This window comes from Mytilus trossulus, chromosome 11 (assembly GCF_036588685.1).
Source record: "Mytilus trossulus isolate FHL-02 chromosome 11, PNRI_Mtr1.1.1.hap1, whole genome shotgun sequence".
Lineage (NCBI taxonomy): Eukaryota > Metazoa > Mollusca > Bivalvia > Mytilida > Mytilidae > Mytilus > Mytilus trossulus.
In genome coordinates, this window is record NC_086383.1 from 34,172,843 (window position 1) to 34,317,021 (window position 144,179).

The 144,179-nt window shown below is 32.4% G+C and overlaps 3 protein-coding genes and 2 long non-coding RNA genes across 6 annotated transcripts in view; 3 read left to right on the forward strand and 2 right to left on the reverse strand.

The window, feature by feature from the left end:
- Positions 1-6,293, forward strand: part of LOC134690319 (uncharacterized) — a 7,149-nt gene extending 856 nt beyond the window's left edge. The window contains exon 2 of the long non-coding RNA XR_010101906.1: positions 6,167-6,293. This is a non-coding gene — a long non-coding RNA (uncharacterized LOC134690319). The remainder of the gene's footprint in view (positions 1-6,166) is intronic.
- Positions 6,294-19,434: 13,141 nt separating this feature from the next.
- On the reverse strand, positions 19,435-69,837 carry LOC134691014 (MAM and LDL-receptor class A domain-containing protein 1-like). 2 transcript variants are annotated; one of them, XM_063551202.1, is made up of 26 exons: positions 69,728-69,837; positions 68,483-68,596; positions 66,827-66,933; positions 65,858-65,976; positions 60,301-60,440; positions 59,641-59,754; positions 58,100-58,194; positions 57,158-57,287; positions 54,010-54,185; positions 50,883-50,967; positions 49,207-49,326; positions 47,718-47,812; positions 45,429-45,555; positions 36,820-36,995; positions 33,986-34,067; positions 32,626-32,754; positions 31,767-31,873; positions 31,410-31,542; positions 30,296-30,468; positions 29,143-29,221; positions 26,977-27,039; positions 25,905-26,011; positions 24,748-24,883; positions 23,045-23,217; positions 20,694-20,772; positions 19,435-19,619 (listed from the first exon to the last, which is right to left on the reverse strand). In XM_063551202.1, the coding sequence occupies exons 1-26, from the start codon at positions 69,825-69,827 to the stop codon at positions 19,615-19,617; spliced, it is 2,964 nt and encodes a 987-aa protein (XP_063407272.1). In that variant the 5' UTR covers positions 69,828-69,837; the 3' UTR covers positions 19,435-19,614. The 2 variants fall into 2 exon arrangements, with proteins under 2 accessions (XP_063407272.1, XP_063407271.1); XM_063551201.1 differs by having other exon boundaries at positions 26,920-27,039.
- An 8,582-nt stretch (positions 69,838-78,419) lies between these two features.
- On the reverse strand, positions 78,420-92,665 carry LOC134689984 (uncharacterized). Its single transcript, XM_063549955.1, has 6 exons — positions 92,640-92,665; positions 92,044-92,131; positions 90,517-90,765; positions 86,731-86,805; positions 85,390-85,464; positions 78,420-79,072 (listed from the first exon to the last, which is right to left on the reverse strand). The coding sequence occupies exons 1-6, from the start codon at positions 92,663-92,665 to the stop codon at positions 78,965-78,967; spliced, it is 621 nt and encodes a 206-aa protein (XP_063406025.1). The 3' UTR covers positions 78,420-78,964.
- A 16,575-nt stretch (positions 92,666-109,240) lies between these two features.
- On the forward strand, positions 109,241-113,753 carry LOC134689985 (uncharacterized). The gene is made up of 5 exons (XM_063549957.1): positions 109,241-109,790; positions 111,852-112,036; positions 112,577-112,643; positions 113,343-113,636; positions 113,734-113,753. Exons 1-5 carry the CDS (start codon positions 109,343-109,345, stop codon positions 113,751-113,753), a joined length of 1,014 nt encoding a protein of 337 aa, XP_063406027.1. The 5' UTR covers positions 109,241-109,342.
- Positions 113,754-113,825: 72 nt separating this feature from the next.
- Positions 113,826-117,290, forward strand: LOC134690320 (uncharacterized). The gene is made up of 4 exons (XR_010101907.1): positions 113,826-113,891; positions 114,461-114,631; positions 115,846-115,930; positions 117,257-117,290. It is a non-coding gene; the product is annotated as an uncharacterized LOC134690320 (long non-coding RNA).
- Positions 117,291-144,179: the final 26,889 nt, after the last annotated feature.

Below are 144,179 nucleotides of genomic sequence, written 5' to 3' on the forward strand. Positions count from 1 at the left end.
TTATCATTTAAATAATGGCCAGAAGATTGTTGACAAATTTGAGGATTAGTCAAAGGCAAAATTGGCTCACATGAATTTTACATCAATCTCACGTGAAATTCACATGAAAAAGTTCACGTGAGATTCACCTCAATCGAGCGTATACATACAACTCACATGAACATTTTCATGTGAATTTCACGTGAATTGAGATTCACATGAATCTGATGTGAAATTGTTCACATGAATTTCACGTGAAATTTACAACAACAAAAAATGACATTTTTCATGATTTTAATTAAATTTGAAAATTTAGATGTTATTTGAATTACTCTATTTTAAAAATTCATGTGAATTTGACATGATTTTTTTTACGTGATTTTCTTGTGAAATTCACATGAGTTTCACATGAGAATCACGTGAAACTCACAACAATTGTTTTCACGTGAGTTTCACGTATAAGCTCGTTTGAGGTGAAATTGATGTGAATTTCACGTGAGATTCACATGAACTTAAATTCACGTGAAATTGATGTGAGTGAAATTTGCCTGTGTAGGTCTTGAGTAACCCTGCTGCAAATACTAGTGAAAGATGTCTTTTCGCTTGGCGTCTGCCGTCCATTGTCATCAGTTTAATTTAAGGCGAAGTGTACGTAATTAAACTACAGAATGGACTTTTTAAAAATTTCACATACGAGTTCTGCTTGAAAAATTACACCAGAAAATGAAATAAAAAAAGGGGGTAACCGTTTTCGTTTTTGAGATACGAGCCATTGAAATTAACTACATGATACACCAAAATTACAAAGGATATATAGGGAAAATCATCAAAATCAGATATTTTTACATTATCAAGATTTTCTATTTTGTTGGACAATTGATTTTTTTCAAAAAATGATATACGATTTAAAAATGAAAGACGAATCCATCGGTGCAAAGAAAGTCCTTAGCAACCGTATTAGTTTTTACGCTACTCTCTGTTGAAGTTTCGTTTTTTGGCCGGAACATTAAAATTATTTGGCGACGTCATTGTCTGCAGTAACGTCGCTACAACTTCTACGTCGAAACTCTATTATACCGTACAATGTCGTAGCAATGGCGTGCGTGTGTATTTCTCATCTTCCTATGTATTACAAATGAGCTAAGGCTATAAATTGATAAGGAAATAAACTAACTAATTTTAAAGAATATTTCTGTCGCAAAAGAAAATGCAAGTTTGTAAATTAATTTACCGCAAATGAAAGAATTGTAACGTGGACTCTAATTTCATCTTTTATATATTAAAATGATTTCGGAACCCTTTTCAATGCTGGCATGAATTGTTTAATTCTTTTATGAATCAAATATCGAGTTTGAATTTTTCCCGGTTAACACAGTGTTCTCAGAATGAATTGATCGGTTTTAATACTAAGATCGGGTATATACCTCGTTTTTAATCTTACTTCTGCATGTTTGTATTTAAAAAAGTAGATCTATTTTCTGCATATTTTCATATTCGTCATTTCTGCATGTTGTTAATCTGAGGTTTTGCACACAATATAGTCTACATTATAAACCTATTTCATTAGTCATGTTTACACACATGCTCAAGACGCATCTCTGCCAAAACATATTTTATTTTACAAAATTTCCAATCTCGATCACTTTCCCTTTTCTTAAACTAAATGACAAAGAATGATGTAATGTTTGCTGAATAAAGTTTCAGTAACATAACAAAATATCTGTTTGTTCCATGCATTATTTGTTAAAAATACTCATTTAAGGATTTAAATTGATTGATTGATTGTTGGTTGCTTAACGTCCAGTGGCAAATATGTCATGCATGTTCAGCTCGAGAAGAAGTAAATAATAAATACAATAGGAAGATTTGTTCATAACAGAGGCCATCCGGGATGATGGTCTGGGAAATTTGGAGTGGCACTAGAAAATGAGGGAATATTGGATAGGGACAGAAATTTTGCCGCGTGCAACAGTCCACATACTCAACCCTTAAACTATAGTTCTTGCAATGTTTTTTAACGGGCATAGAGTGTGGCACTCTCTTTACACGAGGCGTCGGATTTAATGTTCCCATTCTGACCGGACGGGACTGCTAGCTTGATAAATCCTGCACAGCCAAACGGACGCTCCTCTTCGGCAAATGTTTTACTGCCGGTCGGGAGAAGACCAAGCGACCACATCTCGTTTCCCACGTCACCCTAGGGGTAACATGGATTAACAATCAGCATAATGCATACTATGAATCTTCAACTATTTTAGTTGTTATACATCCGTGGCTTCAAAATGTTCTGCCTTTAGTGTCCCTTATCTAGGTTAATCCAGAAAAATGCTTCATTTCATTTAATCTTCAGATTGTTTTAGACCGCAATGAGGTTAAATAGAAGGACTCGCTTATGTATACATTTTAAAAACATTAGAAAAGATCGGAGTATTTGGTATAACTACCCGTCGCAGATATTTCATACATGTACTATATTCAAAATGAAAACCTTAGTACACCTTATATGATCCTTTTGAGATCGACGTACCTAGTCAGTGCAATAACGATCGTAACTTACCCAGTGTTATGCAATAAAATTTGATTAGGGGGATGCTTTAAAAAGCGATGAATATAGAGTAATGCTTTAAATTAACTGGTGTAATATTAATTATATAAGAATGCGGCCTTATAAGAATTCTCATGGTCGATGCTTTAACAATTTACCTAATAAAATGTTACAAGAATGTACTCAGTGTAATGCACGGAGATTATTCATACTGTATTGCTACACGGGTTTACATAGCGAAGTGCCGTACGAATATAGCCTCTGCATAATGCAAATGCATAGCTTTCCTATTTATATCATATAAAACAATACAGAGATGTGGTATGACATCCAATGAGTCAACTACCCGCCACTGATTAAATGAAGTTGATGTAAGCAATAACTAGTAACAACCAAACTCGTTCAACAATTAAAGGGACAAAAACATAATGTGTAGGCCACAAAAACCCCGATATGAAAAATTCAAAAAAAATCCAACGAGAAAATCAACAGTCTTATTCATGAAAAAAATAGTTACGAAAGTTGTGAAGTGACAGACTTGAACCAAAGTGAATAACAACCAGTAAACTATTAGTCCAATAATACAAATCTTTGGAGTTTAAAATGACTTACATTCAACGGTTTTTATCGGATACATTTTTTTTTTGGGGGGGGGGGGGAGGGTCAACGTTGATAATAAAAAAAAGTTATATCCTATAAAAAACGTTGAATGCAAATGATATGAAACTCTAAATTCTTACATTATTGGACAAGTAAATGGCAGATCCTTACGGGAGTTGGACCTCCCCCCCTTTTTGGGCCGATCAATGCATTTGAATGGGCTCATATAGTTGGACCCCCCCCACCACCCGTTGTCCTGGGTTTGGACCCCCTTTTTTAAATGACTGGATCCGCCCCTGTTAGTACACCACAGGCTTCTCAATTCTTGTATTATGATGTATAATCATGAACTAAGTGAAAGCATAGAGCTGACCGAGTGCGAGTCTTCCTGGATAATCATTGAGGTCATTTAAGCACCCCTTGCAGTAGACTTCCGTTAAATTAAAAAAAAAATCTTTAAAATGCTATCAAAATGTATTAAAAGTCTAAACTCATTTCACCTCTACTTCCACTTAACATTAAATAACAGTTTCAAGTGCCACAAAACTTTCCTGACCTCTTTTCTTTAATCGTTACGGTAATGATGTATTCTACTCATTCATAATCTTGAATTGAGACTTGGGAATAAAACGTTACTTCAAAATTACATTGTTTCTCTAATTTGAAATGATGCACACAGGCACAATAAAAGAAAACAAATTTTGCTACTTCTTCGAAATTGGAATTTGAAAAGGAAGAAATGACGTGTTATATTTTTATCATACATGAATCATGTGTATTTGTACTTTCAATTTCAATTTGGTTCTAAATTAAGATTCAGTTTTCCCATAAATTTCGGACGGAATAGAAGACACCTCTTTATTTTCTGCACATGTAGAAAAAGTTGAAAACTGGAAGTCATGCCAAGAAATTGCCTCCGTTGAAATTCTGCAAACACCACATAGAGAAAATTACATGGATGATTAATATTTACCATTTGGTATATGACCATGTTCTACGCGACACGTACATGAAGGTCATAAATTTATTTCTTGAACGAAATCAAATCTTTATCTACTAGAGTTGGGGGCCAATATTCGCCGGGGACACAATTTCGCCGTTTTATGATTTTGAGGTGTAAACACTTCAAAGGATGACTGAAATGGAAGAAATGTGCCTATAAATTATAATTTTATAACAAATATGATTATTTTTTAAACTTAAACAATATTACGGCACTTACTGCAAAAGATCGAAAAATGTTCGATGATTTTCGGTCAATTTTCTGAATGAAAAAAGGGTTTTTCAAAGATTTTTTTCTTTGTAAATTTTTGAATGATTGGCCTAAATTTATGTTTTTTACACCTTTGAAATGTCTGCTGTTCATCTTTAATGAAATTTATTTGATAAATATTATATAAAGCTGCAGTTATTTGGTTTTATATAGATGTGTACAAACGGCGAATATGTGTCCCCCATTGACAAAACTTCAGGAAATTTCAAACACCCTTTAATCTAACTTTTACAATTGAATATTTTCAAACAAACATGTTTTCAAGCTAAGAAATGTTTTGCATTTGAAGTTATCTTCATATAGAAATAGCAGTATTCTTTAAAAACATATAGACCTGAACATAAACTGTAGAAAACATGGAAAGATATGGCGAAAATGAGCACCCCACTCTAATGACTGTCGTAGGGGGTCGACCGGAATTTTTAGCGAGGATTTCTTGGCATGTGAATGACATAGTTTTTACTTATTCTAACATAAATGTCTAGAGTGATCACTTTTTATTTTACTATGAGTATTTTTTTGGGGCCTAATTTGTTAATTTTCGTCTTTGTTCTTCCGACTTTTAAGTGTTGCCCTAGACTAGTGGTCAAATTATATTCTCTTGGGATCGTCTTATTTTCTAAATGGACAAAAAAACATGTCCTAAAATTTTCATTTGCACAAAATACAAACATGTCAACGATTTTTTAATCTAATAACTAATTTCACATGTCATTCATTATTTGTTCGGTAACCTAAAACTTTATGTTGAGTAATGTGTGTTTTCGTTCAAAACTACGGCTTTTAAAACGATATCGTTGGGTCAATTCAGGTTTCATTTTAATTAATTTGATATCAATAGAAGTAGAATTCTGTAGTGAGGCGTTTTTACAATCTGTAGATATCATAAATTTTACACGAAATTCCTTTCATGTCCCATGCGTCTAAAACAAAACAAAAATCAACTTGTATTAAAGTCAGGCTGCACGAAACAATAGAATGCTTTGATTTCTAACTGGAGTAATTGGGATAACTTCTCATGATTAGGTTTTTTAAGACAGCACGGGCGTGCTTGTTGGATTTATGATAGACCGCACGAAGTATTTTCTCTTTCTTGGAATAAGGGTAACTAACGTCGAACGTTATTAATCCCGTATTCCGCTAGGGGCGTGCAATTACGTACACTTCGCCTTAACATAAAATTTCGTTATATTTTGTCTAATACTACCTTAAGTTTAAGCTTTATTGGAGACAATAAAAATTGTGTCTGATAAACCTCCAATCTACAGTCGATTTTTTTCTTTTTACCAATTCCATGAGATATTGTCTATTATTCTAATCATTATACTAGAAAACAGAAATGTTGAATTGCAAAATTATATGATAAAAAATAGTAAACTAGAAACTAGAATAACAAAAACAAGGAACCGAGAGGTCAAGTTCGAAACTACGAAATATCAGGTTCGAACTAAATTGATAAATTAAGAAAATTGAATGTTCGTACCAAACATGCAAACTAGAGATATTATATGTCTGGCAAACATATTACATGCCCACTATATTTATCACATATATTTATCGGTTGTGTCTTTATAACATAAACGATTCTGACGAATGGGGTTTTAATTATGTGTTTGTGGTATGTAGATATATAAGGCGATGCTTAGGTTGACGATGCACATGGTGTCATTCCTAGTTGATACTCGTAATATCATTTATTTTCAATCTCCTCTATCTCTGTCTCAGCTTACAACATGTACCATTCTGTTTTGATTTCCCCAATTTTCCAGATGGCAACACAATCTAGTGTGAATGTAGCTCAATCAGCTTTCGTTTGTCAATTATGTGACCATAACAAAGTTGAGTGGAAATGCGAGGAGTGTGGAATCTACCTATGCAGTACGTGTAAAGATAAAATTCACCCAAGACTTAAATCATCAGAGAAGCATAGGATTGTGTCTATTCAAAACATCTGGAAGGTAATAAATTGCCTTTTAAGAAATATAGAATATCATAGTAAATACTAAAAAGTAAAATCACAAAAAAAGTCCCTAAACACATGACAAAATTAAATGACAAAACACATCAAAAACTAATGGACACCTCTGTCTTGTTCCTGACTCGCTACAGGCATTTTCAAATGTTGAAAATGGTGGATTAAAACTGGTTTTATAGCGCTAAACCTCTCACTTTGTAGGACAGTCTCATCAAATTCCGTAATATTTTAAATGATGCATGAACTAAACAGACAGATTACCGTTTTCTATCACTAATATAACTCGTTGCAAATGCTGTGAACTCAATGCCTATTATCATCATCATCAATATTTTATGTGTTGTTCATGTTGTTAGGGTGTATTATATTATATATTGTCTTTAGTTGCAAAACATATTACAGCATCGTTTAATGATCTTCAGGGCAATCAAAAATGCTTTTCTTTATCCACTTTTGTCATGGTGTCAAAATTATAAAACTTGATATCTGGAACAAGATTATCACACGATTTGGTTTTCATTCCTTTTATGATATTTACCTATATTTGACTTACTTAAGATATGGAAAAAATCGCGTTATCACATTTACTATTAACAGTTTTTTTTTCCCATTTACAATTTTCTGTGAAAAAAACCCTACTTTTAATGTTGTTCTGGGTATTAGATCTTTCCACTTTTCCGTGAAAAAAGAATGTATTGCTTTTGTTCTGATATTCACTATTTACCGGTTATCTTTTTTTTCTTTCGCTGTTTTGTTGTTTTGTATGAAGTCGATTGCTGATTTCGTATATGATATTGAACTGTTAATACGCTTTCGAAATTTACACCGCTTTACCGAATACTGTTCTATGAAAGAGTTACCTCCCGAACACTGTTTGTCTTGTTATTTCTAACACTTTACAACCGTATTAGAGTATGATAGTTATTTCCCCTTTTTTCTCCTCTGTCATATATTATCTTAGCTTTAAGGTGATATACCGCACTAACTATATGTAGAAGTGGTTGATTAAATGTCCTTGTTTAAAATTTGGTAAACGTCAAAGTTTGGTTGACGTTATCAATTTCGATCTTTTCTATTTTTATGCTTGGTTCAAGATTATCACTTCAATGTGGTTCATTATTTAGCCAGTCTTTGTAAAATGTTAGGATACATTTTCATTTGGAAAAGGTGGCTTTTAAACTTTGATCTGAGCGTCACTTATGAGTCTTTATGTAGACAAAACGTGCGTCTGGCGTATCAAATTATAATCCTGGTACCTTTGATAACAATCTACTGCGAGTTACGTCGAGTAAACCGGTAGTATTTGTCAACACTTTTTTCATGGCAAAATACCCAGAAATCTCATATTTAATTAATAGGCATTCATGAACTATCATTTGCGAACGAAAGATACTTACCATAAATTGCAAAACTATCCCCTTTGTACAGAAAACAGTATATATAAACCATATACTTTTGTATTCGTCAAACATACAGTTGTCATATGAGACCAGAAGTGGTATTTTCTGAACTGTAAGATGACAATTACCTCTCTCATTTCAGGCAGAATTTATAAATAAAACATGCCTTTTTTTAATCTTTGTAAAATGTAAGGATACATTAACATTTGGAAAAGGTGGGTTTTAAAGCTTTAATCTGAACGTCACTGATGAGTCTTTATGTAGACGAAACGCGCGTCTGGCGTATTGAATTATAATCCTGGACTTTGTGCTGTCTTTAACATTGTTTAACGAGTTAGGATATAAACTGTGTATTAAATCTTTGTAATATGATACGTGATTTTGTTCGAAACTGTTTCATATTATCCAGGCAACTATACTGTGCAAACAATATAGAGCAAATTGCATTTACATGGTCATCTAGACATGTACTAATCTCAAATTCCCTTAATCCACTTTTTGAATATTTAAAATATCCTTGCAGAATAACGAGCCATGGAACTATGGAAAGATGACGCGCGTGGAAGCAGATACTTTACTAAAGAAATACAAAAATATGGGAGATGGTGCTTTTCTCGTAAGAGAAAGTAGAACAATAACAGGAAACTATATCTTAAGTATCTTGTAAGTATCAACAGTATTGTTTTATGTCCTTTCACATAAGCAACACGACGGGCGACACATGTAGAGCAGGATCTGCTTACCCTTCCGGTGCACCAGATATCACACCTAGTTTTTGGTGGGGTTCGTGTTGCTTATTCTTTAGTTTTCCATGTTGTGTGGTGTATACTTTTGTTTGTCTGTTTGTCTTTTTTCAGTTGAAGCCATGACGTTGTTAGTTTGTTTTCAATTAGTTTGACTGTCTCTTTGGTATCTGTGTCCCTCTTTTCAAGTTAAAAGGTGAATTAAACACTGGGAAGGAATAGGAATATGATTGAGAATAGAAATAAGGAATGTGTCCAAAAAAACAATTACAAATTGTCATGTTTCAGTTAATCATCAAGCATTTACAGTTATAAAATGGATATCAATGAACACTTTCAGTACGACAGATAAGTAATAAGTAATGAAAAGTTTTTTTTTAGACTCGTGCAAATATAGAAGGTGACATATATTTTGTTTGGTTAATTGATATACATGATATATTTTAGGATAAAAGATGAAACAGTACATTTGAGGATACACACAAAAGAGGAGTCCGGACAATTGAAATATGACTTTAATGGAAACTTGTTTGAAAGTCTTGATAACTATATCGAATTTCTAAAGCATGGTACGCATATATTTGTCTTTGGTGTTTCAGATAAAGCAATTTCACTAACTAAACCTATTCCGAAATGAAAAAATCACGACACATAGAGTTATTTTACCAGGTGTGTAACAATTGCGTACAAGGCCATCTATAGTTTATCAACCTTAATTTTTATTTGAAATAACGTTGGATCTGTTTCAAAATAACAAGCTTTTTTAAAAGACTGTTATAGATAGATAGAATAAAAATAACGGAACTAAGAAAACAGAAAATGTTTGGTTCGTTTGTTCTTGGATATATAAACTAACTTAAACACTTAGCGGGAAACGACGTTCTCTTAACTTTCACACTTTAAACATTATCATCTTTTTTGTAATTCAATACCTATGAAAAAAGCAAAGGTAATAAAACGTTTTCAAAAATGACTTTAACAAGTTTTTGTTATAAAATGAAAAGAAAAGTAAGGTTTGACGGGCACTTCATGAATAAAAGTAGAGGAATCCGAATATCTAGCATACTTTTAATTGAAGGTCACATACATACGGATTTAAGTAGGTTAAATTATTCATTTTCAAGTCATTAATATGTCGGCGATGATTTTGAACTTATTCTGACAAATTTTGTTCAAACTGACTGCTTATATGAAAATATTATTCCACAATTCCGCTTTAATAATACTTGTTACAAAAACAATTTTACTTGAAAAGCTATAACTAGAAACAGGAGAAGAGAATGTATGTTTCAAAAGTAAGCTTTTTCACATGGCCGATCTACGGTAAGCTATGCTCCCACTTCCGATATTATTTAAATTATATACAGATATAGTTAAACTGATTTTTACAATATTTAGTATAAATATGTATATTTATACTGCTTACAGTACATGCTTCATATTTAATATAGTTTTATGTTGTTACTTTTTGTTTTTGGTGTGCATATAAACACCTTTCATAATTGTGATTGTATTAAATAAAAAAAGAAAACAATTTTTTTCAACTGTATTAAACATGTTACATGTTGTCATAAAAAAAGTATTTGTTGTGATAAAATAAAAATGGAGCCAAATGTTTATTTAACTTTTGTTATTTTGTTATTTTGCTGTTTATTCTTTATTGGTTATTTTTTCAAAACAAACGTTTAAAGATATCATTGCAGCATTTGCTATATTATAGTAAGATTAGCTAAGCGTATCTTTTACGTTCTGATAAATTTATAATTTTAAAATCTAAATCTTATCTAAGATAGGCATGGATATGATACAAGTATTAGATGCATCAAATAACACATATTAATGTTTCATTATAATACAACTAAAACAATCTGTTTTACTCATCTTAGAAAGTAAACTCTAATTCACCAGGAGAATGGACTCTCATACTAGTATTAAAGAAACAAGGGGGAATAACTCTAACATGGAGCTGTCGTAACGCTTCAGTCAAAATTAAACATAACATCCTGACGATATAACAAGCAAATTTGGAATAAATAAATTTGACGGAGTCTTCTTAGGTTGCGAAGTAGAAGGAACAAAAAAGAAAAACAGTGTTCAGGGAGATAACTCTTACATGGAAAAGCTGTGTCAGTTTTCAAAGCGTATAAAGTGTTTGATATCATATATCATATATCAAATATATAAGCGACATATTGCGGATACGGGTCAGTTGGCAAGTATGCATTCATTTAAATGCAATTTTTCAGTATATGAAAACAAAAGAAAGTTTTCTATATTTTATAATTAACGAAAACATATGGTAAACAATTCAACAACTTCAATGTAAAATTAAAAAAAGAAAATGCTTTATTAAAGGGACATCTCTTTAAACAGAGAAACCACGCCCCACCGGGCAGTAACATGTAAAAGTCTGTTAACGACCGGTTTTCTGGTCCGTTTTTTTCTGTTAAAGACCGATAGAAATTATTACTGATAATAAAGAATGTCATGTGGCCCCTTGCTATCCAATAAGAGAAGCTAATTCTTAACCGATATGAAATAATCTGTATTCTATATTTAGTTTGTCAATGTTGTCTCTATTTAGTGAACCACTATCAGACCCTCATAATTTTGGAGAACCTTGTATATGTATGATGATGTTCTGTTTCATTGAGGTCTTTTAACATTGAAATATTTTCTGTTTAAGTACCTGCTTAGTATTCGTAATTCCTCTTTATCGTCTCTTTAATATTCTAAATATTATCTATCTCTTCTGGCTGGTCATTTTGATATGTATTATTCAACAATCATTACATTTCACAATACTTGTATAAAATCTTACATTTCAAATATACTGGTAATATAATATTTAGAATTTCTTTGAATTTCTTATTTTTTTTCTTCATACAATTTATTATTTATTATTCCTTTTCTATTGCTACTTTGAGAAATTTTGATCTTACTGACTGACAATTTTCTTTCATAGCACAGTGAAGTCATCTGTGATGTTATCGCTAAAAACTAAGGACGCACGTGCTGTTTTCAATGTACACATCAATGACATAAGCAAAATTATGATAAACAAATTATCATTGGTCATCTTCAATCGATTTGTTTCATGCTTTTGCAGTGCTGATAAAGATGACCAACGGTAATCTATATTTCTCATGAAAAAGGTTTCCCGGAAACCTTTTTTTTTAAATGCTTGTATCTCAAAAAATAAACACAGACACATCGTTTTTTTTTTTATAATTGTTTATACATTCTGTATAGGAAAGTGCTTGCACCATTTTTTTAAATGCGTAAATGCGCGTGTTTATATCATAAAACGATCTAAAAGGTGATCAGCATTTTAAAAAATTATTGCGAGTAAAAACGATTCGACTTTAAGTGTTCATCACAAATAAAGATTTCGTCTAAGGAGAATGTTAAGTTTTATCAAGTTATTAGGAAGAAATCGAAAAATTTGAAATATATTAAACATGTTTCGAATACATGTTCAATGGGTTGTCTGTATTCTGTCACATTTGGTTGTTTTTTTTAAACATTTATGGAACTGGACAAACAATTGCATTACATAAAGCCAGGTCTATCTAATTGCAAAGCGATGTTAAAATGTCAACACGTATTTAAAACTAAAATTTAATTTGACTTTAAATCTAAGATAAAAATAAACATAACAATGCAAATTTTTTTATAACAATTGAATTTCATGATTCATCAAGTTCTTTAAATTTTTAAATGTTCTTATCTGCAATTATTTATTAAATTGTAAATCTAAACATTTAAACAAGCATCTTTTGAAAGATCTTTGCATCAAAATTAGGTCCACGCAAAAAATAACGTCACATAATACATTATTCACTTTATAAATAAGATGTTTAGTAACAATCAGTCACTGTGCAATTGAAATCGTAAACAAAAAACTTATTTCTAGCTGATTCTCGTACAGGTTAAACAAATATTTACACATACAAAGTATAGCGCGTTTGAAAATACTTCTCATCGGCACATGTCACCAAAGTAATCGAACGTAGATTTCTTGGTGCGTGTACCGAAATCGATATCTTTAGCAGATGCATTTTCAAAAAGACATCGAATTCCTAGTAATTAATTTTCTTAAAATTAACGCAAATAGCATACATAAATCTATAATTATAACGTTGTCAATTTGTAGATTGAATACTTATTTGTGAAATATGAAAAAAAGGATGTAGTATGAATAATATGACAATGTTACACAAATGACGTAGATATACGCAACTATAGATAACCTTTTGACCTTCAACAATGAACAAAACCCAAATCATGTAATAAACCACGAAAGGCATTGACATGCCAACATGTTTCTTTATGTTAAGTTAATTGTAGTGATTTAATTCATTATTATTGTTGAAGGCCGTACGGTAACCTATAGGTGTTAAATTCTACGTTGTTTAGTCTCTGGTAGAAAGGTGTCCCATTGGAAATCATATCATATCTTATTTTTCTCTCTCATGTTATAGATATTGCATATTTTAAAGTTGTTCTTGCGTATAACCAACCAAGTGGTGTCAGGATTGTTAAAAAAAAACGAAGCGGGGGCATTTTTTTCCAAATCATGACATGATATGTGTTATACGAAGACGATCCTTAAAATATGCATTGTATGACTTATATAATGACTGCTAATAAATATCATTTTCTGCAAAGATTTGTAAAAAATTGTTGCCCATACACTAGTAGCACGATTTCAGTCTGAAACGGTCATTTTGGTCTGATCACATCTTGATTGACTGGATTTACCGCTAGAGGAAATCGTGGAGACTTTTTAGACCGTTAAGACTCCGTTACGATCGATAGCCGCATCAGGTAAATCAGTTCGTTAAGGCATGTCCAGACGGAAAAGACTGAAATATTTTGCATGGTCTTTTAGTGTTTAGACATATATGAAATTGTAAGAACCTTTAACGTATAATAGTTTAAAATTCGTTATTTTGCTCAATATAAGAAAAACAAACACATGTATATTAAAAACTGACGGTCAGAAATCACTAGTACGTATATACACAAATTCATTAATTCTTTATGAACGTTTAGCCCTACGGCACCTTTTTATTAAGAATGATGATGAGAGTAATTGTATAATATAATAGGCATATGCTTTCTTACGTTATGGATCATTGATTTTGTTACCTGTTGACCCGGCTGATTACGAGCACGTGCCATTGATCTCGACCATTTTAACTAACACAGATTTTGTTTTAAATGAACGCCAGGCATATATACTAAGTTATATATACATATTATATGAATTAGAAAATAAATATTATCAGGATACAACATTGTTGAATGGAAATGTTTATACGGTGATACTTTAACACGGTCCCGACAGAGACTGAATGCAGTATCATGATCAGCTTTCGGGATCCGGGAAGTCTTTTTTTTTAATTTCCGGATGTCGAGAATATTTTTTTCCAAGTTTAATAGAGCAACTCGCACGAAAAAAAATAAACATAATAAAGCAACAGCTTCCACGGTAAACTATGATATATATAAACAGATAACGAATTAAAGCAACTGTAATACTTAAAACAAAAATATGCATGTGTTGATTTGCCTCCGCTGCATTTCTGTGGTTTGTCTCATTGGCCACACTTCCTTAACTTTTTTAGGTAACGTTTAGGATTTTCCGTTACTTTTTAATCTTCAAATACGAAAAACATTTTCACCGGTGTTCACAACATTTTAAGGGTAAATTTATGGCATACATTTTGGTGTGTATACAATAACATCCGTCCGTGCATTTAATTATCAATATATATTTATATAAACTAACATTTATTGAAAAATAAACAATTATATAGACGAATAATTTATTAGTTCCTCAACAAAACAAGACAAGCAATAAAGAATCAACAGAAGATTTAATCTTTATTTATCTTTTTAATTAACCAAAATATACTTCAAATTGTAATATTAAAATAAATATATACATATTAATCTAAATTACGTTATCGAGTAGAAGGGGTGCAACTCGTGGTATCAAAACCGGTATACTGAACGGATCTAAACAGGGTCTGAAAATTTTGAACGTAATTTTGTATCCATGGTCTGTTTTGGTCTGACACTGTCTTAACGGGTATAAACAGCCCACTAGACGATTCAGTCTTTTCCGTCTGGACATGCCTTAACGAACTAATTTACCTGATGCGGCTATCGATCGTAACGGAGTCTTAATGGTCTTAAAAGTCTCAACGATTTCTTCTAGCGGTAAATCCAGTCAATCAAGATGTGATCAGACCAAAATGGCCGTTTCAGACTGAAATCGTGCTACTAGTGATATTACCAATCACATCAAGGTGTAATATTCTGTTCTTATTTGTAAAGGTATAACGACGCCCAACGGCTAGATAATAAGTTTAAAAGTATAAAGGCAACTGTTGTATACCGGTGTTCAATAGTCATAAAGCGATTAAGCGGAAACAAATCCGGGTTTCAAACTAAAACCGAGGGAAACAAATAACTATAAGAGGAAAACAACGGAACCACAAACACACTGAGATTGCAGCAATTTTTTTTTATAATTTTGAATTATATGCCATTCTAAATGTTGTTTTTGACTTTGTCGGAATGAAAGTAAAAACATTGATCGGTGTTGACAGATTTATTAAAGTTTTTGGTTTTGGACCTGTAATACTTTCTGCGATTTTTCTAAAACAATTTAAATACATTTTCAAGTTCCCTAGTTGAGAGAAGTTATATATACTGTGGATTAATTATTATTCGTTGGATACCAATTTAAGTGGTTTTCGTGGGTACTGGTGAACAATGAAATTAAATGTTCAACGAATAACAAATGTTTCTAGATATTTGGCGCTTTCTACACGAAAGCACACAACAATTTACATGGAGAAGAAAAGATAAGACTCAAGCAAGTAGGATCGATTATATTTTAATTGGAAAAGATTTTCAGTCTCTTGTTGAGAATTGTAAAATAAAACCAGCACTTATTAAAGTGACGGACCACCAAGGGGTAGTAATTAACATTCGGGTTTTAGATTCTGAAAGAGGGAATGGGTACTGGAAATTGAATAATTCTATTTTAAAAGATATTGAATATCAAGATAAAATCAATAATGTGATAAATAGGTTTAAAGGTCGTATAATCAATAGTGACAGCAGTGATATACGTTTACTATGGGACAATTTAAAAGTCGAAATCAGGGACGAATCTATACTTTACTGTAAAAGAAAATCAAAGTTATCAAGGGAGACAACAAGAAAGTTGGAAAACGAATTAGAGCAACTTACGAAATTAAGAGATGAAAAATTAAAGGAAGATGAAAAGTTAACAAAAGATATAAAACAATTAGAGGTGCATTTAGAAGAAATTTATGAATATAAAGCCAAGGGGGCTCAAATTAGATCAAGGGAAAAATGGGTGGAATTAGGGGAGAAAATAACGCTTATTTTTAAGGGTTAGAAAAACAGCGACAGGTTAAAAAATCTATTAATAAGCTTAGAAACGAAAGAAACGAAGTAACAACAAACCAGGATGAAATTTTGGAAATGATTAAGAATTATTATAAAGTATTATACACTACAACATGCCCCGATAAAAATTTGTTACATTCATACGTTGCTGATACTATTATGGAAAAAGATATAAATATTAATGACTTTAAAGAATGTGATGGGGAAGTAACTATAGATGAATGCACCAGTGCAATAAACACGATGAAGCTAAATAAATCACCAGGTCTTGACGGCTTGACTTTGGAATTTTATAAGACTTTCTGGGAAAAATTAAAACTAATGTTAGTTAAAGTTCTTAATAAGGGACACGAGGTAAAAATTTTATCGTATACCCAACGAACAGGTGTACTATCTTTATTATTTTAAAAGAATGACCCATTATCTTTGGACAATTATCGTCCTATATCATTATTAAACGTAGATTTAAAAATACTATCCCATGTTTTGGCACAGAGACTTAAAAAACTGCTTCCTAAACTAATCAATGAAGATCAAACTTGGTATGTAAAAAATCGTTTTATTGGATTCAATTTAAGGCAAATTCAAGACATTATGGACTATGCAGAATCATATGGAATAGATGGGGCTATCGTATTTGTTGATTTTATTAAAGCTTTTGATTCTTTGGAATGGGAATTCATGTTAAGCGTTCTAAAACATTTCGGTTTTAATGAATCATTTATATCATGGGTGGAAACTTTATATAAGGGAATACAAACATGTGTAATAAATAATGGAAGGGTATCTGAGATTTTTGAAAACTCTAGAGGAATCCGTCAAGGATGCCCTTTATCTGCTTTACTTTTTGTTTTGTCAGTAGAAATTATGGCTTTGAGATTACGACAAAACCCCGACATCAAAGGTATTCGAATTACTATTGATAAAAAAAACACATAGCATAAAAATATCTCAATTGGCAGATGATACAACTCTTTTTTGTAGTTCAAAAACCGACATATCAAATGCTATGAATATAATAGAAACGTTTGGTTCTTTCTCATGTCTGAGATTAAATCGTAGTAAAACAGAAGGAATATGGATAGGGGCGCTTAAACATAGTAAAGATAAAATTGAGGGAATACGCTGGACGGACAAACCAGTTAAAGCCTTAGGGATTTATTTTGGTCACAACATAAACGAATGTGAAAAGTTAAATTGGGAACCTAAAATTGATAAAATGAAATCCTTACTGAAGGCATGGAAAAAAAAAAATTAACAACAATTGGAAAAATATTAATTATAAAATCTTTGATCTTACCTAAATTTACATTTTTGGCTACTTCGTGTATTGTTCCAAACAAATACATAAAAGAGAGTGAAAGCTGTTTTTTTAAATATATTTGGGAAGGTAAAAATGACAAAGTAAAAAGAAATACACTTATTGGCGATTATCAAAAAGGGGGGTTAAAAATGGTTGATTTTGATAGCTATTTTACATCACTGAAAGCTTCATGGGTTTCCAAATTCAATTCAACCACTATGCCGAACTAGAAGATTATTCCTACCAAATATTTCAACAATCTGGGAAAAAATTATCTTGTCTTTAACATGAATTTAGATAACATTAAATCACTAAAAGAATTTGAAAATATACCAGACTTTTATTTGCAAGTAATTTCAGGCTGGGTGAAAACAGGGGGAGGTTTTACAAAATTTAAAGATCATTTTTCAAATATAAGAAAACAGATTATTTGGGGAAATAGATACGTTAAACATTGTAACAAAAGTTTGTTCTTTCAAAACTGGGTAGCAAGTGGTTTGATTTACATCAACGACATACTTGATCGTGAGGGAAAGTTATCAGAGGGTTTTATTTTAGAAAAATTAAGCAATAAGTCTAATTGGATTGCAGAGTTTACAATATTAAAATCTTCCATCCCAAAGGAATGGCAGCAAATTCTAATAAAAGAAAACTCTTTAAAGAGTAAAATTAGTATTAATAAGGAAAATTTGAGATGGGGAAATAAACAAATACAAGCACAAGATATCTTTAAAAAAATGTTATATAATAGTCTAGTAGATCAAAAGTATACACAGCCGATTGGTATCAATATTTGGACAAAAAATTTAAAGCTAGATAGCAAGCCAAATATGTCATTCGTAAATGATTTTATATTTAAATTTTTAAGAGAGAATAAGATGAAAATGTTTAGATGGAAACTGCTAAATTATATTATTCCCACAAAGCAATTACTATTTAAATGGAAAATTTCTACTAATAGTAAATGTAATTTTTGTCAAACAGAAGAGGAAGATTACTTTCATTTCTTTATAACATGTTCTTTTTTAAAAGACTTTTAGGATAAAGTGGAACATCTTCTTGCAAAACTCAATTTTAAAAATAAGATATCAGTTAAACAATTAGTATTTGGATACAAAACATCAGATAAAGGTTATTATGGTTTTAACTATTTTTTGACAGTTTTAGGTTTTTGCATTTTCAAGTCATACTATGTTTCAGAGCAAAAATTGAAATATATAGATGTGTATGAATTGTTTATAAAGGAATTTAGAAGGGTTATGAAGGAAAGCAAAATAATTTCTCAAAATGTATTTTTCATAAATTTGAAGAAATTGATTTAATAGAATAAGTTGACAATATTGTAATAGTTTATGTAATATTGTTTATTATATTCTGAGTATGTTCCTGGCAACTCAGAAGTTTTTTCACAGGAATACTCCACTGGCGCTTGGACAGTGAAGTAAAATTGTAACAAGATATCTTTAGAATAAAGACTATATTTGTTGTTAAAAAAAAAAAAAAAAAAAAAATTCTAAAGACTTGTGTGCAGACTTCGGAAAAACCACGCAATTAAATATCCACGAACTGGCAATTTTCCGCAAATCCACGAAAATTGGTACCCACGGAATAAATGAATCAACAGTAGCAACAATTTTATTTATATTATAGATAAATTAACTCAAGCACTCAATATTTATTATCTGTCCAAGTGCAATCACCTTAAGGGCATTAAATAGGATGCCCTAAGTTTAAAAAGTGCTAAGTTATCCATAGTTCAAACATCTCCTAGTGTTAATTCCATATTTGATTTGTTTGATGTTGCATGCAAAATGTTTGACCATAATCAACATGCACTCTGTTTCTGGTAATATTTTTTTAGTTCATTCTTCTGGTCAACCAACTTTGCAGGATCTATCAAACTGCTTTTCGTTTAATTTGTATCCGCTCTGAATATGTATGAAATTTTTTTCAATTTCCTCTCAGTAAGCACCAATTAATAAATCTATCATTTTACTGCATTTTTCAAACTACATAATCGTTTGAATTTCATTCTTGATTGTATTCGTTTTTTTGTTTTATTTCTTTGCCTATTATCAATATGTGACCATAGGCCACTGGAAGTTAAACAAAAAACAATCACCAATCTTTTGAATATCAAAATATGAATAAAACAACTCGATAAATTGAAGCAGCTTTATTAGATTTCTAAAATTGTTGTTCTGATTATTAGGTAATGGGCATACATTGTTGAAATTGAATTTTAAATCATAAGAATTTACACATAAACAGAATTATAATAATTAAAGGCAATGTAATTAAGGGTCATTTCGTTTGTCCGTCGTTTTCTTCTTATAAAGAATTAACCTGAAAAATATTAAAAAAGAAGATCTTTATGGTTGTCAATAAAACATGGATATACATGCTAAATATAATAATTGGTTATGCAGAAATAAGATAACAAACGAAGTATAAACTATTGATGAAATAAAGAACTAATCATTTTGTAATTAAATGTACTTGGCAATTGAAATATATAAAGTGCTCATTGTAACAATTTAAAATTATTCCCTTTCATAGAAGCTAAGAAAAGTTTGACAACAAATGTCTACCCAATGTCTTTCGAAAGAACGGAATGACGTAAGGACTAACTGAGTGGATAGTTTATTGGACCTGCTCTCACAAATGAAGATTGATGTGAAAATTAGTTTTGCGTTATACACTTTTTTATACTATTTGTTATATGCCGCGGAATTTGTTTTTTGATGATTTATCTACTCGTAAGCTAAACGGTAAACAAATGTAAATGGTAAAACAAAATTAAAAAAATACAGAACTCTTAGGAAAATTCAAAACGGAAAGTCACTTATCAAACAGTAAAGTAATGTAGTGTTCAAATAAACCTATTAATATCAATATTGCATGGGTATCTACTGAACCCACGAGATAGAAATACTGTTAACATTTTGTGTTAATAATTGGTGTATAGACATTCTACAAATAGTTATACATTTTATTTTGGGCAACTTTGCCCCACTTGTACCGTATAGCGGGTTATTTTTGCGGGGTGCAAATTTTCGCTTATTTTCCCGGACAGAACTTAATCGCCAAAATAAATTCCGCCAAATTAAAAGTTAACATACAAAGGTATTAATAAAAGTTTTTAATCAGCCAAAATAATAACCGCCAAAATATTTCGTATACCTTGTTCAATGAAAATCGCGAAATTTTTCACCCGCGAAAATAACCCGCTATACGGTATATGTTTTCATTGTTGTTATTAAATAATTTGCCAGTTTAACAAGTAGCAGACAAAGTCGTACAATTCATCTCCCAGTATGCCCATTTTTTTGTGTAAAAGTAGCACTTGAAATATGCATTAATTATGTGGCTTCTAACTTTAAGCAACAAACAACCAATCAGTCTCACCATTATACTTACATTGTCCTTCTGTCAGTACCAAATTGTCAACTGCTATGTCTCCTTTGGAAGTACTGCCTATGAATCCTGTTATTGCTATCTATAACAGATAATAATAATGTGCACACTAAAAAGAGGCAGAAGTTACTAAGGGAACAATAAATGCTACTTAGTCGAAGTAAAATTGATAACGCCAAGGCACAAACTGAAAGATGACAAAAATACAAACAAGTCAAAAAAACTTCACATAGAACACTAAAGACTGAACAACATGAACCTCATCGGAATCTGTGTGTGATGTCAGGTGCTCTGAACGACTAAGCAGATACTGCTCTACTAGTACCAATAGTCATATTGATCATTGGAAGTGCAAAGTCGGTAATAAGTCTCATTTAATAATGTCACAATCGTGGAACAGATAACAGAATTTAGGGACATTTTCGAGGTCATCTGTTACAAGGATATTATATAACGGTCAATAAGCTTGTAATTGTGTCCGTACAAGCTTAATACTTTGAACCCTTGGTTCAATAGCTTCCTTTAAGCAGCAACCCTCAATCAAGGGTGACTGGGGTATATAAATATGGTCACTTGGTCTTCTCCCGACCGGCAGTAAAACGCTTGCCGAAGTGGGGCGTCCGTTTGGCTGTGCGGGATGTATCAAGTTCGCAGTCACGTCCGGTCAGAAGGGGGACGTTAAATGCGATGCCTCGTGTAAAGAGAGTGCCACGCTCTTTGCACGTTAAGAACCCTTGCAACAACTCTCTGAGGGGTCCGTAGGTGGCCTGTTGCAAGGCTAAAATTTCTGTCCCTATCCAATATAACCTCCTTTTCCGATGGCAGTCCAAATTTCTCCGACCATCATCCCAGATGGCCTCTATTGTATCAACCTACCTATTGTATTTATTGTGAACTTGTTCTCGTCCTGAATATGCATGAAATATTTGCCACTGGACGTTAAGCAACCAACAATCAATCAATCAATCAATCAAGGATAAGTGATAGGAAACGCAAGCTCTATAATATCGTATCAACTGGGAGATATATACTCCATATGGAGGCGCAGCTGGAATGTTGCTACATGGAAATGGAAAGTTCATAATTGAGAAATTGACATCCTGGTTTTGTCGTAAAAGTTTGTGCTCAACCAACTCTTATTATCAATTTTAAGATGCCAGTCAAGACACTAAACATACTTTGCTGTATCTGTAGCATCCTTTATGTCAAGTACGACATAGTAATCCAAATATAAATTATTTAGTGAGAGGAACGTGATGTTAAAGTTTCCTTTCAAAAGCAAATATAATAAACTGCAGTGTACTAAAAAGACTTGTTTCTTACATTCCTCCCAAAAGTAAATACGGTGTAATCTGTGTTATCCAACACACTGGGGGAGCATAAAGAAATGTCGGATTAAGCAGGGTGTCGGAATACTCCGTTTTTTTCTGCAAGGATAGGCATACTTTGGGACCGGACAAATGTGTCGGTTAAAGCTTTATATTGGATTAGGCAGGTTACACTGTAAACAAAATTTCCCCAGCAAAGTTACATCTACTGGCTTGTACGCAAAATGATAATTATAATGGAAGACTGATTCGCCTACAAGTAAACAACAGCACAAGCCGTTGTTTTAATGAGATCCTACAGTATCACAAAAACATGAACACATTAAAAAGTAATACCAGTTACCCCCATTTTCTAAAGTTGCTCAGGAAACCCAATCTAAAATCTTGTAAGATTGTATTTAAACGTTCGTTGTGTAATTCTGCATTTTTTAGTATCATGAAGTTTTATTCTCTAGAGAACGGAAAAACTGTCAAATATCTATAAACATTCTCTTTTCAGAGTTATACATTCATTACTTGTACCAAAACATATGGTTAAACTATAAAGTGTCTGCAGGATTAACCGAAGATGCGGGATAAATGTTAGCCAGACAGACATAGACGATTTAAGACATCTAGAGATCAATATAGGTTTTAAATAATACACAAGTATATTAACAATATGTCAAGCTTCTTACTTTTCACAGTATAAAACGAAATATTAAACAAATATTACAACGGTTAAGAATATCAAACGTTTGCCTTCAACATTAAATTCCCGAAAGTATAAATTTAACAAGGTATAATACACATTAGGACAGGCATCGGAACATGTTGTGAGGTTAAAATGATTTTTTTTAAAGTTAGTCCCTATACCCTTTTTACGACACTTTGATTTGAAGATTTTATAATTGGTAACTGGTATTCTAGAGGGATATGTTAAATGCAATAAACACAAAGTTATCATATTAATGTGCTCATGATAACACTCATCAGGGAATACACATTTTGACTGGACAACACTGAATATGAACACAGTTTGCTTACCACAGGATCTGAAATCTGGGAAATGTCGATATTGGCAATGAACCAGTTATCTCCCTGGTGTCCTAAATATGACGCCTCAACACGCCAATTACCAGTACGTTCCTTAGCAGAAATTACTAGTTGACCTGGTTGTCCTCTCATGTTGATGGATAATGTAAGACAGTATGCAGAATCTGAAATCAAAGCAATTCTGTTTTAAGGATATACCATGTGCATGTCAAACATGGTATAAAGATACTCAATGAACAAGAGGGAAACGTTACGTTAAAGGGGACAAAAACCGTTAGTCAGAAAAAAGAAAAAAAAGTTTGGCACATTCAAAGACGTAGTAAATTGGTTCTGAAGTAAAAATTCATATTTGTTATTAACATGATCAAGTATTTCTTAAATAAAAAGCGTGTACGAAATTTGTTGAGGGTCTTCGCCATTTGTCAGATATTTTCCTAGTAGTACATTCGGTAGTCTTTAAATATGTTGCTTACTATCAATCCAGATCATCCTTATCCTCTGTCATAATTCATATCCGTCTTATCAGAGATAAGCATTTCAATAACATTGTGTCATTCAAAAAAACTACATTTGAACAAATAAAGTTGTATGCAAATCCTAAACAAATGATCCGGAAATATTTACGGCAATGTATTTTTATACATTACATCTTTCTTTTGTTGCTTGTTTCTACTTATCCTATTACGCTACACTGTAAATCACATTACATCACAGTACATTTACCTCATTGTAACGGACTAACATACAAAAAAAGAATTGAAGGGTTTTATTGCAGATGTATTGAATTGTACATGCAATATATATTTGTACTGTATATTTCTAAACACTCTGCATATGATTTCTACAATGTACTATGCAGAAACAAACAATCTGATATTTCTTTTGCAGCATTGTTTTTTGAGCATGCCTCAAGCACTTCCGATTCTAACTTTGATCTTAAAACTGTATTGGAATAGTCTATATATGGCAAAATGATAACATGCTACTGGCTGCCTCTTTTAGCGTTAGTACACAATGCTGATTTTGTTAAACGTGGATATACTGGTTCTTTTTCGACTATTTCATGTGATTGCTACATTGAAATATTCCCATATATATATGTTACTTTTGTAGTTAGAACTGATACATGCAGTTGTCTCGTAATTTTGACACCAATTTAAAACAATATGATTGCGAATAAATCAAAAAGATTGATTCAGTATGCTTGACGTGGGCGTTGAGATACAACAGTTTTAAATGGTTGCATCCCAAACCACCATCCTTTTCTTAATTATGACTGTAGAAGAATGCGTCCTATCACTGGATGTTTCCTTCAAAAGCAATATGACGGCTAGCAACAGCGGAGAATGAACGTCCTGCGTACATGCGTGCATCCACTTTTTTGTTCGGTTCTTGATGCTAAATTGTTAGATATCTGCATATTGGATCGTGTACGGTTGTTTTTCTTTTTTCTTTTCGCCATGGAATTTGCTATCCACTTGTGACTAAATATTGGTATGCCCACCTTGGTTTTTTCTTAATTTTTTCACATTTGCTTTTTTAAGGCAAACTTAACAATGTCACTGCATTTGCCCAATTCGATGACATGTAAAATCAAAACTTATACAGAGTACTTTGATTTGAACGTATACGTCGGAAAACATTAAAGAAAAAACATGTCATGCAAACTCAAGTCCAAATCATACGTGTATTACCTTTCAGTCTATAGTTGTGAGTTTCCAGAACTGCGAAATCGCCTTCTACCCGAGGTGAAGATGCCTCTGTATACATATAGTTTGATCCAGAAGCTGCCCCAATTGTTGGCCCTGTACCACTGCTCGATGTTCTACCCTAATAACAAAAATGTTTGGACTGTAAAATATGCAAGACTTTATTGAGACGCATTATTGTCAAAACCCAAAGGTATATTACTTCAAAAGACACCAGATACCCCTTTGTAAAATGAGTCTATACAATGCTTCTTCATCTTTAATACAATTGTTTTGAGCTCCCACCTAAAATGTGTGTAGCAGGTAGTGACGATTTGAAAAAAAATATCATAGAGAAGAAAAAGAAAAAGAAAATCTAATATATATTTATAATCATTTGCAGTCAAAGGTCAAATATTTCTGCTAGCCCTGTCTAATTTTTACCTTCCTAAAGCTGTATGCATATGTTATAAAACTACACATCCATATGATATGACTACAGTTTCGAATCATTCATTAGCCAGACCGCGTAGACACCTAATATATAAAACATACGGCTGTGTACGTGTTCGATCCGATATGCACTCTCAAAAAACCTCCAACGTCAACAATAGTGGAAGAAAAACACTAGACTAAAGTACAATGTAGTATGTACGTTAGAACCTGTAGTACATGGGTGAAACAAATCTAGAATATTGTAAGAAAATATGAAAATTAACCTGATAGCCAAACAGCATTTACCCAAAATAAATATTTGTTTATATTTTACTTAATCCCTTACAGCTATAAAAGAACAACCTCTCCAAAAAGGAAAATAGAAACACATTTAGATAACTTATAATCATGCAGTAATCATCAATTACAATACGGTAATGCGAAAGTATTTTTATACAATGAATGTAAGAAAAGGGACAATTTCATATTGCAATGTATTTCCAAAATAATTACAGCATGTTTTTTTATCATTGCATTAATTGAAAATTATTGTATAACTCCATAATCTGCGAACCAAACATTGTCAAAATCTTCAGTTGGTTCTTATCTCAAAACAAAGTTGCTAATTTAAATGATATAAGACATACAAATTAGACGGTATTAGATAATTACATGCCCATGAGACAATGGAACCAACAACAAAAGTATATGGATACTTGTTTACTCACACTTCGCCTTCTCCAATCAAAATTATCTGAATTTAAATCATTTTCAAATATACAACCAACTTCATTGTCCTCAAAATCGCATGAAATTGACGTTTCTGATCTTTTATCTACAAAAGAATATGCAAAACTCCAAAGTATTAATATTGCTCAAATTCTAGTCTTTCTATACCAATTTTTACCACTCCTTAAGCTTGGAAACTATATAACTATGTCTTACAAAAATATACTCGTATTATATTATAACTTTATAAGCATATTGAATAGTTGCCCATTGTTGTTCTCTTAAAGTCAGCTTGCAAATATTGCATGCATGTGTTCAGGACTAGGGCTTTGGCATTAACTTATAAAATAAAGGATGATGCCGAAACTCAGACATAAGAATTTTAAAGCTTCTGAAACACTTTGCAATTTTTGTTTATCTTATTCCAGTTAATTTGGTATACGTCAATCATATTTGAACCAAACAATTGAATAGCGGTAGTTAAAGACCGTTTCATTTTATTGACGTTTAGAGCATTTTAGGACTTGATGAAAGCATAAAAGCATATATTTTTGACTATTCTAATATATATATACTGTTAACGTTACCCAAACTTATATAGTATATTCACAAACATACTAGTAAAGGACAAACACTTCTCATTTAATAAAGTTTACTCTTGATAGCATTTAACACTATTTTCTTTACCCACGAAGGTATCCGCACATATGGTATCATCTGTATAAAAAGTGAATTGTTGTACCACAGGCTATACGATTGGTAGGTGAACGTTTGCATGCGTTTGTGTTTAGCCCTTTGGAGAGGCCTACAACTTTTATGCTCTCTGATGAAGGTTGTTTTTAAATCTTATTAGCGCATTGAAATTCTGAAATGATTGATACATGATTGACCTATGGTATTGCAGGAATTCAGATTTTATTCAGTTATTGTCTCTTTCTCTTTAAAATACTGTTAATAATAACTGAAGTAAAATATATAGTATGAACAAAGTTATCATAAGAAATTGAAGTATACCGATTAACTGACATTCGGAGCCAGCAAATCCAGTTTTACAACTACACTGATAACTACCGTCCTGGTTGCCTGTACATAATCCAGCATTTTGACAAGGAAAGCTGCCACATGGAGATGAACCTAAAAGTATAATACAGTGAAAGTTAAATTATTTGTAAATAAAAGGAATAATTGTGTACTTTGAACTTTTTCTACATACATAAATTGCATTTATCAATATTTGTTGATACTAGTAGACAAATGTATTGACATTTATTTGCTAAAAAAAAAGAACTTCCTTTTATAAAAAAAAACATCGTTTGCTCATAAAATTCACCTGAACTGACAGGACGACCAAATCAAAAAGGATCTTGTTTTCCTAAATTACGGGGGCTTTCAAATAAAGAAGATATAAACCAGTAATAGTTCAATTTTGGCAGCTTAAATTAACTTATACGATACATGAATAAATATAATTTACACACAACATATTCATATAAACAAAAGATACACATACGAATGATCTAAATAAAGCGGGTCTAAAAGAAATAAAATCCGCCCACAATGCGAAAACTTTACAACTGCACCCTCAAATGGCAACTTCAATTTTGTAAAATCGGTTTGGGTTAGTGAAAATTTTACGTCGAATTCGAACAATCTAAATAAAATAATAAAGATATAATATAACAGTGTGAGCAGGTTTAACTCACTTACAAATTTATTTACATTTTATACCTTAAGGCTATCCAGTCAAATTAGCAGACGAATATCAGCCAATTAATTACTGGTTTTTAAATTATAAAAACAAACCTAAGAAAACATATGCGATAAGTTTCATATTTCATATAATTATTTATATGCTACAAGGCAAGTGAAATTAAGTCAGATTTTCATAGATTTGCTATGAAACAGAGTGAATTTGTCACTAGACTAGATTCATAAATGCATTGTTTTACATGTTACTTAACACGACCATTTCACAGTGAGTAAACGTAACAGAAAAATTCAGATTCAACTATTGCGTCGAGTTAAATACAAGTTGTCTTCCTCTATAAACATTTAATTTTCGAATATAAAACGCCAAGCTTGCCACGCGTGCTAGATGTTTAAAATTTAATTTTCAAGACTGATGTCATGTCATTATGAACGAGATATGGTGGAAGAATCTGTTTCTCTGATGATATTAAGGCTGAATCTATCTTTGTTCAATAAACTGCAAAACGGCTGAATTTTTTCCTCTGTAACGTCATCGGGCTTGGTCATGATTTTCGTTGTATAAAAAATAACGACATCAGAGGAATGTTAAACAAAGTTGACAAATAAAGAACGTATATCATACAAACCACACTTCGCGACTAGAGAAAGTATAAATCGATTAAACATTTCATAAAAAAAAATCTGACTTCGAAACCTATTTTCTTTAATGCACAAATTTGATTATTTTTAACCAAACACAAACAGAACAAAATTCTTACTTAGAAAGAGCTCATTTATGTGTGGCGGTTTTAGTAATGTTTTTTTTATTCCTCTTAATATTTCATAATAATTTATTAAAACATTGTAAAAGGTGAATGTAAAGAACGTTCAATAAGTATGAATTCAGAGGCATTCTATATTATACATGTTATAATACAGGTACTGTAAACTAACTTATTTTGACACTTACTTTATTACTCACGAAGTCCTTTCTAGACTTCTTCGCGGTGATTTAATTTTTTGATTTTCGAATTGTTTTGCTATATTTATATAACGGAAAATCCAATTTTTCCTTTTTAGCGACGATTTATATTCGCCTCATTTTCTACTCACAAGAGTTTCGAAAATAATTTTCTCGCGAACATAAGTTGGCTTACTAAAGACAAATCTACACAGTAATGCATAAACTACATAAACATAAAAATTATTTCCGACCTTTTGCAGATAAATCTTGACGACAGACTTTTGTGTGAAAATGTCTTGTAAGGTTCATATGTCATGAATAATCAATCTATTATTTTGTTTTTGAATGAATCGACAGTATTGATAAGAAGTGATTCAAATGTTAAAGTGATTTACAAAATGCAGTAAATACCCGTAAGTGAACTCTTTGTGGATAAACGCAAAGTGAGATATTTCTCCTTACTCATTTGGTATAACAATGAAAACACGGACCGAGTGTTTTTATGTTTCTGTCTTGTCTAGTTACAATTGTTGAAGACTCTTTTTATCACTGTGAAAGTGTAAAAGTAGTTTACATGTACTCACAAAGTCCCTTCTGAAGAGTTATCAAGTCAAGACCAATGTCACTTTTACTGGTAGGTCCTCTAATACCTCTTATTGAAATCTAAAATTAGAATAATACTTCACCAAGAAGAATTTATTTGTTAAAACAATGGTATCAACTTTATACTCAAGAAAGTTATCAGATTATAACCAATTGATTAAAACTCATTCGTGGTGTCTAAGTCAATCATAGCATGCGTTTTATATCAATGTTATATCTAGCGATTGAAACACTGAAGATACCCGGGTTACCGAAATTGGTCCAACTTTCTCAGTTTGAAAAATCGACTAACCCCCGCAAATGAAAGTGGCTCTTCAGAGAGTCTTTAAGATTAATTTTACATTTTACATGTACTTCCGATAGGAATGGGAATGTAAAACTGATTGACTAACTTAGTGAAAAATCTATGCTCTTTACACATAAAATGACCCACGCGGCCACTCCTCGAGAAAAAGAAGGTAACCTATTGCACGTCAATACTTGGGCCCTCATTTTGAAATAACAGAAAAAAAATCCCTTCATCATGATCGATCATGTTAGCTGAGCTTAAATATTTTTGCTGAATATGTATAGAAGATTTAAAACTATAGAAATATGGTCATCTGGACTTTTACCATCTGACAGTAAAATCTATCCAGAATAGGAATACACTTTATCGCTATTTAGTCAGATCAGGGAAAAACAGTTTTTCATACAACTTCCTGTTCGGGTCAGGCCGCCGAAAATAGAGGTCATCAGTATTGAGCTGAGGGAGGAACACTTCAGAAAGCGATCATCAAGAAACTTTGATAGAGTATTCGAAATTAAAATTGAAGTGAAAAAATATTTTGTTTGAAGTATTTACGGTACTTTAAACAGGTCTCATTAAAAAGTATCATGCGTGGTGAAATGTTTAAACAGGGTTCCATATAGCTTGAACTGGATGAAAAAGTTGTATAATTTTAGAACTTATCCGGAATGGAATAAATAGCGATAAGGTGTATTGGGCGTTAAGATATTTCCGCCATACGTAACATATATGTATGACATGCTTGACATAGGATGAACTTTTATAATAGTTTTATAATTTGGCCGATTCCTTTAAATGTTGATTTATAAACGATAACAATGGTATATTGAATAAGAAACACCTACTACTGCATCTGATAATTGTGGTATCTGAACTATGCTTTGATGCCACTGTTCACCTTGGTTTCCAGTCCAAATTTCAATTTGATTATCAGTGTTTCCTCTTTCACCTGCTTTTATAACCAAGGAACCAGGTTCACTATACATATGATAGTGGTATTGCATACAAAGTGGTGCATCTGAAGAAGAAGAAGAAGAAAAATAATCATATTAGTCAACAGCCTGAGTACTAGTATGAAATTATTCAAAATGATTAAAATTATCTTAAACTCAATTTTTCTTTGTATTCAATAGTGGTTTTTGCTGTCAAGGTTCAGTTCACTTACATATTTAAAGAAATTATTAATAATGATTTCGAAATTGTCCATCTTCTATACTCTTGATATTTATTCCATATTGTTTTATTTTTCTCGAAAAAAATCAATCTTTGTTTAAGAGAGTGTTTGGTTTTATTTATCGTATGCTAATAAAACGTAAAATAACAAAACAACAGAACTCAAAGGAACATTAAAAATGGAAAGTTCCTTAACAAATGGCAAAATCAAAAGCTGAAACACATCTAACTAATGGAAAACAGCTGTGATATATTTGACTTGGTACAGGTATTTCCTTATGTAGAACATGGTTTTATGGCTAACTAAATATCTCACTTGTATGACATTCACATAACATTCCATTATATTCCCAACAATGTGTGAGCAAAACAAACAGACATAATAGGTAAATAAAGGGAACAGTAGTATACCGCTGCTCAATAGTCATAAATCGATCTAACTGAAACAAATCCGGGTCACGAAGCAAAACCGATGGAAACACATTAACTATACGAGGAAAACACTGAACTGCTACAAAAAAACACCGCCAACGTACATAGAAATGGACTATGGGGTTCGTGTTGTTTATTCTTTAGTTTTCTATGTTGTGTAATGTGTACTATTGTTTTTCTGTTTTTTTTTTTTTAATTTTTAGCCATGACGTTGTCAGTTTGTTTTAGATTTACGAGTTTGACTGTCCCTTTGGTGTCTTTCGTCCCTCTTTTATTCATTTAAGCCAGATTCAACATTTCAAGCATCAGCTTTTATAAACGATCAACGAATTGTTGTAAAAAATAAATCTAAACCTGGTAGTTTGAATGTTGAAGTGGTCAGTGATGCCACATCATTCGGTTGCCTAGGTGATGATGCTTCAGTGAAAGCGAAGTATTCTCTAGAATATGCTACATCAGGGCCTGTACTAGAGCTTGGTGTTGCTACCTAAAATGAAAGTAAAACTAAGAAATTGACTTTAAGAGAAAATAGAGTCCATATGAAGCATTTAAATTGCAGGTATTCATTTATTTGGTCAGCCACATATTTTATGTACACACTAAAGTCTTTTTTTAAGTTTAAATGTTGAAGATTAAAAAAAAATATATGTCTACACTGAATCACCCTGAAAATCACAGTTTTATGTTTGCAATGAAGTTAATAGTTCTTACATTTGTGAATGTCCAGTCAAAATTATCTCCAGTTTGGGTATTAGTAAATACACATTGATTTTCGCCTGGTGTAAATTCACAGGTAAAGGTTGTTCCGGTTGTTACATCTACAATTATATTATTAATTGAAATATGTAAAAACAAAAATGTTTATAATAGACTTCTTAGTTATACAAAAAAAATAAAATTGTATGACTATTGAAGGAAACAAATCGTAGCAGTAAATGTGTTTTCATGTTGCTATGTCCGTCACAAGCTGAGTGGCATATTTAACACTACGTAACTATTTAGTTGTAAGCATCAGCAGATAAGTTTTGATTGTAATTGTTAAGGATTATCTAACTATTTGTCATCTTATATGGCTATTTTTTTTTTTGTACTCTGAACACAGACACTCTGCTAAGAATTAAAGAATTCAACGAAAAAGACGTATCCTGTATATACAACTAATATCCCAATTCAAATTGCATTGTTGATTTATATTCTCATTTCGACACTGACTCTGGTAAAATGATAAAATGTCTTGAAAATCTATAAAAGGAGTTTGTTAGTTCATACATAAATATGATGCCGGCGCTTCAAAATTTTATTTTTTTACAATCAGAAATATTTTTGACCGTGTTGACCAAGACAAAATAGTTTTCGAGCATTACATGATAAAAGCTTGATTAGATATTTAAAATTGGTCACTAATTAGATATATGAAATTGGTCACTAAATGTTTACATAACACTTAACACGTTATATGTAATTGCATTTAGTTAACCGGTTTGTCTAAATTATTTAACTCTCTAGTAAACAGACGTTTTGAACATACCATTATAATATTTATAAGTTACAAATAATTTAAACGTCATACCTTGTAGTTGGCATGTATCCCCTACCCACCCAGAGGTACATGTACATGTAAAAGTATTATCATTGTAGTTATTGGAACACTGTCCGCCATTTGAACAGGTTGATGGCACACATTGATCTATATTTGAACCTGTACAAAGTATTTGTATGAATTAATTAAAGTTTTCAATTTAGACTGTTCATCCGATAAATAGTAATGTTGCATACACGTAATAATTTGCCAACCTTCAGGAGATAATTCTATCACTCCTAATTGAGAAAGTATTTGCAAGCCAAAGTTATAAATAAGATAATGAAATGAAACCTGAAATGATCTTTTATATATATCCAACGTCAGTATTGTTTATGCAAATTGTAAACTGTCCGCTAAATTGCAGAAAAATACGGATATTGTTCTATTTGAATGTGCTTTTATAAAATATCGTAGCTTTCATAGCTTTAAGTCCTTGTTTGAGTTTGGCTCTTATTGTTGTCCTTTTTTTGTTGATAAGCTCTTTTGTGTTTGTATTTGGTTTTTACTTTTAACTTTTTAACCCCGAGAATGGCGTTAGAGACATTAGAATGTGAAATGCAAATCTGGTGCACTACTATCGATACTGCTAATTTTATTGCCAGTTATATTATATATACTATTTTATGATACTCATCTGTATTTATATATTTGAGTAAGAATTGATATCATATGATTTTTTGAAGTGATTGAACACACATTGAATCAATACTCTACACAAACATATGTAGGTTTATATTTGAAGAATCAAAAGGATTTGATTGGTAAGTGATCTGCAGTACAGTGTTTGAAGAATTAAACTGCAAACTGCCTTGCAGCTTGTATGAATAATAAATGTAAAAGATGTTATATGGTATCTTTCAAATACTCTTTGAATACACTTTTCCTCCACAACTTAAATGTATATTCTGTTCTTTACTTTTCCTTTATTTCTTTTTATAAAATAGGGCAGTGATTGCATTGTATTTAGTAACTATGTATATGCGTAAACATCTTCTGCGCTTTTATATCATAATGTTGTTCATAGTGAAAAATCAGGATGCACCATCTAATTCTTTGATATATCTGGTATTTCATGTCAACCAATAAAGAGCCTGTAATCAATTTCACGACTAAAACATGAGCCATTCAAATAATTATAGATAACATCATCTAGCAGCATCCAGCAGTGAGTATTGTGTTCAAACGAAAAGCGAAATATTTTTTTCCCACCAACCATAACTCATAAGTGTAGCGTTGGCAGGTGGGTTGAAAAGAGGAACTGTGAAAACATCATAGCAAAAGAAGAAGGGTTGGTCCTTATTTTCATAACATAAGATAACATTTTATATATATATATATATATATGTACCACATGTGCCTGGTATTAACTTTATGTCGTCTAAGGCGATGTCAGATTTAGAGCTGCTGCCACGAATTCCTTCAAAAATTACCTAAAATATAATTATTTGATATGTGTTAAGAAATTATAAGTTTATATAATAAGTGTCATTTAGTGAGATATAAAGGGCAAACAAAAGAGGAATAAATAACAAATTGTGACAATTAATGTAATCAGTATGACGAATATATTAATAAAGCGGAATTCGCTTCTTTTCGTGCTGACCAATTTGCAATTTCAAAATCTAATGCATGATGGTCAATTATTTTAAACGCGTACACCAAAACGTGTTGAATGGTTAAACACGTCCTTAACAATGAAAACTTAACCAATGCCGGGACGTTATTTTCATTTTGAGGTGCAAAAAAAATTCCCATAATCGTTTAGATTCTAAAACGGTGAATTAAAGATTTATGTGATTGTAATAATACAAAGACATATTCAAGATAACTGAATTATGATTTAATATGAATATGAATAATGACACCTTTTACATCGATTTGTTTTCGCTTGATCTACACGACTATTAAATCCCTGAGAGTATCAATCGTGCAGTTATGAACTGTTTTTATAAATTCGAAGCTAAAAATATAGTCAATTTACACGAAATAGGGATTCAATTACCTGAATAAAAGTTGACCATAGGCGATTGTGGCTATCTGGCTATAGATGCCAATGTATTTTTCTAAACTAAAACAAATGTTTGGATATTGGCATTTCCAATAATTGTCAATTGAGAAATACAAATCAGATGCACCAAAAAGACGTGTCCTTTTTTAAACACTAACGCTAGATACAGAAAATAGATTTTGAACTGTTCGAGGGACTATATTTACTATATGTCAGTATTGATTATAGCCATGAGTTGTAGTTTTTCTTGTTTTTTTTTTCTTGCTATCAAATATTGAAACTTTAAAATAACATAATCATGATAATAAACAAATTACTTAGAACAAAGCTGATTGAATACGGTTTTGCAAAATCTGTTAAGACAACTTTATGTTATATACCAGAGAAGCTCCAATGTATTTATCTCTCTTGCTGGTGGCCTATGCATTTGACTTTTCAGTGTTCTGTTGATAATTTTAATGTTTAAACACAGTGAGCGTTTCGTCCCTACCTGTCATCCACAAGGGTTGACTGAGTTATGGAAAAATAGCCAATTTAACCATTTGGCATTTAAACTGATGCTAAAGATGTGCGGTATTCATGAATACGCCGCAACGTCCAGTCGGAATGGGGTAATTAAATCCATGCCATGTGTATACGCAGGGAGAGTGACTTGCTCTTGCAAGATAAACAATTTTGAAAATACTCTGATAGCAAAGAGGGCATGTCGCAGGGCAAAACATTTGACCTTATTTAACTTCACCTATTTTTGAAATGATAGTTAATTTTATGCCATTTGCACCCACTTTACAGAAAAAAGTAAAATCACAAAAATACTGAACTCCGAGGAAAATTCAAAAAGGAAAGTCCCTTATCAAATGGTAAAAAGAAATGATAAAACACATCAATCGAATGGACAACAACTGTCATATTCCTGACTTGGTACAGACATTTTCAAATGTAGAAAATGGTGGATTGAAACTTTCTAAAAGACTGGGTTTTTTTTTGTATTTGTTCTTGTACTGAATATAAATTAACTTTTGCCCAGTTGACGTTTAAAATGTATTGAAAAAAACATTAGTCTAAAGGAATGAATCAATTGATATTTTGGAATTGTTTCTTTCATCTTTGTTCTAGGATATCAAAGATTCAAAATAACATATGTCTTAGAAAATTAGTGGTAATTAAAAATCTATAATACATGATGTTAGCTTGTTTCGCAAATGGTCTGGACATTTTTGTCTTGACCTAAGGCCTATATCTGTCTCAAAAAGATAATCTGCGACACTGCAACATAATCATGAATTTTAGCTATCTTATTCAAATCGAGTGGTTTTCGAATTGTTCTTTTTACTTCTATGTAATGCTGAGATTACTATTTGTTGCGACGAACTTAACGTTTCCTTACAAGTAACTCGTAAAATGTTTAAAATACGAGGAGTCATACAAATCAAACCTTTATTATTATCACTACAGAGAAAATCTTGATGGAAAATAACGCAATAATTTGGTCATTCGTCTACAAGTTGGCCGAATAAAATCTCCTTTTTTCCATATTTGACCAAAATTAAAAGTTCTGCCTCATCTCGACATACTTGTAGTGGTACTTGTCTTGCAGGGAATCTTTTTATCAGAATTTTGGAAATGCATATTTGGCGATAATTTTTTTTCCGTTCATAAGTATAACATAAAAAAACCTTGTACGGTATGCGTCAATTTAACAGCAGGTTGACATTATTAAACATATAAAAGGATATTCAAAGGTCAACATTCGGTCTTAACAAAAGACAACAATTGTCTTAATTTCACATAGGTTGTGATCAAAGCTTACATAAACCAGTACAGATTTTTCACAATCACTTATTTTCTAAGACAACAATGATATATCTTAAGTCATCCGCTCGCGAGATACCTCTCGTGCGATTGGCACAATACTATCTATAGCGTGGTGTAAAATTGGTTAAAACGCATGTGCTAATATTGACGATAAAATGTATTTGATGAAAGAAGTAATTCGAGAACATATTAAATGATACCTGACTGAAAAATGTTTCGGGATAATCAAAGAGTGATGATAGAAAGATTTATGCATCTTTGAGAATGAATTCTGACTTAAAAGGGCGACAAAGGTCCTGCTAAGTAAGTTGTTTTCCTCCCTTAAACTTAAAAACATTTATTGCTTGAAATCAACTTACCTTCAAATTATCCATTGCTGGAATGAAGATGGCTGATTCATTCCATTGGTTTCCTTGATCACCAGACATTGTAAATATCTGAATGCGTGTTCCCTGTGAATTTTCGGTATATACATTTAAGGTACCCATAGTACTTCCGTACATATGATACCAAAAACGAAGACATCTGTCTACCCCTGGAACATGAACAAATGTATTAATGATTTATGTTATGAAATAACACCTTTATTTATTTATTTTTCATAAATGGGTTATTACGATATTATCAATTCTGTAATGAAAATTGATGTCTAAGGTTTTACCAATTGCCGTTTCATGCATATACATACGATCTTGAATACAGGACATATTGATATCGGTTACTACAATAATGTGTCATAACTAATTTATCTTACTCTACTATTTCATCACACTAACATTTCTAGAGGGTGGAGGACCTTTTTTTCGGAACGTCCAGACAAGGCCTTTAAGTTTGCGGGAATTCGGGATTCAGTCTTTATTTTCGCGATAATTAAGGATTTACAATTGTCGGGATCCCGTAAAGAATTTTTTTTTTTTTCGGGAATTCGGGATGAAAACCCCTCCTACCACCCTTCTGTCATATGACAAGCAAATCAGTTCGATGGCAATTTAATTTACAATTTAGTATCGACATGAGTATTTGTTGACACGAGGATTACTCATTGTTAAGTATTAAATATGAAAGATACGACTTTGTTGGATTTATTTGTTCCGTACATGTACAGATGGGTGCACTCCTAACCTGTACAGCAAGTTAACTTGATAACCAGTCATTTGGACTGGTCAAAGTTAACCTGTGACCAAATATAGGACTGCTCTGACCAGTCCTAGGACCAAAATCTAGTTAACTTGAAAAGCGGACTTGGTCCTAGGACTGTTTTCATGTCTGCCAAAAAGTTAACTTGGAAACAGGTCCGCTATTGATATAAGTTAACTTCGAACCAGTCCTGTCATAAGTTAACATAAGTTAACTTCGGAACCAGTCCTGTCATAAAGTTAACATAAGTTAACTTGGAAACCGGTCCTGCCACAAAGTTAACTTCTGCTTGGACAAATCCGATCAAACCAGACCTGTTCCCAAGTTAACTTTTGACTGGTCTGCTCTACACTAAGTTAACTTGTAACCAGGACCGCTTTTCGTTGATTTAACATCGAAACATCAAAAATAAAGTAATTTGAAAATTAATACTTCCGTTTTATGAACAGGATTAAATACAAATATTTGAAAATAAGTACGCACAGAACGTAACACAAATTTATCTGTGATCTGACAATCTATCTATTATAAAAACTATATCGGTTACAATGATAACAGGCACTGAATAAATATATATATATTCCGAGATCAAAATCAATCATATTATGTATATTTTTTAAAATAGTATATTTGATGTTAAGTGTATACGTCCTTGTTAGTTATACATCCTTGAACTATGCAGCCACAATCAGCAATAGTTTAATTCATTTAAATAATGACTACAAATTTTTGCTCGCCTAAATTAAGGGTGCCAGCATGTCCTCTTTTTATTCAAAATACTGATACTAACAAAATTTCAGTAGTTTTGATGCCTCCAGTTGACCTGTACAACAAAATTATTTGACCGCATCCACCAAAACTGACCATATATGCACTTTAATTTGTAAATCTATATACCCGCATAGTAAATCAGCCATATTTTTTATGTCAGGATTCAATGTATAATACAATAATGACAATGGACAATAAAATTGCAATATAATAACAAAAAAGTTTTGTTCGCATAAATTTAGGATACCAGCATGTCCTCATTTTATTCAAAATATTGATACGTAACAAAATTTCAGTAGTTTTGATACCTCCAGCTGACGTGTACAACAAAATTATTTGACCGCATTACAAAAACTGACCATATGAGAACTTTAAATTGTAAATCTATATACCAGCATAGTAAATCAGCCTTATTTTTCATGTCAGGATTCAATGTATAATACAATCATGACAATGAATAGCAATATTGCAATATAATAACAAAAAAGTTTTGTTCGCATAAATTTAGGATACCAGCATGTCCTCTTTTTACTTAAAATACTGATACGTAACAAAATTTCAGTAGTTTTAATACCTCCAGCTGATGTGTACAACAAAATTATTTGACCGCATTACCAAAACTGACCATATGTGAACTTTAAATTGTAAATCTATATACCAGCATAGTAAATCAGTCTTATTTTTAATGTCAGGATTCAATGTATAATACAATCATGACAATGGACAGCAATATTGCAATATAATAACAACAAATTTTTGTTCGCCTAAATTAAGGGTGCCAGCATGTCCTTTTTTTACTTAAAATACTGATACGTAACAAAATTTCAGTAGTTTTGATGCCTCCAGTTGACTTGTACAACAAAATTATTTGACCGCATCCACCAAAACTGACCATATATGCACTTTAATTTGTAAATCTATATACCCGCATAGTAAATCAGCCATATTTTTATGTCAGGATTCAATGTATAATACAATCATGACAATGGACAGCAATTTGCAATATAATAACAACAAATTTTTGTTCACATCAATTTAGGATACCAGCATGTCCTCATTTTATTCAAAATATTGATACGTAACAAAATTTCAGTAGTTTTGATACCTCCAGTTGACTTGTAAAACAACATTATTTGACCGCATTACCAAAACTGACCATATGTGCACTTTAATTTGAAAATCTATATACCCAGACAGTAAATCAGTCATTTTTTTATGTCAGGATTTAATGTATAATACAATCATGACAATGGACAGCAATTTGCAATATAATAACAACAAATTTTTGTTCGCATAAATTTAGGATACCAGCATGTCCTCATATTAATCAAAACATTGATACGTAACAAAATTTCAGTAGTTTTGATACCTCCAGTTGACTTGTACAACCAAATTATTTGACCGCATCCACCAAAACTGACCATATATGCACTTTAATTTGTAAATCTATATACCCGCATAGTAAATCAGCCATATTTTTTATGTCAGGATTCAATGTATAATACAATCATGACAATGGACAGCAATATTGCAATATAATAACAACAAATTTTTGTTCGCATAAATTTAGGATACCAGCATGTCCTCATTTTATTCAAAATATTAATACGTTACAAAATTTCAGTAGTTTTGGTGCCTCCAGTTGACTTGTACAGCAAAATTATTTGACCGCATCCACCAAAACTGACCATATATGCACTTTAATTTGTAAATCTATATACCCGAATAGTAAATCAGCCATATTTTTTATGTCAGGATTCAATGTATAATACAATCATGACAATGGACAGCAATATTGCAATTTAATAACAACAAATTTTTGTTCGCATACATTTAGGATACCAGCATGTCCTCATTTTATTCAAAATATTGATACGTAACAAAATTTCAGTAGTTTAGATACCTCCAGCTGACGTGTACAACAAAATTATTTGACCGCATTACAAAAACTGACCATATGTGAACTTTAAATTGTAAATCTATATACCAGCAAAGTAAATCAGCCTTATTTTTCATGTCAGGATTCAATGTATAATACAATCATGACAATGAATAGCAATATTGCAATATAATAACAAAAAAGTTTTGTTCGCATAAATTTAGGATACCAGCATGTCCTCTTTTTACTTTAAATACTGATACGTAACAAAATTTCAGTAGTTTTAATACCTCCAGCTGATGTGTACAACAAAATTATTTGACAGCATTACCAAAACTGACCATATGTGAACTTTAAATTGTAAATCTATATACCAGCATAGTAAATCAGTCTTATTTTTAATGTCAGGATTCAATGTATAATACAATCATGACAATGGACAGCAATATTGCAATATAATAACAACAAATTTTTGTTCGCCTAAATTAAGGGTGCCAGCATGTCCTTTTTTTTACTTAAAATACTGATACGTAACAAAACTTCAGTAGTTTTGATGCCTCCAGTTGACTTGTACAACCAAATTATTTGACCGCATCCACCAAAACTGACCATATATGCACTTTAATTTGTAAATCTATATACCCGCATAGTAAATCAGCCATATTTTTATGTCAGGATTCAATGTATAATACAATCATGACAATGGACAGCAATTTGCAATATAATAACAACAAATTTTTGTTCACATCAATTTAGGATACCAGCATGTCCTCATTTTATTCAAAATATTTATACATAACAAAATTTCAGTAGTTTTGATACCTCCAGTTGACTTGTACAACAACATTATTTGACCGCATTACCAAAACTGACCATATGTGCACTTTAATTTGAAAATCTATATACCCAGACAGTAAATCATTCATTTTTTTATGACAGGATTTAATGTATAATACAATCATGACAATGGACAGCAATATTGCAATATAATAACAACAAATTTTTGTTCGCATAAATTTAGGATACCAGCATGTCCTCATTTTAATCAAAACATTGATACGTAACAAAATTTCAGTAGTTTTGATACCTCCAGTTGACTTGTACAACAAAATTATTTGACCGCATCCACCAAAACTGACCATATGTGCACTTTAATTTGTAAATCTATATACCCGCATAGTAAATCAGCCATATTTTTTATGTCAGGATTCAATGTATAATACAATCATGACAATGGACAGCAATATTGCAATATAATAACTACAAATTTTTGTTCGCATAAATTTAGGATACCAGCATGTCCTCATTTTATTCAAAATATTAATACGTTACAAAATTTCAGTAGTTTTGGTGCCTCCAGTTGACTTGTACAGCAAAATTATTTGACCGCATCCACCAAAACTGACCATATATGCACTTTAATTTGTAAATCTATATACCCGCATAGTAAATCAGCCATATTTTTTATGTCAGGATTCAATGTATAATACAATCATGACAATGGACAGCAATATTGCAATATAATAACAACAAATTTTTGTTCGCCTAAATTAAGGGTGCCAGCATGTCCTCTTTTTACTTAAAATACTGATACGTAACAAAATTTCAGTAGTTTTGATACCTCCAGTTGACTTTTACAACAAAATTATTTGACCACATCACCAAAACTGACCATTTGTGCAATTAATTTGTAAATCTATATACACCATGACGTACCCGCATAGTATTAATCAGCCATATTTTTTATGTCGGGAATCAATGTATAATATAATCATGACAATGGACAGCAATATTGCAATTTAATAACAACAAATTTTTGTTCGCATAAATTTAGGATACCAGCGTGTCCTCCTTTTATTCAAAATATTGATACGTAACAAAATTTCAGTAGTTTTAATACCTCATGCTGACTTGGAAAACAAAACTATTTGACCAAAACTGATCATATGTGCACTTTTATTTGAAAATCTATATACCCTCATAGTATTGTACCGAGCGCCTTAATGTCTTCTCCTGATGCTCCTGTTCACATTTTAGTAGGACCGTAAATGTACACGTAATCAATAATATTGGAAAACTATTAATGCAAAAAATATTCTGAATAAATTGAGAATGTCAGAATTTCATCTCTTTATTCATAATAACAGTAACATCTCATATAGGAGTTCATGATGCTGTACGTGTAAAACAAAACTATTATGCCACATCATCAAAGTACCAACGAATCCGTACCAACACTGACATGTCTGAATTCATTTGTACTATTTACAATGATTTAATAAAAAAAAGTATACGAGGTTCTCTTCTTGGAATCTATTATGTCGGTTGATTGATTTTGTTTATAGTTAAACGTCAAGTGGAAACTATTTCATTAAAATGCGCATTGAGTATAATTTTAGGACGTCCCATATAAATGTCGGCAATGACAAATCTGACGAATTTGACGAGATTGTTGATAGTTTTACCACACCGTATGCTTACGGACACTGTACAATTTCTGTTAGAATATTCTGCGGGAAATAGAATTGTAAATCCAATGCAAACAAGTTGAATATCAATGAAATATCCATGCAAGTATAAATTTATGCATAAAGTAAAATTTAGGAAGGGACAGGTAAACAACGGGGAACGAAGTAACGTAGACAATGTTGCCGATATCCCGTGATATAAGAATATTGGGGTACACGACAACTCGTACTTTCGGCAAGTCGTACTCAACCAACTCGTACCCTATTTTTACCAACTCGTAACCATGTTTTATTTGATATAGCAAAATACAAATAAAAAAACAACTTTCATTGTTAATAAAATGCAATCAAAATTGAAGTATTACTGTTATTTTATATATATATCCTTTTAGAAATGTAGTCAAATATATATAACAAATAAATATATATGTTTGAATAAGGGTAATCCACATGCTTCAGGTGTGGAACAATGATCAATGAACAACTATAGGTAATCGTACAGTCTTCAACCATGAGCAAAGCCCACCCATACCACATAGTCAGCTATTAAATGACCATGTATAATAATTCAAAGGAGAAAACGAACTGACTGCCATACTTATATAAAAAAGAACAAAAAACAAAGAGTTTATCGCAATATTCAGTAAAAAATCTCTTCAAATATTCTAAGGATCGAGCACACTTTGACACTTTGGGATTTTTTTTAGATATAAATCCTATCAGTAGATAAATCAGTAGGTAAATAATAAAATATGAAGCATTATAATGTTAAAAATATTTTCTACTAACTCGAAAAAACTAAGACATGTTCAACACAATTAATGTTCACTAAAAAATATCCTTTTCATATTCTATGGATCTACCTCAGGTGCACTGGGATACTTCAGGGAGTCAAAATATCCATATCTACGGATATAAACGTAGAAAACTTATATCATAATGCTAAAAAAATATTGGGTACGACTTAGTAGAAGTACGAGTTGGTAGAAGTACGAGTTGCCGAAAGTACGAGTTGGCTGAGTACGAGTTGCCGAAAGTACGAGTTGACATGTATCCTATTCTGATGTATTCCTATTGTTCCGATGCGTTGGATAACCTTTCTATCCGCCTTCTAATAAAAAAACTCTGTGTGATCGTATAGCCATTTTTTATTTATATAAGAATACATGTATATCAAATAAAAGAGAGCATTTGTATAATATCTAGTAGAGTCTAGCGAGTAAATAATAAATGATATCTGTGGATAAACCATGCGAATGTTGTTTACATATTTTAATGAAAGCTCAAGTCTGATAAGCAAATTCTTATAACGATAATCTGCCATAAGCAGACCTGTCCTCAGGTCTGGTCAATAGCAGACTTGTCCACAGGTCTGGTCAAAAGCAGACCTGTCCTCAGGTCTGGCCAGGAGCAGACCTGTCCACAGGTCTGGTCTGAGGCAGACCTGTCCTCAGGACTGGTCAAAAGCAGACTTGTCCACAGGTCTGGTCTGGGGCAGACCTGTCCTCAGGACTGGTCAAAAGCAGACTTGTCCGCAGGTCTGGTCTGGAGCAGACTTGCCGATAGGTCTGCAGCAGTCCTAAAAAAGCAGACCGTAGGTCTGGTCCACCGACGACGAAGTTAACTTGCTTGACTGCTTAAAAATTCTCAAGTTAACTTAGAAAGCAGTCAACAAGTTAACTCTAAGTTAGCTTTTGTCAAGGTTAGGACCGCACCCATCTGTACATTAGTGTATTTATTGTCTGTTTTTGTTCTGTTATCGCAAAAAAATAAACCATATAAACTGAATTGGACACTCCTTTTTTTAAGTTTGTTCCCGTTGATTTTATTTACACGTCTTTTAATGGCAGTTAAATTACAATTAATGTTTAAGAAGAAAGTTAATTTAAAAAAAAAAACTAAGCTGAAATGTGAGCTATTGGTCACGTATGATACCCGTGCTATAAGTATTCGGTAAACTGGAGGTTAATAGTCAATGGATTTGACAAAAAAACAATACGCGGTATAGCATGCTTACATAGAGCTTGATCCTAAATTATAGAAAACCATGATTTGCAGAAAAATGCGACAATTTCATACATGATCATAATGTGTAAGAATGCAAGTACATACAAGTATACAGTCAATAAAAATATATTAAAAATTGAATATAAAAATGCATTACACAGTATATAATGCTAACATGCAGCTTTAAACAAAATTTCAAAAAGCTTTGATTTGTAGTTCCTGAGAAATTGCGACCATTATTTAATGGGACACACGGACGGAGTGACTAAAAGAACCAGTATACCCCTCCTATTGAAACGGGTTACAAAAGATTCTTGTTATTAGAAGTTAGTCAATTACGGAAAAATAAAACTGACGATAAGGTTTGGAAAAGATTAGGCAAATTGTGTTCAATATAGTGAACAAGTAAAACTTATGTAGTGTCGTTTTCAGTCGTTCTCACCCATGACTTTGGAGGAGTTTTTGTGTCAGGAGCATACCCCTATTTATATTGTTCATTAAGTGCAAAAATGCACTAGAGTAACGTAACAATTAAGATATGTAAACTCCATTAGATTTTAGACATAGCAGTTTCTTTATGTTCAACAATGATGTGTATTTAATGGGATCTGTACTGTGTACTGTCAAAAGTAAAAAATTACTCACATATGTAAATATATACTGAACATATACTTTTCAAATGCTGGCACACTCGTGTAATACATACGTGGCAAAGACATTTTAGTGACCATTATAGCTTTATCATCATCTCGTTGACCTGATGACTCAATAAACATAAAAACTCTTCCAACCTTGGCCGCCTCGGGACCGGTACTAGATGTAGGAGTTCCTTCCTGTTTGAAATAAGGATTACAAAAAAATCAAACATCATACCTATCTAGACAAGTGTATAATTCTAAAAACACACTTAGTCTACTAACTAGCTTTTTTTTTAATATTTTTAACATTTAAAGATAATTCAAATATAGCAATGTATACTATAAAGACCCCACATGTAAGATGGATATCCGAAAAGACATTTTCCTCTAATCCGTGTCTCTATTAAATACAAAAGTAAAAGTCATTAACATCACTGTTGCAATTCAGTTTCCCTTTAATGTTTCGTTCCCTTGATATCATTAGATAATTTGAGACAAAGCAATTGCATGTTTGCGCCTGTCCCAAGTCAGGAGCCTCTGGCCTTTGTTAGTCTAGAATTTTAAAAAAAAAATTGTAGTTCATTTATATGTTTTGGAGTTTAGTGTGACGTGCATTGTCAATGAACTAGTACACATTTTACTTAGGGGCCATCTGCAGCCCGCCTCCGGGTGCCTGATTTTCTCGCCGTGTTGAAGACCAATTGGTGACCGTCGGCTGATTTCTTCTGTTTGGTCGGGTTGTTGTCTCTTTGACACATTCCCCATTTCCATTCTCAATTTTATCTATTTTCTTGATGTTTAATTGTGAATTATCTTCAACAGATCTTAATCCTTTGGTCAAAGCAAACATCTATAGCATTTACCCAGGACGTGTATTAGAGTTAAGATATGCTTAATATTCATAAAAAAAAAACATTTGATGAGGTGACAATCGGTAAATTTTATATATTCTCGATTAATTTCATCTTAAACAACTGTTTAAAACTTACATTTGTTCCTAATTTGTTCATTCATTAAACATATGTAAAGAAAAACGATGCATGCATACTTTCTGAATTTAAATCTGACTGTAAATAGAATCCATGCAAAATCTTGTGAACACATTTTGTTGGCAAACAATGTTGGTACCGAAGAATAGTATTTTAAAACATTCAATCATTGGTAAAGTCAACACAGATTTAATAAATAAATATAAAGGATACAGTATTCTGGTTAACATCGTATTTTATTCACAATGAAGTAATAGTTGTGTTAGTAATTAACCTACGATAATGTTTAATTGTTATTGGAAAATGTGCTCCTAGACGAGAGTTTGTTTGTGATATGGCATGTACTTTGGTTGTTGATTAAAGAAGTGGGTACTGCTGTTGCACACTAACCATCTTCTATCGCATGAAAAAAAAAAAGATAAGGAATCTTCGCAAATAGTTTTTTCGTATTGTACCTGGTGCTTAAAACACATGGCCTATACATTTTAAGAGAAAACACTTGAATCAGGTTTAATCCACCATTTTCTATATTTGAAAATGCCTGTACCAAGTCAGGAATATGACAGTTCTTGTCCATTCGTTTTTGATGCGTTTTGTTTTTTGATTTTGCCATGTGATTATGGACTTTCCAAATTGATTTTCCTCTGAGTTCAGTATTTTTGTGATTTTACTTTTTGAGTACTGAGAATTCAGAATCAATAATTGCTTACAATGTGAATGTTATCACATGAAGGACTATACATAAGAGTTTTATTTTTAAAGCACTTTATATATACCGGCGTCGTTAAATCAGGTAGTTCTACGTGTGTTAGCAGTGTCAGAGAAGTAGCAGAAAATGATAGTTTTTAGTGTTCAATGAGAAAAGGTGTAACATTATTGCTGACATGGATGTCAGTACAAATGTGGATTTTGGTACAAGCTTGAATTAAATTATGAAGATTCTAGAAATTCCAAAGGCGATCATATTTTTGTTATTGTTTTTTTTGTTGGGGTTGGGGGGGGGGGGGGGAGTGGGGGGGGGGGGGTTTTGGAGGTACAATAAGTTTTTGTTAAAATGGCTTTTTATTAATAATTGATGCCTTATATATATGAAATACGTCTTTTTATTTCAAAACTGTTGAAATGCGAAAAAGAAAATGGACGATAACGAGCGCAAATTGACGACAACGGCTGATTATAGTTTGAAATAGTTGTCACCACACGACATGTATATTCAACATATTCAAAAATAACTCTTAATAGAATTTCGCTGCGACTTTATGTATTACATCGTTTAAAGCAGCCTTTTTGCTTCTACAAACTACCACACCAACTTCAGAAATCTAAACACTACACTTTAAAAGCTTTTGACGCTTATGATATACTTACGTTTGTAAATATCCAATCAAAGTCATCAGTCTGTGTCTCCTGCTTTAACACACAATACTCATTAGGTTCTCCATTACAACCTATTATTCCATATTCTACAAAATTAATGTGGTTATTCAGTTTTGATGTCTGTGTTGCTTTTTCACTGCCTAAACAGGAGAAATGATCAACTTGAATTTATATCTTTACGTTTCATCATGAAGCACTCATATTTCTATTTCTAAATAAAGACGGTAAAATGGAAAATCCAATCACAAATAAAGTATATGCAAACTATTCTAGGACAAGGAATGCAACTGGGTATTTTAACACTCATTAAGGTTCGATGTTTCCTTTGTTCTAGTATAAGATTTTATATGATTCCATATTTGCTGCAACCCTTAATTTGATAGATAGATTTTTTAAACTTTTGCAGTTGGAAAAAAAGAGGCGAAAGTTCGAAAAGCTACAATCCAAAATCAAAATTTAGAAAGACGAACCCAAACAAAATGGCGGTAGATCTTTGGTTCTTCGGAATAGCAAGAGAATTGTTTCAACCTGTGTCACCCATCGTGTTGCTGGTAGCAATTATTAATTCAGTGATTACATTCAACCAGTTATACCACAATATTGGTACTGATGAAAATGTCTTTATTTTTTTAATAGGTTGTTCTCAAAAACATTTAATAACTATTTTTCAAGATTTTTTTTTATGTCAAATGATTCGTTTCCTGAATGTCTTGCATACCATATGCATTTTTCTATATATCTTGTTGTGTTTCTTTGTTTCATATGATGTGGCTCTGTACTTATACATCCCGTCATTGTGCTATTGTGCCATGGTAAATGTTTGTTTCATATTTGTTTGTTTTTATAGTAATTAAGATAATAGCTCAATGTTGACTGCTGAACCCATATTTTTTACATTTTTACCTATTATGTCTGTCTGTTTTGTTCACACATCGGTGTCAATACAATGGAATTTTATGCAACTGTCATACAATTAAGAGGTTTAGCTAGCTATAAAACCAGGTTTAATCCACCATTTTCTACATAAGAAAATGCCTGTACCAAGTATGATGACAGTTGTTTGATGCGTTTGAGCTTTTGATTATGCGATTTGATTAGGGACTTTCCGTTTTGAATTTTCCTCGGAGTGCAGTATTTTTGTGATTTTACTTTGTATATTATCTATAAAACAACAGAAACTATTGCAAGTCAATCGATTTATAGCTTTTGAATATACATCATGATAACACAGTTAATAAATACATTAAGTAATTGATAAAATGGAAGAAAACTAAAACGAAATCCATGTTTTGTCATAATGAGAATCGAACTCCGAAACAGTGATGACGTTGCTTCACTAAACTATCAACGTAGCGTAGTAAGAAGGATGTAACCGCTGTTTCGGAGTTCAAAAAGTATCATGTATCGACAACTCTCCTTATATTCAAATGAAATAATTATAACTGAAAATAAATAATAGAAAAGGGCAATGTACTGTTACCTGTTAGTACATCACAATTGGTTCCTGTAAATCCTTGATCACATGAGCATGTATATGTCATACTATTGAAAGCACTATCACATGTTCCAAATGCACAGGGATTTTCATCATCTCTGCATCCTAAGATAAAATAAACGTACATCAAACTAACAAGAATGTCTATGATTCACGTTACAACATTAACTTCAGTTTACTATTCCTTCTAAAGAGTTGATAAAAGTAACGTCGTATAGGTTCACTTTCTACGACTATCCAACGGAAATTATAGCGTATAGTTGTCGCAAGTTTACTTTAAATTATGAACGCAGACTAATGCAGTTTTTGAATTTTTAACTGCACGCCAAAGGAATAACTAATACGTCTTTTTGCTATAAAGAATTAGTATTTCAAATCCATAAACACAGAAGTGAACGATTAACCTCAGCGTCAGTAAAAATGCACCACATACACTGGGAAAGACTTATTAATTAATAATTAATGTAGCAATTGGACGATAGCTGTCATATTCCATACTAATAAATAAGAAAATGTAATATGAATGATAATGAGACAACTCTCAATTCACGTCCAAATGTATAAAAAGGAAACAATTATAGGTCATAGGACTGCCTTCAACTCCGAGCCTTGGCTAACACCGAACAGCAAGCTATAAAAGACCTCAAAATGACTAGTGTAAAACAATTCAAACAGGAAAACTAACGGTCTATTTTATATAAATAAAATCGTGAAACGTGAAACATTTATGAACCACATCAACAAACAACAACCACTGAACAACACGCTCCTTAGCCCAGATTATCTTGAAACAGAAAGAAACAGTAGATTATTGCAAAAAATTATTTCATGTTCAGACAAAATTAAATTCTCTTCGGTGTGCTCTCAAATATTTTGACAAAAGTGATATTTCATGATTTCATTGTGGCAGCTAATCTCAATGTTGAAATGAATACAGTTTTGAAATTCTACATATGCAAATAGATGCAACAGCTAGATAACATCAGATCTTACTTGCTTGATGCATCACAAGGTGGTAGTATTGAAAATGTCAACAACATGAAGTATTATTGTATGTCCAGTTTTCCTTTATGTAATGAAAGAAACACATGTAAATATTTTACCAAATCAATTATGACACTTCTCAACTTAATGTCACAATTTTAAATACACATACTGGGCATTGCAAGAATCTTAAACAGGAACGTCCAAAATGTTCACCTTATGCATGTAGGCAACATTTCATTTGATTCAAAACAATTAGGTTGTTTGATATCCGCAAATGGTCTTTATCTAAATTGGAGAGACATAATATAAGAGAAAACAGACGTCTAACGTTTTAGTTTTTTGGGTTATTGATGCATTGGTATTAGCCATTTTGTTTCAAGTCTAGCGAATATACTCTTTGTTTATCATACTTTTCGTCGATTTGTAAGTGATACAGGTAATCAACCTTTACGGAATTAGAGCTTATAATATCTAAATTCTGAAAAGTTTTTATTGCCAGTATATCTTTACAATTTATTTATATGATGTATAAACATATACTAGATACTAATGCTTACTATTAGTTCTTCATTTCATTTTGCCGTATAGGCATTATATGATTAATGTTGGTTAATCAAAACTAAACGGAATAGACAGGGTCTACAAAAAAAAAAAAAAAAAATGTAAATACTCACCACAAACAGTCCATGGTCTTAGCCATACATCATCCAATGCCATGTCAGACTTACTCCCTGATCCCAGCACAGCTTCAAATATTACCTTAAATTATATTAATAGAACAACACATGAGTAACAGATTATGAACTGGTTGTCATTTGCTGTCATTTAAGGATGTATTTAGGTCAGGTTTATGATTTTTTGTCAGATGTTCGGACTCCTTGGTATTTTTTTCTACGATATAGGGTAAAATATTTCGCCCCATAACACCCATTGTACTTTACATATAAGACTTCAATAGCTCATAAAAGGTCATTTACCAAAATTTAAGCATATTTTGGAATATTTTTCCTCCAATTTGAGACCCAAATTATACCTTTGCAAATATAAGGTAAAAGTCCGAGTCAGCTTTTTCGTGCCATTTAAAAAAAAAATATCTCGAAAAGGAGCTCCATAACATTTCAATTTTTTTAGCTTATTTTGTTCCTAAACTAATGCTCTTCTGACTTATAGTACCAATTTTATTCTATTTTTTTTTTAATTTCGACTAAGTTCATCCTTAAGCTCATCCTCAGTTTTGTTTTGTATTTCTTTTCCTCAACTTTTACATTAATTGTTTCGGGGACCATATTACACTTTCCTATTTGTTTATTTTTTCTCTTGAGGCGATGACTTTTATTTACTCATGGTTTTTGATTAATCCCTTCCTATACATTAGTAAGCGAATTTAAAACTGACTAACTATTTAAAGTCTGAACAATTTTTTAACGTCGTGCTCAGTCTTACATTTAATGTTCAGACTTATTCGTTGATATTAATTCAGTACTGTTTAGATCATTCTCTTGTCGTCAGTTAAGTCTGTTCAGTCTATGGTCAGACTGTTAAGTTGTTTACCTATACAAAACAACACGCTTAATCGTCTGAAAAGATACTTTGAATACTGAATTATCCAAAAAATATATAAAACTCTTCACAAAACTTAGCGTTTTTTCTATTTTCAGATGATGTCAATTTTTACGAAATTATTTAACGAAAACATCCGTATCTAAGTACTATTAAAAAAATACATTACTATAAAGGATATCAATAAGTTAGATTTTCTTGATTATCATTTTTAATTTGTTTGCTCCAGTTTAGAAAGGCATTTGACATAAATGTTATAAAACTCAAAATATGATATCTACAGATCAAACGCATAGTGGAATAAATACGATGCACATTGAAATTCTCCAAATCAATGATCATTTAAATTAAAATTAAATAATTACATAATTCATGTGATAAACTATCTGCATCCCTGCAGATAACAACAGATATTTCTCATTTGTTATGATCACAATCTCGTCCTACTTTTTACATTTAGGTTTGCCATTCAATGTCAATTTCTACAGGTACTGTAGTTTAACCTGTCATGGGTGCCCCTAGTCGTGCAAAAACTGCTAATACCCTTGAGCTGGTAGCACATAGTTCAACCAGTTTTTTTTAATATTTTTTTGTCTGCAAGCAATGACGCTCATTATTAAGTTTTTTTATGTGTAGTGTTATGTGAATTGTTTCGTTTTGTTTTTGCCTTTTTATTTGCCATGGTTATGGTTGTCCTTTTCGACTTGAATTTGGTTGTCTCTTTGGTGCATGTGATATATCAATCTTTGTTTTGTTCTATATACTGTTGTTTGTCTGCCTGTCGTTTTCTTTTTTGTCATGGCGTGGTCAGTTTATTTTCGATTTATTAGTTTAAATGTCCCCTTGGTATATTTCACGTCTCTTTTCCTTAGCATTTTTTACAAATATGCATGTAAAACCCGAACTTTAATTAAAAAATAAACAACAATGACGCTAAGATTTTGATCCGATGCCAGTTTTTTAAAGAATTCTGCGTTTTTCATATATAATAAAATACAATAAATTGCGTTGCTATATACAATTTGATATGTATTAATTGCTTTTTTGTGAACTATATATATGTTAGAGCATGGCCTGATTAGATTTCTTTTGATTTTATTTGTGTTTCACTGATTTCTGTATACTTTTATTAAGTTTGCAGAGCTCACGCTTTAAATGGATGTTTACATAAAGCTATATTACTCTTAACGGTCTTATAATTCCATGGAAAAGATGTCATTAAATAATTAAAAATACCAAACTTCAAGGTAAACTTAAAAAGGGGAAGTCCATAATAACTTGTTGGTTCAACCTCCCACTTGTATGACATGTATGCCAATGATTATCTTTAAGGAGGTTCGATACTCAGTTTCCCAAAAAAATAATTTTCATAACACTAATATATATTGATAGGGAATTATTTAAGGAAACAAAAGAGGAAACAAAATAGAGGTCAATGTGCTTGTTTTCGAGACATTAGACATTGAAATTTTAACGGGGAAATGGTCTCTCTTGATTTTTCATAGCATTATAATTGACAAGTTTAAGACCTCATAAACTATTAGAAAATAACAAGGATTTTTTAAGACTTTTACAGATGGCTTATAATTATACATTTCAAAGAATTATAAAAAGAAACATGGGGGTAAATTGACACATTTTTTAAAGCATTCAAATGAATAAAACCAGAGGATTCCGAAAATCTGACAAAAATTCCAAAACATGACAAGCGAACATCCTTAAGTTCATATGAATGCACCTAACCAGTAAGACAAAATAGTACTCAATTGAAGAATACTGCTCCCTCTATAAGAAATAAAGAAGTAATTGTGAAAACCACGAACTCTCATCATATCAACAAAAGGTAACCGATCTTCAAAGTGAAATGTGAAGTAAAGATTAGCTTACCTTAAATTGATTAATAAATGTGTTATGAATTGGCAAAACTAACGGTTAAAAATTCACTCTTTCGAAAAACAATAAGGTTCAATTAGTTCAATTGAGAAAAAAACACTATGTTAAAAGACAAATAACCGAGACCAATTCACACAGACATGATACGTCATTACATTATGAATCTTTTGACTAAAGAAATGGGTTAAAAAATCTAACATATCATCAAATACAAATTCATTCGATGAAAATTTAATTGAGAGTAAGCGTATAACATGTTCAATTTTAAAATTATTAAGTTAGACAAACAGAAATATTTGAATCTAAAAACCATGGCCACCCAATGTAACACTTCCTTGCTTTAATTACCTTTAGTCCATCTGTTGCTTGACTGACCATACCCTCTGTGTGCCATTGGTTTCCTTGATTCCCTGTCTTAGTAAATACTGTCGTCCTAGTTCCTTGTTCATCTTCGAAGTATATGTTAAGAGTGCCCATTTCAGATCCGTACATGTGATACGAAAAATACAAACATCTCTTTATACCTATAAAACATAGTATTTTTTTCCCTCATTGATACTGTTTTATGTGACTAATTGTGTCCCATTATTATCGGAATTAAATGGATCAAAACATTTATAAATGTAATCAGGGAAAATATATGTACTAAAAACCTCTTTTACAATCATCTGTGTGCGTTATTAGTCTGATGAAAACGCCATAGATTTTTATGTTAACAAAAGACTGTTTACTGCAGTCGTGGCATACTTACTTGATTTTTACGCACTTCACAACAGTATAAATTACCTATAACGTTAACATGATAAAGGATCGAGTGATGCGTTACAGGTTGTACTATGTCATTCGCCAGCCTTCTTTGCTTTTTGCATAGCTCGTATGCTGTCTTATATAGATCAACCTCTATCTTTTCATTTGTATTTTTTGAAAATTGTAAAATATTAAGGAATCGCCCAAACAAACGCTTAACACTTATATCCGACGAGTATTAATTTACTCAATTACATCAAATTTATAATTTTGAAATTAATCTTTAAAATTGTCACTTTCTATAAGAACCGGCTGTACTAACTCAGCAAAAGGTATCATCCGTCGGGTAAAGATAAAAGTCAAAATGGGCTTTAAATAACTAAGTTCGTCATATTTGTTCAGAAACTGAATAACTGCAGACAATGTTTAAAAATGACAAGTAACCCAATGCTCCATTTGTATTAAAACTCATCAACATGCAAGGCTTATAATTTGATACTCCAGACGTTTTGTCTACGTAAGACCAGTAACTGGCGCTAAAATCAAAACAGTTAAAAGGCCAAATCAAGTACTACATTGGATAGCATTTAAAACCGAAAGGTCCAAAAAGTTGAGCCAAAAATGCGAAGGCAATCTATTCCTGTGGGTAGAAAACTCTGACTGTTTTTTAATAATTCAACATTTTATAAACAGCAAATTTCTAGAAAATGAACGGGACAATGATAATTCATGTCAACCCACATGTGCTGACTACTAGACTGGAAATTCCCTCGGGGGCGAAACGTCAACCAGTGGTGGCTACGACCCAGTGGTTAAATTCCATAACACTGATTCATTTCGGGAAACGTTTAACCTTTAAATGAAATGAGTGATATTTTGAAGAAGCTTACTCCAAGTCAAAAAGGCAGGGTCGCTCAGTTGGGTAACATGCAGTTTCCTAAAATTAGTTCTTTTTGTCATCTTGTTTTAAACGTTTGGATTACAGATCACCGACCTTCTATAGCACTTGTTAAGTTTGTTTAACTATTACAGATATTTTAGAGGATATATTTTGGAAAAATGTCAACACCTAATGGCTTTAAATCACAGCAATAGCTGATATGATCCAATTACTCACTAAAGCTAAAACTTATTTCAAGTAAGCATATTTCTTATAAATAGTTTTCATCTTTCAGTCGATTTGAATGTTAGATAACTAATAGATGATACCAACTAATTGTTCTATCAGACCAAATAAAACGTTCCCCGTGTATCAATTTCAAGACATCTAGGAGACATTTCCACTCCACGAGGAACTGGTGATTTATATTATGCTAAACTAACTTAAACACTATTCACTCCAGCTGAAAATGTTGATTATAAAAACATATTAGAAGCAAAATTAATTAAATTTGATTTAAAAAGAAATGATTTATGATAATTATTCAACAGCCTTCGAACCTTGCAAGACTTCGAGATGGTAGAAAACGACACTTTTAATGTATAATGTGTAGTTGAAAAGCGCGTCTTGCGTACACAATTTCATTTTTATTAGTTTGTTTAACCGTCTGTAGGAGTTTGCAATCGTCACAACTCGGCCGATTCCGTACCTCATCTAACGGATAGAAGGGGAGTAGCGGAGTCACCCGAGGATTGCCGATTGTAGGATTTTGCAGATGAATTGTATTAATTCCATATATCTTTATTTCAAGGTGGAATAATCGTTGTGAATGCATGAGGATGTTCAATATACGTAAACGAGGCAGTTACCCAATGACAGATAAACAAAAAGACACAATTAATCTTCCAAATTAAATTCGACAAGCTCTACATTGTCCCGAGTCTTGAGAAATAAAAAATAAAAAAAGTATGTTCAGATATATTTACACATACAAGATATTGTTCTACTTCCTTTAAAAAAGTATAAAACGCAACAATAGATGTATACTCGCAAAAATATACACTGTGGATTCATTTATTTTCGTGGTTACCAATTTTCATGGTTTGAAGAAAACTTGCATATTCGTGGATATTCTAATTCGTGGTTTTTGTAAAGTCTTCATACATTCCATAAGCAAATTTGTAATTCGTTGAACATTTGAATTCGTGGTTCTTCGGAATCCACGAAATCCACGAAAATTGGTATCCAACGAATATTAATGAATCCACAGTACATTACGACTCATACATGTCATAGGCAGCAAGTGAATAAGACTTATCACCGGATTTGCATTTACATAGAATCAACTGATTTGAATGTCATATATTTAGTATGTATTCGCATGGCCAATGCTGCATGCTTACCAGTAGACACTTACATTGTTTCCTGTCGACGCTCATTTTTAAGATTCCCTCAGTGTTCGATTGTTATCTTGATTGGTCTCCTTTAAGGTGGTACCTAACACTACAGGAAGATAACTCTGTAAGATCAGGTAAACGTTTTAATAACGTTGTGTTGTTAAGGGATTATTAAGCTTCTCAATGATCAAAATCATTGTTTGTCAAACTGCTATTTAACCAGTGTAATTTTTCTGATGAAACGGTTGGTTCAATTTTTTTTTTTTTTATATTTTTGTCAAAAGGTCAAAGTAAATAGTTACTTTGTAAAAAATTTAAGAAATTAAACGAACCAAATTAATTTTAGTTAAAGTGTTGGGTACCACCTTAAACGAAATTTGAACATTTGTAAACTACTGTTGCCTTAATTTATACTTTCTTTTAAAAAAAGGTTAAGAAGTCGTAATACGAAAAATTATTAAACAATACTAACTCGGCAAAGATATGTTTGTGAACATTACAGCTTTTTCGCCAGCTATTCGTGGTGATGACGCCTCCGTATACCAATATATAAATCCTTCAACAGCATTGCCCGGGCCACTTAATTCCGTTTTTGTATCACCCTGTGCATATAGAGAGAAAAATATAGTTAGTTTATCATGACTTCAGAAGATATTGTACGTTTAAACATCTAATACTTCAAATGAATGATGATTCAAGTATTAAAGAAGAAAAGAATACGTGTATCTGCAAGTTTTAAACAAAAAGTTCATTTTCAATAGCAAAGTCCCAGCTAAATTTACATGATTTATTTACTTTGTATTTCTAACAATATAACATTCTAGTTTTGAAAATTGAAGCAAACTACATATGTTTAAAATTGCTCAGAATTCCAATTGTGAAAGCTAAAATTGACGTTAAGATGAAAACAAATTTGTTTCGTTTTGCATTCAGTGTTTTTTGTTTTTGTTTTTTTGTTAAGTAAATTCAACAGTAAAAACACAAACACTGGCAACAATGTATCAAGATTGTTTGCAGATGCAATGTTTTGTTGACTTTATTCAAATCTTTATTTGATAGAAATATGTAAAATAATTTAAAAAAAAATTATTGACGTACATCTAGGCCCTTAATATAAGTATTGAATTTTTACAACGTGTCATCAAATATCCGATAGTATACCTCGTAATTTGTGCATTTTATGCTTAAGAACTTTTTGTACTATTTTTAATAATGCCACGTATGTCATGTATTTCGAAATGTCTGTAGTAGAATTACCAGACTCAACAATTAACTCCCTTGTAATTTTCGATTGTGAAATTGTACCGTATCTCGACTGTTTAATTTCAATTAATAAAAACCTGTTCCTTTCTTTGGTAATGTTCAAGTAAATGTTATAAGCTGAAACAAATAAGTGTAAGGAATTTTTAATCACCGTTTTGGTAACCCAGTCAAAATCGTCATTAATGTCATCCTGGGCCAGCATACAATATTCTCCAATCTCTGCCGAACATCCTATTGATGCAGAATCTGCAAGATTATTTATTCAAGAAAATAAGAATGAAAAATATGCTACGCATTTCTAGAGAACGTACGTAAAAGGACACATGCAATGACTCTTTAATCGGTCTGAAGTTCACCTATTACAAGTCAATTTTATTTATCATCGCAACACAGCATGTGTTCCAATGACAATCCACATGCTTACTCTGTAATACGATCGACCAATTATCCAAACCTGCTACAGTTATCTATCAAAGTAGTCTTTTTCTAAACATTAAAGAAATAGTTTCTATTTGACGTTAAGAAAACAACAATCAATTAATCTTCCGTTCCAAAGTTTGAAAACGTTTTTCAAGCAATATAAAAATATGAAAGTCGATCTGAAGAACACAACACATATCAAAAGGGAGATTTGATATAATGCAAATGATACTATTATCTAGGAGAGATAATAGGCATGGATGTAAGCTGACAGTAGGTCCCCTGTAATAATACGCGAAATCTATAACGTATAGTAAGCTATAAAAGGCATCATCATCGCAAATTGAAAACCTATTCAAACGAAAATAGGAAGGCACTTATCTATGCTGATATATAAACGAAAAACAAATATGCATGACAGGAACAAACAACAACCGCTGAATTACAGGGTCATACCCTGGGACAGTCATATCAAGCATAGGAATGGATAAGCATATTTGTGAGGGCTTAACCCTCCCCATAACCTTGGAGTATGATGTAACAGCACAACATAAGATCAAACTTTAAAAATCAATATGAAAAAACTTGACTCATCAGATCGACACAAAACACACACAAAAAGACCAGCAAACAAAGAGACACACAGAAAGTAACAATCAAAGATTACTCGCAGTTAAAAGTTAGTTAATATACTATGACAACTAATAGATAAGTTCTATTATCCCAGTATAAAACTAAAATCAGCACACATTCAACCATTTTAGAATAAAAACGGCATAAAAGGTCTGATAAATTACATTGTGCAATGCTAGAATATAAGTATCAGCCGGATGACGGATTATAAGTGCACAATTATAGGAACACATATTTATCTATTTACATTCATGTCTTCTTGAACATGTTGTTCAGATTGATGAAATCATTAACTACGACTGCGGTTGATTATCTTTAAACCATTCCAGATGTAATCAGCGATTATTGAAAAATGAACACAAAAACATATTTAGATAGTAAAATGTTGTAGTACAAACACACAAGGACTTGAATAGGGTTTAGCGTTGTCCATTGTATGTGCATATCTTCTGATCAAATATGCATAAATAAAATAAAAAACCTGATGATCATATAGTTCGTCTGGTCATATAGCTCCTCCCGTGTGTCGGTACTTATACATCCTAGGCTTATAAATATTTGGCTTTGAACGTTCATGAAGAAGAAATCAAGAAAAATACTCGGGACGCATACATTTAAAAACAATTATTTCCATTTTACCTGTTAGAACATCACAATTTGTTCCTGTAAATCCTTCATTGCATGTGCATGTGTAGGTGTCTGTATTCAGAGGACTGTCACATGATCCAAATCGACATGGGTAGTTAATACAACCTAGATAATACACAAATACAAATCAAAGAACTTTCACACATGTTTGATCTGGCCTTACTAATGTCTCGCCGCTTTAACCACCACGTTCTTATATTAAATACATCGACAAAATTATTTTTAACCAATGTGGCCGTTCCGAACAAAAGATCGTAAATTGTTAGATACAAGTAACCCCACAATTAATCAATTTTGATATATAAAAATATTGAAATTTTAAACAAGTACTTCAAAATCTCGAGAAGTTCAATTAACCATCAGTGGTAATTCTTACCAACTATACAAATAACTATTGGTGTTATTGTATTACTTTTGAAATAAACTCATTGGTTCTCAATGTGAATAATTTTTCTGGAATGTTATTCAAATGATTATTCATTAATAAGATTTTAGTTATAAGGTCGGTTGATTTTGCTTTTAAAATTTTCAATGGGATTTGGATTCCAAAATATTTTACCCGTACATCAGTCAGACGGGATGATATAACTTCATATTATCAAATGATACATCATGTACAATAATCTTATTATCCAAAAGTGTACAGTATACCTGTTCCTATCGATTTAAACATCATGCGGAACCCTTTTGATGTTGGTTCATCGATATGACTGTCGAACTGGATAATCATTTTGTTCTTAAATTCATCAGGTGATGCATCCCAAACTTCGTTGTTAGTTATACCACATCGCCTATGAATGTGCAAAAATAGGAAAAAAGCTATGAGATTAACAATATGAACTGTGTAGACAATTGCTTGGCCTAACTCTTTTAGTCATAAAACTTTAATCAGTAGTCGAAGTAAAAAACTTGTGTTTGAAACATCAAATTCAGTATTTGCATTGGATAATGTCTGAGCCTGAATGCGATAATCATACTCAAAATGTTTATGACTGTAAGGCCAAAAACTTTTGAGTTTAAACAGCATTGTGTGAATTGTAAAATATATTTATAAGTTTTCCTCACGATGTCTGTGCAAACTAGTTGCTTTTAGTCCATATTGTTTTTCTTCTTATTGTAAGAGTCTCGCTAACGTCAACCTAAACACCAATGTCGAGTGACATTGGTATTTGTCGTTTCTTTATAATATCCAGACAAACGTCAACGGATAATAGTTTCAATGATTTTCTCCTATCGATATTTCTTAAGTCAAAACTAAACGAAATTTTAGAAGAAGTTACTCGCTAGTGCAAACAGACAGCAATTGAACGCTTGTAAATTCTACAATGGATGTTGCAAAAATGTAAGGCTTACACATAATAACACAAGTGTGACCAAAATAAACCTTTCAAAAATTGCGATAGCATTTTTGTTATCCATAAACAATGAGCGAGTTCCCGTACGACGTACGCCTGTATTTCAACTGGAATGTACGCTTCAGTAAATACATTGAAATTGTAGTGTTTCATTTTTGTCTGTTTGAAACTAAAATTTATCGTTTTGCACCTATAGCAGTCATATCAAGATACAATAAAGAGTGCCAGAAGGTATTTACAAAAAAAATAAATTAATGAAAGAGTGTCCATCTCATTAATGCTTGTCAAGAACTTATAGCACAGCCTAATTAGAGTCACAGTGGCAAAAAATGTATATGCTTTAATATTATGATTAAATTCAGATTCTTCAAAGATAAGAAAATGAACTTATAATACTAATTTTAGTAATGCTGTTTCTAAAATAGGCGACAGACAGCATCCTCAACAATAAGGTTTTTGAAGTCAAATACATAAAATGTTTATTAATATGAGATTTATTCAATATGGGTATGACCTTCATACGCAATTTTGACCTACAAAACTGCAAACGAAATCTTGAATTTCTTTAAAAAAACATTTTTAGTTTACGCATTCCTGATGAAATTGATTCTAAAAAGCGCTTTAGATGTACATAATCTAAAGAATGTCAATTTCCTTGTTTGAGAAGCAAAAGTTAAAAGATGACAGAGTAAAACTTAACCAGACGAATGCCTAATCAAAGAAAGACTAATATTACCATTTCGGCTAAAAAAAATAAAAAATTGGTGAAGACAAATAACCTAGAATTTTGAAAGATATCAACTGTTTTGTCAAATATCTGCTCATTTACAAATAACTAACAACATGTTTTCGCTCTCTTAGATTTTTAGATACCAGCATAGTTGTCTAATCTGTAATTCAAGCGTTTGTGTCCTACTACGTTTTGAATAAGTGTGCATTTGCACGACATGGGATGCATACATATGGTTTATCTGTCGGAACACTTAGTCTCACTCCTTGCTGACACTACAAACTGCTCAGAGTCTAATACCGGTTTTTGTGCTCGACTAGTAAAATCGAGTACAGATTTTACTCGACTAGTCTCGACATTGTCTCGACTGTACTTAAGTATACTTAAATGTGCTCCACTAGGTCTCGACTTTACTTAATTAGTCTGATTCAGTACTTGATGATCTTGGTGTAGTCTGAAATTGTATTGACCAAGGCTTGACCTGTCTAGACCTGTCTCGACTAGTCTCGACTCAGTCTCAACCAGTCTCGATCTGTCTCCACTAGTCTTGATCTTCAAATTTAGTTTTAACTGTTGTAAATCAGCCCATCTAAATGAATTAAATATTGATCTTACAAAATTCAAGCTTATTTGGTAGTTTGATTTATTGCTGTGAAATGAAAGAATTTAATTTTACAATAGGTGAAAATAAAAATTATTAAATAAATTCAGATAGGCATCTTTCATTTTTTTTTTATAACTTTTTCAAATCAACTTAAATTTTCATTAAAAATTATGCTGCTATCTTAGATATAAATTAAGCTTACTGAATCCCAGGTCATTTTGTTTTTTGTTGTTTTGCTGTCAAATTTAAGAAATTAATTTAATCTAGGTGAAAAAAGCTAGGATTTGCAATTTAAACAAAATAGAGATAGTACACTTTGGAGTTTCATCAAACTATACAACTACCTTGGCGATGTATAAATCTTACTGAGTCCCAGGTTGTAATGAAGTTTGGTGTATTGCTCTCAAATTTAAGAACTAAAGTAATCTTGGTAAAAAAAGCTAGGATTTGCAATTTGGACAAAATAGTGATAGTACACTTTAATTTTTCAGAACTTTTTCAAATCAACTTAGATTTTAATCAAACTATACGGCTATCTTAGTTTTATATTGATCTTACTGAAACATAGGTCATTATTAAGTTTGGTGTTTTGCTGTAAAATTTAAGAATTAAATTAATTTAGGTAAAAAAACTAGGATTTGCAATTTAAACAAAATAGAGATAGTACACTTTAAATTTTTCATAACTTTTTAAAAACATTTTTGATTTTCTTTAAACTATACAGCTATCTTGGTAATATATTGATCTAACTGAATCACAAGTCATTATGTAATTTGTAGTTTTGCTGACAAATTTAAGAATTAAATTGATGTAGGTAAAAAAAACAACTAGAATTTACAGTTTAGACAAAATTCAGATAGTACACTTTAGATTACTTCAAAGCAACTTGGATTTTCATTAAATTCTACAGCTATCTTTATTATATAATAATCTTACAAAAAACAGGTTATTTGGTAATTTGTTATACTGCTGTCAAATTTAAATATTTAAATTATAGGTATCTATCTGAATTTTGTCAAAACTGAAAATTTTATTACCGTCTTTACCTATTAACTAGGTAATTAAATTTGACAGTAAAACACCAACATACAAAACATCCTTGGTTTTTGTATGATAAATATATAATAAAGATAGGTTAAAAGTTTCATTACGATCCAAGCTGATTTGAAAAAAAAAAAAATCAAATCTTAAAAAAGACACATTTTTTTGTTAATTTTTTTTTAATATCATGAACTTTCATAACAATCCTGTATTACCTTTTAAAAAAGAAAATGTGTTTCAAAGTAACAGTCAAAACTTATTTTAATGAAATCTTAAAATATTTTTTGGTCAAATATAATGACATGGCACTATACATGGTTTAATTACATCAGTACATGAGTTTTACAGGTAAAAAAGCCCTACTTTTGCTTAAACTCGTTTATTACTTATCTAGTGAATTCAAAAATCCTTGCGATTTTTATTTAACAGGATGCTGCAACTTTGAATAAATGTTATTTAGAATTTTAAACTCTCTGGTAGATGTGATCTTTTAATACGTTTGCCCAAAGCAGGAGGTATTGCTTGATAAATCACCACAAATCAAAAAAGGAATAAAACATTAAAGGAATTATATAACTATTTTATATATACTTTTTCCCAAATTATGAGGAGAGATATATTTCTAATATCGTAGCTTTTTGACCTAGATTAATTAAATTCTTAATTTGACAGGAATACACCAAACTAAATAACAACCTAGGATTCATTAAGATCAATATATTGCAAAGATACTTGTAGAGTTCGATATAAATCAAGTTGATTTGAAAAAGTTACGAAAAAAATTAAAATGTACTATGTCTATTTTGTCCAAACTGCAAATCCTAGCTTTTTTTTAACTGGATTATATTAATTCTTAAATTTGACAGTAATACACCAAACTTCATAACAACCTGGGATTCAGTAAGATTAATACATCACCAAGGTAGCTGTTTAGTTTGAAGAAAATCCAAGTTGGTTTGATCAAGGTATTAAAAAAAATAATCTGAACTATTTCTATTTTGTCCAAATTGCAAATTCTAGCTTTTTTTTACCTAAATTAATTTAATTCCCAAATTTGACAGCAATACAACAAACAAACTAAATGACCTGGGATTCAGTTAGCTTCATATATATCTAAGATAGCTGCATTGTTTGATGAAAATCCAAGTTGATTTGAAAAAAATAAAGATGACTTTCTGAATTTATATAATAATTCATATTTTTACCTATTGTAAATTAAATTCTTTCATATCACAGCAATAAATCAAACTACCAAATAAGCTTGAATATTGTAAAATCAATATTTAATTTATTTCGATGGGCTGATTTACACCAGTCAAAACTAAATTTGAAGGTCAAGACTAGTCGAGATAGATCGAGACTGGTTGAGACTGAGTCAAGACTAGTCAAGTCAGGTCGAGACAGGTCGAGCCTTGGTCAAGACCATTTCAGACTACACAAAGATCATTAAGTACTGAATCAGACTAATTAAGTAAAGTCGAGAACTAGTCGAGTTTACTTAAGTACAGAAAAGTATAGGCGAGACAATGCCGAGACTAGTCGAATAAATGTATGCTCGATTTTACTGGTCGAGCACTAAAACTGGTCAATTCAGACTCTCAGCAGTTTGTAGTGTGAGTCCATGCGATTCGTGGAGTGACGGATTATTAATGTGTGACCTGGACGACGAAACAAGACGACAAAAGAGACTCCTTTGTATAAATGCAGGTTGCTCTGTCAGGCTACATTAAGATCACATTAGACGGCAGGAGATTCAATTGACATTCATAGACAACTAAATTAGTGTCTTTTCTGCAAATATATGGATCATTGATTCTCATCTTAAGAAGTTAATATAAATCCGATCTTAATTTATGTGAACATTACCAGTGGATGGACAAACACACGAACGAACATACACAACGGTATAGGTCTCCAATAGTCAGGTGACGTAGGAGATAAAACATATTTATTGATTATAACATGTCCTTTTTCATATCAGCCCTGGTATCATCTCGAGACTCCCATATTAGCCCAGGGCTTATATAGCTCGAGGGACGATACCAGGGTCATTATTGAAAAGGACAAGTTAATATCTATATACAAATGTTTGAAAAAGAAGAAATAATTTTATTATTCCGTCTAGCAAGAGTATACATTTTTTTTATCCTCCATTGGCATTACTGCATTATATTGAAGCTCCCATATCTAGCCCTTGAATGTTATAATGTCAATGTCAGATTTTCTTAGGATTAGTGTTCTCTAGTTCTTTTTTCAAATTCCGCTGTCATTTAAATAAACGTTTCCCGTCCGACATTATTGTTTACAACGCCTTTGACGTTGTAACAGGACATAACAACTGCTTATGACGTCATAACATGGCACAATAACTGGTTATTTGCATCGGGCAACAATATGACTAGACTAAATATGCGGTAATTTCATATGCAAAACCTAATGCCTTCGTAACAAATATGTGATAATGAATGTTATACTTACTTCGGTCCAGTCTGTCCTAATAAATTGTACCTAAATTCCAACCAATGAAAACAAACGTGACCATTATTGCTGATGTCCATATCTTCTATTGTCCCACGCAAAATATTGTTTGCCACGCCCTGTAACATAATATGATTTTCAATTTTAATGTTTGGAACGAGTACTTTCTTAATATACACTTATTCAATCTATCACTAAAAATGTTTCAGTTTCACATTTTCTATTTTTGTTTGATATTTTGTAGCCGTCATTTGCATGATATAGTTAAACGTTCATTTGTCTCTTTGAAAAGTCAAGAGAAAGCTTGCTGCTGCTAAACATACTTTTTCATTATGCATTGTCACATAATGCAAAAAAAATAAAACCATTAGCTGACTTAAAAGTCGATAAAAAGTATTTTCAAAAATTATCATTTTGTACAGAAATGATGTACTTTTGAGATCTATTCTGTGCGGACTGCACATGACATTTTGCTCAAAGAAGATTACAAACAAGAAAAGATGAAAACATTATTTAAAGCGATTATAAAAAAAGGATTGCCTAGGAAAAGAATCTAAAAAGCAACAATTTTAAGAATCGATGTTTTACAATTTAAACATTTTATACATGTTGTATAAATCAAGACAATTTAAATTGGTAAAGTATATTGATGTAACACTTATATTTTGAAGTGGTTTGAACAGTCTCAAGACAAACTACATTTATAAAGTGCTATTTATATTTGGTAGAGTTTACCTGATTATTTTATGTGCTTGACTTTCCAAATAATATCACACGTGCATAATTGTAGGATATCCATAGTGGACGGAAATTATAGCAATTGCATAAATATCATAACTATACAAGAAGCACTTTAACAGATGCTCCTGTAACTATTCGAAACATTATCTTGCCAATTACTACCAATGTATTAGATTGTTCAATTATGGCCCTTTTTTTCTTTGACGAATTGTAAGTTTGAACACAAACCTGTATAAGCCAGGTACATTTTAAACCTGTATCATAGTTGTTTGGATAGTTAGGCGAGTTGATATATATTTCCTCTCCAACACCTACATTTACCACTCCACCACAGCCTGAAGAAATTTGCATTACATAGTTATCATTCTTGATTTATCAAAGCCATTCAGAAGAACACATTTCTGTTATGGGTAATACCCATGTACTAGTATTATAATGACATGACCTTGAATATTCTCTCGTTTATGGATACTTATTGCAACCATTAGGTGTAAATACAGAAGGTTCTAGAACTGTAACTCGTTATCAACAGGTAGCACATAACCGACAATTGGTTTGGTTTAAATTGTTTTAATTAATTTCATCCAACTTCTTATAATGGGCTGGAAAGGAATTCGGGATTGAGCTGTTTTATTAGCGGGAATTCGTGAATAGCCATTTAATTCATCGGGAATTCGGGATTTAGGGATTTAATGTTATCGTGATGCGGGTTTGTAAAACTTTATGACACAGGCGTACAAAAGGCTTACAAAAAGCTCATATAAGCTCTTAACTATAACTTTTAAATTTTATTGACATTAATGGGAATGTAATGGTGTATTGACGATATTAGCTTCTCTAAAATGCTCCGAGCATCCTCCAAGCATGCCTGGAGGAAGATCACTAGAATAAATATATGTTCCCTTAGTCAGTGTACGATATGTGAAAAAAGTATCTTAAAACTGAAACGACAAATCGAAAATTTATGAAGTCAAAGGGCAGCTTTTATCCATCGTTTTTAATATCATCAGTTTCATTAAAATGATCAAAGCATTTTCTGGCTTTTGTACGTCGTGTAAATAGACAAATGTACAGCTAGACGGACAAAGATATATCACCAAAAAAGTATCTTCTACGACGGATGCTTGGAAAATAATTCCTTACTTGATACAGACTCTTTTAAAAAGAAAAAATATTGTAAACTGAAAATATAAATAAATTAAAAGAACTTGTTTCATTAGTACCACAACAAACATTTGGCAAATCTACTCCATTATATTAAAATCAATTAGACTTCGAAGCACAGGAGTTCATTCGTAAGCGTGCACGGAGACTTGTCTATATCCGTTCCCAACATTATAGTTTGTATTTTGTTTACAAATATGTTTTTTTTGGGGTGAAAATTCCCGGGAGAGTGGCGTTGTCTATCATTGTGAAGATATTTTATTTCAAAATTCAATAATCAACGACTTATGAAATAATGTTGTTTTAAGAATAAAAAAGGTACGACCGACCGTGGCACTCACCCTTACTCTTATTGGTCTACATAATATATGAATGTTCCTCGTATAAGTGTTCCTTCTGATGCATAGAAACATCAATTTAATGTAGGAGTCAAAAAGTTATATATCCCTTTGCACGTAAATTCGGAAAAGCAGGATGGTGTTCGAAAGCTGTGAATTCATAATATATATTATGTAGTATGAAACGGATTTTTTTACGGAGTTTAAGTTTTGCAATGTTTCATTGTATATAGATATTGTTTTTAATACCAGACAAACTTTTTTCCCGTTTTTCTTTTTTAAATGTTATGGGCAAGATGAAAAAAGGACAAAACAAAAACCAACATATCATTGGTATTTCCCAAATCCGCAGTTATTGAAATATATAAACAAATAAACTTACTTCCGGTTGATACTGGTAACCCGCATGTATCACCCTCTAACAAGTCAGGACAATAACACCTGCACTCCCAATTCATAAACCCTGCATTCTGACATCCAAGATCGGTACATTGAGCTGACAAACATATAAAGAAAACAAACTATTGTTTCGCTTTTATTAGACTCTCTCTCTCTCTCTCTCTCTCTCTCTCTCTCTCTCTCTCTCTCTCTCTCTTTCTCTCTCTCTCTCTCTCTCTCTCTCTCTCTCTCTCTCTCTCTCTCTCTCTCTCTCTCTCTCTCTCTCTCTCTCTCTTTCTCTCTCTCTCTCTTTCTCTCTCTCTCTCTCTCTCTCTCTCTCTCTCTCTCTCTCTCTCTCTCTGTATAAATACCTAAACATTGATTGTTCAATTACATACAATTCAAACAGACTAAATATATCAAATAAAAAAGAAGATGTGGTATGCTTGCCAATGAAACATCTCTCCACAAGAGACCAAAATGACACAGAAATTAACATAGTGTTTATAACATTGACACATCCAGATGTTACGTTTTGACAGACTGAACCGTTTGTAATAAATATTTCAACATTGACACCAGGAAAACGAACTTATTCAGATATTGTTCGATGCAGGGAGATTCGTTATTCCCTAAAATATATCCAACATTGATATTCTGATATTTAATAATCTAGATGTCATTCGATCGAAAGGTTTACTCTGTCTTTTTTTTAAGTGGAGGGAGGATGTAAACAAATAAGAAGACCCAGCAACTAATAGTAAACGGAGGAATTGCATGAGTAAGTACTTTGAACTTCCTCTCAGTAGCCGAAAGCATACTTTTATACGGTATAATATTGTTCATTATTTTATTGTTATCAAATATATCGTTATTTTAGAGTTTAGTGCTTTTGCATTACTGGTTTCTTTTGTATGTTTTTAATGTACGTTGATTGAGTCAACTGATCGATTTTAAAAAGGGGAAGGTTGAGATCTAAAAATAACTTTTAGACCCCTTCAACATATTCATGTGTCTGTCCATAGTGAGGAACGTATTTTTTTTTTATCTTTTTAAAAGTGTGTGTTATTCACACTTTTACAACACAACGATTCGGGACAATTTAGAGCATGATTTTATAGACATATGTCTACTGTTGCAGACTGTATAATATTCATATATATATTGGTTACTATTGTCGTTGCGTTGTTGTCTGATTGACGTTCCACCCCCCAACCCCCCAGCCAAGTTTAGTTACAACAGCTATTACCAGAACAGCCGTAAGCCCTGTCAACTTCTAGTACATCATAAAACATAAGTCCATCAGCAATGCTCGCAAGAAATTCTAATCTGTAGTCAAGGAATGACATAGTCTTTCCACCATTAGCCGAAAAAGCCTGGAAATAAAGTTTGTTTAAGATACGAAGTTGTTATATAAAAGTTGAAATTATTTTTCTAACAGTTGTTCAAATGTGCCCTGGGCTTCCAGTTTCAAAAAATTTATTAATCCAAATTGATCACCAAATCCATTATCATTCTCTTTTTTGTAAAGTGGTTGCAAAAATGATTTCGTTTACTACAATATCACAGCATATTCAACATCAATCAATTAATAAAATGTGGGGAATATCCTTGACGACACTCGGCCAAATAAACATCTTAGCCGACTGATTACTACACATTGGTCTATATTTCTTATTTCCATAATTGAATAGACAAACTAACACAAATCTATATATTTACGCATCGGAATACATTAATAGAACAATATCTTTCAATAGGAAGAATAACCACTAATGCATAGCCTCATTGTTTTCTATGTTAAATCCTATCATTTCAAGCATATATAGCTATTTCATCTTTGCTTCAAATAAAGTGACAGTCATTTCATGTCTAAAGTCTACTTTATCTTGACATGAGCTAAAACATTCAACATACCTTTAGTTGCATATTTGATCGCACTGGTTCCAAGAAGCGTGGTAATACAGAAAAAGGTACTTCTGAGCTGAACAACAATGCAAATATGCCCTCCCTATTTTAATTTCCTAAACTTTTTTATTAATATCTTTTTACAGTGATCACAAGTCTTTAAGTTTCCATTTGATACCAAATGTATTCTTATATTTTACTTTTTGACAAAGTAACAGCTATTCTTAGGAATCATGTTGTTAAAATATGTATTACTGTCATGTTTATTCTTTCCGATTAGGCCCGAATTAGTGGTTCTATAGCTTCAGAACCTGCGATGAGTGTTCCGTCGAAACTGCCTTTCTCATGGATATCCTTTTGCTTGTGTTCTAATATTTTTTCAACAAATCGGATAGGGTTGCTTTTTATAAATAATTGTAACGCCGCAACATATTTAAGTCAGTTTTCATTAAAAGCCTTATTTGGTAAAAGGATATGCTTTTCTATGTTAAATGGCTATTTTCCGTAAAAAATTGTAATTGATATGGATTTTTATAAGTTGTTGAAATTGTAAAATAATCTTATTTTGAAAACCAGTCATAATTTAATGTTTATCTTCATATTTCTATATTGTCATACATATGAGAAGAGCTTAGTTACTCTTATGATATAGCTTAGACACTCACGTATACACTGTACTGTAGGTCTGATGACACATCGTATGGAACCTCTGTATCAACGTTTCTCAATTCGAAGTTGTGCCAACTTTTCTTTTTAATATGTTGCCATTGAACATTTAGGTAATTATCCCTATCTGGTCGGCTTTGTTCGTGTTGAGCACCTGTAGCATGTAACATCTCATGAACTATTGTTGATCTCTGAAACAAATACAAATTGAACATTGATCTATGATATACAAATTGAACTATTTCTTATCACCCTTTTACTGAAAAATTAGTATGAACATAGGGCCAATCGTTGCAACTCGGCCGATTCCGTACCTCATAGAAGGTGAGAGGCGGATTCACTCACCCGAGGATTGCCGATTGAACATAGGGCTTCTTTCATTGATTGGAAAAAAGGATAAAACACTGAACCAAGTAACATATGATCTAGTTCAACTAAATTTGCTTCTAGCGTCGAGATAACAAACCTAACAGGGCTATTACTTAAGATCCCTTTCCGGTTGTTTAGTGCATCGTGTATCTTAATGCCTGGAATTTCCTAAATTCAATATTTCCATAAACGGATGCTTAACACAGCAGAAGAGCTAGGTTCACTAAAAGGTCAGTTACATGTATGTACACTCAAACTATATGAAAATTCAGTTTTTAATATTGGATAATAGTATCATTTTAACAAATAAATATTTCAAAATACCTGATATGCACAACAGTATACTGTTTTTGTCTTTATATATTTAGTCATTTCAATGTACTTGCATTGGTCTAGGAAAGTTATTCCATAATACATTTTGAGATATTCTATTAATTGTTCAGATATTCACCAATTAATTATTGACCACGGAAACGTTGACCTCATAATCATGATGAGAACCTGTTTTTACACCCTTACATAAATAAGATAGTACATATGGAAATTGCTTTGGATCATTTCGAACAAGCTTTAGTTATTTATGAAGCAACTTGAATATAATTCATTAAATGGGATATTAACTTGTTTGATTCTTTGCAATATCTGTAAAGAATTTCAACTATGTAAGTCATTATAATTTGAGTTATAAAATACATACTGTATGTATATCTGGAAAGAGGGGTCTCGGTGATCTTAATTGACAAGGATTGCCAGTTACACTGCCGACGGTCGGTGGTTCTCTCCAAGCACTATGACTTTCTCGATTAAGTGCCAGTCTACCTAAGAATCAGGCAGTGATGAAAACATGACAAAAAAAGCAACCCATTTTGACATTGATTTCAGTTCATAATATGTAGTTATGCACAAAAATAACATTCATTTCCATTTTCTGTTCTGGTAATAGAAGATACAATTTGTTTGAAATGCAATAGAAATTAACAAATAAGGGGAGATAACTCTGCAATTTGCTATCATTCTAACCAATGTTCTAACCAAGTTATTTGATATTACGAGACACACACAAACGAAAGACTAATACTTTGTAACTCAGGATGATAGTTAGTATGAAATAGCATGATTAGCTCGGTGGATTTTTCTAATCATGTTTTAATTTTTACCTAAATTGCCTGATTCTTACAAAGACTGGCACTTAATAAAATCTGACACCCACAATATAGCCAACACGACTGAAAAGTGGCGTAAAACAAAACAATCAATTACTGAATTAATCAATCATATATTCTAAATCATCAAAACATATACCTTATTGCCCCTTATGAAAATAAAAACCTAAAGGAAACCAAATCATGAGTCCGATAAAACAGACAACACCATGGCCAACACAAAAAAGGACCACAGGACAAGCAACCATCAAAAAAGATACACAGAAAACTAAAATTTGAGCTGCAAAATAGCATTTGAATAACTGGGATGAAACAGGGTGCTCCGAAAGGGTAAGCAGTATGTTCTATACTACTGACTACCTCTTGTTCGTCATGACAGTAACATTCTGGTGATAGGTGCATTCGGTAATGTCTTAAATAACTCCTGAACAATAGATGCACAAAAAGATGTTGTACAAAGAGACCAACAGAGAGACAAAATCAAAATAGAATAAGATTGGAAGAGGCAAAAGGTACCAACGGGGCATTCAAAGTCGAAAATAAACTAACAATGCCATGGGTAAAAAAGAAAAAGACCAACAGGCAAACAGTACACACAACACATAATAGAAAACTAAAGACCGAGCAACACGAACCCCACCAAAAACTGGGGGTGATATCCAGTGCTTCGGAAGGATAAGCAGATCCCCGTGGCACCCCTCGTGTTGCTCATGTAAGTACAAACCGGGTGATAAGTCTTATTTACTAGGTCACATTCGGGAGAAAGAGGACAGGATGTTTGTTACGAAAACTGGATCATATCCGTCTTGTAATTTTACAAACCGATATGCATCTGCCTGGAGTAAGAGTTAGTCTCTGGTATGAACCGCTAGATTGTTTTCCAACATAGGAGCTACATCCATTATAACTAAAAAACATAATCGATTAGTTTATAAAATATAAAGATATTGAAAAGCTGCTTATGCTTTTTAAAACACAAAGGAATTAGCTTGCATATATGTGTATTTGAAATGTCTTTATAACAGATAATAGAGAATATTCGATAATTTGAGTTTTTTTTTCCTTGGCCGCCATTTTGGAGATGTAAACGGATAATCATGTGGTTCAAACAAGTCTGATAAGATGTTCTACCTTAATTGTAGTGCTAATTAAATAAAGTCTCAAAGAGATCAAAATCATTCAGAAAATAACTTTTTCTAAAGTCTAGCGCTCAGTATGACAAGTTCAATTTGGCTTATTTTTGAACGAATTGGTGCACGTGCATCTCCGATATGGCGACAAAAATGAAGTAACTTGTTGATACGCAAAACCCATATCGCATAGAAAGAGTTAAAAGGTCCCAACATGACAAACTGAAAAAAAAACTTTCACACGAAAAAAAATATATATAAATATCATATACAGCAACAACAAACAATAACTCACTTACCGGCGCATGACTTGTGACAGGCACACACATAACATAGGGTTAAACATTAATGGACACCCTAATTTCACCTACAGTGGTGTAACAGCACAACATAAGACCAATTTGTGAAAATCAGTCAAAAAGCACATCCTCATTTTTACGGAAATGTTGTTTACCGTGCCCGGAAATTTAGAAAAGATCCTGGTAAACTTATCCATCTTTAAATAAACTTATTTTAAGAGGTTACCAATTCAACACTGTACTTAGATCATTGAATATAGTTTTTATTGGTATTTATATTGATTTTGGTATCAGTAAATTAAAAGAAAACTAAATATTATTGATATATAGATTCCAGAACTGCAACAAGTGTAGTACGATATTTTTCCACTCGAGACAGTTACATTTTAATATTTAAAGCGCAAGGTTTGCCGAACTTTTTAAATAATTAAAATTTAACTATGGATAGAGGATAAATATCATAATACACGAGTTACAGTAGTGGATTCTGTTTCCCTAATGATTTTTACCCTTCCTTGTAAAAGATTTAAGAGGAAAGTTGTGTATTTTTTATGTCACGTCACCAGGCATGGTCGCCCTTTTCATGACGTCACAATAAAAAAACTCAGAAGAAAACAAGAAAATTTTACGTCACAATTAAATTTTTACCAATCATTTGCCGGGAACAGAATTTTCACAAGTGAGGCGAAATATTTTTTCTCACACTGGTCAGGAAATGTAAAAATAGCACAACAGTAAGAAAAATATGTATATACACATTCATAGATCTACAACCTGGCGATAGCTGTATCTTTGCATTGCACAAAGTCGTGTTTTTCTCTGACTGTTAATGACGTCTTTACACTAAATCCATTGGATGTTGGATGTGTACGAATTGATTATTAAGTCTTAGATGCATATTTTTTTTTATTAGTTGTTAGTGGCTCTGGACTAGCTGTCAGCAACTGCGAGTACTATCAGATCTGTACTTAGTGTCTTTTTATTGTTGGGATATACAAATTACCGGCCACGTTCACTCTGTGGAGTATTTAGGTGTGGATCCATCGGATGAGTTAAGCCTTTTTCAACTGATTTTTATAGTTCGTTTGTATGTCATGTATGTTGTACTGTTACACCACTGTCCCAGGTTAGGGGGAGGGTTGGGATCCCGCTAACATGTTTAACCCCGCCATAATCTGTATGTATGTGCCTGTTCCAAGTCGTCAAGAGCCTGTAATTCAGTGTTGATGTGTTCAATATTTGTTTTTCGTTCTTTTTTTATAAATAAATTTGGCCGTTAGTTTTATCGTTTGAATTGTTTTACTTTTGTCATTTCGGGGCCTTTTATACATGTAGCTGACCATGCGATATGGGGTTTGCTCATTGTTGAAGGCCGTACGATAACCTACAGTTGTTACTTTCTGTGTCATTTTGCTCTGTTGTGGATAATTGTCTCATTGATATTTCTTTTTTTTTTTTTTTTTCAACTTTAAATATTTTATTTCATTCCATTCCTGGTTGTGAACAATGTCCCTTAGCGCTACAACAACGACGCTAAGGTTCATCCCTGTGTTATTAATTGCTAATGAAACCAGGGGATTTGATTAGCAAAATATATCTTATATTTATATCGTGTGTTAGTTGCATTTTACAAAGTATTCATACGAGCACACAATACATACATATTATTCAGTGATCCTATATATAAACAATCATATAAGAAAGAAATTATAAAAAAGAAACCCAAAAAGACGGATTTTTTGTCCGTCATTTGTTTTGATTATATAAAAACTAGTTTAACCGAAAGTAGAATGATCAAGCATGGTTGACCTCATGGCCCTCATGGCTTGACAAATAATTTCATGAAGTGGTGAGTAATTTATTGCAGTCATTAAGTCACTTATCAAATGTGTAAACTTTTAAACTTGTAATAATCAAATATTTCTGGTAAGTAATAATGAAATATGTTGAAGAGATAAAAGAAGGAGCTATTGACCCCTGCTCTTGATTGATATGTAAATTAGTGATTGATTGATTCTTTGTTATTTAAATACTGACTGAAGTATTTAGATCAGGTCTAATTCTCATAAAAAATAAATATAATCAAGGTTTCAATATTTTCCTCTGAAATTTTCTCAAAAATAGACTATCTGGATGATATAACATTTGTGTTTCAATTTCATTTTTTAGAACTGACAACATGTTCACATATTTAGTTCTCTTTTCTGATGAATAAAAACATTTATAAATCACAAAACAAATCATTGTTATGACATGATTAAGTGGATTATATTCAATATCTTCAATTTTATATCCAAGTACAAGATATTTAAGACAGAAGACATGTTGGTCTATAGTAAAATACATAAATATGTCATAAATTGTTGACCAATAATTTTTCACCCATTTACATTCAAAGAAAAAATGATTATAGTCATCACATTTGGAACAAATCACACAATTTGGATTATCAGATATTTTCCAACGGTGCACATTAAGATTAATTGCTGTAATATTATGCAGTAATTTCCATCTAAACATTTTCATTCTATTATCTTTTAAAAAATGGAACGTAAAAATAAGGTTCTTCTTTATAAAATAAGTAACGTTATCAAAAGTAAAATGATTTTTCCATACATAGAATCCTACTGGGAGCTCTTTATTAGATATAATTAAAATATTATATATTTCTTTGGATGAAATTTTGTCCAGTTTGTTATTGATATTTCATACCACATCTTCTTTTTTATATTGACTCTTTAGATCGATACAAAGTTGATATGTTTTAAACTTAAAAGGTTAAGACGTTTTCCAAATCTGGTTAAGGTTATCTATGTCAGGGGATTACGACACTATCTTAACTGAAAATAATATATTCGCTGACAGTTTTTAACGGACTGAACCACTTGCGATTAGGTGTATTCTTACCCTGATTTTCTTTGTATCCTTATATAATCAGTGTGACCCAGATTGTCAAATGAAGCTTGGGGGTCATCTCGTTGGACCCATCTGACACAAGTCAGATAATTAAACTGTTTTATGGCCTCATAAATTGCAGTTTTATCCTTTCTACCTGGAAACAAAATCGTTAAATATATTTCATAAAATATGATACAATTAACTACTGTTGATGATGTTGAAAGACTTTATCAAAATATACGGATGAATGTCTTGTGTTTGAAGAGTTGCTACCGTCAATTAAGAATTTAACATGTGCAAATTTATTATTACAGGCGACATGGGATTATACTGGGAATGTAAAGTAGAGCCAGTAAAACTCGTAAATTTGTGATCGTCAAATCCTCACCTGACAGTGGCAATTCTTCAAATACGGTGCTGTTGTTAATGAACTAATACTATACTTGTAAAAATGTAATTTGAAAATAAAACAACTGAAATATCCATTAAACCGTGCAATTGTTTCGGAAAGTCATCCAACCAAAAATGCGTTATATATATCAATTTGCATTACATTTTTTTATTTTTTATCGGAAATTATCAAAATAAATGGATACAGCAGATCTAATATACAATATGGTGATCGGAAGCATTATACGTACATTTCAGAAAAGTTTGTTTTAGTCTCTGGTGCTAGTAATAAAATATATGCATTCGGCTCGCCTCGGCAGATATAGGGTTGCGGAATCTGCCGAGAATTGCCGATTGCAAATTATAAGAAGATATCAAATGGTTAATTAATTAAAAAAAACGTGGACGATGTAAAGGACAAAAAAAAGACATCTGCAAGGACGATCAAACACATTCCATAGAATATGGGGGAAGATCAATACGAATTCCAAACCGGGAATTGACATAAGTGCTCCGAGTGGGTAGGCTGTGCTCCTTTTATACTACTAAACATCGTCGTACTAAGGATTGGTCATGAAATAGGAAAGGACGGTGTTATTGTTTCTATGACACACCAAACATAGTCTCGTAGAATAATATAAAAACGTGAACAGCAGTCAATCACAAATACCACCGAAAATGACACAAAATACTTAACAAGTTTACTGTACACTCTTAAAATAAATGGAAATGGTACAGTAACCTATATGTGGTGAATCATATATCTTTGGGAATCATACCAGATTTTCTTTTTATTTATTTAAGCATGCATTTTAATACATAACATACAAAACCATCATCTACAAAAACCATTGATACCAAAATAGATTTCAGAATTGTGGTGTCATTTATTGGCAGAGAGATAACTGCAAAAATATCAATAAAAGACATTTATACAGATTCATGACAAAAGGAAAGCAAATAATCTCGAAATAAATGACAGGTCTGTGATTCTATTTAATGCTGGAGAATCGGGCAAGACGAGAATAGGACATAGTATCCGATTTTACAATTGACATTAGACAGAATATTAATGAAACACTACTTGATAGATATTAACAGCTGTCATTCGATTTGATTGTATATTTCAATGGTTTTTAGAAAGCTTCATGTAAATGAATATTGCAATGTAATACCGTTATATCCCAATAAGACAAATCCGATAACTACACATGCAGATTAAATCCGATGATGTCACAGTTTTGACATCATACAGCAATGGGTGTTGTTAAAACATTTCTGATGACGTTGAATCAAAACGAATTATGGATGCGTAGAAAAACATATAGGTCCTTGCATATTTTCCTTTATATTTAGTTAAAAGTCTATGGTCAATGTAACAAAAAGGATGACTAATCAAAGAATTTAACTCTTGATCGAACAACATGTTCGTGCATTCGTGAATTTATTTGTTGGTCGGTAACTCTTTGATTTTTTTTTTCTATATTTCAATCTTCGATTAGTTTCACTGTTATCTAATTATCTAATAGCTTTATACCTACAAATATGAAACACTTAAGTGAGAGAATCATATTTCAGAAACCTGTTTCGTCGGTTTTAGCTTTATGTTGCAAAAACCAGTTTGAAATTATTATCAACACATTTATATCATATAGATTTTCTTTTACACATAATACATACTGTACGTATTTGATGCTATTTCGTAGGGTATGATTCCTTTTGGCCATATTCTTTCCTGGTCTAATAAAAAATTCCTTTTGGTTCCACCAGGCTGAATAATTAAAACATAATATTCAAATCAAAATCAATAAGCCATATGTTATGAAACACGTAATGAACATTATGAATACATTGTAACAGACGGGAATGTTATGTTAATAGTGGAGCATCAAAAATCACACAAATTTAGAAGTAAACTTACTTATCGGTAATTCGTATATTTTTCCTTTCATTTTACTGCCTAATATTTTCGAGTATCAACGTACCGGCTGTTTTACTGAAAATATTAGACAATATATTGTTTGACGTCATAATTATCGATAAACAGAATAATATGTAGTTTCGTTTTTGATACTGACTATATCATGTGGAATATCTTAACTCGCCCTAACGGGCTCGTATATATATTCCGCATGATATTGTCAGTATCAAAAACGAAACTACCTATCATTCTATATTTCTCAATTGGATTGTTTAATACTTTTCATGTCAGGGACTTTTATAGTCGACTATACGGTATTTTTTGTTTTGTAATTGTTGAAGGCCGTACGTTTTTTTATGTATTTGCTTACATCCATTTCATTTGACTTTTTGTGGATGGTTGTCTCACTTTAACCTTAAAATTATATACGCCTACAATATAGGTAAATACAATGTTACATTTGTTGAAATTCTACACAGTTCTCAAACATACTGGTAAAGTCCCCAAGCATAAGGCATACTTTTTTGATCTGCATTGGTCCTTGAAAACAAATCTTATATAACATTTGTGCAAAAGTTGAGTTCAAAAATCACTTTAGCAATAATTGATAAGCAATGTTTTTATAATAAGCTTTTTACAATTGTCGTTATATACAAGATATAGTTTGTATACTCTGAACTAGACGTGACAGTACAGTAAGTAGTACCACAATTTGAAGTGCACACGCAATCGTTATATGATATTAACTGTTGAAAAGTTATAACAAATTTTTTTTTGACACAGAATGTTCTTTGATTTCTTGCTTAGATGCAAGGCTCCTATAATTTTCACGTTGTCCGTCCGTCTGTCCGTCCATCAGTCAACATTTTTTTTTTGTAGAAACAATCACTCCAACAGTATAACTAGGTGGACAGAGACATTTTGCACAGTTGTTATGCAAAATATGTTGATATCTTAAGAAAACAAATAGCCAATCACTATTGGAAAAATTCTATGTTGTAAAATTTTGAAAATAAGTTTTACTAAGCAAAAAATATCCAAAAGTATAGATACATGTGTGAGACCAATGAAATTGTTCTTGTGCCTATTTTTAAAGTTAGTTTTTTTTAAATTAAAAATTTTGAGAAATAATTTTAGTTAGCGCAAAATCACTTATAGTACGGGTAGCAGGCCAATAACATTTTGCAGTGTTTGTTAATTAAAAGTAAATGTGCATATACATTTGATGGTAAACATTAGCCTAATAAGGGTGAAAAAAAATGTTAAAAATCACAAATGTTGATGATCATGTTTTGTGCAAGGATTTCAATGAAAGCTAACATGTTGGTATAACAATTCACTCGAAATTAATTCCTGGTTTATAAAATCTTGTGAAATTTTCTGAATTTGCAGAAATGAGTTATATATCTTTGTTTGAAAATCACCTATTTTGAGAAAGTTTTTTTTTTTATTCTTGGATTTCAACGAAAATTATAAATAGACGTGTTTCGTTTACAAATTAATTAAAGGTGACAAAAATAAAGCTTTTTGACATTTTAGAAAAAAAAATCGGATTATAAACTTTCTTTTGGTAACAAAAATAATAAAGTTTGAGAAAAAAATTGTAAAATCGTAAAGATTTTTTTTGTACAGGTATACTAATTATAGTACTAATGTAAGGTTATTACAATCCATTTGTTAAAAAATCGCAAATTCTAAGAAACACCATTTTGCCTAGATTGCAACAATTGATATTTATTTATAAATGTAGATACACTTTGCTATTCCAAATTGATTACTATTGATAATTTGATGATTTGTTTTAACATAATGTTTGCAAGATTTTTGATCGTATCAAAAAATTAAAGTAAGCGAGTAGCCTAAAATAAATGTCGGATTCTTTTTCTCTCTCCAAAAGAACTACATGAATATAAACATATTCAGTTTCTCTGTTAAAGTCTTCACAACCTATCGCTTTTGAAAAAAAAATAAAGTAATAGAAATATCTTCGCTGAACGATGCAGAAGAAGATAAGATGCTGTGCTTATTTAAAGACAGAAATTGACGAACTGTTGATGAATTTCCTGTTACCGAATAACTTAAATCTCACTATCATAAGTACTCGACGATTATTAAAAAGTAAAATCACAAAAATACTGAACTTAGAGGAAAATCAATTCGGAGAGTCCACCATCACATACATGACAACATCAAATAACAAAACGTATCAAAAACGAATGGACAAGAACTGTCATATTCCTGACTTGGTACAGGCATTTTCAAATGTAGAAAATGGTGGATTAAATCTGGTTCTATAGCGCTAACCCTCTCATTTTAATGACAATCTCATCAAATTCCGTTATATTTACATTGATGCGTTAAATAAACAGACACAATAAATAAAATAGTCAAAATATGGGTACATCAGTCATCATCGTATAACAATTTTAAAAGGAACAATTTAACAGAACACAAAAACAACTACTATCTACGAACACATTCATTGATTTGAGTGTCTGACGTCAGAAAATTGTATACGTCACATGAATTTGTCGTTCAATGTGCATACAAACAATTTCAAAATTTACATAGGCAATGTTAGCATACAGGGTTAGAAAATCAAAAGCATGTAAGTATAAATTTCAGAAATAGACCGAGATTTAAACTAGTCCAAAAGTTATATTTAGAATTTTTAAGAATCCACAAATAGTTAATTCCACTACGTGATTGCATGATTTTGACGTTTGTGGTTCAACGTATATTGTAATTCATTTTATTTTTAATACAGATAATAAGATTGTTTTTAATACACAATTAACATGGTTAAAACTAGTATTTTTGCTTAAAGCCAGGGTCACACATTCACGATTTTTACTGCCGTCCTTGACAGGATCTTTGCCGATTCAAATTTGTAAAAAATCTGATCACGATCCCGTAAATCGTGGCTGAAAATTGAAACTTAAATTAAAATTTGTAAAAACATTGATTAAATCAATACAACAAGCAAATACGCGTCCAGTCGAATCTGTCTCGATTATCCGATTCTCAATCCGATATTAATCCGACTTGTATCTCTCACGTGATGAAACATGACAGAATCTGTCCCGACAGCGTCCCGATTATACCGAATGTCATCCGACAGATATCAGACGGTGACCAGACAATGAACGACGCTAACGGGAAATATCCGTAAGAAGAACTGTCGCTATATTCGGGATGATCAGGTACTGTCGAAATGCAATCCTATAACATACTGATATACCGCATTGCAAACTGTTTGGTCTATGCTCAGTCGTATTGTGTTCTGTAATATTCGAGATTCTGACGCGGGTATTTTTGCCGAATTTCGTAATTATAGCGGGACTGTTCCGGAACGGTTTTGGTAAAGACGGTTCGCAATCGACAAGATCTGATTGCAATATGGCCTCAATCGGCTAAAAAACAGCAATGACATACCCGTTCTACAGGACACCGTCCGGAAAACACACAACATTGTTAACATATTTAGCCGAATCTGTCACGACATAGTCACGACATAGTGACGATTGTTATCCAACTTGACATAATCGGCTGAGTCTCCCCGAATGTTATGGAACGCATCTAACTGTTGAGGTGTTATGCCGACCTCTCTGGACCATTCCGATTCGTAGGAATCGGTAACGAACATATCAGACTGCGTTCAGACAATGACTGGACATTCCAAATCATTGTGGATACTTATCCGACTTTTTCACATTTCGTGTCTTATCGCTGTCTTATCTCAAACGGGAGCAATAACCGGCACGGTGTGAATGCCGCATTAGATATTGTTTAACTTTAGTATCATCTAGAGACGTTTATTATAATATTTATGTTATCATACTTGATATAAACTGTACAGGCAGTCTTTCAAGGCTGGCTGAATATAAAACCAACCTCTTCAATTATGTAAAAATGTCATGAAATCAGGTTACAGTTAGATGATTAATATGTATCTGTACATATTTTTTTAGGGATACTCACCTTTAGAAATTGTTGGCTTTGCCACGTTTTAATTGTAATTTATCTATGCGTTTATAGATTAACCAATGAATTTACAGAACCCATCTAGTTGTGTTAATATTTTATAGACTCTTACAACAAAATGTGCCAAGCATTTATCTATTCTATGCCCAACTAACGGTAATATGGGCGTTTTATTTCCCGGTCTCTATGTCGTCCTTCTCCTATCAGGTATAAAAAGCAAAATCACAAAAATACTGAACTCCGAGGAAAATTCAATCGGAAAGCCCATAAACACATGGCAAAAGCAAATGACAAAACACATAAAAAACGAATGGACAACAACTGTCATATTCCTGACTTAGAACAGGCATTTTCAAATGTAGAAAATGGTGGATAAAACCTGGTTTTACAGCGCTAAACCTATCACTTGTACGACAGTCGCATCACATTTAAAAAATATCGAAAATGATGCGTAAACACAACAAAGAGACACAATCGGTAAAAATGTCACAATCAAAGTTAAAAAGTATAATTCGGTGGGTCACATTCCTGCGGAGGGAACGGGATTGTAGTTACGACATAAGGAATACATCCGATATCTTCTATATAACAAATATATAAGTGTATAAGTGTTGGTTAAAACAAAATAAGGAGATGTGGTATGATTGCCAATTAGACAACTATCCACCAAAGTTCAAATAAAGTGGTAAGCAATTATAGGCAACCGTACCGCCGTCAACAACGAGAAAAATCCATATAGTCGGCTATATAAAAGGCCCCGACATCAAAAATATGAAACAAATCAATTGAGAAAATTAAAGCCTTATCTATAACAAAACAATTTACGAACAAACAAATATCACAGACGTGAACCAACGACAACCATTGAACTACAGGCTCCTGACTTGGGACAGGCACATACAGAATGTGGCGGGCTGAAAAATGTTTAGGAGCGCTCAACCCTTCCCTAACCTGTATCGGTGGTGTAACAGCACAACATAAGAACAAACAATACAAATCAGTTGAAAAAGGCTTAACTCATCCGATCGATACAAAAAGAAAAAAACCAAACAAAGACACAGACAGGACATGTCAGGGTATATATCCATCCCTCATCACTAATAATAAAAAGGACACTAAATACAGACCCAAGAGTACTCTAAAAGAAGCTGGTTATTAGTTGAAAACAACAAATAATAAAAATCATATACCTAAGACTAAAGGTTGTCTACAATGAATTTGTAATCACATAAACTTGAAACTTTGCAAATAAATTATTTGCAGTGTTGACTTTTTATAGAATACTAGAACACACCCGTGATATTACGGGTCTGTGACTGAATTAAAGTATATAACTATGCGCAAGCCTTATTTTAGTATTAGTATTGTCATCTGATAAAGTCATGCCGATTATAAGATACACAGTTTTTCCTCTGCTTTCAAATCTTTTTATTTGAACCCGTCGAACTGGAACTTATCAATTATTGGTAATATTAATTATTTGGAAAACAAAAGGTCATGGAATGGAGTATTTTTTAATCAACAGCATTGTCCTATATTAGTTTTAAAAAAGTTGAATTCTTTGATTCGCTGTTTTACGTCATGCCCTCTAACAAATTGAAGTGTATATAGCATATTAATCCTGACTACACCGTTTGGTGGTGCGCCTGGCAGATGCGGAACATACAGATAAGGTAATAGGTAACAGGTGAATATACTATTGGTATCGGTATTGGACTCGACCCGGAACTTCTTAATTATTGGCAATATTAATTACGTGTAAAACAAAAGGGCCTGGAGTGGTGTAATTTTTAATCTACACCTTTGTACTATATTAGTTATATATAAAGTTGAATTCTGTGATTCGTCGTTTTTACGTCATGACGGCTGACAAATTGGACCTCGTAATTTTAGTATTATAGATGCCAAATTAGGGTTTGGATTCAGATTTTCAAATCCTGAACAGGGAAATGTGAGAGTATGAGCGTTCTTCATAATTTACATGCATACTTTTACCACCCTACTATCTGCTATCTCTTTTGAAAATACATTAAGATCTGCATTCCCTATTGCCATTCAAAACAATTGATTTTGCTATCGTGTATAGACATTTTTATTTTTTGCAATCGTAAAATTCAGATTTTGATTCGTGGCTACTGTAATTGTATATGCAGTACCGATAACCGATGATGGTGTATTGTTACCTTTTCAACTATTAAGTCGTCATCATGGTTGTCCCCTATGAGTTTCGCTTTCTGTAGAGGCTTAGCACCATCAGCCTGTAAAGAAACGTATCTACTGTTATTCATAATATCAACACCTTGTTGGTGTCAACTTTAACTTTTTCCACGGAAAATGGACAGTAAAATAAAGTAAAATAACAAAAATACCGAACCACAAGGAAAGTTCAAAACGGAAAGCTCTTTATCAAATGACAAAATCAAAAGCTCAAAAACATTTAACATGTTAAACGAATTGAAATGAATTGTCATATTCCTGACTTGGTACAGGCATTTTCTTATGTAGAAAAAGATTAAACCTGGTTTTATAGCTGGCTAAACATTTTACTTGTATGAAAGTCGAATGAAATTCCATAGTTATCAGTATATTAAATAACAGAAAGCTAGCAAAGTGAAAGAGCAGAATGTTACTCTTCTTTTGACATTTTTTTCACGGTGTAAAAAGGTTGTCTATCACCCTCTGAGCGATTTTGTCAATATAAAAAATGAAAACATCACCATATAAATGTCATGCACCCGAAGCGCCTTTCTGAACTTACTTTCATTAGGAACGCCTAAAGGTTAACTTTGCCTGAGGGAGTCAAAAACTTAATTTCTAAATTTCTAAACGGACAATTTTAGAAAAGTTTGTTATAAATTATGTAAGTGCCAAAGTCCTAACCACTGAGCTGATGGTACCCCCGGGGACTGATAATCCCCCAACAGAGGTTTGCAATGCTGTAACAAATAAAAACAACACGCTATAAATTGCATACATCCGACGTGCTCTTCTGGATTTTCCGTCAGGAACGCTCAAAGCAGAATATTTGAAAGCCAAGGATGTATAATAACCTAAACAGTTGACTTTTATAATAAAAGAGGGACGAAAGACACCAAAGAGACAGTCAAACTCATCAATCTAAAACAAACTGACAACGCCATGGCTAAAAACAAAAAAGACAAACAGACAAACAATAGTACACATGACACAACATAGAAAACTATAGAATGAACAACACGAACCCCGCCAAAAACTAGGGGTGATTTCAGGTGCTCCGGAAGGGTAAGCAGATCCTGCTCCACATGTGGCACCCGTCGTGTTGCTTATGTGATAACAAATCCGGTAAATAGTCTAATTCGGTAGATCACATTTATGAAAGGGAAGGGAATTGTAGTAACGACGTGAGGAACATATCCGATATCATTTTTGAAACGGTAATTCCATAACAGTAAACCAACTGGTGATGGCGTCCGTAAAATTTACGAAGGGATGATTTCAGTTTCACCGTTTACAAATACAATGACCTATACAATACTGATAATAACCTGGTGATAATGTCCGTTGGTTTCTATTTCCATGGCTTCAACAACGTTCTCTAGAGGGTTGCCAGCTGATATTTCCTGGAAACAGTTAAACTATTAATAAATATAATCACTGTATACAAAATGCCCGTTCGTTTCTATTTCCATGGCTTCAACAACGTTCTCTAGAGGGTTGCCAGCTAGTATTTCGTGGAAACAGTTAAACTATTAATAAAGATAATCAGTGTATACAAAATGCCCGTTCGTTTCTATTTCCATGGCTTCAACAACATTCTCTAGAGGGTTGCCAGCTGATATTTCCTGGAAACAGTTAAACTATTAATAAAAATAATCAGTGTATACAAAATGCCAGTTCGTTTCTATTTCCATGGCTTCAACAACATTCTCTAGAGGGTTGCCAGCTGATATTTCCTGGAAACAGTTAAACTATTAATAAAAATAATCAGTGGATACAAAATGCAACTCTTGAAATACCACTTTTACTGTTTCTGTCATATATTTGTTATGTAGAATGAAAAAAAACCAGACTCTAATGTATAATTTTTGAATGAAATAAGAAAAAAAACATATCACGTGTACTGTTTTTATGAATTTATGATACAGATAAACTATGCAGACGGGTTTTCGTCGAGCCCAGTGCCATTCAGATAAGTATTATTTTCTTAAAACATAATTATCTATGTAGTAAAACTCAAAAAAGGTTTTGCCATTCATTTTGTTCAAATTGGATCAATTCCACTTTGCTGCTTTCGTCTTAATAACGTAAAAAATGTAATATGTATTCAATTTTATTTCTCTAATAATTCCTCGTATATATCCCAAATTGTAGATATTATGAAATAATTATGGACCTCCATACACATCTGAGGACATTCTGAAAATGAATTTTGGAGGTCCTAACATGTATTATTGTGGAACTCCATCAATATCAAAGATATCCTGAAATGTTAAATGACCCCTGACATAAAGTAAGTTTGACTGATTATTTTAGCAGGTCCTGAAATGTTCCAAGATCCTCAAATCAAATTCTGGCGGTTCTGAAATATTTAATGACATCATGAGATCGAATTATAAAGGTCCTGGAATGTTTCAGAATGTCATAAAATCTAGATATGGAGGCACTGATAACTTTGGAGGTTCTGAATGATCTTAAGTTACGCTGGATTGTAATTATGGAGGTAATGAAATACTTTAGAATCTTACTCAATACACTAGTTTTGAATAAATCCACGCTCATACTATGCACGCAGAGGATAATTAAGTGATGTTATATCGTTTTATTTGATAACAGCCAAACTGCTTTATTTCTAACGTAATATAAAAATGTTTCAATGTTGGAAAAATAGTTTGACGTTCTGTATATATTCAAAATTGGGTTCACAGTCATCCATGAAATACCTATTTTATGTATAAAGACATATAATAATTTTATTATTTTAATTTACGTTCCTTGTGTAAAATTTGGAAATAAGTATGGCGTTCATTATCACTGAACTAGTATATATTTGTTTAGGAGCCAGCTGAAGGACGCCTCCGGGTGCGGGAATTTCTCGTTACATTGAAGACCTGTTGGTGACCTTCTTCTGTTGTTTTGTCTATGGTCAGGTTGTTGTCTCTTTGATACATTCCCCATTTCCATTCTCAATTTTATTCTTCATTTGAGAAATGCTTTGACGTACGTGCTTTAAATCTGATATTTGGTTCACAGACGACATCCGTGTACTAACTAATTTATTTCTAAAGAAACATCAAAATGTTCATCGTTTGAAAACGGTTCGATGTGCTTTAAATTTTAAATTAGATACACAGTTCACAAAACATTCGTGAACTTCAAAGGTTACTTTCTGTCTTCTCAAACATTTTCAAAAATTACTGCTATTGAATTATACTGTACCATGACATGCGGACAATTTTTCGTATGCAGTGACCAAATCATGACCCTCTTCTTAGAAAATCGAAAATTGCATATTTCGAAGGGAAAAATCGTGTTGAATAAAAATATACAAATGTGGAAAACAGATGGTATAGACAGATTCTGAGAAAAAGAACAATATGCCAAATCATTTACAGCTGGTATAATAAAGTTTAATTATAATGAGGAAACGCATGGAACATTCTTACAAGAATGTGTCCATAAGACACGGATGCCCCACTCGCACTATCATTTTCGATCTTCAGTGGACCGTGAAATCGGGTTAAAAACTCTAATTTGGCATTAAAATGAGAAGAATCATATGATAGGTAACATATGTACTAAGTGTCAAGTTGATTGGACTTCAACTTCACCACAAACTACCTTGACCAAAGACATTAAACCTGAAGCGGGACAGACGGACGACCGAACTAACGAACGGTCGTATAAAAGGACGAACGGACGCACAGACCAACATAATGGCCCTATGTATGGCATAAAAACCTAAGGTTATGGTTCATACAAGAGTAAATAAATGATCATTGCTACTATATCCACTCATGGTTATGTCACCTTGACTAAAGTCGAGTGACATATTGCTATTGTTCAATTCTTTTTTCATTTATCATCTTTATCATTCCACACTTGTTTGTCAAGACTATTGTATGGACCAATTATAATGGAACTTATGAATAATGTTAACCCCCATGTGCAGATGTGCAATCGGGATTTGGCATTTCTAAGATGGTCGCCGTTGCCATGAAAACAGAAAGAATGTGTAAAATTGGAAAGTATTCCAAATTGAATGAAACTTTGTGGAAATGATCCTTTGCGTGTGAAGATATGCTATCCATCTTTTGAATTTTCTCGCCGTTGCCATGGAAACAGTACAAATGAGAAAAATAAAAATAAAAAACATAGAAAGATGTATTTTGATGCATATACATGATAAACATGTATGTGCATTCAATGTTAAAGAAAAACAAAATTGCTGCCGTTTAGAGGCAATTGGAATAGGGTGACATCCGGTATTTCTCGCATTGGCAATACTAATTCATATCCGCATGACGAATAATAAATTACCAAAATGTCAACTGCGATGTTAAATATTTATATCTGTACCTGCATTCTAATTGAGTTTATTCAATATCATATTTCTTTTATTGATATCTTTTAAAAGTTAATAGATATGAGAACGACATTGCACACTGTCATTCAATGAAATTAAAGTTGCAATAATATTATAAGTTGTACATTAGTGACAAAACAAACATATCCGGGTATTAAAATTTAGGCCAACATTTAGGGTTTCGTTGTTTTGCGTCCTGTGCTTGTAGGTATTTAATGATCTAAGGTAAAAACTAACGAAAAACGAAATAAACTGATTTTTGTTCTTCTTGTTATTAACGACAAATAAAAATAACAATAATTTGACGAACACTGATACACATTTTATCAAGTCTACGTTAACGATAGTCGAAAAAAAAATATTTAAAGTCTGACGGTAAAATGCATTCCTCCCCTTTTGTACGATTTAAACATGTTAAATGTAAATGATTTTCTGTTTCTGTCGATGCAGTTGGAAAAAAAATACTATTGAGTATTTTGCATAGTCATAATGATTGTCAGTAGTCATCTGAGACGCATGAAATATCCCAAGTAGAAGTATTCCATTTATTCGATTTTTTTAAATTTTAGTTTATATTCATTAAGTAGGGTTGGAGCCCTTGGAAAAATATAAACATGCATGTATCCTTTTTCAGTATGGGTTGCAATAAAATTAGAAGTGTCTTTAAAAGTACCATTTTAGTTGAATGCATCTGAATCAAATGGTTAGTTTGAAAATTCCACTTGATATGGTATTGATTTAAAGTTACCTTTGGATGTTCTAAATAATATTTTTCACTCTTACGACCTTTATTCTTCCTCGGTGTTTGACGTTGATTATTTTCTAACTTAAAATGACCTTTTCTGTCTCTGCGTTTATTTTCTGGAACAGGTTGGAGTAGAAGGTTTATTTTTTTAATTTGCTTCTCTTCCAGGTTGGCATTTAATCGTTGTAGTATTTCTTGCATTCTACGTAAATCTTGTGTTTTCGAGTCTGCTAATTTCTTCTTATTTTCTTGCTAAAAACAAAAACAAATAGTAAATAATAATATTCACATTTAAACTCTTAAATATTGATTCCTTAATTACTTTTTTCAATCAGAATATCAATGTTTGAAGATGATACACCATTACTCATTTATTACCTTGAAAGTTCATTTCTTTAGCACTGTAGTAAGTTCAAACCATCCTTAGTGCGTTTCAAAGAGATATCGGAAATTAATAGGGCTTTCCAGACAATTCACTTTGCTATCTTATTTAAATGGAAACTGGGGCGCTAAATACTGAATTATAGCAACCTTCCATATTAATGCAGAAAACGACCATATGCATATCGTGCATTGATGCAAAACAATGCTGTTGTACACATTGAATCACCAAATTGAGTCTGATTACACATTTTAAAATGTCAAACCTGTAAGGTGGTACATAACACTACAGGGAGATAACTCTGTGAATCAATTTAATTACGTTGTGTTGTAAAAGGAATATAAAGCTTCTCAATGATCAAAATTGTTGTTTGTCAAACTGCTCTATAACCAGTGTATTTTTTCTGACAAAACAGTTTTTAATTTTTTTATATTTTTGTTAAAGGGTCAAAGTAAACACTTTAACAACATTTTATGAAAATTAAACGAGCCAAATTAATTTTAGTGAAAGTGTCGGGTACCACCTTAAACGTGATTAAAATACGGATTATGTGTCCGCGCTTTGTTTACAAGTAATTAAAAAATACAAATTATGTATCCGCGCTCTGCTAACAAGGATTTATCAAGTAGGGCTCTGTTCTACTCTATCATCTGGAAATTACTTCAGCTAATGGAATGTTTGCTTTCAAATATTGAAAGGTCTGTATCATTACGACAAAAACCTACCATTTCAAAAGGCTTTTCTGTCAAAGTAACTGTGTTTCATTCAGATAGAAAGACAAACAATACCAACAACGGGAATTTATATACAAGTACATGAACAAAGGGGAAAATAAAGCAAAGGGAGAATAAGAAAGAAGTGATAATTTAAAGGGAAAAAAAACAAACAACACCGTGAATAATAGAAAAAAAAAGAGAAACAGAAAACAAAATTCAATAGAAGCGGTCAGTGTAACACCCTCATTCGATGAAAAACAGACAAGCATTCGACAGAACACCACACGAAAAAACTAAATATGAAGCCAAAAACAAATCCCATAAAAACACCGGATAGGACTCGTGTGTTCTAGAAAGGGTTGCAGTTTCTTCTTCACTTTAGGAGGAACATATTATGTCGAATTTTATGTCAGTGATATAAACTGTACTTACCTCTTCTTTTGCACTGTATCCGTTCCTCTCTTTTATTCTGTATACATCACGAAGAAGATTTCGAATATTATTTCTTTTGTCGATTTTGCTAGAATTAAATTAAAATAAAATGTATGTGATTGGTGCGTTGTACAGCACAAATAAATATGCATATTGAGGACGCTGGTTAATAATGTATATATACTCTGTATGTAATTAACCAGCTCGTTACATTGGATTATTTTGAATCGGTAAGCTGAAAAAAAGGTATGCTGCTGGACAAATTGTTTGGACTCCGAACCGTTAACCATATAATCTTTTTTCTGAAATGGCACATGTCTAGTAAAGAAGCACTCTATAAATCTTGTGCATATGTTCATTAAAAAAGATACAGGATATACGTAAGTGAGACAATCGACAAAAATAATCATGAAACAAATAAAGAGGGCAACGTACAGTCTATATATCATTTGTTTAATATTAAGGGGGCTCGCGGGTCTAAATCAATTTTTTAATTTAATATATGATTTTGCTATATTTTTGTATAAATTAACTTTGTCTTATACCTAATAGAAAAATGAAATAAAAAAATTGGGTCACCGTTCATTTACGCTCACAATCTGCCTTTGAAAAGAGCATGCATTTTTGCTAATGTCCTTTTTTTCTGTTGAACTAATAAGAGAAAAAGCGGTCATATAGAAATTAAAAAAGAACTAAATTACAGAAATGGCTAAAATTTTACAATCATTTAGTTTATGTACAGCTTTTTCGAAAAAAACAATAAAAAATATAGGTCACCGATGAGTTAAAAAAGATATTTAAATTTTAATGCCAAAAAATGGCATTTTTGCACCAAAGGGAGATAATTTGGAGCTTTTTCAATGATATCTACATTTTAAAAGTCATCTGGGGCCAACACGTATTGATTTTTTGGAATAATTTTTGTACCATATGATAAAGTAACAATTTCTTAAGGTAATTAATAAAATTTGTAATGACAAATAAACGTTTGATTTTTTTCTGAAAATTTTATACCCGCGAGCCTCCTTAACCCTTCGGTTTATTCATTGTTTTTTTTTATAGATTTTATGAAATAAAATAAAGTTTTATTCAATCCCGCAACACGTTCATGTGCGTTTAACAGTAATGTTATAGGGGAAATTTAGTTTTTATTTTAATCTTTAATATTCTCTACTGAATTTACATATAGCTTTTTTAAGACTCTCAGCGATTTAGGGGAAATTAAGTGTGTATAGCCCTCTTTGATATTCTATGATAAATTCAAATTTATTCAATGCTTTTCAGACTCTGTGTGATGACTATTTGATTGAGGAGAGATATTGATAATTTATGGAGGCCTGGTAAGAACTGAAAATAACAAAAGCAAACAAAATATCCTCTCCGTCAAATTGCAGAACAAAAACTGTTTAAAAAACTGATAGAAAAATGTCACAAAGCTGTGCAAAACATATAATGCAGCATAGCAAGACGTGACATATGCAAAAACTCCCCCGACCATCCTCATCTCCATGACAAAAACGAATTATCGTTACTTATCTAGGAGCTTGACTTGTTGTATTAAAATTTTTGCAGGACATATGATGACCACTTGATATCTTTTTCTTTGTGTCGGTAGGTTGTTGTCATCCTCTTGACGTATACCAAACTTGTTCTTTAATTATAGTTATTAATTACTTTAAACATTGAGATGAAGATATACAACAACAAAAAAACGAATTGTTTTGTTTTTGTATTTTTTCTTGGGAGGGGGGAGTGGGGAGTGATGGATGTAAACTGAACGATTTTTGTCATGTTTTACTCATTAGTAATTAAAATTTACATTAAAAATCAAACTTTATCAGTACTTTTTGTGAAGGTTGACAAAATGTTTTGGATTTCATTCCTATTGAGACCTAGGAAACACAGAGCGCAAGGACCTTATCGAGGCTTCCAATTTCGATCCAAACATTGTTATCAAATGTAATATTTCAACATAATGATACCAAGGATTGGTGAATTATTTTAAAAACATGCGCGAAATATACGTTATTTCCTGACACTTGCTATTTCAACATTCTGAGTCTCTACTTTTGCTCGGTTCTATCTTTCCATTTAAGTTTTCAGGCAAGAAACACGCGGGTGTTACGTCAATAATGATGTTCGTGAACAAATACATCTTTAGACAAACAATCAGTTTGAGGAATTTCCACTATGTCCATAGGTTCACCCACTGTATTGTAAAAAGTATGTAATACGTGTACTTCAAACAGCACAAAATCAGCCATTACAACTAGTTATTATAAAAAAACACATGAAATATATCTTTCCTTGAACTGGCTTCATTCTTGCTCATCTACAGTCATTCATTCGGAGTATATCAACTTTTTTAATAAATGACATATCTGTCACTGCATTCCCCAAGAACTTATAGTAACAGGTATAAATTTGATATGTATTATCACAGAAAGTGTGTTTAATAAAAAAACAATATCACCGTATTAATTATGTGACATGCACGTTGAACTTCTTAATGCTACTTACAATGATCAACATGTTTTAATGACTAAAACGCTATATATGAGTCTTTGAGAAAGGTTAACAATCAAGAGTGAAACAAACAACGATAAGATAAAAGACAAGATGAATCCTTTTCGCAATATAGCTAGAAATCAAGTCCATTTTAAGGGGGGGAGCCGGGACTTTTTCAATTGATTTCAAACCGTATTGACAATAAACAAATTGATGCATTATAATTGTCCCCTCTCAAACATAAAAGTTCGGACCAACACATTTGTTCTATGGCGTAGAATAGCAGTTATCTTAGCTAACCTCTTGAAAATATCGCATTGTGGAACAGTTTTAACGAATACATGAATAAATAAATGAATAAATAAATAAGTAAATATATTCAAATAAATAAGTACATATATTCAAATAAATAAGTACATATATTCAAATAAATCAGACACATGCAATAATTAAATATGTCCGCTATATATGTGCTATGTTATGTCACTAAAAATACAAAACATGCAACATGTTGTCATTCCCTAACTTACGGATGATTTGAAAATTTGTTGTTTGGGATTATTCATGGTTGACTAGTTCTATATTAACCAGTGACACGTGTCATAATGTTTAAGAAAAGGGACAGAAAAAGTATGAAACAAAAATAACCGTTTTTTCAAAACTATATTTTCAAAATGCACTGCATAATTTAGACCGCTTTAAAGTGTTTCATTTTATTTTATGTTTGTACATATACGAACAATGTATAGCAAGTTAAACAATCTTCCTGACTTACGAGTATTATATTTCTTGATACATTGATAGATGAGCGTTTTTTCACAAATACCGAACAAAAGAATATAGCGTAAACGTCAGTAAATGAACAAGCAACCCAACGAGAAAAATAAAATTTAAGAGGCATCAAATGTACATGTATAACTAGTTTTGAGTTTGAGAAATCAATCAATGCCATATGATTCTATTCAGATTTGTGGGTTTTTCGATTTACGAATAAATCAATAGGATAAATTAGTAATTGAAGCAACCCCCCAAAAAAAGATACATGAAATAACGAATTAACATAAGTTTACAAATACATACCTAAGTGCATTTAATAAAACATCATTTGAACTTATTAATAGATTTTTAACAATTGTAATTTTATGTTTATGTACCCGATATGAAGTTCTTCTAAAAATAAAAGTCACTTGAATGAGTATTTCTGGTGTATATACATGTATCACACGTGCTATCTACATGAACAATATACGGAAATGACACGGCTAAGTATTGTAAAGTTACTAAATGAAGATTACTGTCAAGTGTATATCCCCGAGCGAAGAATTTACTGGTTTGTCAAACGGTTAGGTGTAATTTGTCATATTGTAAAGGTTTGAATCGCGCTCATCTCTTCTTTTTTATAATATGAATTGCGCCAATAAATGGAACTTGACACATTCCCCATTCCCATTCTCAAACTTATATCGCGGTATTTGGTCTCATGTTATTCATGTCAAAATGTGATGGAAGGAAACGTTTCCCGTCCGTTTTTATATATTCTAAAATGATATTAGTTGGAGATTTAATCCAATCCAAACTAATAATTGTTTTGTTTTTATCCCGCATCTTTTTATATTGAATTTAAATAACTTTCTGAAATAAAACCCTAACATACGTGTATATCAGACGCTTAACAAAACGATAAACCATACGATTGATGAAACGCTAAACGATATCACATATCATACGATAAACGAAACGCTAAACGCTAAACCATACCATAAAACATACGACAAATAAAACGATTAACGATACCATGAAGCATACGTTATACAAAACCCTCAACGGTGACATTTACCATACGATGAAAGAACGATGAACGGATGCTGACCAAACGTTGTACGGACGCTATACGAATGCTGTACGAACGATGACCGAACTATATACGAACGATGACCGAACGCTGTACGTACGATTCCCGAACGAAAAAAGTGTTAACTTTTACGTTACAGGGACTGTAGTCATGTCAAGTTTAGGAATTTTTGTCAGATGTTCGGACTCCTTGTTTTTTTTTCTTACGATACAGGGTAAAAGATTTTGCCAAATATCACCCCTTTTCTTTTCATAGAAGACTTAAATAGCTTATAAAAGGTCTTTACCAAAATTAAGGCAGATTGTACATTTCTTTTCCTACGATTTGAGACCCAAATAATGCCAATGCTAAATATAAGGTAAAGTCCAAGTCAATCTTTTTCCGGCATTTTTTTCCCGAACGAAAAAAGTGTTAACTTTTACGTTACAGGGACTGTAGTCATGTCAAGTTGAGGAATTTTTGTCAGATGTTCGGACTCCTTGTTGTTTTTTTCTTACGATACAGGGTAAAAGATTTTGCCCAATATCACCCCTTTTCTTTTCATAGAAGACTTAAATAGCTTATAAAAGGTCTTTACCAAAATTAAGGCAGATTGTACATTTCTTTTCTTACGATTTGAGACCCAAATAATGCCAATGCTAAATATAAGGTAAAGTCCAAGTCAATCTTTTTCCGGCATTTTTTTCCCGAACGAAAAAAGTGTTAACTTTTACGTTACAGGGACTGTAGTCATGTCAAGTTTAGGAATTTATGTCAGATGTTCGGACTCCTTGTTGTTTTTTCTTACGATACAGGGTAAAAGATTTTGACCAATAGCACCCCTTTTCTTTTCATAGAAGACTTAAATAGCTTATAAAAGGTCTTTACCAAAATTAAGGCAGATTGAACATTTCTTTTCTTACGATTTGAGACCCAAATAATGCCAATGCTAAATATAAGGGTAAAGTCCAAGTCAATCTTTTTCCGGCATTTTTTTAAAAATCAAATATCTCTAAAAGGAGTTCCATCACCTATAGATATTTTCAGCTTACTTTGTTCCTTAGCTGATGTGATTTTAAATTCTAGATTTTTTTAATTTGACTTGACGACATCCTTAAATACATTTTATTCTTACCTTCTTTCCAAGACAAGGCATTTGTTAGTGGTATTAAAACACAAAAGAGATACAGTAGAAGCATTTTGATACTTCCGCTAGAATGTCGGCAAGATGAATGTGGTTTATTGGAATATGAATGTATATATATATACCCGAATCTCTTTTGGTTGACCACAGACGAGTGATTACTCTACCCGGATGCGTTGAACTACATTAAAAACATATTTTAAGTACTTTTAAAGTTTTAAGACACTTTTAAATTCATTGCGACACGCCCTCGAAAACGGATATGAGCATGTTTGTAAATATTTGCCAAGGCTCCCATCCTAACAAATAAATATAAACTAAATTTTTTTTTTTTTTTTAATAAAAATGGATCATTCCTAGTCTCAGATGAATACAGTTATTATGACTTTGCCAAAAAAACAACAACATTATCATTTAACTAGCAGCATCGTCACACATGGAAGAGGAATACAGGTCGTGAGAGGAAAATATATTATTTAGAACATATAAAAGTAGCTTAAAAATATCATAATTAACATATAAATCCATATAGTATGGTTATTGCAAACTTACTAATGGACCCGGATGCGTTGAAACATAATAACAAACTTCAAAGTTTTAAGAAACTACTTAATTCATTGCGATACACCTTCGAAACGGATATGAGCATGTTTGTAAATAGTTGTCAAGACTACTACCTAAACAAATAAATACAAACTAAAATAAAAAAAAAGACAAAAAAAAGACAAACAAATGAATCACTCCTAGTTGGGCTATTTCACAAGTTTAAGATGTTTCTTAACAGTTATTAAGACTTTAACAAACAAAAAACATTGTTATTTTTCCATCTGCATCGACAGAAACAGAAAATCGCTGGTAATTGTCAAAGAATCTTGGATGAAAGGGTCGACAGCATTCATAATTTGCGATTTATAAATTACAGAATTGTAAAATAATTACTCATTATCTTTTAAATGTCCTAATTTTTTTTCTCGCGGAAATCCGTATCTTTTATTCTTGTTAATAATCTAGACAATAGACAATTTTTATTTTTAAAAGGATAACAAAATAACACCACATCAAACATGAGTTCAAATGATGTAATTCCTTGTGAAAAAAAGGAACATTCCTTTCTAACCAATATCAAGGCTCTTAAATTATTTTATGCAGTTAATGGTTATCCATGATTTTAGTTCAATCATTATAAATTACTTGCATGTGTAGCTAAAACACATGACATGTTTTAGTTATATAGATATAAGATTAATTTGTTTGGCGTTGTCAATATTTGAAAACTGGCTGGAAAGCTAGAGAGAATTACAGGATATAAATTAAACATGACGTTGCTTTGACTTTAACGCCAATTGTTAGAAACAAATATATTCTTGTTATAAAAAAGTATGTAGCAATTTATTTTTCCATGGAATTGATAATTCTGCACATCAGTATATAACATGTATAACGTTTCTTGTTTAGCCAAATCATGATTTAGAAATTGATACACTTAATGCTCAAATGTCTCTTTCAGAACCCTAATTTTATTAATCCGAAACATCTTTTGAAATATTTATTTGTTTTAGTTTGATCTTAGAATATTATATCTACCAGCAAAGGAACGTGAAAAACGACAATAAAATCAGTTTTAGCATGAATGTTAACACATAGATAACTGCGGCCTAAATTTCAATATACGGATTTCATTTTTTTAATCTAATGTGCCACTTATCATATTGCACTTTTAGTTCCGTTCTTTAAAGGGGCACTAGCTGTCAAATTCACGTTCACTGATTCGACTAACATTATCATATTTAATTTAAAACGCTGTAAAACAGGTATCCAAATAATTAAAAGTATAAAATAAACAATTTATAGGGCATGGGCTAGAGAACATGTAACTTGGTTTCTTGTCTATTTTAGTCTAGACGTCATTTAATTAACTATCGAGTTGACCATGTAACTTGGTTTCTTGTCTATTTTAGTCTAGACGCAATTTAATCAACTATCGAGGTGACCTCCGAAAACCTCCGATGGTCATATTAGCGATATAAAACATAAATATAGATATAAATAGAAAGTGAAATCGTGCAATTGGATTTTTCTAGGTCTGTTTAATTTCATATTATAGTTAACAAATAAATGTTAATCATCGATTCTACCTGTATAAGAACAAGGTCTTGTGAATCGAGTCAGTCAATCAAATGATTAAACTTTGTTTTACTTTCAGTGTTGACATTCTTTTTCCTTTAAACCCAATACGCATAATGGATGCGTTATCAATCTCTGGCTAAGGGATTAAATTGAAGTTCACACGAATACCGATTCAATGAGGTAGAATTATGTTCTTGCAAGTGAATAATTCATCATCAATGTTTCTTAGCTTATTTTGTAAAAATTGAAATATATAGGCAATTTTTATATATCGCGTAGCTAGTGACCCTTTAACAGTTTGAAATGGTATATACCTGCATTAACTTTAATTTATACAAATAAAAGAGATGTAATATTGAATAAACTTTATGAAAATACATGTAACTATTTAAAATCACAGTTACAATTTAGTAATTTATTATTCGACTGAGAATTATGTATAAAAAACGGAAGAGTGCATATAGTAGCAATAATGAATTTCAACCACCACATACAATCTAGAAAAAAACCTTCACAGCTTAATCATGTTAATCACGATGATTTAAAAAAAAACTGATGTTGATTTACTCTTATATGAACCATAACGAAACGTTTTAACACATTTTACAAAATGTTTAGTACCCATAGAATTGTCTATGCGTTTCTATATGTTAATAACACGGTGTAATAACAGGTGTAAATAATTTGTTATATCATGTTTCTCTTTCAGGATCAGTCTATATTATCTGTTTTTAAATTTTGTTATATTTTCCAACACGATATTCCCTTCAAACTTGTGCTATGCGGTTGTCGAATTTTTAAGGAGAAGCTCGTGGTTAGGTCACCGCATACACAAAAAACTGTCGGCGAATTAGGTTACGGGCAAACACTAATTTGAAAGCAATACAGTTTTGATAATTTTGTAATAAAATAAACGTTTTCCTTTAAACAGAATGTCTATTATGTCTTTGCCGACGTGTTTTATAGTAAAATTTGGTCATTTAAGTATATTAAAATATTTATCTTTTTTGGTTGAAACTGAAGCATCATATGACTTAAATCATATTGTGTGAAGGTCGTCCAGCTTTCTATTATTTTCGATTACAAAATGATGTCAGGTATTCAATTATTACCATCGTTGTGTTTTAAAATATTTTAATATATATTTATTAGTCAAATTATCCTTATCGTGATTCATATGTAGTCTCAATTTTTTAACCGTAATTGTATCAATTGAAACAAAAAAATATACCGCCATTCGTGAAAACTAGTTGATTGTTTATATCATTATGAAGAAATGTTGTTTTTTTGTTGGCACATCCGTACAATTACGTACAAAATACTAAAAAGATGTATCAAATTTTCCAATATAGCTCAAATTATAAAAGAAGGGTCGTCACTATATCGAAGATTTTTTCCCCGTTTGTTTGTACTTGCCTGTACACAAAGGTTAAATCTCTAATTGCTTCCTCTACAGTCCTGAGGTGACCGACTAAAGTGTAATATTCTATCCTTCATATCCATGCATATTCTACGGAAAACTTCCAGATTTCTTCTTGGTGTGTTTTTCAATTAATTGTGTTCTCTTTCATCCACCATAATTCAATACAAAGGCCCGTTTCTTCGTGGGTCCATGCATCAGCCCTTTTATTCTGATCCTCCATTATGTAATACACATGTAGTTGTGTCGTTATACATGTAGATCGATCTATGCGTTCACATTTAAAGTTAGATCGGTTCTATTTAGATCGATAAAACTAAACTACCTCTTTTAGTGTTTAAGTTTGGACCGATTGAAGATCGATTCAAAGCGTTTACATTAGCCCTTACATCGATCTAAAGTGGACCGATTTAGTTTAAATCTATCTAAATGTCCTAGTGTGAACGGGGTCTTACTCGTGCTACTAAATCATTAATTTTCTATGTTGTGTTTTTGTAAATTTGTGTTTGTTGTGTCGGATTTTTTTTTATTAGTCATGGTTTAGTCTTTTTTTTCTGCGATTGATGGGTTTTCATTGCCTCTCTTCTATCGTTTCCTCTTTTTTGATTAAACATATACATGTATTACATTTAAAATTAATTCGAACATTTTAAAGTATATACTTGTACCAGCCTTGTTTCGATTGAATAGTCCTAAGCAATTAGAGTATCTTTTAAAGTACACGAATGTGTGTGAACCCAATTTAAAATTTTAATCACGTCAAACCTATTCTTGAACGATGAAACATTATGAGGGTTCTTTAGAAATACAGAAGTACAAATGTAGGTACACGGATGTCTGTGAACCAAAATTCAGATTCAAAACACCTCAAACCATTTCTCAAGCGATAAAATATTTTAATATTTCTGTATACATAAAATAGTTACATGTAATTATACGGATGTCTGTGAACCAAATATTATATCAACAGTACGTCAAACCACTTCTCATACGATAAAACTTTTTGATATTTGTTTAAAAAAAAGGTAGTAATTTTAATCAAATAAATAAAGGCAACAATATTATACTGCTGTTCAAAACTCGTAAATCGATGGACAAAAAACAAAATCGGAGTAACAAATTAAAACTGAGGGAAACGCATTAAATATGAGACGGGAACAACGATACAACATTGAAATGTAACACACACAGAAACGGACTAAAATAGATAAAATGATATTATATTATTATAAACTGTTATCCTCTCTGAGGTTATAAAATGAGTCGCAAATTTGCTCAACACTTCAGAACCTCAGTTATCCGAATTCAGATTAGCCATAGATGATTGAGTCTCGAAATATTTTAGGACCTCCATAATTATTTTTTTGTGATAGTTGAAACATTCGAGGGGTCCGTTATTCGATTTCATGATATCCTGAACTTTGTCAGGACCTCCACAGCTTATTAGTTTTTAGCGACAGAAAATTATGTTTTATTGAAAAAAATATTACACCTGGGTTTTCGATATCACAAAGTAGTCAAAACATTTTTTTTTTTATCATATATATAAGGAAATCATTGGTAAATATAACTTAACACGCAGACATCTTATACGTTCAGGTATTTCACATCCAATCTTTTATGGTAGTATTCTTTACGAAGCACAAACATGTCAGTATTCACTTCAAAAGCTAACAAAACCTTTAAACAGACTTATTAAAAAGGGATATCGTTACGATACTGTTGTCAGAACATTAAAGATTGCATATTTTGGCTTTAATATTGATTCACTTACAGGATCTTTGCATCGGAATTAAATACATTTATTCTAAAACTAGGTGTTGACATGACACGGGTTATGTTCCTCTCATATATTTTATGATGGTAAAATACTAAACCCCTAACAGGAGGAATTGTACCTGATATTGATATGATGAAGACAAAATATTTCAATCAGTTTAATTGACGTCTAGAGTTGTCAGTAGCTGCTAGAAGTCTGTCGTTATTTATGTATTATTGTCATTTTGTTTATTAGGTCTTTCCACTTTTCTGTGGAAAGACCTATTGTTTTTCTTCTGATTATTATTTTTTCTTCAGCCTAATTTTGTTCTTGCGATAAACATTTGTTTCGCAATATGTCGCTTAGATAATTGGTATATGATATCGAACAGTTTATGCACTTTTGAAATTGACCCTGCGTAAACGAATACTTTTCTTTGTAGGAGTTATCTCCTCAAACACTGTTTTCCTTGTTAGCGCATCTCCTTCGCAACCGTAAAATATTATGACAAATTTATTTTACAAAATTGCTTGTTATATCCTTCGCATGATTTGTCCTATTTTGACCGAAGTGATATGAAAGCTCCATATGAGAGTTATTTACCCTTATGCATTTGATATAAGTGATATGCATTTCTATCTTATAAACCATAAATGCTAGAGACCAAGGGTCTTTCGATTTGAGGTCCTTGGTTAAAAAAAATGAAAATTAGGTCAAGGTCAAAGGTCAAGGTCATATTCTAATTTTTGAATTTTGCTTCTTTCCACTCATTTTCAGAAACCGTATAAGATATCTACAAATCATTTTTTTCTGAATTGTTATTTGCAACATGTCGTAACAAAAAAATTTTGATTACAAGGGTATGTTAAACATAAAAGGGAGTTTTCTCCCCTTTGGTATTTAAAAATAGGCGTATGGTGATATAACTCATTAACCAAACATAATTAAGATCTATGGTCTTTTGATTTGAGGTTCTTGGTTAATGACCTTGAAATTGATTTCAAGGTCATAGCTTAATTTGACGTTCTAGATATTGACCTTTGCTTTTACCTCATGAGTATACATGATAAAGCCATAAGACTTTTGGCAAACGGTATCAAACCATTTAACCTTGAAAAAAACAACCGGAAGTGACCTTGTTTAAACCGGAAGTAGCTATTTATTGTTCTTTATTAACATAAAAGTATATAGAACAAGATATTTTTAGAATCAGTGTCAAGTAAATAGTCAAATAGTATCGGAAATAGCAATTTTCAAACTGGAAGTAAGAAATTATCTCCCTTATTTAAAAATATTGTATAGAAACCATATATTTTTGGAATCAGCATACAATAAGCTATCAATTGAGGATCGAAATGACATTTTAAACTTAATTCTACACCTTTCATATTAAAATCCTGTTTTTTTTTTGGTGTAAAGACCTTCAATTGTTCTCTGAACAATTGGTTTTTAATTTTCTTGTTTCATATTCTGACATCGGACTTATACTTCTCTTAAACTAACTTCTTTCTTATATAATTTTATTTTTAGTTTTAAAGGTTATACCATATGCTAGTACTTTTTAGTGCACATATTTTGAGTGATTTAAATCATTAAAATTGTTTCTTTATAATTGTTTTCTCTAATATATTTGACAAAAACCCAGTCCAAATTTGTTTTTAGTGTGGTCGATAAAAACATGCATTGTACCATTTTTTAGACTTGTTTGCTTAAATCAAAAATAACAGTTGATTTTTTTTCACCAAAAAAAAAAAGAAACACCAAACTTTCTTTTTTTAAATAAAGGATGCAGAAGCCAGAGTACAAAAAAAGACATTTGATATCAAGATATTATTAAACAATAGTGTATACTATAAAATTAAATTATATCCTGCATACTATTAACCAAAATAAGCTAATATGACAAACAGTCTAGCTTTAGATAAAAGATAAACGATACCAAACAAATATTCATACCATGGTCAAGACAAAAAAAAAAACAATAGTGCACACAATAAACATACAAAACTATTGACCGAGCAACACTCTTAAAAAATGTATGAAGATACTGACTGCAAGACTGAACTTCTGGTGTGTTTGCAATAAAAAAAAATGTTTCACAAAAGGAATAGAAAATATGGATTTTTTTTTTGTCTTATATTCATTTGACATTCCATCGTTGATATTGAGTAAATACGAATTGTGATGACATATCGCAATTCCATCGACCATACAAGGAAACATTGTTCATTTTAAAACTAAAAATGCTTACAACCACTACAACAAGTTGATTCCACGTGTCTTTTCCAACGCATCTTTGTTGAAATGTTTTATTTATCAATCAAGACAATAACAATCAAACCGAGGAGTTAACAAAGACAAAAAAAAAACGAAAGGACATTTACATCAACAGTTATAAATAATAAATAAGAAACAACACAAACTCCACTAAAAACCGGGAGTGAAATCAGGTGCTCCGGAAGGGTAAGCATTTCCTGCACCGTATACGACACCCGTCGTGTTATTTCTTTGTTCAGTTTGGTAATAATGGAAGGTTATTATGACTGAGGAAGAATATCAGATATGATTTCTGATACACTTATGTCATAATGGGCATCAGCACATGATGGCAACCGTAAAAATTCTTGAGTGATGACCTTAATTTGATTGATTCAAGGCCCTGTCTTATTAACTTTTGAGAAAGCAGTAGTCCTCGTTCAACGAAATCAACGTACTTTGAGTTAGCTCTAGAGTAACGTTTCAGTTAAACACACATTTACTCCATATGTTGGTACCGCTGGGATGTTGCTAAACGGAAATGGAAAGTTGAATATTGGAAAATTGTCATAAATTTTGGTACTCAACCTACCATCAGTAGTCATTTCGAGAAAAAAAGGTCTAAATATGAAGCAGACTTATCTGTGTCGGTAGTATCTTTAATTACAAGTTCACTTGATACATGCATGGTGCTTATGGGGTCATATCTGATAACCAACAAGCGTTCATCTTCATCTGAAGATTTAAAAAAAAACATTTTAACACTTGAATCTACATTTATTGCACTTAAGTATTAATTATAAGAATAAAAAAAGATGTAGAGAAATCATCTGAGATCTGCCATCAATATCAATTCAAAAACAAACGAAAAACAATGAAATATAAAACAATAGCTGCCAAAATTATTGACTATGGGAAGGAACACAGATATGTTTCTTTATACTAAAATTCTGTATTACCCAATCTGACTCAATCCCCATTTTAGAATATTAAATGTTATCAAAAGTACCAGGCTAATGATTTGATACATTAAACGCGAGTTTCGTCTAAACAAGACTCATCAGTGACGCTCAGATCAAAATAGTTAGAAAGCCAAACCTAAGTATTTCGAAAATCATCATTGCAGGTTAACGAGCCATTGAACAACGAGCCATGATATCATGGAAAGATGACACGCGTGGAAGCAGAAACTCTTCTACAAAAATACAGATATATGGGGGATGGTGCTTTTTTCGTAAGAGAAAGTAGAACATTAACTGGAAACTATGTATTAAGTATTGTGTAAGTATCAATTGTAATGTGCTTTGTGGTTTTAAGTTTTAAGGTGAATAAAATATGTGTAGGCAAATGATATCTGAAAATATTCAGATATCAGTTATCATAAAAAGACACTCAAAACATGATTGTTAAAACAACCATCGGTTGTATTAAAATGTGTACCACAGTTCTCAATTTTAGTTTACCGCCGTTTTTGTTAAACTTCAGGGTTAATATTCAATATTATTAATATCGTCCGGTGATACTAATGTTTTACTTAAAAGTTCCAAGTCATAAGTTTTTTTACCGCTAACGAGTTCTACGAATTATAGTTGTAATTATAGTTTAAATTACTTGTTCGTCTATTGTTGTTAGAATTTATTTGCCTTGGCATAGTTTATTCCTGTTTAACTTATAAGTTTGAACGTCAGTTAGTTCATGATCCCTGATTTGCACTCGTCGTGTTGTGGTAGGATTGTCAACAAGACAACTCTCCACAAGAGATCAAATGACACAGATACTAGCAACTATCATTCACCGTACGGCCTTCAACAATGAGCAAAGTCCATACCGCATAGTCAGCTATAAAAGGCCCAAACGTTATCAAATTGTATGTAACACGATTTCAACGAAAATACTAATTTATATTAAAAAAAGGAACGAAAAAATGTTATATTTTAGGATAAAGGATAAAATTGTACATTTGAGGATACCGACAAAAGAGGTGTGTGGACAATTGAAGTATGACTTTAAAGGAAACTTGTACGATAGTCTTGATTATTATATTGAATTTCTAAAGCATGGTACGCATATATTTGTCTCTGCTGTTTCAGATAAAGCAATTTCACTAGCTGAACCTATTCCAAAATGAACAAATCTCGACAAATACAGTCAATTAACCAGGTGTTACAATTGCGAACAAGGCAATCTTCAGTTTAATTAACCCTTAATTCTAGTTAAATTAACGATGTTTGCTCTGTTTTAAAATACCTAGTTTTTAAAACAGACTGTTAAAGATTGAAAGTATAAGAATAACATAACTCAGAAAACAGAAAAATGTTAGGTTCGATTGTGCGTTGACATTTAAATTATGTTGAACATTTAGCAGTAACAATTTTGTCTTAACGTTCACACTTTAAACACTACCATCTTTTTTCTTTCAATAACTATGAAAAAATCGATATAACGTTTTCAAAAGTTTATTGTTATAAAATAAAAAAAAAGCCCTAAGATTTGACGGGCACTACATGAATAAAAGCAGAGGAATCAGAACATCAATCATATCATAAATTGAAGGTCACATGAACAGGAGCTAATTATGTAATTTAACTTTTTTTTTTCAAGATAATTATATGTTGGCAATTTTTTTTAATTTATTTTACACATTTTGGCCATACTGACTGCTTACAACAAAATATTATTTTCAAATTCCGCTCTTTTATATCACTTGAAACAAAACAAAAAGTATTTGTAAATCTGACATCTAAGGGAAATCATTGCTACCACCACTGGATTTTTTTAAGTTAAATGAATAATTTGATCATTAAAATTGAGAATGGAAATGGGGAATGCATCAAAGAGACAACAACCCGACAATAGAAAAAAACAACAGCAGAAGGTCACCAACAGGTCTTCAATGTAACGAGAAATTCCCGCACCTGGAGGCGTCTTCAGCTGGCCGCCATACTAATTTCCAAATTGTACACAAGAAACTAAAATTAAAATAATACAAGACTAACAAAGACCAGAAGCTCCTGACTTGGGACAGATGCAAAAATGCGGCGGGGTTAAACATGTTTATAAGATCTCAACCCTCCCCCTATACCTCTAGCCAATGTAGAAACGTAAACGCATAACAATACGTACATCTAAAATTCAATTCAAGAGAAGTCCGAGTCTGATGTCAGAAGATGTAACCAAAGAAAAAAACCAAAATGATAATTAAACATAAGTAACAACAGACTACTAGCAGTTAACTGACATGCCAGCTCCAGACTCCAATACAACTGATTGAAAGATTATGATTTCATCATATGAATATCAGGCACAATCCTTCCCGTTAAGGGTTTAGTATCATATCATAACATTTATGATAAGAACATAACCCGTGTCATGCCAACAACTGGTTTTTGAATAAATGTGTTTAGTTCCGATGCAAAGACCCTATAAGTGAATCAATATTAACGCCAAAATATGCAATTTTTAATGACCTGACAACAGTACCGTAACTATATTCGTTCTTAATAAGTCTATTTAAAGGTTTTGTTAGTTTCTGCGGTGAATACTGACCTTTTTGTGCTTTATAAAGAATATTTCCATAAAATTGGATGTGAAATACCTAAACCTAAAAAGTCTGCATGTTGAGCTATATTTACGAATGATGTCCTAACCTTATACCGATGATAAAATTTAGTAAAGGTTTTGACTAGTTTGTGATATCGAAAACCCTGGAGTAATAATTTTTCAGTAATACATTAATTTCTCTACAATGTTTAGTCTGTATATGTATATGTTATACTGATTACAAAACGTGCTATATATTTCATACGTTTTATGTTGTGATTTTTTGTTTGTTGGTGTGCATATAAATACCTTTCATAATTTTGTTTGTATTGATTGAAAAAGAAGAAAACAATATTTATTCAACTGTACTGGTTAAATATTGTAATACCAAACTATTGGTTGTTGTTGTAAATGAATGAACATGATGCAATGGGACCTAATGTGTTACTTTTTGTCTTTATTTTATTTTTTTCTTCAAAGTAAACCTTATTCCTTATTTAAAGATATTAATGGAGCATTTGATATATTAGAATGAGTTGTGTTTATTTCAAAACTGAGAATTTCAATTTGTTTAAGGTAAGGTTTGCGTTCACAGGGAGACAACTCGTATTCAAATCGTGGAATAACGCTGATTCACTCGAGCGTTTGAAATCAGCGAAATTTACCTTGTCAATGCAAACATAATTTGCAATCATTCTACTTATCGTCTGCAAAATGTTGCGAAGTAAAACAGGAAAATTTCAATCGAAAAAGTCATTTGTTAAGCAATTCAAAGCTCAAGAGTCCAGAAGAAATATATTAGTAAGTCATCCTGTTGATGAGCCCATTACAGCAGATCACAACTACGTGCATGCCAACACTTATCCAGTTTTCTCAGACTCAGATCTTGAACTTGGTGCAAGCTGTACCATTGACCCATCTCTTAATAATGACTGGAAGACAGGTAGACGGGTAGTCGAGCTTCAAGCCTTAGCCCAACAGATGTTTTGCACCTCGTGTAATGCTCGACTACACCTGGCCGACATCGAGAGCGAGAGACGATATGGTTTAGGCAGCATACTTTTTATAAGGTGTCAGAACAGTGTGTGCAGTTCATTAAACGACGTTAAAACAGGAAAGAGAAACAACGGAACATTTGACATCAATTCAAAATTAGCACTAGGTAATTACAATGTTTTTTGTACATACATTTAAATATTATAGAAAAAAAATGAAAGGGAACAACTATGTAATCTACAAATGTATGGATGGGGTGGGCAGGGATTTAACTGAAGACTGGCAGCTGTAGCCCACAGCTTAAATTGTGTATGCCAAATATATATTCCTATATAAGAAAAGGAATCTGGGTCCATTCTGAATTCCTCACTGATTTACATTCACCCTAGTACCTGTTCGCCCTGATTATTAACTGATACCTGTTTGCTCAGGATACATTCGCCCTGTTTTATTATTTTTTATGCCCCACCTACGATAGAAGAGGGGCATTATGCTTTCTGGTCTGTGCATCCGTTCGTCCATCCGTCATCCGTCTGTTCGTTCATCCGTCTGTCCCACTTCAGGTTAAAGTTTTTGGTCAAAGTACATGTATATATAGTTTTTGATGAAGTTGAAGTCCAATCAACTTGAAACTTAGTATACATGTGCCCATTTAGGATCTTTCTAATTTAAATGCCAAGTTAGAGTTTTTACCCCAATTTTTCGATTCACAATCACTGAACATAGAAAATGACAGTGCAAATTTCAGGTTAAAGTTTTTGGTCAAGGTAGTTTTTGATAAAGTAGAAGTCCAATCAACTTGAAACTTAGTATACATGTTCCCTTTGATAAGATCATTCTAATTTTAATGCCAAATTAGAGAATTTATTTCAATTTCACGGTCCACTAAACATAGAAAATGGTAGTGCGAGTAGGGCATCCATGTACTGTGGACACATTCTTGTTTTTAACTGTTGTCTAGTTGTGAGACTACTACAGTAGGAGTCTCAGTCTAGTTGCATGATTTTAAGTATTTAAACAAAAAAAAAACTATGTTAAAATTTGTTGAAAAATTGACAGATTATTTATAGTAGTCTCATAGTATAATAATAAAGGAACTTGTAAATCCGTTTCGTGGTTTACATTTCGTACATCATTGTTTTCATTAATTTAAAGCTGAATATTTTATCAAAACAAAACAAAACATTTGTTTTTATTATTAATCCATCAACTGAAAAGACAAGGATCTCAATAATTCGGACCACTGAATTTACTGATCCTAAACAAGCAATAAAAAGACTGAATCTGTCTGAATAAGTTTATTTAACTTCAATGCCCTGAATATTATATTTATTTTAGTAGGGCAATGGACGCTATGGAAGAATAATCCCAGGGGGAACATGTTATTAGGGCGAACGGACCCAATACCCAAGAAAACTGAAATTTAAGAAGCCCACATCAAATTTTAGGGGCCATTGGCGTGTGGGCTCCTGCTAATTTCAAACCCTGGGTGGGGGTATTACAATCACTCTGATTTCAATAGGAAGAAATCAATTATTTTACACTATTTTGTTATTTTTAAACCATTTAAAAAAATAATTCCCCCCCTCTTTTCCCCTTACAACTGCATTTCAGCGATTGTCTGAAGTCCAATGCCTGTTTTGCAAGACAAGCTGATGCAGTGGGAAGATCTACATAGATATTAATTTGATATTTGATATTTGGTATAGATTTATCATGACCTGTTAAAGTTTGAATCCAATACTATAAGGTTAAAGATTAAATTTTGCTGCTTTATAAATTATTATTTTCTCATTTCCTGTCTACATTAGAATGATTTATATTAGGCAAAAGAAAAGTATATTACCATGATGACGGATGTAAATTTTATGCCCATCAAATTTCGCCCTAAGATGAGATTTTACATTATTGGAAAAAGTGGTGTTGGATCAGGCAGTCCCTAATTTAATTTCTTCCTTATGTAGTTAAAAAAGGGATTAAAGTTTAAGTGACTTATTATAAAGCTCAATGACTAAAATTTCGTTCATCCAATACTATGTATACATTTTCAACTTTTCCTTCAGCTTGCATGAAAAATTAATACGGAATAAATATGTCAATTTGACAATCATGATTTTAATAATGAATTGATATTTCATTTCAGTGTTGGTGCATTTAATGTGATAAAAATGTGACTTTTCTTGGAAGCGATTGTTCTTTAAACTAAAATGTATGCAAAATATTGTAGCCATGGTACACACAGGAATGGGCCCAGTACAGATTAACAACTTCCTTGCAACTTTAAATTTACCACCAGTTGTGCCGTCCACTCTTAAGAGAAGGGAACAAAAAATTGATACAACTCTGGAGACCGTAGCCAAAAAATCTTGTCTTGAGGCCCAAAAGGAAGAAATTGAAAAGGGAAATGGAAAGGTAATAAACTTAAAATTCCAAATGATTATTTTTATATTAATTATCATGAATAAATATACAATATATATGTACATTGTTGGAAAATATAAAATTTATTTTTTATGAGCTTCAAAAACATGACGAAAGGGAGAGCTAATTGCTGAGCTTTTCTCCTGTTTTGTAGCAAAGAAAACCCATGGACCGCTTACTTACTTGAAAATAGGGATTATCGAAAAGTGCACACTTAAACTCACTACAATTGCATATATAAACACTAAACATTTCTAGATATGGGGCTGATTTAGGACTGGCTTGATATTGATCAGGAACAATATTTTGGAAAGTAACTATGTATTCCATCATTTTCATCATTGAAAGAGCAAATATTTTATAATCTGTTGCCAAAATCTGCTTCTGTAAAATAGCTTTTTAGAATATAGGTAGACTGCTTTATAGATTGTTGGTTAGGCAACATCAAACAGTTCAAATTTTATTTCTTGCCTAACATGAATTCTTCAGTACATGTATTTAATATATGTATGTATCTATTTTTTTTTAAAGATGGAAGTAAGCTTTGACGGTGGGTGGCAGAAAAGGGGTACAGGATGGAATTATAATAGTAATACAGGTGAGAATTTTTCTGTTTATTTTTACTTGTATGAAAATAAGAAAGATGTGGTATGATTGCTAAATTTAGACATTTATTCCCTATAAACCAAAACATTTAGATATTAACAACTATATGTCCCACCATGTGGTCTTGAACAATGAGTAAAACCAATATTGCAAAGCTAGCTCTAAAGGGCAGTGAAATGACAAATGGCAAACAATTTAAACGAGAAAACTAATGGCCTGATTTATGTACAAAACTAAATTCAGTGTTCATTATGTTGCACATTTTTTATCTGTCTAACTTAAACTTACTCCAAGATCAATTACCAAAAAATAAATTAAATTTTTAGTTATTTTAAACTTTTCATATTGCATGTACAAATGTATTATTATCTTATAGTATTATTATCTTATAGAAATGTAAGCATTTGGAATCATTTCGAATGCTTACAATACATTTTTCAATATAATTGATATTTTCAAGGGACATAACTCTTTTAAAAATAATTGATCTACACTGATTTTCTAATTTGTCCTAAACATTGCTGATAAAAAACAAATGATATAAATGTCATAAAAATCTGGTAAAACTTGTACACATGCAATTTTATATGTAATTAATATTTACAAAAGACATAACTCTTTTTACGTCTGCCTTCATGGAAATTTACCTGTTTGGAATCATTTTATGTAAAAATAACGTCCATAATTTCAGGCCATGCATCATTAATTGGGAAAGAAACAGGAAAGGTATTGCAGTTCTCTCTTAGAAGTAAATCTTGCCAGATATGTGCCCTATATCAGAGTAAAAACCACACTATACCTGTACATGAATGTTCAAAAAACTGGGATGGTTCTAGTAAGGCAATGGAGCCTGACATGGCAATATCAATGGCCAGAGAGTTAGAGGAAACTGGATGTGCAATAGATGTCATCCATGGTGATAATGACTCGACCACAACTTCTCGACTGAAAGCTGTTTTCCCTTCAATTGAAAAGAAAGATGACAGTAACCACACTAAAAAAGGCATCACATCAAAACTATATAAGCTTAGCCACAAATATAAAGTTCTAAAACAACCAAATGTAATATCTTACATTGGGAGATGCTTCATGTACGCCATAAAAGAATGCCAGACAAAAGAGCCAGAGAGTCTTAGAAAATCACTGGATATTATAGTTCCACATTTATATGTGACCACTCTCTTTGTGCCAGTGAAGATGCTACCTGGTGCAGTTATCAGAAGAATCCTTCTCAATTCAGGTATAGTACATAGTTCTTTAAGAAAAAGAAAAAAATATTTATTTCAAATAGTTTAATGCTACTAATACTATTGTAAATATTTAGCATTTAATCTACTTCTGAACTGGATATCTTTAAAATTGGTTTGCAGCTTTAACTTCTTAACAATGATACCTTGTAAAGTCCTTGCAGCGTTAACCCCCCAAAGAACAGGGGGACATTAGATGAGATGCCTGGGAAAAGATCCTTAAAAAAATCTGTTTAAAGTCTGTTATTTTCTTATACAGATTACATATAACAAGTTCAATAACAATAAGGTGTCCCATTGTGCAAAATATTCAAGTATAAAAAGTTATTAGTTGATACCACTATGTTAATATATAATGTATATATATAGGTAAATATAAAACAAGAATAAAAAAATATATGTTGAGATTCTTAGCCAATAAACACAGAAGTCAGATATACTTGAGTTATGATAATGCTTTGTACATGTATTGTACAACTGATTATTTGATTATTTTTTGTGTCTAAAAAGTTGTTTTGGGTTGTGATTTTTATCCTTAACATTTAAACAATCAATTTTATAGGTACCGCAGTCTACCGCAGGGTAAGCCTCTCACATGTCCAAGTCTTCAGACAGATCTTAAAGCCATTGTAAACAGCCAAAAAGATAGAGCTGCCTGCTTGACCAACTTAGGATCAACCCAAGCAAATGAGAACTTTAATTTCATAGTTTCAACAAAAGCTCCAAAAAACAAGTAAGATATCTGTTCATATTCATTATGAATAAGAATTTATATGATATAAAAAAGAAGATAGGGTATGATTGCCAATAAAACAACTCTCCACACGAGATCAAAATAACACACAAATCAACAACTATCACTGGCGGATCAAGAAATTTTTATAAGGGGGGGGGGGGGGGGGCCCAATCAGTGATATTTGTTTGCCTTAAATTAGTGGAGAATAAAGGCTTTTCCCCCTGGAGAATAATCCAAATTTGAAAAAAAAATGGCTTTAAATTTTTCCCAAAAAGACAACCTTTTCCACAAACAGTGCAGTCTCAGTAGAAATCGTGCATAAATACAAACTGAAAAACACTCATTTGATCAATTTTTTTGCCTAAAATTTCTATATTAGGATTATGTGCACATTTTAGGGTATATTTATGTATCATTAATTTACTGACAAAATGGGGTCTTATTTTAAAGCAGGGTTTGACTCTTGAAAATGGGTCTGTAAATTGAAGTTTCAGTCAAATTTATGGTTTATTCCAGATTTCCCAATTCCAGGAAAATGACGCATATATTCCTTATAAAAAAAGGTAGAAGTAGTTTTGAAAAAAGCCAACAATATCACTGCCAAAGGCTGCCTTAAAGGGGCCTGCTCCAGTCACACTTCATTAGCAACCAAATTTTTGGAATATTTTTATCCTTAATATGCATTTAATCAGCCACTCAATAATTTATACATCAAACCAATCATTATAACCCAGCTTTAAAAAGGGGGGTATACTGTTTTACCTCTGTCTGGCCTTCCGTCAGTCCGTCCGTCCCATGAATATTTTTCGTCGCATTTTTCTCAGGAACTACAATACAAGGATTTCTGAAATTTGGTTTCAGGATTTATATATTTAAAGTCAGCTATACTGTTTAATGCGTTTTCAGATTGATCACTTGACAACTTCCTGTTTACCGAACACTTGTATGATTTTACACATGATAGCCAAGTTGAAAATTTTCGTCACATTTTTCTCAGGAACTAAAATACAAGGATTTCTGAAATTAAGTTTCAGGATTTATATAAGTCAGCTATACCGTGTGATGCGTTTTCAGATTTGTTTCACTTGTTTATTCTGTCAACACTTGCCTCATTGTTCATTGTAAACATGTTGTTTTGCATTTAATTTTTCATACAAAAAATACTTGTTCAACTGCATTATAAATGGGACTTTCAACCTTAATATTTACAGGTCATTTGGATCAAGCAAATCTCTGACAGGGAGAATTTCAGCATCTGTTCTGCAGAAGAACGAGGGTCACAAGTATTTAGAAAAGGTTTGTGTTAGATAGAACTATAAGTGATAGACAGGCAGGCAGATTAAACCTGGTATGTGGAATGATTGTAAGGTGTACATGTCTGTCTGGCTTTGTTTCATCTGACCATGATTTAATTTTTATGATTCTTTGGTTATTGTTAAGTTTTTGTAATTTTGTCTGTATTTCACATGTTAAAAGCATTAATTCAACTACATTTTGAGTATAGAATTATTGCAAGCTAAGAAAAACAAAGGAAACAATATGCCAAGCCATGTAGTTAATGACACAGAGACAAAGATATATGGATATTAAAAATTTCACACAAAACTTGGTTCATATTGTTGAGCTACATTTTGTACATTTGTGTACATTATTTAATAAACTTGATACTTACTGTTACTTTTCAACAAAACCAAGTAGAAATCTTATCTAAGTCAATGCCTTGCCCATAATGAAGGTTTGGGATTAGATTCCTGGCTGAGTCTAACAAAAGGCTTTAAAACTTGTATTTGCTGTTTATCCACCTGAGGAGTCTGGAGGTCTGTCTTCTTGTGTACTATTACTTTATATGATAGTATGACACTTACATCATGAATATTTTCATCATAAGTCCACTATCATCATACTGTCCTGGACATGGATGTATTATAGGTTTTGCAGATCTTTTACCTCCCCTTAATTGAAATTTTTAATGTAGATTCATGGTATAAATCTGCTAATTTGGAGACAGATTGGGAATTTATATGTTAGACTGTTGATTTATAGAAAGAAAAACCTGGGGATATATTGCATTATTCAAAATGTTCAAATAAATACAAAATATTTGTGTTTTTAGATTATTTTTTCAGCTTGGCCATTTAAGGGGAGATAAATCTTCTACTATTTTTTTTATACTGGACTGAAAGAGTAATTTAGTATCTTACTTGTAGCAATACAACAAGTTTGGTGACAACATTTTTTCTTTCAACTTTCTTTAAGCATATTAAAAAAAATATCTTCTTATATTTTATCTCAAAATTCTCATAGATTTCTTTTATTAATGCCAAAAAATGTGTTTTTTTCATGAACAATCTGGGCTTATTTGAACAATTTGTATGACCTGTATCTTGATAAATAGCCCAGGACCCATACTTTTTATTAGTTTTCGTAAAAAGCATAGACAAGAATTTATTTTGGCAAAGTATAAAAAAGATCTATCTGAGGAAATCTGACCTTTTATTTACCTTAATGACCATAAGGGAAAAGAATTGACTTTAGTCACTTTTTCATCAAATGCTCTACAATCTATATCTTTATATTTGATTTATAAAGCTAGTGGCAATAAGTTTTGTCTCTTTTTCATAGGTTAACAAGGCTGTAGGATTATCACCGGGAGAATATACCTTCAGAATGGCCTTAAAAATTGCTGCTAAGAGAAAGCTTCAAAAAGCGAAGCAGATTAGTTTACAAGCAAAGAGGAAACGTCTGTTGAAAAAAATATTGAAAAGTAAGAAAGAAGCAACTAAGGAAATTCACGAAGGTGTTACCTACTACCAAGCTGCTGAATTACATCTAGATGAAGAACTAACCCAAACAACTGAAATTCCCAATAGATTAACACTACCTGAAAATGCCTTTACATATGTTGTATTTGATACAGAAACAACTGGCAGAGGGAGAAATAGTGACATTTTGCAGATAGCAGCTGGTGATGATTTTAATGTGTATGCTCAGCCACGTTGTGAAATTTCTGAACAGGCATCTGCTGTGAATATGCTAAGATACGATAGGGGAACAAATACTATGTTCCATAGAGGTATTCCAGTTTTATCAAAACCAATACAGGAAGCTCTTTTGGATGTTATTGAATATCTAAAGCAAGTTCCTCAACCCATACTTGTAGGACACAATGCTTGTAATTTTGACATTCCTATTGTTTGTAATAGAATGTCTGAATTTAAATTATTTTCAGAATTTTCTTCTCATGTTTTTGGTTTTGTTGACACTCTGAAAATTTCAAAAAGAATCTTCCAAAAGTGTGATGTTGGCAACTACAAGCAGGAAAATCTCGTCAGTAAACTTACAAACTGCACTTATCAAGCACATGATGCAAAAGAAGATGTGAGAGTATTGACTACTTTATTCACAGAAAAAATAGAGAAGGAAGTGCTTGATGGAGACCTTTTCCACATATCCTTTCATGATGTGAAGAAAAGATATGATGAAATTTTACAACAGAAATTTATGTCATTAGCAGCAGTGACCAAGTTGGCCAGAAATGGTGTCTCTCCACTTCATCTTAGATTAGCGCATAACAGAAACTCTGGTTTAAAGTTATTATTAACTGATCTGCATATAAGATTAACAAACAAGAACTTAACATCTGTGATTAGTTTCCTGGAGAAAGAAGAGTGAATTTCATACTGTTAGCATCACTTGGCGTCCGTAGTTGTCTTACTGTCTTCACTCTACTTTTTACAAAATTTTTCTCTGAAACTATTGTGCCATATTCCCCATTTTCTTTACAATTTTATTTGTACTAATAATCATTGCATATCAGTTTCATTGCATTTATTTGAGGCAAACTTGAAGGAAGAAAACAAAAACAAAGAGATCAGCAATTTTTTTCAATTTGAAAAGGGGTGTTTCTAAAGAACAGTAAAAGTAAGGCCACCAAAAATCATAATATATCTTTGTTTTGTGGTAATAAGCATTGTGTATAAGTTTCAAAATATTAGGTTAAGGCAATTGTTCAATTTGTAAAGGGGCATAACTCAAGAATGGTAGAAGTGATACTACACCAATTGCAAATTTATTAGCTTTTGTGGTAATTAGCACTGTGTATAAGTTGCATAACATTTATTTGAGGAAAACAATGGAAACGAAAATTCAGTAATTTTTCTGTTTGTAAAAAGGCATAATTTTAGTATATATGGTAACTGCGATGCTACACCATTCAAACTTGATCTGTGTTTTTTGGTAATAAACATTGTGTATAAGTTTCATAAAAGCATACTAAAGTTAGAGAATGGAAACCAATTATAGGATGTACGTCCAGTTCATCTGTACAGGTTGAGGGACTTTCTTTAAATATTCAATAAATTCCAAATAGCCTATGTGTACCTACAATGGTAAATCTTAATGCCCCTTCTACTACTTGTGTATAATGATATAATGAGGGTGTGACGGTTATAGAAACTTTGGTGTGATGTTTTGAGGGTGTGACAGTCATATAAACTGGGTTTAATGTTTATGAGGGTGTGACAGTTATAGAAACAAGGTTTAATGTTTATGTCGGTGTAACATTTATAGAAACTTGGATATGATGTTAGGAGGGTGTGACAGTTATAGAAATTTTGGTGTGATGTTATGAGGGTGGTACGGTTATAGAAAATTTGGTGTGATGTTAGGAGGGTGTGACAGTTATAGAAATTTTGGTGTGATGTTTTGAGGGTGTGACAGTTATAGAAACTTTGGTGTGATGTTATGAGGGTGTGACAGTTATAGAAACGTTGGTGTGATGTTATGAGGGTGTGACAGTTGTAGAAACTTAGGTATGATGTTATGAGGGTGTGACAGTCATAGAAAATTTGATATGATGTTACCAATGTTTGACATCTATCAGAGCATGGGTATGATGTTTATGAGGGTTCGACAGTTATCTGATTTTCAGTATGATGTTTTGAGGGTGTGACAGTTATAGAAACTTTGGTGTGATGTTATGAGGGTGTGAAAATCATAACTGGGTTTAATGTTTATGAGGATGTGACAGTCATAGGAAATTTGGTTTGATGTTACCAATATGTGACAGACAGTAGAACATGGATATGATATTTATGAGGGTGTGGCAGTTATAAAAACCTGGGTATATGATGTCATGATGATGTGACAGTCGTAGGAAATTTGGTATGGTATTACCAATGTTTGACAGGTATTGGAACTTCAGTATGATGTTTTGAGGATCTGACAGTTATCCGAACGTCAGGAAGATGTTTTGAGGGTGCAACAGTTATGGGAACTTCAGTATGATGTTTTGAGGGTGTGATAGTCAGTTTGGGTTTGGAACAGTTATAGGTACTTTAGTATAACAGATATGACAGAGTGACAGATATAGGACCATTTGTATTTTTGGCTATGTAATGGATTGGGTGCAATTGAAGATGTTGGTAGTTTTGGACCAGCTTATATATATATATATATATATCCTATTGTTATTTTTCTTAATTTACATTGTTAATGTTACGAACATTTATTTTCAAAAGATAAAGAAATAATTATACTTCAGTTTCATTGTTCTTCTTTGAGAATATAAGTGTTGTATTGATCATTCAACTGAAGGTGAAGGTCATAGTGCTACGTTTGAAAAAAGTGATAAGATCCCCAAAACACTTTATACTTCTGAAAGTTGGACAATTTTTCATTTTATAAAAATTCATCTAAACTTGCATAAATACTGTAATCACTGAACAACAAAATAACCAACATACTATACCAGGGAGCAGATGTGAAAAAAAGACATATACAAATGTTCATGCCAATCACACAAACACACCACAAATCACATAATGGGGTATACAAAACAGATATCCAGAAGTGAACTTTATTGAACTAATTTTAATTTATTAAATTAAATTAAGATTTTCATATTACAGGTCTACATGACCACATTAGTTATTTCATATAATAACAATACATATACAGCTGCTTTGTGTTGTCTGTCAATCTTCTGTTTCGTCTATCTTCATGTATTGAAGCATGCATATAGATATAGAAAGATGTGGCGTGAGTGCCAATTTTCAGATTTGCAGTGACATCACACCATGTAACTGACCAATCAATGATTAGCATAAATTGTGTTACGTTAACAATGTTGAGAGGTGATGCCAATAAGAATCCTCTAGATTTTCCAGACTTCAATGCAAATTAATACAATTGATATCTATCAATACCTGTTGAATATAGTAGTTTTACTCTTGAAATATAATTGTAAAAGACACTATAAAATATCTCAATTTTGATTTTTAACATACTTTATCCTCTGGTTACAAAATAATTGGCCATGCAATATAAATAATCAAGTATCGCCTTCAAATAGATGAAAAATCTAAAGGATTCCTGTTGGCATCACCCCCTGAAAATTTTAAATGCCAGGATGTCCGGATCTGGACAACTCTCTTTCCAAATAACAATTTATAAAAATAAACCATTATAGGTCAAATGTACGGCCTTCAACACGGAACCTTGATTCACACCGAACAACAAGTTATCAAGGGCCCAAAAATTACTAGTGTAAACGAAACCATTCAAACAGGAAAAACGGTCTAATCTATATCAAAAACGAGAAACATGTATGAATTACATAAACAAACGACAACTACTGTACATGTTTGTTATACAAAAAAGACTCCAAATCTGAACATTATAAGTGTAACAATTGGACAAATCATACCAGAAATCTATCTTTTTTCATGCAGAGCTTTTTTTCTGCTTATTCATAAATATTTGTATAATATTTGTTTATGTCTAGACTGAAATAAATGGAATAAACACTGCTGCTGTACATGACTTTCAAATTCACAACTTATGTCTTTTCATCCAATTGCTGCATACAAACAATTCACCAAACATTTGAGGCCCCCATTGGATAAGAAAGAAGTATGTGTTACTCTCAATGGCAATCATAATATTATTCTATGAATTAAAATATAACATTAGAAGCACGGAAAGCCTTTTTGTTTCCTTCAAGATCAGATACTTGTACATGTAAAACAAAGTTTGACCAAAGATAAATAACTCCCCTACTGGAAGATAGATGTGAGCATAAAAGGTAAGTTAATCACAGTTTGCTCTCATTGGTTACAAGGCAGAATGATTCTTAAAAGAAAGTAGTGGCACGTCCAGAAATTTGCAAAAGCTGGGGCCTACTGACTGCCTTAGAGGGAACTCGCTCTGGTCATGCTTTATTGATTCCCTATACATTCAACCCTTTTTTCCCCGAGAAAAGGGAGAGGGGCTAGGTGCCCCTCTTAATCCGCCTCTTCTAAAGCTATCCATACCTGTCAACTCACCCGTTTTTTGCGGGTGACACCCGTTATTTTCACCTCTCACCCGGGAGTTTTTCTTTACCCGGCGGGACCCGGGAATTTCTAACATTACCCGTTTCACCCGGAATTCTGACCGGAATTGTTTCCGGTATTTAGAAGTAATACGACCTTCGGTTTTATCGGTCTTTTTCGATAACCAAAAGTCAAAATGGAGGACTGTTTACCTGAGCTACGTAACGATATTTTCAACAAGCTACAGAGCAGCTACAAGATGAGTTCAGTGACTCTCAGTTGACCCCATTAGATGAACTTCCACTTTGCACTTCCCCTGAAACTGACATTGGTACATTTTGGGGAGAAATGTCCAAGTTGCATGACATTTTTCTTTACAAGCCAAGATTTTTTGTTTTGTCAAAACTTGCTAAAACATTACTGGTTTTGCCAAACAGCAATGCAGACAGTGAGAGGGCATTTTCTTAAGTAAAGAAAATAGCTACAGAGTTTAGGGCTGATCTTAATAAGGATACACTGTGTGCTCTTCTTTCCTGAAAAATGAATACACATTTGCATTGCTATGAACTGAAACCAAGTGCAGTTCTTTTAAAGAATGCCAAGTCTGCTACTATGGAATATAACAATAGTCTGAAATAAACTTGTATACATGTTCTAGCTGTTTCCTATACATATTGACTATATAAATTATATGTAAACATATTTTTGTTCTTCAATTGAGCCCGCAAAATGTCGTACGCGTTATGACCTGAGATTTTTTTTCTCAATGCAGGTCATGACCTGACTTTTCATTTTCAGAGGTTGACAGGTATGGCTATCTTACAAGACTTAAAGTCTTTGACCATGAAATCTTCTTTAAAGATCCACAAAAAAGCTACTTTTGCATTTTACCGAGATGACATGATGAAGATATAACGCCCATTTCTGAGAAAACGAGTTCGGTGACATATAAATTTTATTAGATCATCAAACTGAAAATACAAAAATCTCTATGTCCTCAATTTTTTTCAAAAACGGTGGAACCGGAAATAGGATTTTTTTCTGCTTTTTGTTGCCATGGCAACGGTTTTATTTTTACCAAAAAAATTTTTTTTTTTGATTTTTAGTACTTTTTTATGAACTTTTGATTTGAAATTTGTTATAAATAAAGGGACAACAATAGTTTAAACATGTTTTATTCAGTTTTATTTGCCTATCGTCACTTGCATACATTATTGAATCAGTAGAGTGCAAATAAATGTTCCCCTGAAAAACGCCAAAAACCGAACTTTTGAGCTTTTCCTACAAAAAAACGGGACGGGCGATATTTGATTTTTTTTCATTAAATTATCCGGTACTCCTACCTGAACAAAATGATGTATCATATTGGTATATTACCACTAAGGAAAAAATCCACGTATCATGCAAACCTTACCTTAATATATTAATCAAAATTAAGGTAATCATGGTTAGGATACCACCACTATATGTATCAACTAACACATATTATCAAATAATCAAATAATCACAAAATATTTGGTCTGGTAAAACATTACAAACAAAACGGCCAAGAAATCACATAATAATAACTCATATGAGAAGGGTCAAGAGTGCAACAAACTGAAAAAAAATGATGTTGTCGAAGTTTTCAGTGGACATTCTGATGTGCAACTTTGTAATCCAAAACAAAATACAGAATCTATTTCACCAGAAGAATGCACACGCATACAAGTAAAAAATGTAAGGGGAATAACTCTCACATGGAGCCGTCGTAATGCTTAAGTCAAAATCGAATGTTACATTCTGATGATATAACAAGAAATTTGGAAAAATGAAGCAGACGGTTTCTTATAAGGCTGCAAGGTAGAAAAAAAATGAAAAAAAAAAGTTTTCAGGGAGATAACTCTTACATCATGTACATGGATAGGTAATCAGTTGAGCGGTGTTAGTTTGGAAAGTGTATACAGTGTTCGATATTATACACCAAAGATTTAACCGACATTTTGCGATAAACTTGGAAATAATTAAATTGCAAAAACGAGTAACTAAATAACATAGGGTAAAATTAATATCATGACAAAACTTGCAAAAAAAGGACCAGAGAATAGACGAAATTCGCATAACAATTGTCAATGAATTATCACCGTCCCAAAAAATGAAAATGATAGTGCATTCATAGCTATAAACATTCAGTATCCACTTCAAAATTATTGATTTAAGTACGGACGACAAGTCTTCAGCCCCCTCACCGTGTATTAAAAAAATAATATAAAATAAGAAAAAAAGTGAACAGAAAAAAAAATGTTCTCACAAAGAAAAGTAGAAATCTGAATGAATTAAATAAATACACACATATAAAGTAAAGGAAACGTCAAATCAAATCAATTTAATTGCGTTTTTCAGTAACATCTGACGAAACGTGATATTTTCCCTCTAAAACAATAATAGTAAATATGGCTATACAACATGTACAATATCAAATTACAATAATTGTCATGAAAACATGTAAGTACTCTGTTTATTGATTTTTTTTCAATTTTTCTGTCAGTTTCGAGGAATTATAGAAAAATAACGCATTTTTATCTTCTTTTGCCTATTTGCTTTATTGGCAAAATGCAATTTTGTGTCTATTTTTTATTTGTTTTGTTCGTGATCCGTTCATTAGCCACGGAGAAAGAATTTTTATGAGATTCATTCAACAATTCGTCCAATTATCCTTTTAGGTGGATGATGATAAAACAACTTTACCGTACGGAAACGAGACTTAACAAAATGCACAGTCAACGTTATAAGAGTCATGTAGCAATAAATAATATCAAAGGAATGCTAAAAAAAAATTGATGTCACAGATATTCCAAACTTCTCAGCTACATTAATGACGCCATTTTGCCCCAAAAAGGGGGTGAAAAGTATATGTTAATTTTTGTGCATTCTAAGTGACCGAAGTAGAAAAAATTTTGGTGATTTAGACAGATGAAGAAATGTTCTACAGAATCAAACTGATATACGGCCTCGAATTCGTGAAAAAGCAGACATATCATCAAATTCAAAGGACGAAAACCACTGCCAATATTTAGCGGTAGCACAACCGTTTTCGCTCAACCAATACCTTCAAAATTTTACCAGTGTGTAGACTATGCCTCACAGTGATGGAAAAGTGATGGGGGTCTGACCTGTTTCGCTAAATTATTAGTACTTGAGAAATTTGTAAGCGACCAATGGTTTTAACTGTGATTTTCACACCTTTATCTTCCTCGTATTACAATACGAACGAGAATTCATCTAACCCCAGCTAGTTTCAGCTTGATATTTCTTCGTTTAATTTGAATTCCTAAATTTAAAACCATGTGTATCAGGTTAAAAGGTGGTGCTAGTCAACAATGTTCAAAATTTAAAATAACATTCCAGCTTTTCGGCTTCATTTTGAAACACAGAAATGACCACGATTTCAAAGTCGGATCAGGAAAAGAGCGCGCATATTATCCGGTTTTAACAAGTAAATAAACGTGTCTTATACCTTACGTTGTTTAGTGTTTTCGATCTCTTTATTGTAGATAAATAATTTATTATTAACATTTTTTTTATTTTAATTTGTCTAAATTGTCCTTCATCCTTGTTAAATACATTATTAGTTTGTTTGAGGCTTAATATTACTGACTATTTGTGAAACAAATAATTAACATGACAAAACAAAATTCAGGGAAAATTCTCAAGTCCTTAATGATCATTATTTATCAGTTACTAACAATAAATATAAAACAAATCGCCTGGTTGTTCTTCCGGTCTTTGTCTACACTATGATATATGTTATCAGTGGAGGATCCAGAGGGGGCGTAGAGAGCTTACGGCTCCCTTTGCTTGGATTTTTTTTTGTGAAATGATTAATCAGACTAGACTTCGTGAATTTTGCCATTTCCCGTGTACTTTAGTATTTAATTTTTATGCGACAATTCTTTACTTATAAGAGCTGACCATTGCGTCGAAAAATCGTCGCTTAGTCATTTTGAAATTCAAATTATTGTAACACATTGCTTAGGCTGAGGATGACAATCATGATACCTTCAAAGTGAAACAGGATTGAGCAAGAACGTATTGACTTCTATTTCACTATACCAACAAACAGAAAGTACTACTCTATAGACTACTACACTCTCATGAAACAAAAGTTCCACGGCAATGTTATTTACCTACGAGAACATGTTTAACCTCAAACGTCCAGCCTACTTTTGAAAAATGATTCTCACTCAGTATAAGCTCTAGATAACAATGTATATTGACTCTGATGTTTGCCTTAAACCACAATTCTGGCTGTATCTGGATTGAAAATAATAATCTTGTCAACTGTTTTTGGTATTAGAATCGAAAATTTCCAACAGAATTATTCAGCATTAAATGAACATGATGAATAAAAAGGGGCATATTTTTTTGTGAGGCAGGGTTTTCATGTCTGACCGGAATGTCTGTTTTGCCGAACTGATATATTAAATACTTTTTTCAAGACCAGACTGCAACCTGTCTGCTGGGTGTGGCCTTTATGTCTCCATTTGTCGACCATCATTCATAAATTCGGTGTCTTAGACTCATTCGTAGCTTTTGGTTGATTTGGGACCATTCACTTCCCTTAATTTTGTTGGGTGAAACATATCAACCAAACCTTTGGATAACAATTGCTTGGTTTGTTTAAACTGGTGTTGGTCGTTATGTAATTTTCATTGAATATCCCGACGTATATCTTGTTTACAACACGAAATCTGTGAGGTTAAACCGGCGATAATTTTCCATGTCTTTTTTTTTTTTTACTAAGTCTCATATCAAATTTATCAGTACATAGCTTTGGATCCAGACTATCATTTTACGATAGACAATTAATAGGGAGAAAACGACATCAAAAATGTCCAACCCTTATACTTTACAACTACAAAATATACATGCTTCACGACATGAACCATTAAAAAAGTGCATATTACACTTATTTTATGTTTTTATCCCCAAAAAGGTCCCAATTATTTTTTAAAACTTCGCCCCCTCCACCTTTTCAAAACCCTGGATCCGCCCCTGGTTATGGTTTTATTCAATGTAAGTTTGCTCAGTGTACACTGATTTGTATTTGTGCCGCAAACATTTAAGAGGGTATCCATTGAAAAACCAGGCAGTGGATGGATGGCACATGATATATTTTGGTTTCAAAATTTTTTTATCTATTTCATATCACAAATTCATTCTTTCTCAAAGATGAATTTTGCTTTTTTATTAACTGCAACAAATAAAGAGAAAAAAATACATAGAAAGCACTTAAAATTCACTGAAAAGGAGAGACTACTCTTCATTTTGTACAAAATTTTGTTGCGTTGTAAGTGAACTTTAAAATCATTTTCTTAGCCATCCACAGTTGTGTCAAAAATGTCTTTGACATTTATATCCTTTGTGTGATATAAACATTGCATTGGAACCAACAATTCAGTGGCAAAAGCAGCATTATGTTGTGCCACCCATATCATAGGATTTGCGTGATATTTACTTGGACAGTCTCTTACTTTGTGTGCACTAGTTTACTTTCTTTTGTCCTTTTTCATTGAGTAGTGTCATTAATTAAACATTTTAAACTCATACATATTCATGACGCTGAACATGAACCCTATTTTAATTGGTTGCTTGAATATTGGCGGTTTTGCTGAGCAGAATTTAAAAAAAGTATTGTACATGCACGTGTCAATTGAGAAAAAAAACCTCATAAACAGATTGATGCATTTTATATTCTTCCATAGATGTTGCTTCCTTTCAAAAATGTAAGTTTCACACTACTTGGTACAGATGAACTAACACGTTTATATTTGACTTTTCTATATCTTATTGTCGATAACAAGCAATAATACTCATATCCAATTGGTTTTTTGTGATAGTTTTTTTTCTCACTCTTGTCTTGTGTATATGTATGTGTGTGGGGAGGAGGGGGTCGAATTTGGAGCTGCTGATAGGGTTTTATACATACATGTTTTTTCGAGTCTAACTGGAAACCCATTTTGAAACCTGCATTCACAACTGCTTCGTAGTCTATTTATAATATTTTTGTATTTTTGTTATTGTTCTGTTTGCTTTCTCAAACATTCTAAACTCGTATCGTTTTGTAATTGCTTACTTATGTAAATGTTCTATATAAGAGAGAGCCGAAAGATACCAAAGGGACAGTCAAACTCATAAATCTAAAAAAAAAATGACAACGCCATGGCATATGTCATAGTAATACTTAGTCTCCTTTAAATATACATTGTCCTTAAATATTCGGAAACGGGAACGTAGAATAGGGCGTTTAGAAGATGGGCGAAAAAAATATACCAGTAGCGCAATGCACAGTACTATCATGAAACATATGAAATTATGTAAAACTTCAGTGTCCAACCAATGCAAGGTAGGTCCTCCAATTTACTATTCAATGGAATATTTATTGAAGCCATGACAGACTTATTATTCGACAAATATTCATCCTTGTCAAACGATATGTTTTTGTAGGCGGAATTTCCCGAGTGCTTATTTGTTTCTTAATCTTTTGAAGACTCTCGAAGTATTAACATGCAGACACAATATTCTTTGAAACTCTATCCACAGGAATATCAACATACATTTCGGTAACATCTATTAATCTCTGTTAACGGATTTGGGTCTTTCACTCACATAATTTTTTGGTTTGTTTTTTTAACTTTTAGTCATCTTAGATAAATTGTATACGAGTTCTTTTAATTAACTAGTAAATAAAAGAGGATGTGATATAAATATCAATGAAACAACTTTCTATCAAATTGCAAGTCACAAGTTTTTAAACAAAACACATTAAAGGTAAAATGTAGGTCTTCCGAGTCATGAATTAAACAAAACAACAATGAATAAAAGGCCCGACAAATGACCAATGTAAAACTTCATAAACGGGAAAACCAACAGTTTATTCCATATAAAATCAAGAACGAGAAAGCACTTATGAACCACATCAACAATCGACAACCACTGAACACAACAATGCACAATGCAAATACCTATTTGATAAAAGACACATTTTATCTGTCTGTTCGTTTGTGTGTTGAACTGTTCCAGCAGCTCTCATGTATGAATTATTTGTCTTATAAGTTTCTTTTTTTTATTTTTCCTGAGAGTTTTGCCTATAAAGAAGCTTTATGAACCAAGTAGTTTGTTTTGGTTTATTTTTAATGATTGCAATTAAAAGCATCGCAATTGCAATCATGGCTTAATTTCTCCTTCTAGAATATGTGTGTGAACATTGATTACGAATATATGCTATCGTCGCGGTCCCAATTCTTGAATTTTCTCCTCAATTAAGGTGGTAAATACATGTAATACTACGTGAAGATGTCAATGTAAATCAGCTAAACGTTCTATTGATAAATATACATTAAGCTTCTTGATAATCAAAACAAGATGTCAAGCCGCTACATATCCAATGATTTTTTTTCGAGAAAGTGTGTGGTTCGCTGGTTGATAATTTGTCCCCGAGGGTATCATCATCTCAGTAGTCAGCACTTCAGTTTTGACGAAATTATCACTTAATATGGTCATTTGTATAATTTTATGTTTACAAGAGTTTGACCTTTTGGAACTACTAAGGATTTTTACATCCTAGGCATATATAACCTTTGCAGTATTTGGCATACATGGCATATCAATTTGGAAAAAGTAAAAACACAATAATACTGAACTCCGACGAAAATTCAAAAGGGAAAGTCCCAAATCAAAAGGCAAATACAAAAGTTCAAAAACATCAAACAAATGCATAACAACTGTCATATTCATGACTTGGTACAGGCATGTTCTTATGTAGAAAGTTGTGGATTAAACCTGAAATTTGAGTCATAAATGCTCTTTAACTATGTACTTGTTTGACTTAAAAACTATTTGGATCTAAACGTCATTGATGAGTCTGATGTAGACGAAACGCGCGTCTACTGTATAAAATCATATGTCTGGTACCATTGATTACTATCAATAGTTATCAAAAGTACCAGGATTATAAGGATTATCAAGCTTTTCGGATTTTTTTTGACAAAGTGTGAAAGTAAATTTGTTGTCGAAATTTAATGAAAATTAAACGCGCCACACTAATTTAAATCTAGGTTATTGGTATCAAGTCGAATTCGACGTACTATCTAACTATTAAAACACTCATAATTGCATGGCATGGCATGACCATACCAACCAATGCCATGGTGGAAAAGAAACTGATCACTCTCATAATTATTTTTGTTTTGTTCATTTTGCATTGATATATACTTTCTATTTCATTTTTCAAAGAAAAGAAAAATCTGCTTGAACGATTTTATTTCATCAAGTACTGCAAAGGCATGTATCCTCTCTACGGACAAACTTTCTGAAAAACACAATACTGTAAATCAAGAGACACATAAAAATAACTACTATCTGATTAAAAAATGGAGATCATATGATATATATATTTGTATTGGTTAGAAAATGTTTGTCAACAAGTGTTTATGTGCGCTATTGCTCACTAATGATACCCCCGGCTGCAAAAAAATATGCGTCCAATAGGAAATTGTGAAGGGATGAATATGAAAACGCACACAACAAGTTAACTGACTTATAACAACCCTGAAACCAAATGCCAGTTATCTTTGTATTGCAATTCCTAAGAATAGCATGATAATAGTTTTCAATGTGGGTACCATGTGTAAAATGTTACAAGTGCTCGGCGTCTGGTATAAATATAAAATTTGGATCCTTATATCTGTCATGAGTTTATCGGTAAACAGGAAGTTGTTGAGGTATGAATCTTAAAACCAATCACACGATACAACTGACTTATATAAACCATGAAATCAAATTGTAGTATTGTAGTTCCTGAGAAAGATATCCATTGGACGGACGGACTGACGGATGGATGGATGCTCGGATAAACAGACAGAGGTAAAACCGTAGTCTCCCATTTTTCTTTAAACGTGGGTATAATTATAAAGAACATAACTAATATTATCTGGTACTCTTGTCTGCTAGTTAATTGCTCAAATGAAACTGAGTCAATTTACCCAAATGTATCTGTTGGTGTCCATCATTTTTAATTTTAAAAAAGATAACACACCATAACAAAAGATTGCAAGTAGAGCAGAAACTTTTGCTTCCATATTGGATAATATATGGAATCCAATATAGTATTGATTTGATTGTGTGAAATATCATAACCATATCATAACAAAAGATTGCAAGACTTTCGTAGAGAAGGAACTTTTGCTTTCGTATGGCATAATATATGGAATTGAATATAATATTGATTTGATTGTATCCAAAATCATCAACTTAAAATACCAGAGATCACAACAATCAATCTTCAATGCAATAATAAACTCCAATCAATACGTTTTTGAAAAGGAAAAAGTTACGTCCCCTGAAATGGCTCATTTGAAAAAAAAATATTTTGAAATCAAAAAAGTTAGATGCATCTTCAATTTTATTTTTATTTTGAATAATACAATAACTTAACAAGTGTTCTTGATATAAATAAATATTCTTAACCAATACATTGCAAATGTATCTCCAAATTTACAGATTTGGGCAAATAACTAGACCAATTTAGTACTGTAACATGTGTAATTGTACAATCCAAAATGGCGGTATACCACGAATCTACCTTGAAATACCAGAGATCACAATTAACTATCTTAAATGCAGCGATAAACTCCAATCAAAATTTTTTTGTAAAGTAAAAAGGTTAAATGAACAGCCTTAATACTTCAAAGTTTTCTCAGAGATAAATGGAAAACTGGTGGTCAATTGTTAGTTTAAGATAGTCAAACGTGACAATATGTCAGTAAATATATTATCATAAGAATGATATTAGTCAAATTCTTAATTTTCTAAACAATGTTACCAAAATATTTATTATTAGGTCTTTCCACTTTTCTGTGGAAAGACCTATTGTTTTTCTTCTGATTATTTTTTTTTTCTTCCGCCTAATTTTGTTCTTGCGATAAACATTTGTTTCGCAATATGTCGCTTAGATATTTTGTATATGATATCGAACAGTTAATGCGCTTTTGAAATTTACCCTGCGTAAACAAATACTTTTCTTTGTAGGAGTTATCTCCCCAAACACTGTTTTCCTTGTTATCGCATCTCCTTCGCAACCGTAAAAGATTATGACAAATTTATTTTACAAAATTGCTCGTTATATCCTTGGCATGATTTGTCCTATTTTGACCGAAGCAATATGACCGCTCCATATGAGAGTTATTTCCCCTTATGCATCTGATACAAGTGATATGAATTTCTATCTTATAAATCATAAGTGATAGAGACCTAGGATCTTTTGATTTGAGGTCCTTGGTCCCAAAAAATGAAAATTAGGTCAAGGTCAAAGGTCAAGGTCATATTCTAATATTTGAATTTGGCTTACTTTCACTTATATCCAAAGACTGTATAAGATATCAACAAATTATTTTTACTAAATTGTTAGTTGCGACATGTCGTAAGATGTAAATTTTGATTGCAAGCGTACGTTGAATGTAAAAGGGAGTTTTCTCCCCTCTTGTATTTAAAAATACGCATTTGGTGATATAACTCATTAACTAAATATAATAAAGACCTATGGTCTTTTGATTTGAGGTCCTTGGTTTTTGACCTTGAAATTGATCTCAAGGTCATAGCTTAATTTGACGTTCTAGATTTTGACCTTTGCTTTTATTCTATATGTATACATGATAAAGATATATAACTTTTAGAAAAAGGTATCAAACCATTTAACCTTGAAAAAAACAACCGGAAGTGACCTTTTGTAAACCGGAAGTAGCTATTTTTTTGTACTTTATTAATATAAAAGTATATAGAACCAGATATTTTTGGAATTAGTGTCAAATAAATATTCAAATTTAATCGGAAGTAACATTTTTCAAACCGGAAGTAACAAATTATCTCCCTTATTTAAAAAAAAATGTATGGAAACAATATATTTTTGGAATCAGCTTACTAGGAGCTATCATTTGACGATTGAAATGACATTTTAAACTTAGTTTCACAACTTTTCATATCAAAATACATTGTTTTGATGGAAAGACCTTCAATTGTTCTCTGAACAATTGGTTTTTAATATTTACTTCTATTGCGTATTTGTGGCCTCGGTGGTCGATTGTCTTAGTTGTAAGATTTAAGCGAGAGAAAATATTACACAGAAAATCAATTCAAATATATTACGCATTAACATGCAGATAATTACTCATTGTAACATATAAATCAGGTGATCCTATTTGAACTTTTGTGACTTGGAATCAACAATTCGCATTATATTGAAGAGGAGCACAGCGTTTTATTTTGAATTAAATTTTTTTTATCAATATTTTGAAAGAAAATTGATACCCTACAGTGAAATGCAGTGAAGTCTTGCGTTTAATAGTTCATTCATAACATGCTGGCGTATCACAAACAAGCAACTTCATACGTTTCATTTCATTGGCTGAAAAATTCAAGTTCAACAACAATGTTAGTGTGTACGTGAATTGCCACAGGTGACGACTGACAATGGAATGTACTACGTTACTACGAACGTAAAAACAATGATTTGTATAGTTTACAAATTTTTGGTCAACATAATTAAATAAATGTTTTGTGAATTTCAAATAGTGGTGTCGAACTTTTATACAGTTATTACCGTAACAACACAGTTATATTGTACATCATTATAAGAAGTATAGGGATGAAATAAAATACATGAGCCACTTTTATACAGTTGATTAAGAAACCACCTTTAAAATGTCTTTCAATGTTTTAGTTACTTATAATAAGGATCTCATAATACTGATCCATTAATTACAATAAGGTGTTAATTCCTCTTTTTAGTGTTTTCATGCTATAAAACTAACATCAAGATTGTAACAAAAGAGGGACGAAAGATACCAAAGGGACAGTCAAACTCATAAATCTAAAACAAACTGACAACGTCAAGGTGAAAAATGTAAAAGACAAACAGAAAAACAATAGTGCACATGACACAACATCATGAACATAGAAAACTAAAGAATAAACAACACGAACAAAGTAGCTAAGCCTTTGGTCATTCAGAAAGTAGGTATCATAAATGGAGCAAATTGTCCCCGAAATGTGGAAACAATAAAACAATAATCGTATCATTTGTGTACGTGAATACAGACTTGGTATGCAATGTATCATGGTCACCATGCAATTCAAATGAATTCAGTGAAGGCTAGTTGGTGTAAAAAGGACTGGAATGTTACATCGGCGACTATTTTCCTTTGCATGTGTGGAACTAAAAAAAATAAATGAATACTCGTGAGAAATATAGGGAATAGTTATCAAAAGTACCAGGATTATAATTTTATACGCCAGACGCGCGTTTCGTCTACATAAGACTCATCAGTGACGCTCAGATCAAAATAGTTAAAAAGCCAAACAAATACAAAGTTGAGGAGCATTGAGGACCCAAAATTCCAAAAAGTTGTGCCAAATACGGCTAAGGTAATCTACTCCTGGGGTAAGAAAATCCTTAGTTTATCGAATAATTCAAAGTTTTGTAAACAGAAAATTTATAAAAATGACCATATAATTGATATTGATGTCAACACCGAAGTGCTGACTACTGGGCTGGTGATACTCTCGGGGACGAAACGTCCACCAGCAGTGGCATCGGCCCAGTGGTGTAAATAGTTATCAAAAGTACCAGGACTATAATTTTATACGCCAGACGCGCGTTTCGTCTACATAAGACTCATCAGTGACGCTCAGATCAAAATAGTTAAAAAGCCAAACAAATACAAAGTTGAAGAGCATTGAGGACCCAAAATTCCAAAAAGTTGTGCCAAATACGGCTAAGGTAATCTACTCCTGGGGTAAGAAAATCCTTAGTTTATCGAATAATTCAAAGTTTTGTAAACAGAAAATTTATAAAAATGACCATATAATTGATATTCATGTCAACACCGAAGTGCTGACTACTGGGCTGGTGATACCCTCGGGGACGAAACGTCCACCAGCAGTGGCATCGACCCAGTGGTGTAAATAGTTATCAAAAGTACCAGGATTATAATTTTATACGCCAGACGCGCGTTTCGTCTACATAAGACTCATCAGTGACGCTCAGATCAAAATAGTTAAAAAGCCAAACAAATACAAAGTTGAAGAGCATTGAGGACCCAAAATTCCAAAAAGTTGTGCCAAATACGGCTAAGGTAATCTACTCCTGGGGTAAGAAAATCCTTAGTTTATCGAATAATTCAAAGTTTTGTAAACAGAAAATTTATAAAAATGACCATATAATTGATATTCATGTCAACACCGAAGTGCTGACTACTGGGCTGGTGATACCCTCGGGGACGAAACGTCCACCAGCAGTGGCATCGACCCAGTGGTGTAAATAGTTATCAAAAGTACCAGGATTATAATTTTATACGCCAGACGCGCGTTTCGTCTACATAAGACTCATCAGTGACGCTCAGATCAAAATAGTTAAAAAGCCAAACAAATACAAAGTTGAAGAGCATTGAGGACCCAAAATTCCAAAAAGTTGTGCCAAATACGGCTAAGGTAATCTACTCCTGGGGTAAGAAAATCCTTAGTTTATCGAATAATTCAAAGTTTTGTAAACAGAAAATTTATAAAAATGACCATATAATTGATATTCATGTCAACACCGAAGTGCTGACTACTGGGCTGGTGATACCCTCGGGGACGAAACGTCCACCAGCAGTGGCATCGACCCAGTGGTGTAAATAGTTATCAAAAGTACCAGGATTATAATTTTATACGCCAGACGCGCGTTTCGTCTACATAAGACTCATCAGTGACGCTCAGATCAAAATAGTTAAAAAGCCAAACAAATACAAAGTTGAAGAGCATTGAGGACCCAAAATTCCAAAAAGTTGTGCCAAATACGGCTAAGGTAATCTACTCCTGGGGTAAGAAAATCCTTAGTTTATCGAATAATTCAAAGTTTTGTAAACAGAAAATTTATAAAAATGACCATATAATTGATATTCATGTCAACACCGAAGTGCTGACTACTGGGCTGGTGATACCCTCGGGGACGAAACGTCCACCAGCAGTGGCATCGACCCAGTGGTGTAAATAGTTATCAAAAGTACCAGGATTATAATTTTATACGCCAGACGCGCGTTTCGTCTACATAAGACTCATCAGTGACGCTCAGATCAAAATAGTTAAAAAGCCAAACAAATACAAAGTTGAAGAGCATTGAGGACCCAAAATTCCAAAAAGTTGTGCCAAATACGGCTAAGGTAATCTACTCCTGGGGTAAGAAAATCCTTAGTTTATCGAATAATTCAAAGTTTTGTAAACAGAAAATTTATAAAAATGACCATATAATTGATATTCATGTCAACACCGAAGTGCTGACTACTGGGCTGGTGATACTCTCGGGGACGAAACGTCCACCAGCAGTGGCATCGGCCCAGTGGTGTAAATAGTTATCAAAAGTACCAGGATTATAATTTTATACGCCAGACGCGCGTTTCGTCTACATAAGACTCATCAGTGACGCTCAGATCAAAATAGTTAAAAAGCCAAACAAATACAAAGTTGAAGAGCATTGAGGACCCAAATTTCCAAAAAGTTGTGCCAAATACGGCTAAGGTAATCTACTCCTGGGGTAAGAAAATCCTTAGTTTATCGAATAATTCAAAGTTTTGTAAACAGAAAATTTATAAAAATGACCATATAATTGATATTCATGTCAACACCGAAGTGCTGACTACTGGGCTGGTGATACCCTCGGGGACGAAACGTCCACCAGCAGTGGCATCGACCCAGTGGTGTAAATAGTTATCAAAAGTACCAGGATTATAATTTTATACGCCAGACGCGCGTTTCGTCTACATAAGACTCATCAGTGACGCTCAGATCAAAATAGTTAAAAAGCCAAACAAATACAAAGTTGAAGAGCATTGAGGACCCAAAATTCCAAAAAGTTGTGCCAAATACGGCTAAGGTAATCTACTCCTGGGGTAAGAAAATCCTTAGTTTATCGAATAATTCAAAGTTTTGTAAACAGAAAATTTATAAAAATGACCATATAATTGATATTCATGTCAACACCGAAGTGCTGACTACTGGGCTGGTGATACCCTCGGGGACGAAACGTCCACCAGCAGTGGCATCGACCCAGTGGTGTAAATAGTTATCAAAAGTACCAGGATTATAATTTTATACGCCAGACGCGCGTTTCGTCTACATAAGACTCATCAGTGACGCTCAGATCAAAATAGTTAAAAAGCCAAACAAATACAAAGTTGAAGAGCATTGAGGACCCAAAATTCCAAAAAGTTGTGCCAAATACGGCTAAGGTAATCTACTCCTGGGGTAAGAAAATCCTTAGTTTATCGAATAATTCAAAGTTTTGTAAACAGAAAATTTATAAAAATGACCATATAATTGATATTCATGTCAACACCGAAGTGCTGACTACTGGGCTGGTGATACCCTCGGGGACGAAACGTCCACCAGCAGTGGCATCGACCCAGTGGTGTAAATAGTTATCAAAAGTACCAGGATTATAATTTTATACGCCAGACGCGCGTTTCGTCTACATAAGACTCATCAGTGACGCTCAGATCAAAATAGTTAAAAAGCCAAACAAATACAAAGTTGAAGAGCATTGAGGACCCAAAATTCCAAAAAGTTGTGCCAAATACGGCTAAGGTAATCTACTCCTGGGGTAAGAAAATCCTTAGTTTATCGAATAATTCAAAGTTTTGTAAACAGAAAATTTATAAAAATGACCATATAATTGATATTCATGTCAACACCGAAGTGCTGACTACTGGGCTGGTGATACCCTCGGGGACGAAACGTCCACCAGCAGTGGCATCGACCCAGTGGTGTAAATAGTTATCAAAAGTACCAGGATTATAATTTTATACGCCAGACGCGCGTTTCGTCTACATAAGACTCATCAGTGACGCTCAGATCAAAATAGTTAAAAAGCCAAACAAATACAAAGTTGAAGAGCATTGAGGACCCAAAATTCCAAAAAGTTGTGCCAAATACGGCTAAGGTAATCTACTCCTGGGGTAAGAAAATCCTTAGTTTATCGAATAATTCAAAGTTTTGTAAACAGAAAATTTATAAAAATGACCATATAATTGATATTCATGTCAACACCGAAGTGCTGACTACTGGGCTGGTGATACCCTCGGGGACGAAACGTCCACCAGCAGTGGCATCGACCCAGTGGTGTAAATAGTTATCAAAAGTACCAGGATTATAATTTTATACGCCAGACGCGCGTTTCGTCTACATAAGACTCATCAGTGACGCTCAGATCAAAATAGTTAAAAAGCCAAACAAATACAAAGTTGAAGAGCATTGAGGACCCAAAATTCCAAAAAGTTGTGCCAAATACGGCTAAGGTAATCTACTCCTGGGGTAAGAAAATCCTTAGTTTATCGAATAATTCAAAGTTTTGTAAACAGAAAATTTATAAAAATGACCATATAATTGATATTCATGTCAACACCGAAGTGCTGACTACTGGGCTGGTGATACCCTCGGGGACGAAACGTCCACCAGCAGTGGCATCGACCCAGTGGTGTAAATAGTTATCAAAAGTACCAGGATTATAATTTTATACGCCAGACGCGCGTTTCGTCTACATAAGACTCATCAGTGACGCTCAGATCAAAATAGTTAAAAAGCCAAACAAATACAAAGTTGAAGAGCATTGAGGACCCAAAATTCCAAAAAGTTGTGCCAAATACGGCTAAGGTAATCTACTCCTGGGGTAAGAAAATCCTTAGTTTATCGAATAATTCAAAGTTTTGTAAACAGAAAATTTATAAAAATGACCATATAATTGATATTCATGTCAACACCGAAGTGCTGACTACTGGGCTGGTGATACCCTCGGGGACGAAACGTCCACCAGCAGTGGCATCGACCCAGTGGTGTAAATAGTTATCAAAAGTACCAGGATTATAATTTTATACGCCAGACGCGCGTTTCGTCTACATAAGACTCATCAGTGACGCTCAGATCAAAATAGTTAAAAAGCCAAACAAATACAAAGTTGAAGAGCATTGAGGACCCAAAATTCCAAAAAGTTGTGCCAAATACGGCTAAGGTAATCTACTCCTGGGGTAAGAAAATCCTTAGTTTATCGAATAATTCAAAGTTTTGTAAACAGAAAATTTATAAAAATGACCATATAATTGATATTCATGTCAACACCGAAGTGCTGACTACTGGGCTGGTGATACCCTCGGGGACGAAACGTCCACCAGCAGTGGCATCGACCCAGTGGTGTAAATAGTTATCAAAAGTACCAGGATTATAATTTTATACGCCAGACGCGCGTTTCGTCTACATAAGACTCATCAGTGACGCTCAGATCAAAATAGTTAAAAAGCCAAACAAATACAAAGTTGAAGAGCATTGAGGACCCAAAATTCCAAAAAGTTGTGCCAAATACGGCTAAGGTAATCTACTCCTGGGGTAAGAAAATCCTTAGTTTATCGAATAATTCAAAGTTTTGTAAACAGAAAATTTATAAAAATGACCATATAATTGATATTCATGTCAACACCGAAGTGCTGACTACTGGGCTGGTGATACCCTCGGGGACGAAACGTCCACCAGCAGTGGCATCGACCCAGTGGTGTAAATAGTTATCAAAAGTACCAGGATTATAATTTTATACGCCAGACGCGCGTTTCGTCTACATAAGACTCATCAGTGACGCTCAGATCAAAATAGTTAAAAAGCCAAACAAATACAAAGTTGAAGAGCATTGAGGACCCAAAATTCCAAAAAGTTGTGCCAAATACGGCTAAGGTAATCTACTCCTGGGGTAAGAAAATCCTTAGTTTATCGAATAATTCAAAGTTTTGTAAACAGAAAATTTATAAAAATGACCATATAATTGATATTCATGTCAACACCGAAGTGCTGACTACTGGGCTGGTGATACCCTCGGGGACGAAACGTCCACCAGCAGTGGCATCGACCCAGTGGTGTAAATAGTTATCAAAAGTACCAGGATTATAATTTTATACGCCAGACGCGCGTTTCGTCTACATAAGACTCATCAGTGACGCTCAGATCAAAATAGTTAAAAAGCCAAACAAATACAAAGTTGAAGAGCATTGAGGACCCAAAATTCCAAAAAGTTGTGCCAAATACGGCTAAGGTAATCTACTCCTGGGGTAAGAAAATCCTTAGTTTATCGAATAATTCAAAGTTTTGTAAACAGAAAATTTATAAAAATGACCATATAATTGATATTCATGTCAACACCGAAGTGCTGACTACTGGGCTGGTGATACCCTCGGGGACGAAACGTCCACCAGCAGTGGCATCGACCCAGTGGTGTAAATAGTTATCAAAAGTACCAGGATTATAATTTTATACGCCAGACGCGCGTTTCGTCTACATAAGACTCATCAGTGACGCTCAGATCAAAATAGTTAAAAAGCCAAACAAATACAAAGTTGAAGAGCATTGAGGACCCAAAATTCCAAAAAGTTGTGCCAAATACGGCTAAGGTAATCTACTCCTGGGGTAAGAAAATCCTTAGTTTATCGAATAATTCAAAGTTTTGTAAACAGAAAATTTATAAAAATGACCATATAATTGATATTCATGTCAACACCGAAGTGCTGACTACTGGGCTGGTGATACCCTCGGGGACGAAACGTCCACCAGCAGTGGCATCGACCCAGTGGTGTAAATAGTTATCAAAAGTACCAGGATTATAATTTTATACGCCAGACGCGCGTTTCGTCTACATAAGACTCATCAGTGACGCTCAGATCAAAATAGTTAAAAAGCCAAACAAATACAAAGTTGAAGAGCATTGAGGACCCAAAATTCCAAAAAGTTGTGCCAAATACGGCTAAGGTAATCTACTCCTGGGGTAAGAAAATCCTTAGTTTATCGAATAATTCAAAGTTTTGTAAACAGAAAATTTATAAAAATGACCATATAATTGATATTCATGTCAACACCGAAGTGCTGACTACTGGGCTGGTGATACCCTCGGGGACGAAACGTCCACCAGCAGTGGCATCGACCCAGTGGTGTAAATAGTTATCAAAAGTACCAGGATTATAATTTTATACGCCAGACGCGCGTTTCGTCTACATAAGACTCATCAGTGACGCTCAGATCAAAATAGTTAAAAAGCCAAACAAATACAAAGTTGAAGAGCATTGAGGACCCAAAATTCCAAAAAGTTGTGCCAAATACGGCTAAGGTAATCTACTCCTGGGGTAAGAAAATCCTTAGTTTATCGAATAATTCAAAGTTTTGTAAACAGAAAATTTATAAAAATGACCATATAATTGATATTCATGTCAACACCGAAGTGCTGACTACTGGGCTGGTGATACTCTCGGGGACGAAACGTCCACCAGCAGTGGCATCGGCCCAGTGGTGTAAATAGTTATCAAAAGTACCAGGATTATAATTTTATACGCCAGACGCGCGTTTCGTCTACATAAGACTCATCAGTGACGCTCAGATCAAAATAGTTAAAAAGCCAAACAAATACAAAGTTGAAGAGCATTGAGGACCCAAAATTCCAAAAAGTTGTGCCAAATACGGCTAAGGTAATCTACTCCTGGGGTAAGAAAATCCTTAGTTTATCGAATAATTCAAAGTTTTGTAAACAGAAAATTTATAAAAATGACCATATAATTGATATTCATGTCAACACCGAAGTGCTGACTACTGGGCTGGTGATACCCTCGGGGACGAAACGTCCACCAGCAGTGGCATCGACCCAGTGGTGTAAATAGTTATCAAAAGTACCAGGATTATAATTTTATACGCCAGACGCGCGTTTCGTCTACATAAGACTCATCAGTGACGCTCAGATCAAAATAGTTAAAAAGCCAAACAAATACAAAGTTGAAGAGCATTGAGGACCCAAAATTCCAAAAAGTTGTGCCAAATACGGCTAAGGTAATCTACTCCTGGGGTAAGAAAATCCTTAGTTTATCGAATAATTCAAAGTTTTGTAAACAGAAAATTTATAAAAATGACCATATAATTGATATTCATGTCAACACCGAAGTGCTGACTACTGGGCTGGTGATACCCTCGGGGACGAAACGTCCACCAGCAGTGGCATCGACCCAGTGGTGTAAATAGTTATCAAAAGTACCAGGATTATAATTTTATACGCCAGACGCGCGTTTCGTCTACATAAGACTCATCAGTGACGCTCAGATCAAAATAGTTAAAAAGCCAAACAAATACAAAGTTGAAGAGCATTGAGGACCCAAAATTCCAAAAAGTTGTGCCAAATACGGCTAAGGTAATCTACTCCTGGGGTAAGAAAATCCTTAGTTTATCGAATAATTCAAAGTTTTGTAAACAGAAAATTTATAAAAATGACCATATAATTGATATTCATGTCAACACCGAAGTGCTGACTACTGGGCTGGTGATACCCTCGGGGACGAAACGTCCACCAGCAGTGGCATCGACCCAGTGGTGTAAATAGTTATCAAAAGTACCAGGATTATAATTTTATACGCCAGACGCGCGTTTCGTCTACATAAGACTCATCAGTGACGCTCAGATCAAAATAGTTAAAAAGCCAAACAAATACAAAGTTGAAGAGCATTGAGGACCCAAAATTCCAAAAAGTTGTGCCAAATACGGCTAAGGTAATCTACTCCTGGGGTAAGAAAATCCTTAGTTTATCGAATAATTCAAAGTTTTGTAAACAGAAAATTTATAAAAATGACCATATAATTGATATTCATGTCAACACCGAAGTGCTGACTACTGGGCTGGTGATACCCTCGGGGACGAAACGTCCACCAGCAGTGGCATCGACCCAGTGGTGTAAATAGTTATCAAAAGTACCAGGATTATAATTTTATACGCCAGACGCGCGTTTCGTCTACATAAGACTCATCAGTGACGCTCAGATCAAAATAGTTAAAAAGCCAAACAAATACAAAGTTGAAGAGCATTGAGGACCCAAAATTCCAAAAAGTTGTGCCAAATACGGCTAAGGTAATCTACTCCTGGGGTAAGAAAATCCTTAGTTTATCGAATAATTCAAAGTTTTGTAAACAGAAAATTTATAAAAATGACCATATAATTGATATTCATGTCAACACCGAAGTGCTGACTACTGGGCTGGTGATACCCTCGGGGACGAAACGTCCACCAGCAGTGGCATCGACCCAGTGGTGTAAATAGTTATCAAAAGTACCAGGATTATAATTTTATACGCCAGACGCGCGTTTCGTCTACATAAGACTCATCAGTGACGCTCAGATCAAAATAGTTAAAAAGCCAAACAAATACAAAGTTGAAGAGCATTGAGGACCCAAAATTCCAAAAAGTTGTGCCAAATACGGCTAAGGTAATCTACTCCTGGGGTAAGAAAATCCTTAGTTTATCGAATAATTCAAAGTTTTGTAAACAGAAAATTTATAAAAATGACCATATAATTGATATTCATGTCAACACCGAAGTGCTGACTACTGGGCTGGTGATACCCTCGGGGACGAAACGTCCACCAGCAGTGGCATCGACCCAGTGGTGTAAATAGTTATCAAAAGTACCAGGATTATAATTTTATACGCCAGACGCGCGTTTCGTCTACATAAGACTCATCAGTGACGCTCAGATCAAAATAGTTAAAAAGCCAAACAAATACAAAGTTGAAGAGCATTGAGGACCCAAAATTCCAAAAAGTTGTGCCAAATACGGCTAAGGTAATCTACTCCTGGGGTAAGAAAATCCTTAGTTTATCGAATAATTCAAAGTTTTGTAAACAGAAAATTTATAAAAATGACCATATAATTGATATTCATGTCAACACCGAAGTGCTGACTACTGGGCTGGTGATACTCTCGGGGACGAAACGTCCACCAGCAGTGGCATCGGCCCAGTGGTGTAAATAGTTATCAAAAGTACCAGGATTATAATTTTATACGCCAGACGCGCGTTTCGTCTACATAAGACTCATCAGTGACGCTCAGATCAAAATAGTTAAAAAGCCAAACAAATACAAAGTTGAAGAGCATTGAGGACCCAAAATTCCAAAAAGTTGTGCCAAATACGGCTAAGGTAATCTACTCCTGGGGTAAGAAAATCCTTAGTTTATCGAATAATTCAAAGTTTTGTAAACAGAAAATTTATAAAAATGACCATATAATTGATATTCATGTCAACACCGAAGTGCTGACTACTGGGCTGGTGATACCCTCGGGGACGAAACGTCCACCAGCAGTGGCATCGACCCAGTGGTGTAAATA

What these genes read in the sequence shown, in the direction of transcription:
- LOC134691014 (XM_063551201.1), bottom strand. Translation starts at nt 69,827, where the DNA reads ATGTCATTCCTTGACTACAGATTAGAATTTCTTGCGAGCATTGCTGAT. An exon ending in CAGGGCTTACGGCTGTTCTG is followed by an intron (nt 68,597 to 69,727) that starts GTAATAGCTGTT and finishes TATGTTTGTCAG; the next exon opens with CTCAATGTACCGATCTTGGA. An exon ending in CAATTGTGATGTACTAACAG is followed by an intron (nt 47,813 to 49,206) that starts GTAACAGTACAT and finishes TTAATTTTGTAG; the next exon opens with AATATGGAATAATAGGTTGT.
- LOC134689984 (XM_063549955.1), bottom strand. Translation starts at nt 92,665, where the DNA reads ATGCATGCTCTTTTCAAAGGCAGATT. An exon ending in GCTCTTTTCAAAGGCAGATT is followed by an intron (nt 92,132 to 92,639) that starts GTGAGCGTAAAT and finishes ATTTAATTCTAG; the next exon opens with CAAAATCGACAAAAGAAATA. An exon ending in ATTATTTAGAACATCCAAAG is followed by an intron (nt 86,806 to 90,516) that starts GTAACTTTAAAT and finishes AACTGTTTCCAG; the next exon opens with GAAATATCAGCTGGCAACCC.
- LOC134689985 (XM_063549957.1), top strand. Translation starts at nt 109,343, where the DNA reads ATGTTGCGAAGTAAAACAGGAAAATTTCAATCGAAAAAGTCATTTGTT. An exon ending in CAATTCAAAATTAGCACTAG is followed by an intron (nt 109,791 to 111,851) that starts GTAATTACAATG and finishes AAAATATTGTAG; the next exon opens with CCATGGTACACACAGGAATG. An exon ending in AATTGAAAAGAAAGATGACA is followed by an intron (nt 113,637 to 113,733) that starts GTAACCACACTA and finishes TTACATTGGGAG; the next exon opens with ATGCTTCATGTACGCCATAA.